General features: G+C 41.8%; 3 protein-coding genes across 3 annotated transcripts; all 3 read left to right on the top strand.

Annotated features, from left to right (window-relative positions):
- Positions 1–21,331: 21,331 nt before the first annotated feature.
- Positions 21,332–53,510, top strand: LOC115369704 (NLR family CARD domain-containing protein 3-like). Its single transcript, XM_030066377.1, has 10 exons — positions 21,332–21,347; positions 22,019–23,975; positions 25,372–25,542; positions 27,477–27,647; positions 34,289–34,459; positions 37,539–37,701; positions 43,540–43,652; positions 46,191–46,347; positions 51,408–51,450; positions 52,257–53,510. Exons 1-10 carry the CDS (start codon positions 21,332–21,334, stop codon positions 52,802–52,804), a joined length of 3,510 nt encoding a protein of 1,169 aa, XP_029922237.1. The 3' UTR covers positions 52,805–53,510.
- A 1,476-nt stretch (positions 53,511–54,986) lies between these two features.
- On the top strand, positions 54,987–58,064 carry dph3 (diphthamide biosynthesis 3). The gene is made up of 3 exons (XM_030070480.1): positions 54,987–55,196; positions 56,322–56,396; positions 57,142–58,064. The coding sequence occupies exons 1-3, from the start codon at positions 55,089–55,091 to the stop codon at positions 57,211–57,213; spliced, it is 255 nt and encodes an 84-aa protein (XP_029926340.1). The 5' UTR covers positions 54,987–55,088; the 3' UTR covers positions 57,214–58,064.
- Positions 58,065–61,818: 3,754 nt separating this feature from the next.
- On the top strand, positions 61,819–135,974 carry LOC115372500 (cytoplasmic protein NCK2-like). The gene is made up of 4 exons (XM_030070467.1): positions 61,819–62,012; positions 108,841–109,091; positions 129,434–130,182; positions 131,187–135,974. The coding sequence occupies exons 2-4, from the start codon at positions 108,866–108,868 to the stop codon at positions 131,379–131,381; spliced, it is 1,170 nt and encodes a 389-aa protein (XP_029926327.1). The 5' UTR covers positions 61,819–62,012; positions 108,841–108,865; the 3' UTR covers positions 131,382–135,974.
- Positions 135,975–142,535: the final 6,561 nt, after the last annotated feature.

The raw sequence follows: 142,535 nt of genomic DNA, 5'->3' as shown, positions 1-142,535 counted from the left end.
TTCTGCTGGAAATTTACAACATTTTAATGAATAAGAAGAATCAAGGGCATAATCAGGGGGTCCTTTGCACATTTGTAAGGTTCTTTTATAGATTTATTTTTAATTTGTATTAATTTAATGATTATATGTTGGCCCATGGCCTACAAAACCAGTTGTCCTCGGATAGGAGATAATCATTTCAACTTGATTAAAACAACAAAAAGTCATAATTTCATTGAATAATATCTTTACTACATGAAAGAGTACATCATAATATTTAATACATGTATTAAAAACTACAAACGATGGGTTTTGAACAATATTTACTATTATTTTGTGGTTGTTCAAAATGTGTCCCAGATATTCGTCACCACCGTCAGATATATATTTAAAAAAAATAATAATAAAAAAACTACAAGGTCAATTACATTCCTGAGGAGCCCTTTTCAAACCTTCAGCTCTACTGCATGCTTCAAGACCACTCAGGCTCCTGGAAGTTTTCTATTTTCTCTTAAATCTCTTCATATTTTTGGACACTGCTACTGTCACAACCATAACATGTCAACCAGTGTTGGGCAAGCTACTTGGAAAATGTAGTGAGCTAAGCTACCAGTTACTCTGCATTAAATGAAGCTTCACTACACTGAAGCTCCCCTCCAGATAATGTAGCAAGCTAAGCTACAATACAGTGACAAAATGTATCTTAACTACATCAAAGCTACTTTTTTTTTTTTTTTTTAAACATGAACCAACTTCATTCCAAGTCATTGCTATCTTAGTGATCAATAAAACTGTCAGTCAAACAGAGAGTCAGGCAAAAAATTTTCAGTTCAATAGTTGATGAAACTGTGCTCTCTCTGCTTTTACTGCTACAAACCATGGCAACAAAAATACACAACATGCTTCACATAATAACAAAAAACAGGTAGTGCATTTATACTAATGTGGGGGAAGTGTGTATATATGTTAGTGTGTGTATATGTGCGCACACCTGTGTTTGCATGTAGTTTCTGCCTCTGTGTTCCAAAGGTTTTTCCTTATTAGTGGATAAGGAGGCCAGGCATCCTGATCTTTCTTACCAGCTTTCTTAACAGCTGCTTGTTCACGCGACACATGTGCTCGTGTCCCGCTGCAGCAGACAGGTAGGACAGGTACGCGACGTCAAACAGAAAAGCGTCTGTCGGCTACACGTACAGGTCCGTGAGCGGCGGTGACGTCACCCACTGCTCCCGATCTATGTCAGATATCAAACCGCAGCAAAAGCTCCGTTGCGTTTAAGTTTGAGAAATGGCTGGGAAAATGTAGCTTCTGTGGACGCTACCGCGCTATTTGATCAGTGAAATAGTTTCACTACTTAAACGCTATTTGATTTGGAAAACAGCGACGCTACGACCAGAGGCGGTCCTGGCTAGTTTTGCGCCCTGGGCGAACCAAACCCCCCCCCCCCCCCCCCCCCCCCCCCACATCAGGCCTATCATTTGATAACATCCTATTAACTAAGAATAACACACTAGAAATTACTCATACAGCTATATCACATATAGCTTACAAAATGTCATGTCAGTGTATAGGAAGTTATTTAGGTTACCATAGACCCACGTATAGCAAAAAAAATATAAAAATTCCACAGTCAGGACGTATTGTTTACCAAATCCACAGACTAACAGGCCAATGTGAACTTGCACTTGTTGTGTTGCAAACACAAACTAGCCTATGGGTGAAATTAATTCCATGACATGATGCCTAAAATTCTAATAGTTGCTAGTTCAGCAAAACTAAAAACCAAAAAAAAAAAAAAAAAAAAAAAAAAAACTTCTGTGGCTAAGTGGCAACATATTAGCAAGAGGCTAATAAATAGGGTATAGGCTACTGTTTCATTACATGCACAATTAACGTCACGCATAGAGACTTGCATACCTTTATCTTTTGAACGTTTCTCCTCTTCTCTCCTTCTCTTTCTGAACTGGGCACCTGATGTTTTTTTTTGGCCTTTTGTCCATGATACTCCATTGACTTTTTGTTGTTGTTGTTGTTGTTTGGCATTTTCACATAACCCAATAAATTACATGTAGCTATAAGGGGTCTATATTAATTTTATGAATGAAATACAATTTATTTGGAAGCAGCAGTTTGTGTTGTTTGGCCTGGGATCTTTCATATCAGAGGTTAGTCTATCCCCCGCCCCCCTCCCCTTTGCTTTTCCTGAGACTCACAACCTGTGCACAGCCTCTGCAGTCGCAAGTTGATCCCCCGCCCCCCTCCCCCTTGCCTTTTCTTCTGACACACACGACCTGTATACATGACTCTCAGCAGCAAGTTGACGTGATAGTAGGGGCGCCTCAGCACCCACTGCACCAACTTGACATGGAAATGAGCGATATTAGTCTAGAAACGATTTTTTTTTTTTTTTTTTTTTTTTGGACGGTGCTTGTGCGCCCCCAAGTAGATTGCGCCCTGGGCGGTTGCCCACACTGCCCATAGCAAAAACCGTCCCTGGCTACGACCACGCTACTGACAAATGTAGTTAAACTAGTAACGTCGCTACTTGTAACGCCGCTACTGCCCAACACTGATGTCAACACCGTCACTTCTGTATAAAAGATATTAAATTAGATTATGGAATAAATGTATACTTTTTAAGAAGAGGTCTGATGCAGGTAGCAACAGGGCGAAAACAAGCTGGCTAATGTGAACAGCTCATGCTTATCATGTGAAAGAGCAGGTTTTTGTCACCACCGTCAGACGTCACCACCGTCAGGTTTTCTGTCTGACGGTGATGACTGAAGTCTGAAAAATGCTTATAACAGAGCTCAGATTGTTATTTTTTGTACCAAATAGTTAAATAAAGTTGTTAAGCAAGAAGCCATTGACTTGAGTGTTATAAATTTTGGAAATGTATGTTGTAATGAGGCCACTGTCACCATCGTCAGATTAGTGTCACCACCGTCAGAGGCAGTTATATTGGTTTTAAATGAATATGCTTACAATATGTTTCTTTGGTGCTGTTGAGTTATTAAAGTAATAGTCTCTTTAATACAAAAATATGTTTTTCAAAAAAAAAAAAAAACATTACGGTGATGGTGCTGACAAAAACAAAGTAGCCTAATAACTGGAAAAACCTATTTATGAAAAAAATGCAAAATGAGGAGGTTGCACCGGTACATTGCTGAACAGCCAAGACCTTGGCCTATAATGATATTGATTTTGTAATTTAACTCCCTTTTTTTTTTTTTTCAAAATTAAAACCTGTTTTATCCAAATTCCCAAGAATCAGTGATGTATGAAACCTGCCACTGGAAAATGAACAAATGAATAAATTAATTAATAAAAAATGCAAATCTATTAATAGTTTTCAAACTGAGCAGGCCCCCTTGTTACAATTGGCCTTATAGTTCAATGTTTCTTGCATTATCCAATGTATTACATAGTTCAGGACAGCTTGACTGCTAGTGGAGGACAGACAAAGAAAAAGTCAGATGTACTTTCTCTATCTTGTTATTTAGGTCTGTTGCATTAGATACACGCCCAGTCAACATTCACACACATAGCATCACACATTCTAGAAACAAGGCGTGGACAGTGGTTGGCCTGTCCATGTTCAGGTAACTGGCCAATTATACTCGGTTGCGCGAGTCCAACCTATGTACGAGGCAGGCCCAGCCCAAGAACATAAATGTGTATCATTTCCTGATATCGGGGCTCATTCTGACTGAGATCCTGTGAGAGCTCTGTCACACTGAGACCAGCGCTGCCTTGCTTTACATGTGAACATAATAAATATTGCATCAGAAAATTGAAGACTGACTCCGGTCTCTTCTTGGGCTTTCAACAAAAGAATCAGGAGCTAACACCCTGTGTTCCCCAGGCCTGAACAGGTCTGTGGTTTTTTTCTTTTTTCAGTCTGAAAAGGAAGCAAAGTGTTTCCTGTTTGTCAGGGTGAGAACAGGCCTCTGTTCCCTCAACACAGAAAAGAGAATAAGGGCCAAACCTGTGGCTTCTTAACAAGAAAGCATCATCTGCTTTGAAGAGTTGATGGAAAGGAGTTTGTGTTTTTCTGCTGAGGCTCTGTTCTCTGAAAACAACAAGAAAAAGACATGAAGGGAACACAGTGCACCACCAAAACTACTGAAAGAAAGATTTGCAGGTTTCATGACGACACCAGGATTTGCTGGTGAGCGCAGCGTCTGGAACGCAGCCTCTGGAATGGAACAGAAATAGGAAACATGTCCATGAGCTTTGCTGCATTCACACGCTTTCATTTGTGCTTTCCTAAAGGGAATTTGTGCTTCAGAAATTATTTGTGAATCTGCATTTATTTGTGCAGATCATGAGTGGCTCTCGGCTCCTTTACAAAGACCAAACGCCACATGCATGAAACTGGTCACCATGACAAATTAAAATTAAAATGTAAAATTTCACTATGAAGTTCGGACCTCAGTTTGTGTGTGTGTGTGTGTGTGTTTCAGTGTGTATTATTAACCCTCTATCACCTGTGTAAATTCACTATTTTACTTTCTGATTCATGGGGAAAAAATAATGAGCAAATCAACAACAACAACAAAAACAAAATACAGCAAATAATTAGCAAAACCTTAATAACAAAAAATTACATGACATCTATATAAAGAATGACCAAAAAAAAATAATAATAAAATAAAAAATGCAGACATTTGCAAAATAACAGTATTTGAAATGAAGAAGAAAAAAAAAAACAACAAAAAACTTATTATAGATTTGTAGATTTATTTATTTTTAAAAGAAATGGGACAGTACATGTTAATGCATACATGTAAACACGTGAGATTATAGCCATGTGGCTAATTTCCATCACTAGTCCCATTGGCAAGTTGATGTTGTACATAGCATTCACAATATTAATAATACACAATGGAAAAACAAACAAACAAACAAACAAAAAAAAAGGGCATAGTTGATCATGAAACATACAGGCCAAGGGTCAGGGGACCATGTGCATTTCACCACAGCTTAAACACTAAATTATATGTCGAGGGGCTGATTAAAGTGCAGAGTGCTAAAGTGTAAAGTGCATTATTATATTGCAAATTGCCCAATAAATATAAAGTGCTATTTTAATTGCCTCAATGCATGCCTCAACTCAATGCATATTACAATAATTTAATACCAACTATGGTAATTTGTGATACCTAGAGTACCTAGTTGTATAGAAATATAAAGTGCTTGTTGCGTTGCACATTGCCCTGCTGCCTAATAATAAGTGATGATAGAATTGCATACTACTCGATTACATATTGCAGTAAATGAATAAATACCAGTAATTTTATGATACTGAGAGTACCCAATTGTGTGAGAAGATAAAGTGCATGGTGCATTGCACAGTGCCCTAGTACCTAAAAAAATAAATGAAGATATAATAAATAGAAAAAAAAAATGTGTTCCAGTTTTTCTCAATTGCTTAAACACAATTCCTGGAACAACTCACCATTTTCTCAAATCTTCACACACAATTCTAAAAACTCACACCCAACGGTACAAACATCCAACTTCTGGGTCCCAATTAGTTTTTACCCTCAGACAACACACACAAGCTGTCAAAACACAGACTACATGAGTGTTTGTTACACACTGGAGGGATTAATTCAAAACGCTGCCACCAAAATGTCCACAATAGGTTTTATTCACAGTATTTCCATATTCAGCACATATACAGGTTCATCAGCATCGGCAACAGCATCAGCATGATCTTATCTCAGGTCAGGGTCAGGCCATAGTACTTTGTCAACATCACACATTATGTCTGCTCTTGCCAGGCAGCGTAGGAAATATCCCCTTGTGGACCCAGTATGGCATGGCGGTGGAGGATGCCACGATTGCTAATAGCTGCAAACATGGTGATGTTGCCCCCCCCTCTGGCCTGGAACTTGTGTGATTGCTCGGTGTCCAATGATGTTGTGGCCCCTTTTGCGGCTTTTTGTCAGATTGAAGTCTGCTTCATCGATAAAGATGTGCTCATGATGGCATCCATCTCAAAGCTTCTCTACAGAGTCAAAAACACACATTTCACTTGAAACACAGTACTGTGTGTATTGGAATGAAAGATGGGCCTTTACTCTACATACTATAACATTTCTGTGTTGTATAGCAGTAACCTGCACATATTGGAGTCGTTGCTCCTGAACCCTGTCAGAATTCCTCTCAAAAGGCACACGGTAAAGTTGCTTCATCCTTTTCCTCTTTCTCTTTGTTGTCCACCAACCTCGGCATGGCTGTGATCCACTGTTCCAAAGCACATGAACATGCCTCCAGGCCCTATTTATTGACCCACAATTGTGATTGATGTGTTAAGGATTTTTAGGCTGAGTGTTTGCACTTGGAGAAAGGCGTGGTCTCTGAGTTTAGGTCATGATAACTTGAGTTAATTATATTGAGAGCATGTGTTTGCAATGAATGATTTATCTGGCCACTTTTGTGTAAGGTTTTGCAGAAAGAGTTTTGAATATTGAAACGTGTGGAAACAAGTGAATTGTGTTTATGGTTATGGGAAATGTGTGTGTGCTTCTGGGAATGACAAAAAGGTTTGGATTTTTGTGCTACAAGAACCGGTTTTTGTCTTTTAGCAATCGAGAAAAACTGTAATGAGGAAGAGGAAAGCAATAATAATGTATGTACTCAGTAGAAATTGCGGATGGAACCCTTGACAAATTAGTTAACATTAAACAAATACACAAACAGTGTTGTTCTTCCAGTAGCCAAGCTTTAAGCTGTTTGGTAAAAGAGGTCAGAGTCGGGAGTTCGCGTATTGTGTTTGGAATTGAATTCCAGGTGTGAGATGCATGAACAGAAAAAGTGGCTTGACCACGGACACTTTTTCTAAAAAGAACTACACAGTCACCTCTAGAGCCAGCTCTGGTTGATCTGTTTGAGTTTTTTTTCACAAATTCTTGTAGTGGAGGTGGTGCTTGGCAATGGAAGATTTTATACATCAAGATAGCGTCGGTGTGTTTAACAGTGTTGTCCCAGTTTAAGCGCTCATGCTTTTTTAATATCTGACAGTGATGGTACGTTTTGGGTTTTTTATCTAATACTTTCAGAGCTTGTTTATAAACTGTTTCGATCGGCTTTAGTGTTGTCTTACAGGCCGCTGCCCAGCTTGTTACGCAATAGGACATGTGTGACATGATCATAGTATCAAAATATAATTTTGCTGACTCAGGAGTTAGGTTGTTCCTAATAAATCTAAAGTTGGACAAGTTAAACTTAATTCTGTTCACAGTCTTTTTTATGTGTTGTTTAAAAAGAAGTTGTGAGTCAAGAGTGATTCCTAGGTATTTAAACTCTTGCACCACCTTAATTGTTTTACCTTGCACAGAAACGTTGGGATCACTGTCAGTATTTGCCCTATTTGAGAAGTACATGCAGACAGTCTTGGATATGTTCAAGTATAATTTTGATTTCTCAAGCCAGTTGTACACATTCATCATAGCATCTGTCAGTTCTTGCGCAGTTTTTTGTCTTTTGCATGGACATGCAGAACAGCATCATCGGCATACATTTGACAGGTGACATTTGAAGGACAACAGCTTGGCAGATCATTTATAAATAAACTGAAAAGCAGTGGACCTAGGACCGATCCCTGTGGTACCCCAAGATTGTTATGTGACGTTGACTTCGTGTTCTGTATCCTAAAACACTGTGTTCTTGAAGAGATGTATGATTCAATCCAGTTCAATGTTTGTGAGGAGAAATTAAATAAGACAGTTTGGTCAACAGTATCTGGTGATTAATAGTGTCAAAAGCTTTTCTGAGGTCAGTAAAGACAGCACCAATAACACCACCTGCATCCAACTTTGATTTTATGTTTTCCAGAAAGAAACAGACAGCCGTCTCAGTGGAATGATGTTTTCTAAAGCCAAATTGCATCTTATTTAACGTGTATGGACTGTTGTTAAGATGTTCAATAATTTGCTCCGCTACAAGTTTTTCTATGACCTTGGAAACTGCAGGAAGTATGCTTATCGGTCTGTAGTTACTGATTATTGCAGGATTACCCAATTTAAAAACTGGTGTGATGACAGAGCACTTCCAGGGGTCAGGGAAGGACCCTTCATGTATGGATTTATTTGTGCTATAGGGTGCTATGAAGGAGTCCTTATGATATTTTAGAAATGTTACATCCATACTAAATGCATCTTTGGCTTTAGAGCTTTTAAGACCACTAACAACCTTATCAACCTGTGACTGTGACACTACACACAAATTAAGAAATGGCGCGTCATTGTTCAGTGGCGTTGGTGGGTGGTAATCTATCTGAGGGCAGGAGCTTTGCATCAGGTTTTTAACAGAGTCTATAAAGTAATCGTTCAAAGCTGTTGCAATGTCCCTTGGGTCATGAATGACTTTCTCATCCAGCTGTAGCTCCCTAATTTCTCTGCGCACTGTGCTATTTCCTGTCAGTTTTTAAATATTTGTCCAGACATCTTTAGCATTTCCTCTTGCAGTACTTATTATATTAATAAAAAAGTTTGCTTTTGCAGATCGGATTTCCTTCACCACTTTATTTCTAAGCAAAGCAAATGTCTGCCTGTTGTTCACCCTTTTCGTTTTAAGTGATATTTTGAGAGCATGGTCTTTTTGTTTCATCAGTGACCATATATTTTCATTTAACCTGGGAAGGTGATTCTTTTTTGATGGTTTTGCTTTAATTTTTTTAGTAAATGTAGACACTGTGTCTTGGATAACAGTCATGAATACATTACAATTGTCGCTAACATGATTATGGGTGAGATGATTAGCCCAGTCGATATTGTTTAGCGCCTGTGTCAGTTTTGAAATCTCCCTCCTTGGTGCTCTCATTTGCTCTGATATTGTTTTCTGAGGACAAGGAAATCTACTTTTAGATAGTTTTCTTGAGAACAGAATGAAATTATGGTCTGACAAACCTGTGAGCATATTGTACGTCTTTTGAATTCTCTCACACTTATTAGTAAAAACAAGATCTATACATGTTTCAGAGGAAGTAGTTAGTCTAGTAGGACCTTTGATTAATTGAGTAAAGTTAAAATTAGTTAATAATGATTTTAACTGTCTCCGATTAGATTTGTCAAGCCAGTTGATGTAGGATAACTTCATTCTTCGTATCACATTCCTTAAGTAAAGCCCGAAGCTCCACATAAAAAGCATTTGAGGCTGATGGAGGTCTATACATCCCAATCAGCGTTATCGACATTTGTGGAGAGAGAGCTATTTTAAGACCGATACATTCAAGGTTGTGTACACAGAACCAATCTATCTGTTTGCACTTTAAGCGTTCCCTTACATAAAACATTATCCCTCCACCCCGATTCCCCCCCTGAAGATATTGTAGCCTGGTACATGCAGTCCAGGCATCGGGGAATTTGTATTTAGCCAGGTCTCAGACATAAAAAGTCCAGGTTCGAGTTACTTAATAAATGAAGCGTATAAATATACACTTAATATAAAAATATATAATATAAAATAGCAACAAAATAGCTGAAGTTTCCACAAAAATATGTTGAAACACACATTATTTATGTGCAGATGCACTGACTCCATTTAATACAGTTAATGCCTGTTGTCCATTAGAAATCTAGAAGATTAACCCATATATCATCCCTTTGGTGTGTGTGTGTGTGTGTGTGTGTTTCCACCTATTAGACTGACTTAAATCAGAAGATGAGTGACTGGGTGGAGGAAGAGGAGGGCACAGCAGCGTCTGCAGTGTCCAGCTGTCTGTCCATGAAGAGTGACCGGTCTAAACCTGAACCTCCATACTTCAGTAATGGACCTGTACCTTCACACCCAAAGTAAGACAGCTGTTAGAGTGCAGTGTGTGTTCACTGTTTTCTTGTGAAATCTGTTTGTGGCGCATGGAGAAAGAAGACGTGACACCAAAACTGATGCTTCAGATCATGAGCCACATCCACTCTTTTAGCTGGACCCCTACTCACAAAAAAGGCTGCGACCAAATCATGAGCTGCTGGGAGCGACTGGGAAAGCTGGGAGCACCAGTGCTGCCAGTGGAAAAGTTAGTCTGGAGCCCTGATTTACAAGAACTAATAACATGTTTCAAACATTTGTGTTTCCAGAGGTTCCTACCACAGAGCAGAGTCTGCAGTGTCCAGCTGTCTGTCCATGAAGAGTGACTGGTCTAAATATGAACCTCCATACTTCAGTAATGGACCTGGCGCTTCACACACAAAGTAAGACAGCTGTTAGACTGTGAGCCTGATGGAATATGATGGCATGAAGTTATATAGCAGAGCAAGTAATAATAATAATAATAATACTAAAACTTTATTTGTATAGCACCTTTCATACAAGAATTGCAGCTCAAAGTGCTTCACAACAAAAAGAAGAACATTTGAAACACATTAAATAAAAATAAAACATTCAAAAGAATAAAACAGCACAGGTTGGAATTAAAAAAGGTAAAGGCAAATAAAACAATAAAAGACAACATATAAAGTACATTAGACTCATATAAAGTACAATAGATGCATATGAAGTACAGTAGACTCATATGAAGTACAGTAGATTCATGAAGTACAGTAGACTCATATTAAGTACAGTAGACTCATGAAGTACAGTAGATGCATATGAAGTACAGTAGACTCAAAGTACAGTAGACTCATATGAGGTACAGTAGATGCATATGAAGTACAGTAGACTCATAAAGTACAGTAGACTCATATGAAGTACAGTAGATGCATATGAAGTACAGTAGACTCATAAAGTACAGTAGACTCATGAGGTACAGTAGACTCATGAAGTACAGTAGACTCATATGAAGTACAGTAGACTCATGAAGTACAGTAGATGCATATGAAGTACAGGAGTCTCATGAAGTACAGTAGACTCATGAAATACAGTTGACTCATATGAAGTACAGTGGACTCATGAAGTAGAGTAGACTCATATGAAGTACAGTAGATGCATATGAAGTACAGTAGACTCATATGAAATACAGTAGACTCATGAAGTACAGTAGATGCCTATGAAGTACAGTAGACTCATATAAAGTACAGTAGACTCATATGAAGTACAGTAGACTCATAAAGTACACTAGACTCATGAAGTACAGTAGATGCATATGAAGTACAGTAGATGTATATGAAGTACAGTAGAGTCATATAAAGTACAGTAGACTCATATGAAGTACAGTAGATGCATATGAATTATAGTAGACTCCTACAGTAGACAGTTGTCCAGCTGTCTGTCCATGAAGAGTGACTGGTCTAAATATGAACCTCCATACTTCAGTAATGGACCTGGACCTTCACACCCAAAGTAAGACAGCTGTCAGACTGTGAGCCTGATGGAATATGATGGCATGAAGTTATATAGCAGAGCAAGTAATAATAATAATAATAATAATAATAATAATAAAACTTTATTTGTATAGCACCTTTCATACAAGAATTGCAGCTCAAAGTGCTTCACAACAAAAAGAAGAACATTTGAAACACATTAAATAAAAATAGAACATTCAAAAGAATAAAACAGCACAGGTTGGAATTAAAAAAGGTAAAGGCAAATAAAACAATAAAAGACAACATATAAAGTACATTAGACTCATATAAAGTACAATAGATGCATATGAAGTACAGTAGACTCATATGAAGTACAGTAGATTCATGAAGTACAGTAGACTCATATTAAGTACAGTAGACTCATGAAGTACAGTAGATGCATATGAAGTACAGTAGACTCAAAGTACAGTAGACTCATATGAGGTACAGTAGATGCATATGAAGTACAGTAGACTCATAAAGTACAGTAGACTCATATGAAGTACAGTAGATGCATATGAAGTACAGTAGACTCATAAAGTACAGTAGACTCATGAGGTACAGTAGACTCATGAAGTACAGTAGACTCATATGAAGTACAGTAGACTCATGAAGTACAGTAGATGCATATGAAGTACAGGAGTCTCATGAAGTACAGTAGACTCATGAAATACAGTTGACTCATATGAAGTACAGTGGACTCATGAAGTAGAGTAGACTCATATGAAGTACAGTAGATGCATATGAAGTACAGTAGACTCATATGAAATACAGTAGACTCATGAAGTACAGTAGATGCCTATGAAGTACAGTAGACTCATATAAAGTACAGTAGACTCATATGAAGTACAGTAGACTCATAAAGTACACTAGACTCATGAAGTACAGTAGATGCATATGAAGTACAGTAGATGTATATGAAGTACAGTAGAGTCATATAAAGTACAGTAGACTCATATGAAGTACAGTAGATGCATATGAATTATAGTAGACTCCTACAGTAGACAGTTGTCCAGCTGTCTGTCCATGAAGAGTGACTGGTCTAAATATGAACCTCCATACTTCAGTAATGGACCTGGACCTTCACACCCAAAGTAAGACAGCTGTCAGACTGTGAGCCTGATGGAATATGATGGCATGAAGTTATATAGCAGAGCAAGTAATAATAATAATAATAATAATAATAATAATAATAAAACTTTATTTGTATAGCACCTTTCATACAAGAATTGCAGCTCAAAGTGCTTCACAACAAAAAGAAGAACATTTGAAACACATTAAATAAAAATAGAACATTCAAAAGAATAAAACAGCACAGGTTGGAATTAAAAAAGGTAAAGGCAAATAAAACAATAAAAGACAACATATAAAGTACATTAGACTCATAAAGTACAATAGATGCATATGAAGTACAGTAGACTCATATAAAGTACAGTAGATTCATGAAGTACAGTAGACTCATATTAAGTACAGTAGACTCATGAAGTACAGTAGATGCATATGAAGTACAGTAGACTCAAAGTACAGTAGACTCATATGAGGTACAGTAGATGCATATGAAGTACAGTAGACTCATATGAAATACAGTAGACTCATGAAGTACAGTAGATGCCTATGAAGTACAGTAGACTCATATAAAGTACAGTAGACTCATATAAAGTACAGTAGACTCATATGAAGTACAGTAGTCTCATATGAAGTACAGTAGATGCATATGAAGTACAGTAGATGTATATGAAGTACAGTAGAGTCATATAAAGTACAGTAGACTCATATGAAGTACAGTAGATGCATATGAATTATAGTAGACTCCTACAGTAGACACATATGAAGTACAGTAGACAAATAAAACAATAAAAGACAACACAGTGTGGAATAAAATAGGAGCCAGTTAAAGGCTCGAGTGAAAAGGTGGGTCTTTAATCTTCTTTTAAAGATATCTAGTGAGCTGGCTTCCCTGATATCTAAAGGTAGTGTGTTCCAAAGCTTAGGGGCGTAAGTAACAAAGGTGGCATCCCCAATTTTCTTTTGACTGTTGTTGGGAACCAATAAACTGCAGTGTCCAGCTGCTGAGCTGCTGAGCTGCTGTGAGCGACTGGGAAAGCTGGGAGCACCAGTGCTGCCAGTGGAAAAGTTAGTCTGGAGCCCTGATTTACAAGAACTAATAACATGTTTCAAACATTTGTGTTTCCAGAGGTTCCTGCCACAGAGCAGAGTCTGCAGTGTCCAGCTGTCTGTCCATGAAGAGTGACTGGTCTAAAGATTATCCTCCATACTTCAGTAATGGACCTGGACCTTCACACACAAAGTAAGACAGCTGTTAGACTGTGAGCCTGATGGAATATGATGGCATGAGATTATATAGCAGAGCAAGTAGTGAGGAGATCAAGAAAAGAGACTGCAAAGAGAGAAATGACTGCTCCCTGCTCTGCAATCCAGCTGTTCAACCAAAACACATCTTGGTCTGTGCTGTTTTCCACAAAATATGATGCTGTTTTATGTTTTACACCAAAACACCTGAGAACAGGTCATGAGCCACATCCGCTCTTTTAGCTGGGCCCCCCCTCACAAAAAAAAGGATGCATCCAAATCATGAGCTGCTGTGAGCGACTGGGAAAGCTGGGAGCTCCAGTGCTGCCAGTGGAAAAGTTAGTCTGGAGCCCTGATTTACAAGAACTAATAACATGTTTCAAACATTTGTGTTTCCAGAGGTCCCTACCACAGAGCAGAGTCTGCAGTGTCCAGCTGTCTGTCCATGAAGAGTGACTGGTCTAAACATGAACCTCCATACTTCAGTAATGGACCTGGACCTTCACACCCAAAGTAAGACAACTCTTAGAGGGCAGTGTGTGTTCAGTGTTTTCTTGTGAAATCTGTTTGTGGTGCATGGAGAAAGCAGACGTGACACCAAAGCTGATGCTTCAGTTCATGAGCAGGAGCCTTAAAGAAGAACTAGTAACATGTTTCAAACATTTGTGTTTCCAGAGGTCCCTACCACAGAGCAGAGTCTGCAGTGTCCAGCTGTCTGTCCATGAAGAGCGACTGGTCTAAACATGAACCTCCATACTTCAGTAATGGACCTGGACCTTCACACCCAAAGTAAGACAACTCTTAGAGTGCAGTGTGTGTTCAGTGTTTTCTTGTGAAATCTGTTTGTGGTGCATGGAGAAAGCAGACGTGACACCAAAGCTGATGCTTCAGTTCATGAGCAGGAGCCTTAAAGAAGAACTAGTAACATGTTTCAAACATTTGTGTTTCCAGAGGTCCCTACCACAGAGCAGAGCCTGCAGTGTCCAGCTGTCTGTCCATGAAGAGTGACTGGTCGAAAGATTATCCTCTATACTTCAGTAATGGACCTGGACCTTCACACACAAAGTAAGACAGCTGTTAGACTGTGAGCCTGATGGAATATGATGGCATGAGGTTATATAGCAGAGCAAGTAATAATAATAATAATAATAATAATAATAATAATAATAATAAAACTTTATTTGTATAGCACCTTTCATACAAGAATTGCAGCTCAAAGTTCTTCACAACAAAAAGAAGAACATTTGAAACACATTAAATAAAAATAAAACATTAAAAAGAATAAAACAGCACAGGTTGGAATTAAAAAAAGGAAAAGGCAAATAAAACAATAAAAGACAACATATAAAGTACATTAGACTCATATAAAGCACATTAGACTCATATGAAGTACAGTAGAGCATATGAAGTACAGTAGATGCATATGAAGTACAGTAGACTCATGAAGTACAGTAGATGCATATGAAGTACAGTAGACTCATATGAAGTACAGTAGACTCATGAAGTACAGTAGATGCATATGAAGTACAGGAGTCTCATGAAGTACAGTAGACTCATGAAATACAGTTGACTCATATGAAGTACAGTAGACTCATGAAGTACAGTAGACTCATATGAAGTACAGTAGATGCATATGAAGTACAGTAGATGTATATGAAGTACAGTAGACTCATGAAATACAGTAGACTCATGAAGTACAGTAGATGCCTATGAAGTACAGTAGACTCATATAAAGTACAGTAGACTCATATAAAGTACATTAGACTCATATGAAGTACAGTAGATGCATATGAAGTACAGTAGACTCATGAAGTACAGTAGATGCCTATGAAGTACAGTAGACTCATATAAAGTACAGTAGACTCATATGAAGTACAGTAGACTCATATAAAGTACATTAGACTCATATGAAGTACAGTAGATGCATATGAAGTACAGTAGACTCATATGAAATACAGTAGACTCATGAAGTACAGTAGATGCCTATGAAGTACAGTAGACTCATATAAAGTACAGTAGACTCATATGAAGTACAGTAGACTCATATAAAGTACATTAGACTCATATGAAGTACAGTAGATGCTATGAAGTACAGTAGACTCATATAAAGTACATTAGACTCATATGAAGTACAGCAGATGCATATGAAGTAAAGTAGATGCATATGAAGTACAGTAGACTCATGAAATACACTAGACTCATGAAGTACAGTAGATGCCTATGAAGTACAGTAGACTCATGAAGTACAGTAGACTCATGAAGTACAGTAGATGCATATGAAGTACAGTAGATGCATATGAAGTACAGTAGACTCATATAAAGTACAGTAGACACATATGAAGTACAGTAGACTCATAAAGTAGAGTAGACTCATATAAAGTACAGTAGACTCATATGAAGTACAGTAGATGCATATGAAGTACAGTAGATGTATATGAAGTACAGTAGAGTCATATAAAGTACAGTAGACTCATATGAAGTACAGTAGATGCATATGAATTATAGTAGACTCCTACAGTAGACACATATGAAGTACAGTAGACAAATAAAACAATAAAAAACAACACAGTGTGGAATAAAATAGGAGCCAGTTAAAGGCTCGAGTGAAAAGGTGGGTCTTTAATCTTCTTTTAAAGATATCTAGTGAGCTGGCTTCCCTGATATCTAAAGGTAGTGTGTTCCAAAGCTTAGGGGCGTAAGTAACAAAGGTGGCATCTGCAATTTTCTTTTATCTGTTGTTGGGAACCAATAAACTGCAGTGTCCAGCTGCTGAGCTGCTGAGCTGCTGTGAGCGACTGGGAAAGCTGGGAGCACCAGTGCTGCCAGTGGAAAAGTTAGTCTGGAGCCCTGATTTACAAGAACTAATAACATGTTTCAAACATTTGTGTTTCCAGAGGTTCCTGCCACAGAGCAGAGTCTGCAGTGTCCAGCTGTCTGTCCATGAAGAGCGACTGGTCTAAATATGAACCTCCATACTTCAGTAATGGACCTGGACCTTCAGACACAAAGTAAGACAGCTGTTAGACTGTGAGCCTGATGGAATATGATGGCATGAGATTATATAGCAGAGCAAGTAGTGAGGAGATCAAGAAAAGAGACTGCAAAGAGAGAAATGACTGCTCCCTGCTCTGCAATCCAGCTGTTCAACCAAAACACATCTGGGTCTGTGCTGTTTTCCACAAACTATGATGCTGTTTGATGTTTTGCACCAAAACACCTGAGAACATTTCCACGTGCACCTGCACTCACAAGTTCTTCACACCCCTGTGTCTGAAGTTGAGATTCACATTGACTGACAGATAAATCTGATCCTGTGCTGCTCAGACTGATGTGCATGTGATGCACCATGGCTCACGTCACGCACACACACACACGCACGCACATGTGCATGTACACACACACACTAACACATGTCAGCGTGGAGGTGCTTAAACTGTGAGCAGTGGTGAAGCCCATGACTTGAGTTACAGTGTAGATCCTCCTGGTCAAATATTACCGCACTGCCAGTGGAAGTTGCTCAGTCAGATGTTTTACTTGAGTTAAAGTAATCTCTTTTAAAAATACTTAATTATTCAAAAATATATTTTCATTTCAACATCAAGGTTCAAGGTAAAAAACACAAGATTCAACACATTGCTGTATTATTTTCACCATGCATTTACAGCAGGGGTCTCAAACTCAATTTACCTGGGCGCCGCTGGAGGCAGAGTCTGGGTGAGGCTGGGCCGCATCAGGATTTCCACAAGAAAAGCGCTGATAAAACATTCCAATGTTCTCAAATATCTTTATTTTTAACACAAAATAATGAATTAAATAAATTAATTAAAAAATGAATAAAAAAAATCAATCAGTAATAAATAAATGAAATAATAATAATGATGGAGGCAGAGTCTGGGTGAGGCTGGGCCGCATCAGGATTTCCACAAGAAAAGCGCTGATAAAACATTCCAATGTTCTCAAATATCTTTATTTTTAACACAAAATAATGAATTAAATAAATAAATTAAAAAATGAATAAAAAAAAATCAATCAGTAATAAATAAATGAAATAATAATAATGATCATACAGCAGATACAGACGACTGAAGAAACCACATATTGACTGACTGACTGACTGGCTGACTAGAGAAAACTAATTATTTTTATTCAGTTTCAAATGTCTGTATTAACAGTTCTTTAAACTTTAACTTTCTGAACATGAATGGAACATTGAACATGAACTGTTCTGAACATGGCTTCTCTTGCCTACTTCTTGCTGCTAGAGACCTGGCAGCGCTTCTTCTCACATAGCCTAGCCACATTTGGCTTGAGGGAGGAAGCAGTGGAGACCCTCAGTAGGGCTTGAAGATGCTCATCAGTAAGTCTGGACCTGTACTTGGACTTATTGAAGTTCAAGGTGGAGAAGAGCTTCTCACACAAGTATGTGCTCCCAAAAAGGCACATGGTCCGCTTGAACATTCGGGAAAGTTCAGGGAAGCTGGGGGTCAACTCTCTCAAAAATTGCCCAAGCTTGTCTGCTTCTCCACTCACCTCCCTGAACTTGGCTTTGAGCGCAGAGTTGCACTGCAGGTCAATGAGCTCCACAGGAGGGGCATCTTGCACATCAAAGGAGAAGGGGTCCGCAAAAATTTGAAATGTGGCTCTGTGCGTCTTGAAGTCTGCAAATCTGTGATGAAATTCCTCCTGTAGCTTCAAAATGGCCTCAACATACTTCTCACCACTGAATGGTGTGCCTGCATCCACGAGTGCCTTGCATGCTGGGAAATGGCAAAGGTTTGTCTGAGAGAGCTGGGCTTTCCATAACACAAGTTTTGTGCAGAATGCTCTCACGTTGTCATAGGCAGCACTGACAAGTTGCCCCTGGCCTTGTAGCTTCTTGTTCAGTACATTAAGCTCATGTGTGATATCAACAAGAAAAGCTAAGTCCATGAGCCATTTGGGATCACTTAGCACAGGAACAGCCACCTTGTCCTTCTCCATGAAGTCTTTTACTTCTGCTCTCAACTCAAAAAATCTCTTCAATACGTTTCCCCTGCTGAGCCAACGTACCTCAGTGAAGTAGAGCACATCCCCATATTCTGACTCCATTTCCTCTAAAAAAGCACGGAACCTTCTGTGCTTTAAGCCCCTGGATCTGATTTGGTTGATGCATTTCACAACAACAGACATCACATTGTCAAACTTCAGACATCTGCTGCAAAGGGCCTGCTGATGGATAATGCAGTGCAGAGCTATGGCCTCCTCCACACCCTCCTCTTCCAGTTTTTTTTGAACAAGTGCTACCAGTCCATTCTTCCTCCCTGTCATTGATGGGGCTCCATCGGTTGTTATTCCAACAAAGCTCTTCCATGGCAAACCGGCATTCTCAATGGCATCACACAGCTGGTAAAATATTTCCTTAGCGGTGGTCTGGCCATGCATTGGAATTACTGTGAGCAACTCCTCCATCACTTCAAAATTGTCATCAACACCACGGACATATATTACAAGCTGGGCAGTGTCTGTGATGTCTGTGGTCTCATCAAGAGCCACTGAATATACACTGAAACATTTTGCTTTCTCACACAGTTGATCATAAATGTCACTTGACAGGTCAGAAATGCGCTCTGCCACGGTGTTGGCAGAAAGGCTGATGTTGTTAAGCAGTCATTTCTTTTCTGGACAGACAATATGTGCAGCCTGTAATAGGCACTTTTTAACAAATTCACCTTCTGTGAATGGCTTTCCTGCTTTAGCAATCATCTCACTAACGACGTAGCTAGCTTCGACTGCTGCATTATTCTCTTTGGTTGCTTTCTTAAAGAAATCTTGTTGCCTCAGTAGACGTGTTTTAAGACTGTCAACCTGGTTGGCTCTCTCATCTCCCTGGTATTTTTCGTACTCCTCAGCATGTCTAGTTGTATAATGACATTTCAAATTGTATTCCTTGTGCACCGCAACTTTTTCAGTGCAAATAAGACACGTCGGGGTGCCCCTGTGCTCAACAAAGAAATATTGCACTCCCCACTTTTCTTGAAATTGTCTGTGCTCATCACCGACCTTTCTCTTCACTGCAGGCTTTGAAAGAGACATCTTTGGGGCTCTGTAATATGTGATTCCACTTGGAGTCTGTGCTGAAGGCTCAGCTTTGACTCTACAGTAGAGCGGACTGTTGATACGTTGCTAGGCAACGTCCCGTGCCTAGCGCATGCGTGTGACTTGCAGCTTCGATTCAGTTAGTTTTGATTAAGCTAATGTTCGGTTCGGCGCATCCTGTGACGTAGCAGTCAGCCGGAGCCAAGCTGCCTCGTCATTTCAATCTGTGTCGAATCTGCGGACTTCAAACTATCTACCAGTCTTTGAATTGTGTCGATCGGCCAAGTAAAACCAGAGTTACGACAAATAATAAACGCCGTACTTTATTGCACGTTTGGTGCGTCTTTTTTATGGAGCGTGTGTTGTACAGGACTCGGTAATACATGGATTCTGACAAGAAAACAACCGAAATACGCTCCTTTCCTTTTGGTCGAAGGCACACTACGTCAGCTAATCACAAAATTCTATTGTAGTTGCTAGGCAGAAAGTTGGTGTAGAGACGGACCGCAGAAAGACGCACAAAACAAACGCGCACTGACCAGTAAACACTGAACACTAACGGTGTGATCCAAACACGTTAAATCTCACAAATCTATCGTGTTTATTGTGTCTTTCTGTGCCTTAGAGGTGACTTTAGAATGTGAGAAGTTCAGATCAGATCAGCTGCCGCTGTGTCTGCGGGGCTCCCTCCCCCACTGTGCCTCTATTGTGCTGCGGGGGGACAGAGGGTGGATTTTGGCCTTTGAGACCCTGCAGGTCAAAGTCCACTGATTTTTGGAGTGGCATCACAGATCACAGCGCCTCCTTTATTTCTGAGCTGAGAGCAGCGGAGGACTGGGCGCCGAGCGGAGTCAGCGGCTTCACGGCTTTTCCTCCGCCCAGCTGACTAGAGGAATGAATGAATGAGTGAGCGAGGCACTGGACAGCCCGGCCGATGTCCCGCCTTCCAGAGCCATATACCTCACCGTGATTGGTTTGTTCAGATCCGCACACAACAAGTGTCATTCATATCAATCTTGCGGGCCGCACTAACATTAATCTTTCATATTAAGACGGGGGCCGCAAATTATCGTCCCGGGGCCGCAGTTGGCCCGCGGGCCGCGAGTCTGAGACCCCTGATTTACAGAATCTGAGAACTCTGGAAAAAAAATATTGTTTCTAACTTTGGCTAAATATTAGCTTTTTTTAAACCTCTGACCTCCAGCTGTGTGAATGAAAATGGGTTCTCTGGGCAGCCACGGCTCTCCCCTTTGCAGACACGCCCACCTTCTGCTAATCCCATGCAGTTTGGGCCACAAAGCCTGCAGTCCACATGTGTTCTTGTGGCCTGTTGTAAAATGGTGTGTGTGTGCAGACTGGGGCCTGAACAGTCTTGGAGCTGCATCAGTTGGCTTTGACTGGAAAGCTGAGACTCTTGTGGATTCAATGAGCCACATTTGATTCCTGTGTGATGATGTTGGCCCCCATAGCAGCCATTTCACTGCAGGCAGAGCATTTTGTCAAACTGAAATGACCTCTAGTGACCTCTAGGAGAATCACAGCCTCATCAAACTTTACAGACACAAACTAGAGAGCGAGGCCGTTCAGAGGAGCTCTGCTTCTCCAGCTGGACTGACAGTAAGAGCCAGTTTCTGACACATTTCCACAACGAGGATAAGAGGATACTTAAGAATCTCAATATGTATTGGCTCCCAGGTGTCATGATAGTATTGGATCAGGAGATAAGCATATTGTCCCAGCCTGAGTGTTGTAATACTTGACTTCTGGTCCTGGAACCAGACAGGAGCACTGGAACCCAGCATGAAAACCCACCTGGATGTGGAGGGGATTCAGACATTTGTTATGGGGTCTTCACTGGAGTCGTAACCATGGTGATTAATCTCAGGGTTAAATCAAGGGGGTGTCATCCTCTTTTGCTTGTTGAAAGCTTGTTGCAGTGAGTTTCCTCCTCACGCTGTATTGTGGAGATTTTTTCCTTTTGTTGTTGGTCAACTTTTCTTTTACGGATTGACAAAAAAAATCAAAAAAACATAAGCTGTCAAGCTCTTGGATTGCTGTATTTGTCATAATCTGCTGCAAAACTCAAAGTGGATGTCATGCTACTTACATGGACATTTAGTCTTGTAAATACTATCTTAATTGCATTAATATTAGAATATTGCAGTCCATGTAAATGTAGTCACAGAAGGTGACATAAGAGACCACTAGTGACATTTTATAAAAGATTTTAAGATTTCAGTTAAAACATAATGTTGTCTAAACATAAACAAACTGCTTTCATCTCCACAGGGACAGGAAGAGGAGTGGAGGTGATGTGAAGGAGCAGCTGTCCTGCTGTGCTTTGTGTCAGGAGCTCCTGAGGGATCCAGTCTCCACCAGCTGTGGACACTGGTTCTGCAGACGGTGCATCACCTCAGACTGGGACCAGTCTGATCCATCAGGAGATCCTGCCTGTCCCCAATGTGGAAAAAGATCCAGAATAAGACCTGGACTGCAGACACCCAGTCAAACCAGCACAGTGGACGGCGGTCTGCAGGTTTTAGACAAGCATAAGATCAGTCTGAGGAGGAGATGTGAATTTGTGACAGAAGGAACTGCTGCAGCAGGAAGTGGAACCCCCCTCAACAGGATCTACACTGAGCTCTACATCACACAGGGACGGAGGGAAGAGGTTAATACCCAACATGAGGTGTGGCAGCTGGAGACAACATCCAAGATGGAGACCCTCAGTGACACTCCAATCAGGTGCCAGGACATCTTTAAACCCTTACCTGGCCAAGACACACACATCAGAGTAGTTGTGACGCAGGGCGTTGCTGGCATTGGAAAAACCTTCTCAGTGCAGAAGTTCACTCTGGACTGGGCAGAGGGCTCGGAAAACCAACATGTCAGTCTTGTGGTTCTGCTTTCGTTCCGGGAGCTGAACTTGATCAAAGATGAGCGCTACAGTCTTCTCCAGCTGCTCCGTGTTTTCCATCCAACATTACAGACGGTCACAGCAGAGAAGCTTGCCGTCTGTCAAGTCGTGTTCATCTTTGACGGCCTGGATGAAAGCAGGTTTTTATTGGATTTCCAGAACAATGAGGTCGTGTCTGATGTCACTCAGGCATCATCAGTAGACGTGCTGTTGACAAACCTCATCAAGGGCAATCTGCTTCCCTCGGGTCTCCTCTGGATAACTTCCAGACCTGCGGCGGCCAATCAGATCCCTCCTACATGTGTCGACAGGGTAACAGAAGTCCGAGGGTTCACTGACCCCCAGAAGGAGGAGTACTTCCGGAGGAGGTCCAGTGATGAGGAGCTGTGCAGCAGAATCATCTCACACATCAAAGCGTCCAGGAGCCTCCACATCATGTGCCACATCCCAGTCTTCTGCTGGATCACTGCTACAGTTCTTGAGCACATGTTGACTACAGACCAGAGAGGAGAGCTGCCCAAGAGCCTGACTGAGATGTACTCACACTTCCTGCTGGTTCAGACACAGAGGAAGAAGCACAAGTACGATGAGAGACATGACAGGAGTCAGCTGGAGCTGATGGAGACTGACAGGGAAGTTCTTCTGAAGCTGGGCAGGCTGGCGTTTGAACATCTGGAGAAAGGCAACCTGATGTTCTACCAAGAAGACCTGGAGGAGTGTGGTCTTGATGTCAGAGAGGCCTCGGTGTACTCAGGAGTGTGCACAGAGATCTTCAAAACCGAGTGTGTGCTCTTCCAGAGAAAAGTCTACTGCTTTGTTCATCTGAGCATTCAGGAGTTTCTTGCTGCAGTCTACATCTTCCACTGCTTCACCAACAGGAACACAGAGGTACTGGGCAGAGTCATGAGAACACACAAGAATAAAGGTGATGACAATGAGCCATCGTTGGATATCTTCCTGAAGACCGTCATGTCTGAAGCCCTGCAGAGCAAAAATGGTCACCTGGACCTCTTTGTCCGTTTCCTTCATGGCCTCTCACTGGAGTCCAGCCAGAGGCTCTTAGGAGGCCTGCTGGGTCGGACAGAGAGCAGAGCAGAAGAGATCAAAGCAGCCATCAAAAATCTGAAAATGAGACGAACAGCAGATATCTCTCCTGACAGAAGCATCAACATCTTCCACTGTTTGATGGAGATGAACGACCTCTCAGTACATCAGGATATCCAAAAGTTCCTCAAGTCAGAGAAGAGATCAAAGAAGAAACTCTCTGCGATCCAGTGCTCAGCTCTGGCCTACATGCTGCAGATGTCAGAGGAGGTTCTGGATGAGTTGGACCTGAAGGCGTACAACACAACAGATGATGGACGACGGAGACTGATCCCAGCTATGAGGAACTGCAGGAAGGCTCGGTTAGTCCTGATGTGAATTCAGCATTATACAAACAGTGTAGAGCTGCTTCCATACCTAACACCATCAGAAATACAATAAAGATATGTAGTTCTCTAAATATTCAGGATAAAGGATTGATTCTGTCAGAAAACTATACTTCAGGCAGTCCAGGGTAAAAGGAGGCAACATGATGCTGATGCCCATAGCAGCTCACCTCTACAATACTTCAAAATCAGAAGCAAGTTTTTGCTGTGTAATTGAACTTGAGCATCAGGTTTCTACTGCTTGGTTTCTTCTGTATCTGAAGGAAGCTGAATCAGGTCAGTTGGACTTGGTTTTATGTCTAGAAGACATTGTGCCCCTTATCCAAGTAGCTTCATCAGTTCACGCTGTTCACTAGACCAGACTGGCAATCAGACCACCAGTCTGGCCTAGTGAACAATGATGTTACTGCTCAGGCAACGATGGAAAAATCAACATGACTTGTAACAAATAATCTGGAATGAACTGCTCACTCAGACGCACTCAGGAACAAAGAACAAAGAGATCCTCATCACCTGAAGAGCAGAGAGTGAAGGAGACTTAATACACCTGTGTGAGCTCCTGTCTTCAGTTAACACACCTGTGACTGATAAACAACCAACCTGATAAACAGTCATTAGTAATATGGATATGATGAGCGAGCAGGCTGAGGCCAATAACAGAGCAGCGAGGAGCGTCTAATAAGTTGAGAAAACTGCATCCCTTTACTGTAATGCAGCCTTTAAAAGCAGGAGAGGACAACACTGATGCCATAAGATATTACCATATCCCAAATCCCACATGATATCTGATCTCATATCACACTATCCATATTATATCAATATATTGATGGGCCCACCTCTACTGCCACCACCTGGTCAGTCTGTTGAAATGCTAATAACTTTGGCTCTGATTGGTCCAGAGACTGGGTGCTGGTGTCATGTGATGCAGAAGCTCTTGTTCTCCAGTTTTACTCTGAGAAGATGGTAGACTGAAGGCATCTGAGGACTTTTCACTGAGCCATTCATTTGTTATTTATGGATGTACCTATGGCTGTTTTCACGTCTACCGTATTTAGCACTGAATTTGAATTATTTTGGACCTTTTATCATTTCTTGCTTTCATTGTTTGTTTATTTGTGTTTTTGATATTTTGATGTCTTTTCATTTCAGGTGTTATCTTTATCTTTTCATTTACTCTGATGGTTTTGTAAAGCACTTTGGAACTTTGCTTTAAAGGTGTAACATAAATATGAATTAGTATTATCAGTATTATTATTAATATAATTGTTATAATAATGGTCTCTCCTGCCTTTTTGAATATTTTGAAAAATATCTGACTGATGAATATCCAAAACACTGAAAATTATAGCTCCATATTTTATTCTTTATCCAGATTGGGGAGCTGTAGGTTGACAGGGAGCAGCTGTGCTTCTCTGGCCTCGGCTCTGAAGTCCAACCCCCATCTGACAGAGCTGGACCTGAGTGGGAACTGGCTGCAGGATTCAGGAGTGGAGCTGCTGTCTGCTGGACTGGAGAGTCCAAACTGCAGACTGGAGACTCTCAGGTCAGACTGCACTTTTTAATGATGTGTGAACATGCAATATTCTGTTAGCTGAACAGGAGTTTTACAGGCTTACGTCTCAAATTGTTGTCAAACTGTATTTTCACACAATCCTTGTGTGTTGAAATGAAAAAGTGTGAACTTGAGTGATGATCTTGTACATTATTTCAACATGCAGGGGTCCAAATGGCCTCCATCTGTGGGAATCTGATATTTATTGTGCTAATTCCACAGAACGTATAGAGGACACCGTCATCGAGGTCTTGATCCAACTATGGATTCACAAAGGATTCTAATATTTTCTTTGATGAATCATCAGGGACAAAAATCCCATGTGGGCATATCAGTGCATTCTGGTATCTTTCACAGATTAGGCATGATGGGATGGAGTTGATATGTCCAACTTTTCCCATCCTGATCACATTCCCTCATGGTAACTGTTGTCTTGTAACTGTTCTGAACTCAGCTAAACCTTTAGGACCTCTTGTTTTTCATTGATTATTATTTTGATCATCTTCACACACTTTTTCACAGCTCACCTACTTCCCATGCAAAACTTTGTTTAAACTCTGCAGGCTGACAGGCGACCACGCCAAATGAACATTTTGTATATTTCAGGATATTTTCTGTCTCTAGTCCCTCAGACTGAGCCATATGAATACAGTCGACTGTCACCGTGTTTTTGACTGAATACACTGATATCCATATTGTGAGGATATTGTGAGGATGACTGGTTGGTGCTTTGATGAAATTGTAAATTAGTGCTAAACAGTCATTAGTAATATGGATATGATGAGCGAGCAGGCTGAGGCCAATAACAGAGCAGCAAGGAGCGTCTAATAAGTTGAGAAAACTGCATCCCTTTACTGTAATGCAGCCTTTAAAAGCAGGAGAGGACAACACTGATGCCACAAGATATTACCATATCCCAAATCCCACATGATATCTGATCTCATATCACACTATCCATATTATATCAATATATTGATGGGCCCACCTCTACTGCCATCACCTGGTCAGTCTGTTGAAATGCTCATATGTCATGGAAGTCTACAGCAAAAACGAACAGTCAGATGGTCTTCAGGCCTTTAATGCTGTGACAGCAGGAGAATCATACACACCAAAGCTTGGAGGTAGATTGTCAGTGTGACAGAGGTGACAGAAAGTTTTTAAGGTCTTCTGATTTTACATATACTTTGCATGTCTTACATAGTCAATCAGGTAATAAAGCAATAAAAACTTTCCAGAAACAGACCTAGCTAATGAACCAATGAATGCAGGCCAATGAATGCCTAGTCATAAATTCCAGACAAGTAACTGATCACTTCTAAATGAGATAAGCTGGTAGAGGGTCTGATCCATTGCACATACCACCAGTTTAACTCAGGTCATACAAAGGCTAACGTAATACATGATTTTAATGATAAATTCCTTCACACATAACTTTGGCCCTGATTGGTCAAGAGACTGGGTGCTGGTGTCATGTGATGCAGAAGCTCTTGTTCTCCAGTTTTACTGTGAGAAGATGGTAGACTGAAGGCATCTGAGGACTTTTCCCTGAGCCATTCATTTGTTATTTATGGACGTACCTATGGCTGTTTTCACGTCTACCGTATTAAGCACTGAATTTGAATTATTTTGGACTTTTTATCATTTCTTGCTTTCATTGTCTGCTTATTTGTGTTTTTAATATTTTGATGTCTTTTCATTTCAGGTGTTATCTTTATCTTTTCATTTACTCTGATGGTTTTGTAAAGCACTTTGGAACTTTGCTATAAAGGTGTAACATAAATATGAATTAGTATTATCAGTATTATTATTAATATAATTGTTATAATAATCGTTTGTCCTGCCTTTTTGAATATTTTGAAAAATCTCTGACTGATGAATATCCAAAACACAGGAAATTATAGCTCCATATTTTATTCTTTATTCAGATTGAGGAGCTGCAGGTTGTCAGAGAGCAGCTGGGCTTCTCTGGCCTCGGCTCTGAAGTCCAACCCCCATCTGACAGAGCTGGACCTGAGTGAGAACGAGCTGCAGGATTCAGGAGTGAAGCTGCTGTCTGCTGGACTGGAGAGTCCAAACTGCAGACTGAAGACTCTCAGGTCAGACTGCACTTTTTAATGATGTGTGAACATGTAATATTCTGTTAGCTGAACAGGAGTTTTACAGGCTTACATGTCAAATTGTTGTCAAACTGTGTTTTCACACAATCCTTGTGTGTTGAAATGAAAAACTGTGAACTTGAGTGATGATCTTGTACATTATTTCAACATGCAGGGGTCCAAATGGCCTCCGTCTGTGGGAATCTGATATTTATTGTGCTAATTAATGAACACCATCGACTGCAGGGATGGGATTCGAGATCCGGTTCTTGTTAAGGAATCGGTTCTCAGTGGTTCGAATCCTCTGACTCGTTTGCCGAAGTGCTGAATGATTCCACTATCGAGTCCGCTGTTCACGCGCTATGACGTCATACGCACGCTGCGTTGCCACAGAGTCAGCATGGTGTCGAGGCAGAGGCCTTCAAAAGTTTGGTTATAAGACGACAACAGAGCCACTTGTAATGCTGGCAAAACTTCTGTTTGGACAAAGGGAGGAAGTGCTAGCATCTGAAACATCTGTCCTCACAGCAGGCAGTTACTGTGCAGGAATATCACGTTTTCTGTACGCTCTGGAGTGACGCTAACGCTGATGAATCTCAACCAAGCAGCAGCAGGAGAGCGGCTGAAGCTAGCGCGGCTACAGCTAGCATTCTCTAGTAACATGTTAAAGTGTTATTGAATTTTAATTTACATTAGAATTTCAGATTTTTTTTTAAATGACAGTTTTGCTTTTGGGTCAAGGGAGAAGAGATTTTCTTTTACTTTTGCTTTATGTTTGTTTAAGGTTATTTAAAATGTATTTATTCATACGTACTGTATACACTGTAGGGCTGGGTATCAGTACTCAATACCTTTTAAGCTATCGACAGAAATAACCCAGTACCACGTAGTATCAACTTCTCCAGTCAAATGCTACTTGCATCTGATCCTTTTGTACCCAGATTGAGAAAAAAATGACTATTTGTTTTGTACAGTTATTTAATAAATATTTCAATAATTTGAACACTCAGATGCATGGGCGTTTCTTGGATCTCAGGACATTGGGGGCTGAGCCCACTGCCTTGTAGGGGGGTCCGGGGGTATTGTCCCCCGGAAAAATTTTGATAAACAAGCTCTATTTTTATGCTTTCTCGTGCATTTTGGCACCTTTTTTACATGCAAAAAAACTGCAAAATGTACTTTAAAAACAGCCATTTATTTTCAGAATTAATGAACAATATACAAATGTCTCTCTAAACTTCTTCTCTCTCTTTTGCTCTCAGTCTCACTCTCCATCTCCTCCTCTCCATCTTCTATGCTCTCTCTCTCTCTCCATCTGCTGCTCACTCTCCCCGTCTTCTGCCAGAAAAACAAATATATACCAGATGATAAATTGAGAGAATATCTAATAAACAAGTTATATTTTTTTCTTTTTTCTTTCACTCATTCATAAAATTTTAAAATAATGTTCATTCAATGTAGTGCTGTACCTTTCACCTTTCCATACTCAGCTGCTGTCTCTCTCCATCACCTGCTCTCTCTCCTTCATGTGCTGCCAAAAAAAATTAAACATGTACTTATTACTTAGTGAACTGGAACAACATGTTTTACATTGTTTGACTCAATTTTTTTCTGGTTAAGCTCAGACTGTGCTGTTTACCTCTCCATCTGCTCATCTCTTCTCTCTTTCCCTCTTTCACTTGCTGCTTTCCCTCTTTCCTTGCTGCTTTCCCTCTTTCACTTGCTGCTTTCCATCTTTCTTTCACTTGCCGCTTTCCCTCTTTCACTTGCCGCTTTCCCTCTTTCACTTGCCGCTTTCCCTCTTTCACTTGCCGCTTTCCATCTTTCACTTGCCGCTTTCCCTCTTTCACTTGCCGCTTTCCTTCTTTCACTTGCCGCTTTCCTTCTTTCACTTGCCGCTTTCCCTCTTTCACTTGCCGCTTTCCCTCTTTCACTTGCCGCTTTCCTTCTTTCACTTGCCGCTTTCCTTCTTTCACTTGCCGCTTTCCTTCTTTCACTTGCCGCTTTCCCTCTTTCACTTGCCGCTTTCCCTCTTTCCTTGCCGCTTTCCCTCTTTCACTTGCTGCTTTCCATCTTTCTTTCACTTGCCGCTTTCCCTCTTTCACTTGCCGCTTTCCCTCTTTCACTTGCCGCTTTCCTTCTTTCACTTGCCGCTTTCCCTCTTTCACTTGCCGCTTTCCATCTTTCACTTGCTGCTTTCCCTCTTTCCTTGCTGCTTTCCTTCTTTCCTTGCTGCTTTCCCTCTTTCTTTCACTTGCCGCTTTCCCGCCCCCCCCCCCCCACCCCCCCCACCCCACCCCCAAAAAAATAAAAAATAAATAAATAAATAAAAAATACACTGTCTCTTTTAGTGCTTTGAAGGTGGAAGTGTTAGGCTGAAGCGTCTTGGTTTTAGCTTTGCAAATCTATCAATGACCTCTGCATGGTTGACCTTAGCCAGCATCTCCCTCTCAATTGACATTATAGCCAAATTACTTAGCCTGTCCTGACCCATTGTATTCCTCAGCCATGTGTGTAGTCGTCTGAGGGCACTGAAAGACCTTTCACAACTGCAGCTGGTGACTGGGATGGTCAAGGAAACTTGAAAGATGGCCTTAAGGGAGGGGAACATATCCTTATCCAAAAGGGAAAACACATTTTGAATGGTGGGTACTATGTCTTTCTTTTTTCTGTCAAGGAAACATTTTGCAACAAGAATTTCTTCAGGCTTTATTTGGATGCTGTAATGTTGAGCCAGATGCTTGAGTGCCTCTTCATTCAGGAAATGCTCTGAAGCAGGGTGACATGCCTGTATGCCAGTCAAGATTTTTTCTCCAACTCCAGAAAACCTTTTCTGAAGCTCTTCCAGCATTCTGTCGAGAACAGGAAAGAAGACTCTCTCTCTCAGATCATCTCCATTAGACAGGACTGGCCGTGTCCCACAAGGTGTCTCGACTACAAAGTCATGCATTTTTTTTCTCTTATTCCTGTGTGTCTCTGTTGAATGAATCTCAAGATTGTCACACAAGGCCTTGGTCTTCTCATAGATTTCATGTGCTTTCTCATTGCTCTTGTAACTTTTGAGTGTGGTCTGAACTGCTGTTTTGTATTCTATTGCTTGCACTAAGTCAACTGTTTCTTTCTGTAAGTATTTGTGCAGGCCCTGAGTTACTGACAGCAGTGCCTGAAACATGACAAGCATGTAAATGGTACTGATTCTGCAAAGCTTGCTTTCCAGTCCCTTAGCTAGAGGTGCTGAAATGCTCCCTAAAGTCTGGATCAAAGCGGGGAGGTTTTGTAGAATGGCATTCACACTCTCAATCTGACAGGCCCAGCGAGTCTGAGATAACTGGACAAGTTGTCTGTCCCCCACCTCAAGTTGCTTCTGAAATTCTTGCAACTTCTGATGATGGATAAGAGATGTGGAGAAGAAAGAGTAGAGACACTCAAGGAGATCAAAGAAGTCACGTGCCTCTGGAATGGCTTTGCATGTGGAGCAAAGGATCAAGTTAAGTTCGTGGGCATAGCAGTGAATATATAGTGCCTCTGGATGTTTTTCTCTGAATCGCGCTTGGACACCTCTCACTGCCCCACTCATGACAGAAGCACCATTATATGACTGAGCAACACATGTCAGGTGTCTTATACCATGCTTCTCAAGCTGCTGCTCTATGGTGTCAGTGATTGTTTTAGCGTCAAATGCATCAAACTGTGAAAATCCAAGGAATCGTTTTTTCACCAGGCCTTGTGGACAAACATATCGGACACACAAAGCAAGCTGCTCTGTATGGTGATCCCTTGCTTCATCCACCATTATTGCATACATTTTTGTTTCTTTAATTTCAGAGATGATTCTTGAAATTATCACATCCGAAGTACTTTGGATCATTTCGTTGTGGGATGAGGGTGAGAGGTATGTTGCACATGATGCTGGTTTGTGATTCTGAAGGAAAGGATCAAATTGCTCTAACAGAATAATGCACTCCATAAAGTTACCTTTATTGGTGCTGTCTGGTCCTTCATTGTGCCCTCTAAAAGCAATACCTTGCTTTCCCAGAAAGGCTGTCACTGCCGATATGCGTTTCAGATACTCCCTACGCCCCTCAATCTCATGGGTATTTGCAGCTTGTAGCTGATCTGTAATATCCCCATGGATCCGTGTGGCTAGAAAGCTCTTCCATTGAATTACTGCGACTTTGTGCATTTGACATTTCTCGTGGTCTCTGAATGAGTCTAGTGCCCTCTTGCCGCATACAGACATTGGCATCACTTATTTACCTGTTTCATGTGACGCCTCAGCGCTTGGTGTTTGAGCCAGATCTTTCTTTTTCTTTCCTTTCTGGAAAAATCGGCGTATGTCCATTTTTAATGAGTCTGAGATTCATTCATTTCTGAGATTTCATTTATTCATTTGCCCCGTGAAGCCCTGTTACTACTGCGCGAGTTACTGCGCGTCGTGCCTTAGAACGCCCCTCCGCCGTTGTAAAATAATTGTAACTCACGGCTTCAAGGGGCTTATTGCTTTTATAAAAACGATTACCCTACATATAGCCCATAAAATAAACACACAAGAAAAAAATCAATAATTTATTGGTAATAATGCAACAATAAAATTGAGAACTATTCATTCTTCCACCAAGCAAGATAGAGTGGACAGAACGGTTACCAAGCAACACAGACGCTAAGATTGCTTTTTCATCTAGCGACATCATCATGTCACATCAGGCTATTTGGGCTCGTTAATGTTGAATTGGATATTTCCATTAATAGTGCAATTGGTGAAATAGTGTTCAATTGTGTTTGGACTCCTCTTTGCGGGGATGGTGGTGTGCGTTTCGCGGCAGGTGTGTTTTTGCGCAGACGTATGCCTTACGTCGGTTCTAACAATAACAATAATAATAAAAGTAAACTGTTAATTTACCATACATCGGCGCTGTCACACTGTGTCCGCTTTGGGTGGAGATAAAAGGCAGGTGGATCAGGAGGCAGCAGGGAGAGGGAGGCTATTTCTCCAGGGAGGCCACCGGACACAGTGGGTTACCCGGCTGCTCAAATATGAATCCCCGCGGCTTTCTATGTTTTTTCCGGCAGCATCTTTGTGATTTTTTGTGCATTCGTTGAAAGACAGGGTGACATATTTTAGGCCATTTCCGTCGTGGCGAATGTTGAAGGAGTCGGGCTTTAATTCGCGGTTGCCCTCGTTCGCCCTGCGTCCCATGAAGCTGCACGTCAAACCAGACTTTACAGACAAGCCCCCAAGGTGTGTCTGAACTTGGTGCCTGAAAGTGCTTCATCTTCTGGCAGTCTGCCTCGGTTATGGCTTGGTGGTGGGAAGATTTGTCACGTCCTTCTCGGCGGAGTTTCTTTACCACACCGGCGAAAACATTGTTGCTGGTGGTGAATTCAGCGTCTTTTAACAGACACCAAGCACCTCCTCCAACAGCTCATCCAGGCTCAGGCCACCCAGCAAATCAAAATTCACCACAAAGTCTGACTTTTTTTTTTTTTTTTACAAAAGTCTTGAAACAAATGCAACCTAACGAGGAAGCTGAGTGCAGAGTAGTTGATTGCTAGGCAACGCTATGTCTGTTTACACTGGCGCAGGGATATTTTGTGCTGCGGTCTGCCAGTGTTACACTGATTTTACAACGGCATGGAACGCGGCTCAGCCAATCACATTTAAGGATGGGAATCACCCGTTTTATAAATCACAGATAAGATACCTGTCAGCCAATAAAACATGGTGTTGCCATACAACTCCTCTCTCATTGGCCTGAGCGTCTCGTCACTGTTGCGTTCACTGAAAACAGGAAAATAAAAAACTCTTCTTTAGTGTAATGCTGCTTGAATAGCGCACGGTGATATTATATTCCTACTCCGTAGTAAATTAGTGCTAAACAGTCATTAGTAATATGGATATGATGAGCGAGCAGGCTGAGGCCAATAACAGAGCAGCGAGGAGCGTCTAATAAGTTGAGAAAACTGCATCCCTTTACTGTAATGCAGCCTTTAAAAGCAGGAGAGGACAACACTGATGCCACAAGATATTACCATATCCCAAATCCCACATGATATCTGATCTCATATCACACTATCCATATTATATCAATATATTGATGGGCCCACCTCTACTGCCACCACCTGGTCAGTCTGTTGAAATGCTCATAACTTTGGCCCTGATTGGTCCAGAGACTGGGTGCTGGTGTCATGTGATGCAGAAGCTCTTGTTCTCCAGTTTTACTCTGAGAAGATGGTAGACTGAAGGCATCTGAGGACTTTTCACTGAGCCACTCATTTGTTATTTATGGACGTACCTATGGCTGTTTTCACGTCTACCGTATTTAGCACTGAATTTGAATTATTTTGGACCTTTGATCATTTCTTGCTTTCATTGTCTGTTTATTTGTGTTTTTAATATTTTGATGTCTTTTCATTTCAGGTGTTATCTTTATCTTTTCATTTACTCTGATGGTTTTGTAAAGCACTTTGGAACTTTGCTATAAAGGTGTAATATAAATATGAATTAGTATTATCAGTATTATTATTAATATAATTGTTATAATAATGGTCTGTCCTGCCTTTTTGAATATTTTGAAAAATCGCTGACTGATAAATATCCAAAACACTGGAAATTATAGCTCCATATTTTATTCTTTATTCAGATTGAGTGACTGCAGCTTGTCAGAGAGCAGCTGGGCTTCTCTGGCCTCGGCTCTGAAGTCCAGCCCCCATCTGACAGAGCTGGACCTGAGTGAGAACCGGCTGCAGGATTCAGGAGTGGAGCTGCTGTCTGCTGGACTGGAGAGTCCAAACTGCAGACTGGAGACTCTCAGGTCAGACTGCACTTTTTAAGGATGTGTGAACATGTAATATTCTGTTAGCTGAACAGGAGTTTTACAGGCTTTTATCTCAAATTGTTGTCAAACTGTGTTTTCACACAATCCTTGTGTGTTGAAATGAAAAAACTGTGAACTTGAGTGATGATCTTGTACATTATTTCAACATGCAGGGGTCCAAATGGCCTCCGTCTGTGGGAATCTGATATTTATTGTGCTAATTAATGAACACCATCGACTGCAGGGATGGGATTCGAGATCCGGTTCCTGTTAAGGAATCGGTTCTCAGTGGTTCGAATCCTCGGACTCTTAATGATTCCACTATTGAGTCCGCTGTGCATGCGCTATGCAGGGTTGCCAACTTGGCGACTTTCTCGCTAAATCTTGCGACTTTCTAACTCCCCATGGCGACTTTTTTTGTCAAAAGCGACTAGCGACAATTCTAGTGACTTTTCCTGGTGTTACTGGAGATTTTCTGGTATTTTGGAGACTGACATGAAAGCACGTATCGTTCCTCTGCAGTTCCTGTTCTCAGCGAGCAGCGGGTGCTGCCGCGAGCCCCTCCCCCGCCCCAAAGTCCTCACAGGCGGTCACAGCCTCCAGTCGCAGGCAGCTGCAGTCAGGACAGGAGCAGAGAGGAGACCCTCACCACTCAGAGTCCAGGCAGCAAATGGATCGCGCATGCGCAAAGCCGCGTTGATCCTGCCCTTCCCGTAAATTTGTAGTTCTAAAACATAGTTAGGATATTTTTTTACTCACTTTTTGTCTCTCCCACGACATGCAAATTAGGCGATGACGTCATTCGGCGACATCTAGCGACTTTTAGGACAGCCAATAGCTACTTTCCTTACTGAGGAGTTGGCAACACTGGCGTTATGACGTCATACGCACGCTGCGTTGCCACGGAGTCAGCATGGTGTCGAGGCAGAGGCGTTCAAAAGTTTGGTTATAAGACGACAACAGAGCCACTTGTAATGCTGGGAAAACTTCTGTTTGGACAAAGGGAGGAAGTGCTAGCAGCAGAAACATCTGTCCACACAGCAGGCAGTTACTGTGCAGGAATATCACATTTTCTGTACGCTCTGGAGTGACGCTAACGCTGATGAATCTCAACCAAGCAGCAGCAGGAGAGCGGCTGAAGCTAGCATGGCTACATAACTAGCATTCTCTAGTAACATGTTAAAGTGTTATTGGATTTTAATTTACATTAGAATTTCAGATTTTTTTTAAAAAAATGACAGTTTTGTTTTTGGGTCAAGGGGAGAAGAGATTTTCTTTTACTTTTGCTTTATGTTTGTTTAAGGTTATTTAAAATGTATTTATTCATACATACTGTATACGCTGTAGGGCTGAGTATCGGCACTCAATACCTTTTAAGATATTCAGCAAAATAACCCAGTACCAGGTAGTATCTGAACTTCTCCAGTCAAATGGTACTTGCATCTGATCCTTTTGTATCCAGATTGAGAAAGAAATGACTATTTGTTTTGTACAGTTATTTAATAAATATTTCAATAACAGAGCTGCCAACTTTTCAAAAAAACCCTGGAGTGAGAGATTTCATGGCGCCGGGGGGGGGGTTCTCCATTCATGTTGATAAATTACGAAAAACAGCAAAGTCCGATTGGTTTGACAATTGACACACTGCTTTTTCCTCCACAACACGGTCAGTATGGATGTTTATTTATTTATTTATTTATTTATTTTTTTTATTTTTATTTATTTAAAGGCGCCTTTCTTGGCACTCAAGGTCGCCGTACAGGACACATTTAAAAAACATCAGAACACGTTTAAAACAACAGGACATATTTAAAAAAAAAAAAAAAAAAAAAAAAAAACACTAGCAGCAATAAGAATAAAGATAAAAAGAATAAAAAGAATAAAGTTTACTCTGTGGTCAATGGAGATTTTTAATGCCAAAATCAAGTGAAAAACAAAGAGATCATAATGGAAGTATTATATTTGAAATATATATATATATATATATATTTACTTGATGATGGTTTAATCATTTTATATTAGTTTTTACATATTTTTTGGGGCCCCTGTCAGGCAAGGGCCCTTGGAATTGTCCTAACTTTTCCCCCATATACGGCGCCCCTGCATAGAATTATTATAAAGAGAAAATTCGTTGCACACGGGAGATACCATTAATATCTTAATGTAGGATATTTACATAAAACGCCTCGATGGATCAGGTTAATTTCATTTGAACAACAGATTTCCCGAGCATTCATATGGGCTACAAAAACTTCAATTCACATGATAAAAATTAATCCACGGACCACAAAAGTAACATTTAACTTTTTAATTAAATCAACTTAAAATGACTCTGGCACGGTTGGAGGGGGTGTGCTTCAGTACGGTACGGGCGCTCATGCACGAGCACATGCACGGTCACGCACGCAGCGCGCGAACGTGGATATGACGTAAATCATGCCGTCCTCCTGCTTGTTTAATGCACGCAGCGCCATTAACTGCAGATTGCGGCATAGAATCGCGGCATAGCACAATCAATAATGAACTGATAATAATAATCAACCAGATCCGGCAGACCTGACCGCGTGGCCACGCACACCGTGCGGTGCTGGCCGGCACCGAGCAGGCACCGCTCCCCCAAAATTTCACAATGTTTCCAGCCAGAGGAGCTCATGTCACCACCAGGGGAGCTGTGCACCCCTTAGCTCCCCCTTATCTCGCACACTGCATATAGCACTCAGAAGTAACAAAATAGTGCAAATACAATCAATAATCACAAGAGAGAAGCAATCAGCCTACTCACATTAGGGCCATTTGCTCCGTATCTTGCTAAAGCAAAAATGCCCCTCTCCAGTCCCCGGCTGGCCTGCACTCACATTACCTAAAGCCCAAACGCACCCAAGCACGATTGCCCCCGGTGTGCACGTCATCACGTTGAAATACGCCAACAGGTATGGTCCGACGTCATCATAAATCAATATAGTTCAAATACATTCATCATGTCTTCCTTTTAAGTAAAAGACGTTTTTGTTCCTTGTAATCAGACATAGGGATGTTTATTTATAAATTATAGCTCTATATGTTATTCTTTATTCAGATTGAGTGGCTGCAGCTTGTCAGAGAGCAGCTGTGCTTCTCTGGCCTCGGCTCTGAAGTCCAGCCCCCATCTGACAGAGCTGGACCTGAGTGAGAACCGGCTGCAGGATTCAGGAGTGGAGCTGCTGTCTGCTGGACTGGAGAGTCCAAACTGCAGACTGGAGACTCTCAGGTCAGACTGCACTTTTTAATGATGTGTGAACATGTAATATTCTGTTAGCTGAACAGGAGTTTTACAGGCTTACATCTCAAATTGTTGTCAAACTGTATTTTCACACAATCCTTGTGTGTTGAAGTGAAAAACTGAACTTGAGTGATGATATTGTACATTATTTCAACATGCAGGGGTCCAAATGGCCTCCGTCTGTGGGAATCTGATATTTATTGTGCTAATTAATGAACACCATCGACTGCAGGGATGGGATTCGAGAACCGGTTCTTGTTAAGGAATCGGTTCTCAGTGGTTCGAATCCTCGGACTCTTAATGATTCCACTATTGAGTCCTCTGTGCATGCGCTATGCAGTGTTGCCAACTTGGCGACTTTCTCGCTAAATCTTGCGACTTTCTAACTCCCCATGGCGACTTTTTTTTGTCAAAAGCGACTAGCGACAATTCTAGTGACTTTTCCTGGTGTTACTGGAGACTTTTCTGGTATTTTGGAGACTGACATGAAAGCACGTATCGTTCCTCTGCAGTTCCTGTTCTCAGCGAGCAGCGGGTGCTGCCGCGAGCCCCTCCCCCGCCCCAAAGTCCTCACAGGCGGTCACAGCCTCCAGTCGCAGGCAGCTGCAGTCAGGACAGGAGCAGAGAGGAGACCCTCACCACTCAGAGTCCAGGCAGCAAATGGATCGCGCATGCGCAAAGCCGCGTTGATCCTGCCCTTCCCGTAAATTTGTAGTTCTAAAACATAGTTAGGATATTTTTTTACTCACTTTTTGTTTCTCCCACGACATTATTCCCCTCCTACAGCGTCCATTACAATCACGTGCAAATTGCCAATTATGCAAATTAGGCGATGACGTAATTTGGCGACTTCTAGCGACTTTTAGGACAGCCAATAGCTACTTTCCTTACTGAGGAGTTGGCAACACTGGCGTTATGACGTCATACGCACGCTGCGTTGCCACAGAGTCAGCATGGTGTCGAGGCAGAGGCCTTCAAAAGTTTGGTTATAAGACGACAACAGAGCCACTTGTAATGCTGGCAAAACTTCTGTTTCGACTGAGGGAGGAAGTGCTAGCATCTGAAACATCTGTCCTCACAGCAGGCAGTTACTGTGCAGGAATATCATGTTTTCTGTACGCTCTGGAGTGACGCTAACGCTAATGAATCTCAACCAAGCAGCAGCAGGAGAGCGGCTGAAGCTAGCATGGCTACATAACTAGCATTCTCTAGTAACATGTTAAAGTGTTATTGGATTTTAATTTACATTAGAATTTCAGATTTTTTTTTAAAAATGACAGTTTTGTTTTTGGGTCAAGGGAGAAGAGATTTTCTTTTACTTTTGCTTTTTTGTTTGTTTAAGGTTATTTAAAAAGTATTTATTCATACATACTGTATACGCTGTAGGGCTGAGTATCGGCACTCAATACCTTTTAAGATATTCAGCAAAATAACCCAGTACCACGTAGTATCTGAACTTCTCTAGTCAAATGCTACTTGCATCTGATCCTTTTGTATCCAGATTGAGACAAAAATGACTATTTGTTTTGTACAGTTATTTAATAAATATTTCAATAACAGAGCTGCCAACTTTTCAAAAAAACCTTGAAGTGAGAGATTTCATGGTGGGGCTCTCCATTCATGTTGATAAATTACGAAAAACAGCAAAGTCCGATTGGTTTGACAATTGACACACTCGGTTCTGGGGTACAGAGCTCCAAGCCTCTACACGGCGACTCATCTGACCCCATAGGTTTTCTATGGGATTCAGGTCTGGAGAAAGTGCAGGCCACTCCATTTGAGGTACCCCAGGGCCCTATCTTGCGCCAGACTCCCTAAACCCGCTATTTGCGGATTTAGCATTGCGCAAGAGGCGTTCCCCCGTAAAAGTTGCTATCTTGTGCACCTCCCGCCATCCGCAAAACACCTCCGCTACCCGCTATATTATGCATAGGCGTGTTTTGGGCATTACGCCAGTTAAACCAATCAGTGTGCCAGGTGCCATTGCCTTTAAGGGCAGGATGCGCTATCCTAAATCCTAAATCCTAAACCCGCGATGGAGAGAGGGAGGTAGATTTTCTCAGGGCTTCTACTGAGGCTAAAGCAAGTTGGCTTTATATACATATTATATATTATATTATAGGCGAGTTAATTCGGGAGGTGGAGCCACATGTGTCCAAGTGGACGTGTCACAAGGTTGTACTGATTGAGTAAAATCCCCGGGTCACACCACACACACACAAGAGGCAGAGGTGGAACTATGTGTAAACTAATTTATTGACAAGGTAGATTGGGCAAATAAAATATTAAAAATAAAAATATAGCACAGCTGCTGGCTTATGATAAAACAATAAAACGTGCTGGCGTAAGTGTCCAATTAAAACAGTCTTTCCTCTAAACACTCTATATGAGTAATATACTCAGTCCATTCCGGCGGCGTCCCGGTATCAGTCCGACCGTGTGTGTGGCAAGGCTCCGTCGGGGTGTGCATTGAAGCCGCCTGGGCGCGCTCTCCTAACAGCCTGACCACCCGCTATCCGCTATCCCTAAAGTGTGTGCGCAAGATAGCAACTTTAGGGATAGCGCATAAAACACGCCCACGACGCACCTCCAGGCGCAAATGACGGAGTCGGCATAACAGATAGCGGGTAGCGTGGGCGCAAGATACCGTTTAGGGATAGCGGAAGTTCCTAAATCCGCAATTTGCGGGTAGCGGGTAGTGGCAGCGGATAGCGGGTGGCACAAGATAGAGCCCCCCAGTCTCCAGCAGCCGTTCCCTAATGATACGACCTCAATGAGCTGGAGCATCAAACACCTGATGTGAATTTTGCCGTTAAACTCCTTGTTAGAGAACAGCAACTTGTGCAAAAAGTACTGAAACACTGAACAGTTGGACATGTGCATTCAAAAGTTTACAGAAGGTCACATTAAGTTCACCTGTAAAGGTTATAATGCATTTTAGGTTCATCCTGAAATTTCACCCGAATATCCCTAACTTTTTGTGAGTAGTGTATATATTTACTCGATGATGGTTTAATTGTTTTATATTAGTTTTTACATATTTTTTGGGGCCCCTGTCAGGCAAGGGCCCTTGGAATTGTCCTAACTTTTCCCCCATATACGGCGCCCCTGCATAGAATTATTATAAAGAGAAAATTCATTGCACACGGGAGATACCATTAATATCTTAATGTAGGATATTTACATAAAACGCCTCGATGGATCAGGTTAATTTCATTTGAACAACAGATTTCCCAAGCATTCATATGGGCTACAAAAACTTCAATCCACATGATAAAAATTAATCCACGGACCACAAAAGTAACATTTGACTTTTTAATTAAATCAACTTAAAATGACTCTGGCACGGTTGGAGGGGGTGTGCTTCAGTACGGTACGGGCGCTCATGCACGAGCACATGCACGGTCACGCACGCAGCGCGCGAACGTGGATATGACGTAAATCATGCCGTCCTCCTGCTTGTTTAATGCACGCAGCACGATTAACTGCAAATCGCGGCATAGAATTGCGGCATAGCACAATCAATAATCAACTGATAATAATAATCAACCAGATCTGGCAGACCTGACCGGCTGGCCATGCACACCATGCGGTGCTGGCTGGCACCGAGCAGGCACCGCTCCCCCAAAATTTCACAATGTTTCCAGCCAGAGGAGCTCATGTCACCACCAGGGGAGCTGTGCTCCCCTTAGCTCCCCCTTATCTCGCACACTGCATAGGCTATAGCACTCAGAAGTAACAAAATGGTGCAAGTGCAATCAATAATCACAAGAGAGAAGCAATCAGCCCACTCACATTAGGGCCATTTGCTCCGTATCTTGCTAAAGCAAAAATGCCCCTCTCCCCAGTCCCCTGCTGGCCTGCACTCACATTACATAAAGCCCAAACGCACCCAAGCACGATTGCCCCCGGTGTGCACGTCATCACGTTGAAATACGCCAACAGGCATGGTCCGACGTCATCATAAGTCTATATGGTTCAAATACGTTCATCATGTCTTCCTTTTAACTAAAAGACGTTTTTGTTCCTTTAATCAGACATGGGATGTTTATTTACCTTGACAGTTTCGGAGGTAACTTCCTCCTCCTTCAGAAAGCATCCAACTGACAGCCGGAGCAGCACCTGGCAGATCCGGCAGACCAGACCTGACCGGGTGGCCGCACACCGGCCGGTGCCTTTATGGTGCCGTCACGTTGCCGGCCGGCATCAGGTCTGCCGGATCTGACAGATGCGCCGTGCACACAGACTGCCGTAGGCTACTTTCATTATAAACCGACTTTTGTTTATATGCGGTTGCAGCAGCACAACGGACAATGACACAGACAACATGGCTGATTATTGATTGCGCAACGCGGCCATTCGCAGGTAATCGTGCTGCGCGCATTAAACAATTTTGCAAAGGCAGGAGGAAGGTTGCGTGATTTACGTTGTATCCACGTTCGCGCTGCGTGCGTGACCGTGCATGTGCTCGTGCATGAACGCCCGTGCTGTGCTGGAGCTCAACAGATAGATCACAGATAAACAGAACCATTTTTAGTCAAAAGAAAAAAAGGTTCTTGATGAGCACTTCAGCGTGAGAAATTGGAGGTGTGGCGTGAGAGCGTGTGAAGCCAATCAAATGCGTGAGTCTCACGGCCAAGGCGTGAGAGCTGGCAGCTCTGCAATAATTTGAACACTCAGATGTATTTGTGTAAAAGTCATTTGGATGGACAGGAGTGGTGGCATTTTAACAACGCAGTGATATAAAAGAAAGTTAATACAAATAAACCCATTTGTACTTTTTTTCCCCTTGCACAGTGAGATTTGATAAGAGAATCGTTAAAGAATCGAATCGATAAGCAGATTCAATCATGGAATCGGACTCGCTAAAATCTTATCAAATCCCATCCCTAGTCAACTGTCACCGTGTTTTTGACTGAATACCATATTACCATATTGTGAGGATATTGTTAGGATAACTGTTGGTGCTTTGATGAAAGTGTAAATTAGTGCTGAACAGTCATTAGTGATATGGATATGATGAGCGAGCAGGCTGAGGCCAATAACAGAGCAGTGAGGAGCGTCTAATAAGTTGAGAAAACTGCATCCCTTTACTGTAATGCAGCCTTTAAAAGCAGGAGAGGACAACACTGATGCCACAAGATATTACCATATCCCAAATCCCACATGATATCTGATCTCATATCACACTATCCATATTATATCAATATATTGATGGGCCCTCCTCTACTGCCACCACCTGGTCAGTCTGTTGAAATGCTAATAACTTTGGCTCTGATTGGCCAAGAGACTGGGTGCTGGTGTCATGTGATGCAGAAGCTCTTGTTCTCCAGTTTTACTCTGAGAAGATGGTAGACTGAAGGCATCTGAGGACTTTTCACTGAGCCATTCATTTGTTATTTATGGACGGACCTATGGCTGTTTTCACGTCTACCGTATTTAGCACTGAATTTGAATTATTTTGGGCCTTTTATCATTTCTTGCTTTCATTGTCTGTTTATTTGTGTTTTTAATATTTTGATGTCTTTTCATTTCAGGTGTTATCTTTATCTTTTCATTTACTCTGATGGTTTTGTAAAGCACTTTGGAACTTTGCTATAAAGGTGTAATATAAATGTGAATTAGTATTATCAGTATTATTATTAATATAATTGTTATAATAATCGTTTGTCCTGCCTTTTTGAATATTTTGAAAAATCTCTGACTGATAAATATCCAAAACACAGGAAATTATAGCTCCATATTTTATTCTTTATTCAGATTGAGGAGCTGCAGGTTGTCAGAGAGCTGCTGTGCTTCTCTGGCCTCGGCTCTGAAGTCCAACCCCCATCTGACAGAGCTGGACCTGAGTGAGAACCAGCTGCAGGATTCAGGAGTGGAGCTGCTGTCTGCTGGACTGGAGAGTCCAAACTGCAGACTGAAGACTCTCAGGTCAGACTGCACTTTTTAATGATGTGTGAACATGTAATATTCTGTTAGCTGAACAGGAGTTTTACAGGCTTCCATCTCAAATTGTTGTCAAACTGTATTTTCACACATTCCTTGTGTGTTGAAGTGAAAAACTGTGAACTTGAGTGATGATATTGTACATTATTTCAACATGCAGGGGTCCAAATGGCCTCCGTCTGTGGGAATCTGATATTTATTGTGCTAATTCCACAGAATGTATAGAGGACACCATCATAGAGGTCTTGGTCCAACTATGGATTCACAAAGGATTCCAATATTTTCTTTGATGAATCATCAGGGACAAAAATCCCATGTGGGCATATCAGTGCATTCTGGTATCTTTCACAGATTAGGCATGATGGGATGGAGTTGATATGTCCAACTTTTCCCATCCTGATCACTTTCCCTCATGGTCACTGTTGTCTTGTAACTGTTCTGAACCTCAACTAAACCTTTAGGACCTCTTGTTTTTCATTGATTATTATTTTGATCATCTTCACACACTTTTTCACAGCTCACCTACTTCCCATGCAAAACTTTGTTTAAACTCTGCAGGCTGACAGACGACCACGCCAAATGAACATTTTGTATATTTCAGGATATTTTCTGTCTCTAGTCCCTCAGACTGAGCCATATGAACACAGTCGACTGTCACTGTGTTTTTGACTGAATACCGTGATATCCATATTGTGAGGATTTTGTTAGGATGACTGGTTGGTGCTTTGATGAAATTGTAAATTAGTGCTGAACAGTCATTAGTAATATGGATATGATGAGCGAGCAGGCTGAGGCCAATAACAGAGCAGTGAGGAGCGTCTAATAAGTTGAGAAAACTGCATCCCTTTACTGTAATGCAGCCTTTAAAAGCAGGAGAGGACAACACTGATGCCACAAGATATTACCATATCCCAAATCCCACATGATATCTGATCTCATATCACACTATCCATATTATATCAATATATTGATGGGCCCACCTCTACTGCCACCACCTGGTCAGTCTTTTGAAATGCTCATAACTTTGGTCCTGATTGGTCAAGAGACTGGGTGCTGGTGTCATGTGATGCAGAAGCTCTTGTTCTCCAGTTTTACTCTGAGAAGATGGTAGACTGAAGGCATCTGAGGACTTTTCACTGAACCATTCATTTGTTATTTATAGACGTACCTATGGCTGTTTTCACGTCTACCGTATTTAGCACTGAATTTGAATTATTTTGGGCCTTTTATCATTTCTTGCTTTCATTGTCTGTTTATTTGTGTTTTTATTATTTTGAAGTCTTTTCATTTCAGGTGTTATCTTTATCTTTTCATTTACTCTGATGGTTTTGTAAAGCACTTTGGAACTTTGCTATAAAGGTGTAATATAAATATGAATTAGTATTATCAGTATTATTATTAATATAATTGTTATAATAATGGTCTGTCCTGCCTTTTTGAATATCCTGAAAAATCTCTGACTGATAAATATCCAAAACACTGGAAATTTAGTGAATTAGTGAATTTTTTTATTTCGGTCATTTTCAACTTGCAGAAATTAAATACACATATAAATAGACAATATCTTATACACACATTTTAAATAATATTTCATTTCCTTTTAGTACTGGAAAACCAAAACAAATATATGATATATACAAATATACACTGACTGAAAAGGTATAGGCTGAAGCCTTAGCTTATTTTGCCTATCCTTCTTACATTACTAAGCTTTTGTCACCTCACTTAAATAATAAAATAAAGTAAATGAAAGGCACAAAAAGAAAATATCTGTATACAGTAGTCCCTCGTTTATCGCGGGAGTTACGTTCTAAAAATAACCTGCAATAGGCGAAATCCGGGAAGTAGTCAGCTTTATTTTTTACAATTATTCTCGATGTTTTAAGGCTGTAAAACCCCTCACTACACACTTAATACACTTTTCTCAGACAGGCAGTAACATTTTCTCACTTTTCTCTCTTGTTTAAACTCTCAAAGTTCAAACCTTCGTAGAAAAATAAGTCCAGTGTTATAGAATGAACGCATTCTGTTCTGTACAGGAGACGCGGCACGGAGGAGACTGATTGACAATGGTCTACAGTCCCTTAGCCAATCAGGACGCAGAACACAATGCGCTGTAAAAAAAAAAAAAAAAAAAAAAAAAAAAGCATGCAAAATTGCACCAAAAAAAATCCACGAAACTGCGAGGTGAACCCGTGTTATAGCGAGGGACAACTGTCTTATACATACAAAGAGTCCCAAGGCAGTTCATAAATACACCAGTGTTCATAATTTTGTTTTATATTTACTAATAATGTTTTTAAATAGCATTTTAAATCTATTAAGTGCATTACATAATTTCATTTCCATTTCTAAATTATTCCATAAATTTACACCTGTTACTGTTACACATCTTTGTTTTACATTTGTTCTTGCCTTTGTTTTTTTGAACATACAAATCGCTCTCAGTTGATATTAATTCATTCTGATCTGGAACATCTTGTGATCTGGAAATTATAGCTCCATATTTTATTCTTTATTCAGACTGAGTGGCTGCAGCTTGTCAGGGAGCAGCTGTGCTTCTCTGGCCTCGGCTCTGAAGTCCAACCCCCATCTGACAGAGCTGGACCTGAGTGAGAACGAGCTGCAGGATTCAGGAGTGAAGCTGCTGTCTGCTGGACTGGAGAGTCCAAACTGCAGACTGGAGACTCTCAGGTCAGACTGCACTTTTTAATGATGACATAAATATATGGATATTGTTTGAATCATATAGTAGCACTAAATGTCTATAAGACTGTGAAGTATATGTTGTGCTTTTTTAAAGTCGGGGCTGCTGGTTATTCTAGTTTTTGTGAGGATGTTTAGTCAGGTTCAGTATCATGGATGCATGCGTGTTTTGTGAGGTTTGACAAGTAACTAACAACAGAGAGAGAGAGAGAGAGAGAGAGAGAGAGCCTTATTCTTAATTTATGTTGCAGTGTTTTTGTGTGTTTGAAACTCGGTTTCTGTCAAGAGTCACATGACTTCTGTCAAAAAGAGCTGGGGCCTCGTGTACAAAGACTTGTGTGGATTTCCTGCTGAAAAATTGTGCACTCTTAAATTCAGAAAATCTCGTACGCACAAAAACATCCAGATGTATGAATCTGTGCGTACACATGAATCCAAGCACATTTCCTTTGAACATCTGAATCAACGTGGAACTGAGCGCACATGTAGGAGTACCTGACCCCTCCCTATTCATGCCCCCATTTAAATATGCAAATCATATTTAAATGAGCCTGGCACCTGAGATTCCCCTCTGCATGATCAGAAAACTACAACCTCAACATGAATAAGACGGGAAAAAGAGAAATTTCACGGAATGTGAATTAGAGACGCTCCTCACTGAAGTGGAAGCGCACAAAAATGTCCTGTTTGGTACAAAACACGAAACACAAGAGGAGTGAGCGGGAGAGTGTGTGTGAGGCTGTCAGTGCTGTGTGGTCAGAGAGGCACACACACGCTGAATTAAATGCATCGGTTAATAAGTGAATTCTGTGTCCTTGCCTGGTTGAAATCAAACGTTGCCGGGCCGAATGGCCTCCTGGGTAAGATGTGCATTCATTAATTGCTTGTTAATTTTATACACCACTTACACGGATCACACACTGTTGTTGTAAATGAATGCAGTGGGGAAAAGGTGAGGCTGATTAAGGGCCCACTCACACTGGCAAGTTTGCTCCGTATCGTGCTAAAGCAAAAAAATCCCCCCTCCCCAGTCCCCGGCTGGCCTGCGCTCGTCATCGCGTTGAAATACGACAACAGGCATGGTCCGACATCATTATAAATCAATATAGTTCAAATACTTTCATCATGTCTTCCTTTTAACTAAAAGAGGTTTTTGTTCCTTTTAATCAGACATGGGATGTTGATTAACCTTGACAGTTTCAGAGGTAACTTCCTTCTTCAGAAAGGTCCAACTGACAGCCGGAGCAGCACCTGTCAGATCCGGCAGACCAGATGTGACTGGATGGCCGCAGCACCCCACGGTGCGCGGCCATCCCCGCGCACACAGACTGCTGTACTTACATTATAAACCGACTTTTGTTTACGCGCGGTTGCAGCAGCACAACGGACAGCGACACAGACAACATGGCTGATTATTGATTGCTCAACGCGTCCATTCACCGGTAATCACTGCGGGCATTAAACAGTTTTGCAGAGGCAGGAGGAAAGTTGCATGATTTACGTCCGCGCCCTGCGTGCATGACCGTGCATGATGTGCCCGTACCGTGCTGAAGCACACCCCTTCCAACCGTGCCAGAGCGGGGGAAGTGAACTGTAGTCAAGCACGGAACGGAGCATCACACTGGTCAAATAATCCAGATTTTAGGGGCAAACGTGCTCGGGCACAGAACAAACTTGCCAGTGTGAGTGGGCCCTAAGACATTTTACACTTTACGCATGGGCTATTATTTTATTTTATTTTTTGGCATTTCTGCTTTATTTGATAGTCACAGTAGAGATAGACAGGGAAGAGAGAGGGGATGACGTGCAGCAAAGGGCCTGAGGTCGGATTCGAACCCCGGTCGCTGTGATCAGGACTGAGCCCTGGTGCACGGTGGCCCGGTGGTGGCTCTGCCTATGTTGGCGCCTGAGGCGAAATTACTGCCTTGTGCCCTTCCATGTTCCTACTCCTCCGCTACTGCATGGTGGTGCGTGCTCTTAGCTGGTGAGCCACCGGGGCGTCCGACACACGGGTTTCTTGACATGAGTGCTTTACACACAGAGACAATCAGGGGCCGGTCAGGAAGCTCTGAAGTTTAGTTTAACCAGCAAACAACAGCAAGTCACTCACTTGAAGCTCAGACTGGTACTGATGCTGTGAAGACACGATCATATCTGGGGGTGCACATGCTCAATGCACATGAGGGGGCTTAATATTAGGACAATTAAACAAATAAATTATTTACTCACCAAGAAGCCAGTTTGTCGTCTGCTCCCTCAGAATGTATGAGTCGTGCGTTGAACCAGGCCACCTCACCACAGTGTTGGTTAGTTGAATTTGCACATCACATATGATCTGTACATTGATCGACTGAAAATGCTTCCTGCTGACATAAACAGATTTACCTGTGATGGCACTTTTATAGCAATGTGTGTGTGTGTGTGTGTGTGTGTGTGTGTGTGTGTGTGTGTGTGTGTGTGCAGTCAGTAGCTCTGATTACATTAGGAAAACCGACAGTGTCTTCTAATAGCGTACTGCTAAAGCAGCCATTGTTGTTGAGGGTATTTTCATCACTTTGCACATGCTTTTATATCCACTATGTGTGTTAACTGTTCATCAGTTTTAATGGTTCATGTGTCTGGGACTAATTGTTTTCACATTATCAACAGTTTCCCAGCATCACCTGTCAGTGTTGCCTGAGGATCCATAGCTGTAGAAACGTGTGCACACCAGCCATGAAGTTGGTGTGAGGAAACGCACATTTCCAGTCATTTCACTCTTCATGCATCTGAACTTTGCCGTGGAAAAGGGTGTACGCCACGTTTTCGTGCGTTCACACGCTTTGCACACGAGGCCCCTGGTGAGCTGTCGGCTCCAGATCTCTGCTGTGATGTGAGGAAGAAAATCAAACACATCAGGCCTCATCAACTCCATTTGTCCAAAAACCAGAGTTTTTTTAGGCAGACACTGTGGGGACCAGACTCTCAAATAACAACATATTCATTTAATTAGGAGTAATTAGCCTATTATTGTTTAGTATTTTCACTTTCTTACAAAATGAATAGCTGTATCAGTGTGAGCAGGCTGCTGGAAAACATGTCAAATCCATAATAATAACTAGACACTGAAGTAGAAAAAGCTCTCAGAGCTCAAGGAGCCAGTTCACTGAGGAGAGACGCTTCAAATGTGGAATTATGGAAACAGAAAGACTGACAGGAAGTTTGAATCCCCTTTGACCAGTGTTGACTCTGTTATGCAGCGCCCTGATTGGAGGAAAATGTTGAGTCCATGCTTGCATGAAGATGCAGCACAAGACTCTTTCCATTCCTAAAAGACAGGAAGTGGTTTGAGCTCCACCTGTCAGGCTGCTGCTCTTCAGAGACAAGCAGCCAATCAGACGCAGCTCTGTGAGGGAGGCCTGACAGAGAGCTGCTCTCCTCTTGTCTTATAGTTTATTTTTTATTCTTCATTCAGACTGAGGGACTGCAGCTTGACAAGGAGCTGCTGTGCTTCTCTGGCCTCGGCTCTAAAGTCCAACCCCCATCTGACAGAGCTGGACCTGAGTGACAACTGTCTGCAGGATTCAGGAGTGAAGCTGCTGTCTGCTCTGGTGGAGAGTCCACACTGCAGCCTGAAGACTCTCAGGTCAGTAGGGGGGTGGAGTCAGTCCTCTGAAGTCAGTAGAGGGGTGGAGTCAGTCCTCTGAGGTCAGTAGAGGGGTGGGGTCAGTCCTCTGAGGTCAGCAGAGGGGTGGAGTCGGTCCTCTGAGGTCAGTAGAGGGGTGGAGTCGGTCCTAGAGGGGTGGAGTCAGTCCTGTGAGGTCAGTAGAGGGGTGGAGTCAGTCCTCTGAGGTCAGTAGAGGGGTGGAGTCAGTCCTCTGAGGTCAGTAGAGGGGTGGAGTCAGTCCTCTGAGGTCAGCAGAGGGGTGGAGTCGGTCCTCTGAGGTCAGTAGAGGGGTGGAGTCGGTCCTAGAGGGGTGGAGTCAGTCCTGTGAGGTCAGTAGAGGGGTGGAGTCAGTCCTCTGAGGTCAGTAGAGGGGTGGGGTCAGTCCTCTGAGGTCAGCAGAGGGGTGGGGTCAGTCCTCTGAGGTCAGTAGAGGGGTGGAGTCAGTCCTCTGAGGTCAGCAGAGGGGTGGAGTCGGTCCTCTGAGGTCAGTAGAGGGGTGGAGTCGGTCCTAGAGGGGTGGAGTCAGTCCTGTGAGGTCAGTAGAGGGGTGGAGTCAGTCCTCTGAGGTCAGTAGAGAGGTGGAGTCAGTCCTAGAGGGGTGGAGTCAGTCCTCTGAGGTCAGTAGAGGGGTGGAGTCAGTCCTAGAGGGGTGGAGTCAGTTCTGTGAAGTCAGTAGAGGGGTGGAGTCAGTCCTCTGAGGTCAGTAGAGAGGTGGAGTCAGTCCTAGAGGGGTGGAGTCAGTCCTCTGAGGTCAGTAGAGGGGTGGAGTCAGTCCTCTCAGGTCAGTAGAGGGGTGGAGTCAGTCCTCTCAGGTCAGTAGAGGGGTGGAGTCAGTCCTAGAGGGGTGGAGTCAGTCCTCTGAGGTCAGTAGAGAGGTGGAGTCAGTCCTAGAGGGGTGGAGTCAGTCCTCTCAGGTCAGTAGAGGGGTGGAGTCAGTCCTCTCAGGTCAGTAGAGGGGTGGAGTCAGTCCTCTCAGGTCAGTAGAGGGGTGGAGTCAGTCCTCTGAGGTCAGTAGAGGGGTGGAGTCAGTCCTAGAGGGGTGGAGTCAGTCCTAGAGGGGTGGAGTCAGTCCTCTGAGGTCAGTAGAGGGGTGGAGTCAGTCCTCTGAGGTCAGTAGAGGGGTGGAGTCAGTCCTAGAGGGGTGGAGTCAGTCCTAGAGGGGTGGAGTCAGTCCTAGAGGGGTGGAGTCAGTGCAGGCAGCATTTCCTGGGAAATGTCCAAAGTGCTCAGTGGCCTCAGGACTGGACAGACAGACAGAGAGAGATCAGCCAATCAGAGCAGCCACAGTGTGTTGGGGTCATGTGACCTGCAGGTGATGATGATGATGATGATGATGATGACGATGACGATGAAGAGGATGATGGTTTTGTGTTCATCCCTACAGGCTGGAACATGTAGAAGACTGGATTCCAGCTGGCAGCCTGAGAGAATGTGAGTACTGAGACAGTATGAGCACACACACACACACACACACACACACACACACACACACACACACACACACTACTGTGTCCAATCAAAGCTACAATGACAAAAAAACAACTTTAAAATTACAGAGAAAATGAGTTTTCCTCTGTCGATTTATCTCATACATAAGCCTGGTATTTTTTTTCCTTTATTAGTGAAAGAAAGGTGAACAAGTCGAGTGCAGAGAGTGACAACATTAGAAAACAAATTAGAAAAGGAGAAGACAGGACTGAACAGATGTGGAAAGAAAGAAAGAACCAGACAGGAACTCAAACAAAACAACACAGAAAAGAAGAAGAAAAAAAATTAAGAAAGCAAATCAATTGTAGTTTACTTTTGGTGTGTGTGTGTGTGTGTGTGTGTGTAAGGGGGGGGTGTATGATGAGGGTGGGGGGCAGGCAGGTGGTAGAGAAAAAGAGAGGGAGATATAAGAGGAAAAAAAACTGAAGGAGAAAAAGGAGAAAAAAGGTTTCATTTGTTTAATTGTTGATATGTATTTGTTTTTCTCTGTTTTTCTCTGGTATTTTGGGTGGATATGAAATCTGCCTTACAAACTCAACAAAAAATGACCATTAAAAACAATAAACTAAACAAGCAAATCCTCTTTAAAAATGAATTCAAACCAAACTCAAACTGAAAACACAAAGTGTAAAATGACATTAAAAATAAAAACTAATGAAAAATGCAGAACTATAATAACCTTATGAGAGCCAAGAGAGTGTGAGTGAATGAGGCTTTCTGAGGTGTGTTGTGTGTCTTCTCCCCATCAGATGCCTGTGATCTCACACTGGATCCAAACACAGCGTACAGATACCTCCGTCTGTCTGAGGACAACAGGAAGGTGAAGAGGGTGAGCGAGGAGCAGCCGTATCCTGATCATCCAGACAGATTTGACTGGGAGCCTCAGGTTCTGTGTAGAGAAGGTCTGACTGGGCGATGTTACTGGGAGGTCCAGTGGAGAGGAGGGGTTTATATAGCAGTGACTTACAGAGGAATCACAAGAAGTGGTGATGACTCTGAGCTTGGAAACAATGAACAGTCCTGGAGTCTGGAGTGCTCTGATCACAGCTACTCTGCCAAACACAACAGGAAGTCCACTGACATCTCTGTCCGTCCCCGTGGATCTCACAGAGTAGCAGTGTATCTGGACTGCTCTGCTGGGACTCTGTCCTTCTACAGAGTCTCTTCTGACGGACTGAGACTCCTGCACACCTTCAGCTCCACCTTCACTGAGCCACTCCACCCTGGGTTTCATTTGTGGTATTCTGGTTCTATTGAGGTGGAGCTGCCAGTTTCTCAGAAACAAACTCTGACCTGAAAGTGTTGAGAACATGTTTGTCTGATTTGTGGTTTATAGTTGATTATTATTATTATTATTATTATTATTATTATTTTAATTTTATTGTATCAGGCATCTTGTTGGATAATTGTTAATTGATTGATTGGACAGGCGCGTAAATATAATACGTCATTATAACGTTTGTATATTCAAATCTTAATGTTGTGCAAAAGTGTCATTTAAACCTCCTCCTCCACTGATTGATTTTTTTTTTTTTTTGTATTTCTAGTCAATAAACACAGACGTTTAATTGCTTGATTGAGATCTTTATTTCCTACATCAACAGCAGTCAATCAAACAAATACAAAATAATAATAATCAATACTACATAAAGTTAAATAAGAAAACAAAGGTCCAAAATTAAAGTAAAATGAAGAAAAATGAAATAATATAAGATGCATCTATCATCACTGACATGCTCGAAAAGGAGTAGGAAGAAGTAAAAACTTATTGAATCCTACCCACTAATCTCTATTTCATTATAATGTCTATTTCATTCTCATCAGTCAGAAAATAATTTGTTCATCTGTAATTTCTGTGACTTGAGCCCCTCTCCTCTTGTGCCCCTCCCTTCACCTGTTGATCTCCAAGTCACATTAAGATGTTTAACGGTCTATACCTGATGTTTTACTTTCAACAGATTTGTATTTCATTTTGGACAGTGCACATTAATAAACACATGACTGTAAATGTGTCCGAGGCTTTTCTCACCTGCAGCCCCTGGCCAGGTGTTACACAGGTTTCCTAAAACTGAAGACGCTGGGTGTGTGTGTGTGGACATTATTAATAAAGTGCATTAATGCATGAATGCAGCAGAGCTAATGGGCGTGGAAGGTGCAGGAGTGAGCAGGGCCAGCAGGGGGAGCTGGACTGAGGACAGCAGGGAGACAGAGCCGGACTGCCGACCTTCAGACAGGAGCCACATCCATGCAGCAACACACACACACACACACACACACACACACACACACACACACCATCATCCACTCAAGAAAATAGCTTGAAGAAAATTGTTGTTTTTTCGTGTTTTTTTTGTTTTGTTTTGTTTTTTTAAAATATACTAGGCAAAAAAGTTCTGCACTGCTTTTTCAGTCTATAATTTCTCCCCTTTATTTATACCCAATAGTGTTGTATCTTATACTGTTGTAAAGCCTGATTCATTCTCTTTCCAGTGAGATACAACTTGTAAGGATCCTGCATTTCTGGAATGAGTGATACCGGTAATTGTGTGGGAAGCGAAAACACATTGAATGGGATTTTGCTCCCCTCAAAAAGTGGGGGAGGGGACATGTTTAGCCATGTTGGTCATACCAATCAATTGACAATCCTTACAACTTATTTCTCATTGAAAAGGGGACTAATCAGGCTTTCTAACGGTATAAAAGACAACACCAATCGGTATTGTTTAATGGGAGAAATGATCAACTGAAAAAATATTGGAGGGGATTTTCTAAAAAAAAAAAAAAAAAAAAAAAAGGTCGCTTCCCATACAATTACCGGTGTCACTCATTCCAGAAATGCAGGATCCTTGTATCTCATTGGAAAGAGGACAAATCAGGCTTTACAGCGGTATAGGATACAACACTATTGGGTATAAATAAAGGGAAGAAATTATAGACTGAAAAAGCGGTGCAGAACTTTTTTTTTGCCTAGTGTATAAAACCTTATGGAAAACTCATTGAAATGCAAACATCTCACACATGCACTCGACATAATGCTGTACGAAGAAAAAGGCATGTGAATTATAATAATAATAATAAAAAAATAATATTCTAATAAAAAACCTCATTGGATAAAAAAGTTAGTGAGTTGGTTAGTTAGTTATTCCTCTTTAAAGAGTTCACAGGACAGTTTGACAGTTTTATTACTGTTTGATTGTTTATAATTTTGATCATCTTCATATATTCTTTAAAGTCACTTAAAAAGAATGAAGCTGTGGTTGAGCGTTTTAATTCTGCATTTCTACATATATCGGTGATTTTTATCATATGGAATCCATAAGTTAACCATGAATGTTTGATTTATCTTTTTTATTTTATTTTACATTTTTATATTGAATTTTAACACTGTAATGTTTTAAATTATTTATGTATGTGTTATTATGTATAATTTTTTCTTTTATTTTATTCCAATGCCTTCAGCGCCCTCTAGCGGCAGCAGCTTTGCCCTGACGTCATACGCCCGCGACAAACACACGCTGGCAAATGTGACACTCGTCGGGCTGTATCTGCACCCGGGTCTCAGGGTTTGTTTTTCGGGCAAAATGTCAGTTTTTCACGACGAAATCGAGATCGAGGACTTCGAGTACGACGAGGACACCGAGACGTTTTACTTCCCGTGTCCCTGCGGCGACAGGTTCGCCATCACCAAGGTGAGAAAGAGACGGTGAGCACAGTTAGCTGCCATTTAGTGGAGGATAAACCTGCTTAAACCCATTAAACTGCCTCTTTTAACAACACAATACTACAGATCTACTAATTAAGGTGATGTAGGTGATTATTAGACTAAATGTCGTTCTATTTAGCATAATAAATAAGCCCCATCCGCTCTTTAATGCCCTAGACGAACGTCGCACTAAAAAAAAAAAAATGTCATATTTACATCTTGGTGTTTTCGGCAAGATTACACACATGTCAAGATATTAATTAACCATTTATGATTATTTAAAGTCTTCTGGTACATTCGGCGCCTATGTTATTCCTTTAATGGCACTTTATTTCAAGAAAATGTGGGTTAAGTGCTCGTCATCCGGCGGACTTGACTCGTTGAAGAGGAACACATTAGTCGTTTTTTATATAAAAATAAATGCAGGGTGGTGTATTGCATGTATGCCGAATTAAAGAGTAAACCCCGATGTTTCATAAAAGCATTGAGTAAAGTTTTAAGAGCTTTGCGTCTTTTCCAAATAGCAGGGACGCTTTAACAAAATCACTTTTTTTGAATGAAGTCTGGCGTCACGTGTTCAAAGCTCAAGTAGTGATGTAATATGGAGGAATCACAGAGTTAATGCCATCCCGAGGGCACGGATGGATTAACTCACCTTTGTGGTTGCGGTCCTAATGAGGAAAACTGATTTTTAATTTAATATATTTAATAGATTTTTTTTATTGTTTTATTTTGCTCTGTTACATCACGGTTGTGCAGCATTATCTGGCTGGCATAATTCATTCAGACATGGCTTCCTCCTGTTGCTGATTGTGGACAAAAGTGTTTGTGTAATGACTTGCAGTTTGTCTCAGATAGTTAAAGTTATATGAGCTTTATGGTTAAAACTTGTATGACACAGGTTTCCTTACTTTTCTGTGTTTCTTATTATAAAATTTAACACTGGAGGATTTTTATTGCTCCTAATTCTACTATACAAGTGACTTTAAGCTCTTATATGGGCTCTTGTAAGTTATGATGGGTATCACACTTTTCTTCCCTTCATATTTTTCTCATATTTTCATGTAATTAGTGAGTAACGTGTTGCTGTGTGGTTGTGCTGTTGGTGCAGGAGGACCTGGAGAATGGAGAGGAAGTGGCCACCTGCCCCAGCTGCTCCCTGATTGTTAAAGTCATCTACGATAAGGTCAGTGAGCGCATCCCCTGCCCTCAGGTGCAGCACATTTATTCAAAAACACGATTATTCATATCCAGAAATATGCCGGGATTGAGTTCACCAGGCAGCGCTGCCAGAAAAATGTGAATAAAATTTAATCCTGCAAAAAAGAAGTGAATTTTAAAATGTTGATGTGATCCCAGGTGCATGAAACGTGAGCAGGCTCATTTGATTTCTTTAAAAAAAAAAAAAAAAAAAAAGGGAAAAGACAGGCACTGAGCAAGTGAACAAGTAAGGACTCAAAAGTTAAAATGACCCAAAAATAAATAAATAAATAAATGAATAAATGGAAATGATCAGAAATTAAGCAACCAAAAAAGTCATGAAAATTTGAAAAAAAAAAAGCATTTATATGCGAGGTGCCATATAAAATAAAGCGCATACATAATGCATATACTTTACACATAATGCACATAGTTCTTTACAAATTTGTAAGACGCACATTTTTATTTTTCTTATTTCTTTTTCTGTTTCTTACAATTTAGTTCTGGAGAATCTGAGCGACTGCAGCTGACCCAGTTTCTCCACAGCAATCAGCAAAATATTTCTGATACTAAAAATTGAGAAAAAGCAGTAACAGCAGGCAGAGAGTCGTAAGACAATAATATAAGGAATTATGTCTTTTTTTAAAAAAAAAAAAAAAAAAAAAAAAAAAAAGATTTTGAATTGGTCCGAGTTTGCGCTGCCGTCTGACTGACGCTCTGTGTGTCTGCAGGACGAGTTCATGTGCGGGGAAACGATCGAGGCGCCGCCGGCCGAGAGCAAACTGGAGCTGGCTCAGTCGTGACGGAGACTTCACCGGAGCCCCTCCCCCCGGCGTCTCCGCGGCGCCGCCTCCAGAGAGAGTTCACCTTTCCAGACGTTGCCTCACGCGGGCGGACGAGCGGTTCACCCGGGACGCGCCGCCCTGCAGCGAGCCGTAGATTTTATTACTAACCTGCAGAGGAGGAGCACGGAAACCCTGAGCTGAAGTTAAAGCATGAAAATCACATGAAAGCAGAGACACACTCACTCTGCAGAGTCTTTCAGGGCTGGGACGATCTGCTTATCTCCTGAGCCGATACTGTCACGATACTCTGCCTGATTTGATTTGTACTATTGCAAATCATGATTTATTGCGATTCTAGTCCTTAGACAGATCGGGTGCAAAATTTAAGCATTTTTGACCATATGAGAATGAGTAAAAATGGTCAGAAATCCCCTAAACATCCCACATTAGGACACCAAGACCTTCATGCTTTGATTTGGTGACTTTTGCAGATTTCTGTCAGAATTGCATTTTTCAGTGATTGGATTTCGGGCGTTCCCTTGTGGAAATGTGTCAGAAGCCCGCCTTTACTGCCAGTCTACCTGGAAAACCAGACCTCCTCCAAACGGTCTCGCTCTCTAGTCTGTGTCTGTAAAGTTTCATGAGGCTGCGATTATCCCAGAGGTCACTAGAGGTCATTTGACATGGTGACCTCGCTGAAAACAGTCATGCTCGTTTTTTCCTTTCGCCAAAACTGAGCCGGGCTTTGCAGTGATATTTAGCCGGCCTGTCGACAACCGAGCGTGACATGCCTTAGATCTGTTCCTTCCTTAGTTCGTCTGCTTTCAAACGAGACCAAGATCTTTACTCCAAATTGATTTAAAAAAAAATCAGTTTGAACCTCTGATCCTCTGCTGTGCACCTGAGACTTCTGCTCTTGACAGCGTGGTTTCCTCCGAGAACACTGTGCGCACAACATCTGTAAATAGCTCTAAATTATAGTATTTTAAATTATATTTTATCTCTTTTTTTGTGAACACTTGTGCTTATTTTATGGTGGAAAAAGATTAACAATAATAAAACACACTGAGCAAAATGCTGCCCTTGTTTGCTGGAGTTGTAATTGCAGGGTTTGACCTGTAGAGGGCGCAGTGGGCCAGCAGGACGCTGCACACTGGAGGGAAAGAGAGGGATTTCTATTAATAATGGATTAGTTTGGTTGAAAGATGGTATTTTTTTTTTCACATGCAAATGCAATCAGTGGACATTTTCCTCCATTTCCTGTTGACAATCAATTTTCCTGATTTTTATTTATTTATTTTTCTTTTCTTTTCTTTTTTTTTTCTTTTTTTTTTTTTAAAGTGTACCATCATGATTGGATAACAGAAAATCATAATTTTGTGTTTCCTCTGCACTTCATATGCAATAATTCCGGTTTTGTCCCTTTTAAGTCACTGTTTGGATCAAACTTCATATTGCAAATTGAGGCTCTAGTGCTTAATTTTTTTTTTCTAATTATAATTATTATAAGTTTTACTCTTCAGTAATGATAAATTCCACATTTTCTCTCTCCTGGTTTTGTGGTTTCAGATTGTGTTTGCCTGTGATCGTGAGTCATGCAAAAGACAAATACCTTTTTTTTTTTCTTTCTCCTGTGTTTAATTGAAAAACAGACTTTATTTTTTTTTTCTGCATTGAGTCACTGAGTTTTTTGGAAAGGAAGTGGCTTGTTCGCCATGTGAGACGACGACTGATTCACAAACATATGAGGAGACTGGAAACACACTGCAGCTGTGTTTGGGGAGGGAGAGGGGTACACACACACACTCACACACACACAATCTGGGGACACACCAGACTCTGTTGGTGACAGCTGAGACTGTAATGTCGCTTATTATTTTGAAAAAAGTTAAATTTCCGAGCTGTTCTAAGTTGTAATGTGTTTGAAACCCAGGAGCCTGTGGGTGGGGCGCACTTTATTTTGAAAGGTTTAACTTCAACCTCTGAACAAAATCCATTTTTTCTTTTTAATTTTTTAATGTGGAATTTTGTCATTTTGCCTTTCTTGGGCGGGGAGAATAATTTTCTTCATTCTTCATGTTTTCGTCTTTTTCTTTTCTTTCTCAGCTCATTTCCAGGCCATTTTCCTGTCAACATGAGCATCATGAGCCAAAATGATCCAGAAATGAATCAAAAGTTACAAGAAAATGAGCCAAAATTTGCAGAAAAGAGAGGAAAGCACATGAGATTAAGCAACCACAAAAAGTATTGAAAATTTAAAATAAAATAAAATAAAATAAAATAAAATAAAATGACCTGAAAATCACCCATAATATTAATAATAATAATAATAATAATAATAACAATAACAATAATAATACTAAAGAAAGAACCCTGGAAAATCATTTTAAATACATAATTATAATAATTATAATTTTCTGGACATTTCTAATTTTTTTTTTTTTTGTCTTTTTTTGGATAATTTTCTTCTTTGTTACTTTACTTTTCATTTATTTCCTTTTTAAGGTAATTTCCAGGTAATTTTCTTGTAAATTTGCATAAATTCTTGCAAAATTCTGGGGTCTTTTCTTGCTAAATCCCTCATGGCCGTTTTTCCCCCCTCTGTGTCTGAGAGAAACGGCCGTGTGGCTTCAGTTTGACTTCTGGGACTTTCTGGACAGGAACTTCCCGCTGAACTCCAAACCTTCAAGGAGTTTTTTCTTCTGTTTTGCACCGTCGAGAACGTCACTCGAGGTTCCTCTTCTGCTGCGAGGGAACGTTCCTGAAGTCAGAGCTGAAAAAAAAAGTCCAGTCCTTTTGTTTTGAATCCTCCTCTAGTTTGTGTCTGTAAAGTTTTATGAGGCTGAGATCATCCTCGAGGTCACTAGGTCATTTTATACAGTGAGGTCAAGCTACTATGGGGGCTGACATCATCATCATCATCATCATCATCATCATCATCATCATCATCATCATCATCAAATGTGGCTCACTGAATCCACAAGAGTCTCAGCTTTCCAGTCAAAGCCAAGTGATGCTCTTGATGATCTTTCAGACCAGCGGATGATCTTGAAAAGTCTTTATTCGGACCGAAAAGTCAGATTGTTTTAGCCGAAACTCTTTCATCAGGCTTACGTGACAAAAGAAAAACAAACAAAAGTATCTTAAAGTCCCTATGAAATGACCTCACGTGACCTCAGAGCAGCTCAGACAGTGACATCATCCTGCACTGGTGGCTGTCAATTAAAATTTAAATCGATAAAACCTTCAGAAATCTTTAAGCATCCTCTCTCATCCACCTCGTCCCTTCAAAATAAAAGTGTGTTTCTCTTCCAAACTGGTTTGCACTTGGGAGTGACCGTGTCCCACTCAAACTTCCTGTTTCAACAGGAAATACATAATTCATAATTCATGTTGCACCTTTAAAACAGAGTTTACAACGTGCTTTAATACAACTACTACAGCGACTACTGCCACTACTACTATTACTACTAATAATGATGATAATAATGATAATGATCAGAAAGCAAAATAACAGAAAGCCAAACAAGAGGGAAACACGAAGATTAGAATTAAAAACAGGAAAACAAGAAATCGAAAACAGAGAGGGAAACAGAAGGATGCTGAAAAATAAAGATGGAAACAGAGATAAAAGAAAAAGTCAGTAGAAAAAAAATAGAAAAAAATAATATAAATAAATAAAAGTTTAATTAATACTTCAACTACAAGAATAAAAGCAATAATAATAAAAAGCAAGAAATAAATACAATGAAATAACTGAAAATCTGACACATTAGCACTGTCAGGCTTGTATTTTTCATATTTCCAGTTAATTGTGTATTAATATTAGATATTATATTAGATAAAGATATTAATATTAGATTATATTCAGTCTGCTGCTCTGAAAATGTCTATTTTGTGTGTGCATATTTCAGACGCTTTGATAATTCTTTAATTCTTTTGTGAACAATTTCTTATTAGTTTGCTCTTAAACAGTAAAATTTGCAGCCACATAAAATCTGTATTTACACTGTTAATGTGTGTGTGTGTGTGTGTGTGTGTGTGTGTGTGTGTGTGTGTGTCAGTCTTCTGGATATTCATCATATCCAGCATGAATACATTAGAGCTTCAGTGCAGAACACACACTCACACTCACACACACACTCACACACACATAAATACACGATTCAAACACTTAAAGGGACAGGGGAAGTGTGTGAGTGAGTGTATGAGTGTATGAATGTGTATGAGTGTGTGTGTGTGTGTGTGTGTGTGTGTGTTATGAATGCAAATTGTAAATTGTGCCTCTGCCTGTGCTGTCAGTGAGTGACAGTGCTTCACATTTGAATTCGAAAGTAAGTGTGTGTGTGTGTGTGTGTGTGTGAGAGAGAGAGAGAGAAAGAGAGGGAGTAACACGTGGTGTGTGTGTGTGTGTTTTCTGTTGGAGAGGGTGTGTTTTAAACTGAAAATGGGAATTTTAGCCCATGTGTGTGTGCGAGTAACACATGGTTTGTGTGCCTCTCTCTCTCTCTCTCTCTCTCTGTGTGTGTGTGTGTGTGTGTGTGTGTGTGTGTGGCTGTGACGTCACCGCCCATGGCAGCGATCTGGCTCTGAGGAGGAAGAGGAGGAGGAGGAGGAGGAGGAGGAGACGGATCCAGCAGCGAGTTGCAGCTGCACGGGGCCTTTTTTTCCCGTGGAGAGAAAATCAAACAAAAACATCGGCACGGTTTTTAAAAATCACGTCCGGAGGAGCGGAGGGATTACCGGGCCGGCTGTCAAACTTCACCGCCCAGCTCCTGGCCGGCTCCCTGCGCGCTTCACCCGGGGAAACCACCGAGGTAAGGGTCCGGGGCTCCGGCACGGCGGAGCGCAAAGTTGGGGCTTGATTTGGCAGGACGGAGGCGCAGTTGGAGAGGGGGGACGAGCGGACGCACCGGGGCGGAGGTGTGTGAATGTGCGGGGCTGCAAACCGGGGAGAGGAGGCTCAGTTAGCAGGCAGCAGGAGGAGGAGGAGGAGGAGGAGACGCGGATCACTTGTTCCTGTAGCGGCTGGGAGTCCGCGTACATGCGGCTCCTGCGCCCCTTTGTGTCCACAGCGCCACACAAAAGCCACGGGAAGTGTAGCCAGGACGGGTCGGTGCGCAAAAAACGTGCAAATACCAGCACATCCCGCACCTCCTTCCCCCTTTTCCTCTCCTCCTCCCGGGTTCTGTTTGCGCTTTTAATTGCATGAGAAATGTGAAATGTGTGCGGTCGGGGTGTGCAGGCAGGGGGTGCGCTGGCAAAATCCAAGTGTGACCTCCAGTCGGTGATGAGGCAGTGTAAACACACACACACACACACATAGAGAAGCATCACTTTGTGTTTTTAACCATGCACAACTTAAAGCAGCCTTTGTCTTCCACGTAAAGGTCAGAAATAGGATGTTTGCGCCGCGGTTTGTGGGGTTTACATGTGAAGGTGTGCAGGTGTGAAGGCTGGCTTCCTCTGCACTGCCAGGCTGCCTACAGGTTATTTACTCCAAAATGCATGCATATCACACACAGCCCTGATACTCCTGCAGGGACCTGTGGTGTATCTGCTCAACTCCAAAATGACTTCTTTATAGAGCCTTTATGCTACTTTACAGTATTTTAATCTCCTATGATATCTCTATAATAACCATAGGGAGGTCTGTGCTTGTGTATTGTGCTTTATGGCATTTTTCTCTCTCTATGATAGTCCTGTGGTGATTTTTTTTAACGTGTCAGTGCTAAAAATAATAATAATAATAATAATGATACAGGGACCTATAGTGTATCTGCAATACTCGAAAATTACTTTATAGAGCCTTTATGGTAGGCTACTTGATAGTGTTTTTATCTCCTGTACTCTCTCTATGATATTCCTATAGTTAATTTAATGTGTCACTGCTGGAAGAAAGACACAACAAGGACCTGTGGTGTATCTGCAAAACTCAAAAATGGCTTCTTTATAGTGCCTTTATGGTACTTAATAGTATTTTAATCTCACATGAAATCTATAATAACACTATAGGGAGGTTTAGTGTGTCTGTACTGCTCAATACTGAGGTTACTGTGCTTTATTGCATTTTTATCTCTATAATATTCATGTAGTGATTTTTTATTAATGTGCCAGTGCTGGAAAAAATACATTATAGGGACTTGTAGTGTACCTGCAACACTCAAAAATGACTTTACAGTGGCCTTGTGGTACTTTATAGTATTTTTTCTCCTATGATATTTGTATAATATCCCTGCAGAGAGGTGAAGTGTGGCTGTGCTGCTCAATGCTGAGCTTATAGTGACATATTGTACTCTGTGGTATATTTATATCCTGTAATATCACTCTGATATTCCTGTAATGAAGTTTATGTTTCAGTGGTGGGAAAAAAATACCCATGAAAAAAACATTTCAGGGACCTGCGGTGTGTCTGCAAAAGTCAGAAATGACTTTGTTATAGAGCCTTTATGGTACTTTATGGTATTTTTATCTTCTATGATATCTATAATATCCCTGCAGGGAGGTATAGTGTGGCTTATTGTGCTTTATGGCAGTTTTATCTCACTATGATATTCCTGTGGTGGGTTTTAATGTGTCAGTGCTGCTCAATACTGTATCTGCAATACTCAAAACTGACTTTACAGAGCCTTTATGGTACTTTATAGTATTTTTTATCTCCTGTGCTCTCACTATGACATTCCTGTAATTATTTTTAATGTGTGAGTGCTGGGAAAAAATACATAACAAGGACCTGTGGTGTATTTAAAAAAACTCAAAATGACTTCTTTATAGAGCCTTTGTGGTACTTAATAGTATTTTAATCTCCTATGATATCTCTTTAATAACCCTAAAGGGAGGTATATTGTGTCTATACTGCTCAATACTGAGATTAGTGTGCTTTATGGCATTTTTATCTCTCTGTGTTATTCCTATGGGGCTTTTTTAATGTGTCAGTGCTGAAAAAAACAAGAACAAAAACAAAAACAACATAATAGGGACCTGTAGTGTACCTGCAACACTCAAAAATTATTTTTTAGTGGCCTTGTGATACTTAATAGTGTTTTTATCTCCTATGATATTTATATAATATCCCTGCAGAGAGTTGTAGTGTGGCTGATTGTGCTTTATGGCATTTTTTATCTCTCTATGATGTTCCTGTGGTGATTTTTTTAATGTGTCATTGCTGAGTTTACATTGATCTTATTGTGCTTGATGCTGTTTGTTCTGAAAAACCCATGACGGCTTATCGTGTGTCTCAAAAATGACCTTATCTGATATATATATGTATATTTTTGGTATTTTTTATCTCCTGTGGTGTTACTGCAGGATATCCTGTGGATTTTTTTTTTCTTTTTTTGAATCGGCAGTTGCTGCATGATATTTTCCAGTGACATGTGATAAGTACGGTTGCAGCAAATGGAAATTGAATTGTCACAGCATTGCTTGAGCATTTCTTTTGGTGTGTGTGTGTATTCTGCAGCTGCCTTAGACTCATGACTCCTCTCAGCTTTGAATTCAACAAAGTTCTTCTGTTCCCTCGTCAATATCCAAAATCCCCCTCCCTCCTCCTCCTCCTCCTCCTCCTCCCTAAATGTCTTGTTATTAGGTGAGAGCTCCACAACGGCTCCGGAAGCTTTGCTGCAGCAAAAGCAAACAGATGAATTTTAATTATTCCAATTTCCCAGTAATCTGCACTGGTATTCCTTGGTGCTTTCCAGCTCACTGGAATTGACTTGCATTTTGCATTTGTGACATTTAGCCACAAACAATTATCCAAGCATTTTCCGCCTAAAATCCTCCCGTCAGCGTGTCAAAATCACACGAGCCTAACCTTTTTTTTTTAAAGACGTGTTTTGTTAGCACAGGTCTTCAGATGACTCACAAGCTGAATAATAACTCTTAGTGTAGCCTACTTTCTTTTTTAATGCCAGCAGTCATGTTGCAAGAGGAGGCACAACAGTTTGCAAAGGGTAGGTTTCTCATTTTAGAACAAAAGCTGTGTGATTTTTTTGCTTTTGGTTCGTTGGAGGCGGCAGTGGTGTTGCTCTTATTCAGGTGATGGGTTGGACTGTGATTGCATAATATTAGATAACAGCAATCAGGCTGATAGGATAGTTGCTCTGTGTAAAAGGAGATGGGCACGCTGGCAGCCTTAATTCCAATCCACTCATTTTGCAAAGAGAAACCATCATTATGCATGCAGCTGCAGCAAAATATTGCCGTGTTTTCATGTTCTTGTGAGTCGCCGAGGCATTCGAGGACCCAGGTAGAGGTCAGAGGTCAGACTCTGGAGGTTTAAGCCCAGGCTGTGCCGTCTGAAATGCATTCAACGCCGCCCTGCTGCCAGATCCGTCAAGCTTGGCACTGATGCCGCCTCTTTACTGCCACTGCTCAACTGGAGTCGTAAACTTTTACTGTCGACCGGCGGAACAGATCCACTTCATTACTTTTAATTAATAGTGTGGACACAGACCGTTCGTTTGGTGTCACTGAGAAAAAAGAAAAAAGATTGACTGAATGATTTCACCTCCTTTATCCACATTTTGAGTGAGCTGACGTCCCTTTGTGGCTTGGTTTAGATCATATCGTCGCATGATTATTGTTGTAATCTCCAAATCGAGGTCGTCACACTTTGTAGCAGCCAGATTGGTGGTGAACTCAAAGCAAAACCTGACCTGTGGTGGAGTGTGTGTGTTGTGTAGCTCCTTGAGTGTGATGTGAGTCCACATGGTGGTCAAATCTCCTCATTAGTTGCTAATCCAAAATAGAGGATTTGTATCTCTCCATTCACTTCCATGCAAAAACAGCTTCCAAAATAAAACACTCTCAGCACAGAAACAACACCAACAAACTGGATTTTGACAATATAACAAACAACAAGTCCTGGGTCCCATTTTTTAAGGAAATTAAATGACTCTTTTCATGTTAGTTTCCCAGCAGAGTTAGAAAGTAGATCCGGCAGGTGTTGTATAGAGGAAACGTCCACATAGTAACCTTACGCCAGGAAGAAACAACCTGATAATAGTTTTACAAATAACTGTAATTACACAAAAAACAAATGGAAACCGGGACTTGTTGGTGTTTAATAATGACAATTTATAAAACAAGTCCCAGTACCCATTTGTTTTTTAAGTGATTTTATTTATTTGCAAATGTTGTTTCTTCTCAGTGCAAGGTTATTTTGCCGAAGTTTCCTGCTATCAGACAGAAAAATAAGAAGAAAAAAGATGTTTCATTTCCTTAAAAAATGGGAACCGGGACTTGCTGTTTTTTATGTTGTCATAATCTCTTGTGTTGGTGTTGGTTTCTGTGCTAAAAGTGTTGTTTTTTTTGGGATCTGTTTCGTTGTGGACGTAAATGGAGAGAGCGAAGGCGAGCACCAAGCAGCTAATGAGGTTTTTGACTCCCTTCATTCCCCGGTTAATGGACAAGCCAATGCTTTTTTTTCAATTTGAATCAATTCTGCCTACAGGGACAGGTGAAGCAGCGACAACAGCTTACAGCACATGATTGACAGCGGACTATCTTTTCCATATCGGCCCGATATCCCGCTCCAGTATCGGTGTATTCCGCCGTTAAACCGGAGAAACCCCGCTGGTGCTCACATGCTATTTTCAGCTGTCTGATGGAGAGGGTAATTGAAATGTAGTGAGTCATGCATTAGTTATGTACCACATGGGTGGCGCAAATTGCTCAGCCATTTGGTTCGCCTCAGCGTTCAGATGCTGCCGCCGCCCGGCTCGCCTGGAAGTCACATAAACTCATCGTTTACAACAAAAGCATCGTTACTGGAAACCCGTGAAACAGCAGTTTATTAGAGCTCGCTCACCACTCAGGCCTGGGTCTGATACGTCATTATGGCTCACCAAAACCCAACTGTGTGATTAATATTTAGCAGAAAAATGTTGTTCGCCTCGGGCTGCAACACATCCACACATTACGCCGCTGCACAGACATATTCACTCTGGAAATCAGTGGAGAGCAGAGATACACAAACGAGAAGGACGTGCAGCTTTTATTTTTACACTCAAGTGTCTTGTTGAAGGACATGAAAGTATGAGGATGAGCTAATCCGCTGTGATGATGTAATCTGAGGTAATCGTGGGAAAATAATCCACTACCTGACATCTGAGAGCTGTTGGAGGGTGAGTGTCCGAGGAGGCGTGTTTTTACCTCCGTCACGCCACACACAGAGAGGAGCAGCGTTTTTTCTCACCCTGCTCTCTGAAGAGGACTCTCTCTCGCCCGACTGGAAGTCTTTTAAACGAAAGCCAGCATGGCATAAATGTCTTAAAGCTGCCTTAAGCAATATTACGTGCCTTTGCAATGTGAGAGTCCTCACTGTGGGTCTTATTTCCACTGTACAGGTTATATCCAGCCTGTTGTTGACTGGTTTGAGCTTTAGAAACGTCTGTATTGGCCTGAATCAGATCCTCCTCTTCCCCTCCTCGCCTCTTCAGCTCAAAATTACAATTATAATTCACATTTGACAGACACTTTTATCCAAAGTGACAAAGCTCTGGTTCTGGTCCAGAGGTCAGAGGAGGATGTACAGAATGGAGGCTTCATTCAAAGTGTCTCTGAAATGTTCATTCAAAGCAGCGCCACCTTGCAGCTGAAGGCCTGCAGCTCCCCCACTTCAATTCAGAACATGCGGGCCTACCCATCTGTCTCTGCCAGAGGGTTGGGCTAATCCAAAATTGTGAAAACAAGGGGGGTGTTCTGAAGACAGACTGTTACCTGTGAAACGGTGTTCTGAAAACACCCCCATCAGCACTTAGTGCTTTACTCCTGATAAAATTAACACGGCAAATAATCGACCAATCAGATTTTGGTCGTCCGAGAACGTACTGACCAATAAATTGACCAGTTGACTAGCAGACTGCAGCACTAGTAATTTTGATTTACATCAGATGTCAACTCTCGGTCTGAAAGTTAAAGGTGACAAGCAAATAACCTGGAAATTAGCCAAGAAAAAGTAAGGAAAAAGATGTGAAAACTGGAAGAAAATAAAACGAAATTATTCGAAAATTGTCAGAAAATGGGAAAATGACCAGAAAACCATAGTATTATATTATTATAAGTATATATTGGAAATTATGTTCCAGGAGAAAATATTTTTATTCTTTGGCTATTTTTTTAATGCTCAGGACTTTTTTGGTTGCTTAGTTTAAGGTCATGTCCATGTTTGCTTTACTTTTTTTGGCAATTTTTTTTGGGGGTCATTTCTTGTTAAGATGCTCATGCCTTTTTTTCCCACATTTTTGAAAGAAATCAAATGAATGTGCTCCGGTTTTAAAGGGTTAATGTGTCGGTGTGGAAGAGTCGACTCCAGGAAGCAGGAATCGGCTCCAGAAATTTGGGAGTCTCGTCAAACCGAGCCGCTTCACATACACACACACACACACACACACACACACACGGTAGCCGTTGGATGCCAGAGGGACTCATCCGATCGGATCGTCCGGCTGCCGTGCCTCGCTGTGTAAATTATAGCAGTTATAAATTATAGAGCAGGATTATGGCGTGTGTGTAAAAATAGGGGAATCGTTCCTCCCGTGACGCTCTCCGTTTGCAGCGACACAAAACAGAGACGTGCAGCTTGTGGCAACCTGAGCGCAGATGCAGCTTTTATTTCAGGCCATGACAAATGTAGCCGTTAAATATTAAAGCGCTGCCTTGATGGGAAGTGGAGGGAGGAGAGTCTGACAGGAAGTGGTGGCTGAGTGGAGGGCGGAGCCGCGAGGCAGAACGCATTTTATTTTTCTAAAAACAAAATCTGCATGTGGTGACATCGGTTGGCTTGATTCCAGTTTGACAGAAGATGTTTATCCCCTTGAAATGCAGGCTTTTATTCTGAAATTTTTTGGGGATTTTTTGGGGTAATTTTCCTGTTTTTTTTTTTTTTTTTTTTTATAAAGACGTAAGGAAAATTGCCCTAAAATTACAGAAGAAATCCCCTCAAAATCCAGTTTTAATATTAATTTAAATTTAAATTTAAATTTTAAATCCAGTTTTAATTTTTAATAATTTTAAAATTAATTTTAATGCAACACTTAAAATCATCTGGTAATGTCTTAAATGATAGTCTTGTTTTATTTTTTTATTATTTTATTTTAATTTATTATTTTTTTTTTGCTAATGAAGATGCACCAAGATGAAATCCCTCCAACTCACCATCTGATTCTGAAACCACAAACTGATTGAACGGACAAAAAGGAAGTCCGTTTCTGGTGGAATTACCCTTTAGCTGTAGCGCCCACTGATTTAATGTGGTGGACTGTTGTAACCGCTCAGGGAAACCAAACTGAAACCACGACGGAAACTTTTCAGAAAAACTTTGAACCCCCGCCGCCCTGCTGCTCCCCCACACCTTCCTCTGCTCCTCGCTCGGCCGCTCAGCCGCTCCTCTCGTCTTCTGCAGAAGAATCTCCTCCTCGATTTTCAGGAAGTTTTTGTTTTGGGAGCCGTGACTCCTCTCCTGCTGCTGGCGATCTAGGATTTTTATTTGTTTTATTTTTCTTTCTTTTTTAATTCATTTTTTATTTATTCAGTCATTTTATTTTATTTTTTTTTTATTTAAATTTTTATTTTTCTATTAATTTTTTTTTTTTTTACTTTTTTTTTTTCAAAAAAATGTGGTAAGTTTCTTTGACTTTTTTGTTATAATTTTTCTGGCAAATTTTCTAGTGTTTTTTTTTTTCAGTAATTTTGTTGCAATTTCATGGCGATTTTCTTTTTATTTATGTATTTATACATTACTTCATGTAATGATTTATTTGTTTCTTTGGGGGGTGGTTGTGGTCATTTTATTTTACATAATTTATGAAATATATATTTCCCACACTTCTAATTTTTTGTAAAAATTTTTGCTTATTATTTTTTTTGAATTTTCTGCAAATTTTTGTATTTTCTTTTTTATATTAATGTTTAACTACTACTACTAATGTTTTTTTTTTTTTTGTTTTGTTTTTTTTTTTTTTTTTGCTTATTTGCAAATTGCCTTTTTTCCCCCCACATTTCTGAAAAATATCACAGGCAGAAGAAACTTTGATTTTGAGGAATAAACGTCTGAAACTCAGTCAGTGTTTCTCCACCACAGAAGTCGCTCGGGGCTGGCAGCAGATTTTAGTACAGAGGCTTTCAGATGCCAGAAATGTGAAAATGTTTTTGACGTCATGTTTTGTTGTGGTTTTGTTGGTTTGGCTCTCAAGCAGATTCTCTCTCATTCTGGAGCCGAGCTGGTTTCTGGTGGCGTCATGACCGACCTCCAGGGGTTTTCCTGCTCCGTTTGTGTCACTGCAGACTCAAAGTTTAGTAAAGTGAAATTTGCACTGACTAAGCGTGCAGAAATCATTGTTTCCACTAGCGACTTCCACACACCAGGCCTGTTTAGGTAGATCATAGGGATGGGGGGAAAAAATCCAGTCACTTTAGTATCTTTTTAAAGATTTTTGAAATTACTCAGTCGAGTTAAAGTACAGATCATATGATAGTGTTAGTAGACAACTGTAGGAATCTGTTGGTACCAAGTGTGTCATGGCAGCTTGTCAGAAAGCGGCTAAATATTGCTCCAAAGTTTGGCTAAATTTTGGCGAGGGAAAAACTGGCATGTGTGTTTCCAGCAGGGTCCCTTGACCTTTGACCTCCAGATGTGTGAATGAAAATGGGTTCTCTGGGCAGCCACGGCTCTCCCCTTTGCAGACACGCCAACCTTCTGCTAATCCCATGCAGTGTGGGCCACAAAGCCTGCAGTCCACATGTGTTCTTGTGGCCTGTTGTAAAATGGTGTGTTTGTGCAGACTGGGGCCTAAACAGTCTTGGAGCTGCATCAGTTGGCTTTGACTGGAAAGCTGAGACTCTGGTGGATTCAATGAGCCACATTTGATTCCTGTGTGATGATGTTGGCCCCCATAGCAGCCATTTCACTGTATAAAATGACCTCTAGTGACCTCTAGGATAACATCACAACTTAATAACTTAATAACTTCACAGCCACAAACTAGAGGAGGATTCAAAAAATAAAAATCACTATAAATCACAACAGTTGCAGATTTAGTTGGACTTGGACATGTATGAGGGAAAGAAATACCACCTCCAAGCCGCTTGAGAAGTCGGCAATTGCACAAAATAGTGAGGCACAACATGACAAATATCATCATTCAGTCCCATTTTTACACATTTTGTGAAGCGATTCCGTCTCTGAATAGCGGGCGTTCGTGGAAAAATGTCACGGCGGCTGCCTCCTCTGATCCTCAGCGGCGAAGACGCTCCGTCAGAGGATCAGAGGATCTGTTTGAAGGTGGATGGAAACCGGCGGCGGGGGGTTTCATCGGCTCAGCGTGAGGCAGGCAGGCAGGCGGACGGCGGGACGCTGACGCCGCTCTGTGCTCGGTGGAGGCTTGTTTGTATTTGTTTAAGCTGCGGCGCCCCCAGCAGACACGGTGATGTAAAAACAATGATGATTTGTTTGTTGCTTCCTGGGCAGCAGAGTGAGACTGAGACGAGATGGGGATTAAAACAGGAGAAATGAGGGGAAGGAGAAAAAACGACCAGTGTTTTGATATGATTTGTGTTTCTGTGAGTTTTTGACATTAAATGCTCGTGAAAGGAAACCTCAGGCGCTCAGATGCCTTTCACAAGCATTTACACAAAAAATCCTGACGTCAATCCAGCATCACTGAGCTGACAGTTAAAATATGTCATTTTAATAGTAGAAATAGAGTTTTGTGCAATTTCTTTCTTTCTTTTTTTTTTTTTTTTTTGCATTTTTTTTGGGCTTTTTGTACTACTTTTCTGGTAATTTCTGTTTTTTAATATGTAGTTTTTCCCTATTTTTTCTATAATTTGTTTTGCTATTTTTTATTGACATTCTGGTAATTTTTGGCAAACAAATTTGCCTTTTTTGACATTTTTGAAATAAATCAAGTGAATTTACTCAGGGTTAACCCTTTGAAATTCACTTGATGTGTTTGAAAAATAATTAAGAATTAAGTAAAAACTTACAAGAAAAAAAAAAAACAATTGAGTAAAATTGTAAAAAAAAAAAAAAAAAAAAAAATGAAAAAAGTTACAAATGACAAAGATGACAAAGATTTATAATTTTCATAAATATATATTTAATATTATATTACAAGTGCCATAAAATTACCACAAACTTAACCCCCCCAAAAAAATCCAGAAAAATTAATAAAAAATAAATAAATAAAAAATAAATAAAACACAATTTATAAGCAGGGTGAAATAAAACCCTCCAAAATGAAAGCCTTCTCTCAGGCTCCTGGGTTTCAGAGGGTTATCCAATAAAAACAACAAATAAACAAGATAATATTTCAGTTTGTCAGACACACTGACACTATATTCATGCTAAAAGGGAAATTTAGTTCCAGCAGCTAAAAACATAACATATTTGCATGGTCGTGCAGTGACTGCATAGAAAATAACCAGCACTGAAACCCTAAAATGCTGCAGATCCGGGGGTTTTCGTCCCGCGCCGCCCTGCAACCCAAAGCAACAATTTACATTCTCAAACCCCAAAAAGCACATAAGTGGCGTTTCTGCGACGCAGCACCTGCTGGACCTGATGCTGGAACAGGCTCTGAAATCACCTCCACCCCCCTGCAACAGCACAAATAACAGGAAACACTGCTACAATGTGTGTGTGTGTGAGTGTGTGTGTGTGTGAGTGTGTATCGGTCGGTGGCCGCGGTCCAAGCCCATCCCAGCCCTGCAAGGCAGATACAGGCGCAATCATCCCGGCAGGCGCTCTCTGCAGCCCTCCATCTCTGAGCCGCCGCCAGCGCTGACATCACCCACGACTGCGGCGTGCAGCAGCGCTCCGTCGCAGCGTGTTTGCACACTTGGCCACAAACACGCCTTTTTTTCTTTTTTTTTTTTCCAGTTCCTAGATTAACCAGATTCTTGGAACGCAGATTAAAGGAAGGGAAGAGCCAGATGGCGTGGACGGCGTCACCCGCAGAAGCCCAGGGAGCGGCTCCGGCTCCTCTGAGGGCCCAGGCGGCTCATTTTGACTTTGTGATCTCACTTGATGACTTTCAGCGAGGATGTCGCCTTCAAGTGAGCGAACTTTTTTTTTTTTTTTTTTTTTTTCCCATGGCGGTCCTCATGATGTAATTCATGATGATATTCAACAGCAGCAATAATGTGTGAAATTGCATTAAAATCGAGCGCAATCATGAACCCGAACGCAGACCGGAGCTGTCAGAAGTCATGAGGGCAGCCCTTTAATCAGCTCTGTAATGCTTCCTGTGTGTGTGTGTGTGTGTGTGTGTGTGTGTGTGTGTGTGTGTGTGTGTGTGTGTAGGCAGCGGTGTGAATCAAACCTTTGTTGCTAAATGAAATGTACATTCATTCAGTGAATTCAGTTTTGCGTTGGCATCAGCCGGGCCGTGACCTCTGACGTAAAGCTGCACTTTCATCCAAGTTCGTCATCATGTCAGGTGCAAAACAAGGCAAACGGCTCGCTCCCATTCACTTTAACTGTGTGTGCACGGCATGATGGGATAGATTAGGGTTAGAGTTATGACGACCGATGACGACTGCAATGCAAGAATCCATCGCGGAAATCCACTTTTTGTTGTTTTGTTGTTTGACCTGCGACTTGGATTACAGTTAAGGGTAAAAAAGACTGAAGGAACTCAAGTTTAATCAATAAATGTTGTTGACGATTTTGTAATAGACTCACAAAACAAACCTATTAAGCAACAGCTCTTCTAGTTTTACTTTTTTAACCTTTTGTTTACTGATTTCTTTGTTTACCGCTGCATTATACACACTAGTTATTTTGGAAAAAGCATAAGAAAAAGATCATTCGTTGGTTTTGCCCAAAATAAATCTGAAAAGAAAACAAAACCAGTGTCTTCATCCTCGGTTTCCGTGACAGACCTCAGAACGAAGCTGCTGAAATTCCTACCAATCCAAGAAAAGTTAAGTTAAAGAGTATGACCGACCAAGGAATTAAAGCAGAAATTGATGTGAGTTGTGTGTGTGTGTGTGTGTGTGTGTGTGTGTGTGTTGTTTCCTGAGTGTGATGTCAGTCCACATGGTGGTGAAATCTCTTCAAACTACAAGTCCCGCTTCCCCTTTTTTGAGGAAATTAAACCTTTTTTTCTTGTTTTTTTTTCGTATTCAAATTGGAAAGTAGATCCGGCAGGAAGCATCTGCAGGAAACCCTCCGCGTTGTAACTTCACACCAGGAAGAAATAACCTGGACTTTCACAGATAATTGTAATTACACCCAAAATTATTTGTGAAATCACTCAAATTGTGCAGGATGACTTCGCTTAGTAAGTTTCTCGCTACCTGCCGGATCTACTTTCCACTTCAAATAGGAAAATAACAAGAAAGGAGGTGTTTAATTTCCTTAAAAAATGGGTACTGGGACTTTTTGTTTTTCATATCGTCATAATCCTCTTTGCTGGAGTCGGTTTCTGTGATATTTTTGGGAGCTGTTTTGCTGTGGAAGTGAATGGAGGGATACAGATATAGCGTTGGTAGCGTTTGACCTTTAAAAAGATCCATTGTTTTTGCAGACAATAGGTTTTCGTCGCAGTTCTCAAAGTAAAGATATCTAATTTTGGCAGTAAATTCTTGAGGTTTCGGCTCGGGCGGCAAGAAAACATGAGGCTGAGCGAACTCGCCGGTCAGATTTAATGCGACGGCCGGTGACAAATGAGGAATCAAAATGCCACTCGGATTCCCCCGCCGCTCGCCAACAACAGAAAACACTCAGCGAGGCGGCGATCTGCTGTCGTATGAGTCATTTTTTTAAATATCATAGTTCACATCCTCTCAGAGTGGTAGAGTGGTGCAATTATATCTTCATTTAACTGCAAGCGAATTCATTCATATATTCCTTCTGTTAAAAACGGCCTCGTCCTCCTCTCCTATGCACTTTGATCACATATTAATCGGATAATTAATCAGTCTGACATTAGCTGAATGAGCCTTTAACCTGCAAGAATATGAACATCAGCCTGTCAGCGCTGCTTTAAAATGAACGGGGAGGGAAAAGTTGAATATTTGGAAATGACTGGAATTCCCTGCCGTGATAATAGTGAACTTTAAAGATGAAATATTGGCTGCCAAAAAGAAAAACGACAAATAAAAAAAGAGATTTGTCTTCAAAAACCCAAAGAAAAGCGCTCTGCAGTCCCTTAAATGATCGATTATGACATTATATGACAAATCAGCAAAGAAAGGACAACAAAACATGCATAAATGTACATAACATTACAGTCAATGAGGACAACACTTAGTTTATTATTCTATTTGTGTGATAAATGGTGTCGTATTGGAATTTTAGTCGCTTGTGGACAGTTTATTTTTGGTTTTCTTCAGGTGTAAGTGTAATCGTCCACCTCGGGGTGTGTGTAAAATCAGTTTACTCATCTAATTATTGTTTATGTTTTCATCGCCGCAGCTTTATTTCACACACAACACCTGGTGTGTGGTTCTGGTGTGGACCCAGCAGGACTCTGTGCAGCTTAAGACGAGCTAAATCAGGAATAAATAATTAGTCAGCCGCCTGTTAGCCTCTCTAGTCGAGTTTGTTTGGATGTTGTGCCGTCGATGCCTCGCTGGGAGTCTCATTTTTTTTTTTTTTTTTTTTTTTTTGAGAGAGCTGTTGATGCATGGAGCGCCCCGCCGAGCTCCCCCCCGTCCTCTTGGAGCTAAAAGCCCCCGTCGGTGTTTTTGTGCTGTGTCACGGCCGTCCGGCTGTCAACGCCGTGAAGCCGAGCCGAGCTCCTGCAGTCCCAGAGGAAGTTTCCAGATCCCACTCAGCCTCTGCATGCCAGCTCGCTCTCTTCTTCCCTCCACAAGCATGTTGCAGCGCTATTAATATCACCCCCCCCCGTCCCCACCCCCTCCTCTCCAGCCCTGTCGTATCCACGCCTGGCTCAAAACACAACAATTACATGTTTACAGCGTGCACATTCTGGATTTGCTCCAGAAATGTAATCCCCCCCCCCACCCCACACCCCACACCCGATGATGAAGATGGATATTCGTGCTCGCAGGACATGAGGGGGACGGTGCGTGCCAAGGTTTGGACGCGGCAGGGCCACATTTTTTAACCCTGGAATCTGCGCCAACTATTTTAAGACAAGAAAAATTCATGCAGTGTGTGTTTTTGGTCGCGCTCCAGGAATGTCAGCTTCGTGATGCTAAAGATGGATATTTCCATGAGGAAGCTGATTTTTTTTTTTTTTTATTTTAATTTTTTTTTTTTATTGACTTTTAAGGAAATGTTCCGCCGAAACCGAGGCCTTGTAACTTTCTCCGTTGCTGGTTTTGTGGCGGAGCTGCCAATTTGCTAAAATTACAGGCCTCGGTGTGAGAGCGGAGGCCTGCAGGCAGCAGCGGGCCGACGCTGCCTGGTGTTTGGCTGTGGATGCTGGAGGCGCTCGGTGCTTATTTGCTCCACTTGAGCGGCAGTTGTGCGTCTACAAACCGTCATAAACACTCATTTTGTGTAACGCAACAAAATCATAGGATTAACACTTCCGGGATTAAGTTTTTTTTTTCTTTGAGTTTATCTTGGCAGCATCTCTCCTCGCTCCTTGTCGCTGAGCGCTGTTGTTGTTTCTGCCCTGCACTTTGCCTGTCAATCAAACGGTGTGGGCGGGGCCTAGGTTTCCTGTTGATGCAGTTTCTCTTTTCTTTGTGTGTTCGGTCACGGAGGCTGATGCTGCTCACGCCAGCCTCGCCGGCTCCTCTTCTTCTTCTGTTTCTGCCAAGCAAACGCATCTGTTTAGAAAGAGGGTTTTTCACAATAAAACAAAAGCTGTTGACAAATTGAACCATTCGTGGAGGCTGATGGATGTTCTAAAAATAACATAAACAATAGCGTGTTTTGTTCAAAAGCCCATGTAAGGATTTTGGAAAGCTATTCAAAGAACTCAGAGGAATTTTATTTTGAAGGGACGAGGTGGATGAGAGAGGATGTTTACAGATTTCTGAAGGTTTTATCGATTTAAATTTTAATTGACAGCCACCAGTGCAGGATGATGTCACTGTTTAAGATGCTCTGAGGCCGTTTCATGGGGGCTTTAAGATACTTTTTTTTTTTGTTTTGTTTTTTCTTTTGTCATATAAGCCTGATGAAAGAGTTTCGGCTTTTCGGTCCTAATAAAGACTCTTCAAGATCACACTGAAAAAACTCAAAATCTTACAAAGAATATATGTCTTATTTCAAGTCAAAATATCTCATTACACTTAAAATAAGACATGATCACTGAAGAAATAACTTGTTTTTAGACAATTTTCACTTGTTTCAAGCAAATTTTCACTTGAAACAAGTAAAAATTGTCAAAAAACAAATAACTTCTGAGGTGATGATGTCTTATTTTAAGTGTAATGAGATAATTTGACTAGAGATAAGAGAAATATTCTTGGGAAGATTTTGAGTTTGTGCAGTTTCTGAATGAGTCACTGAATGTATTCTGAGGGTTTTTCCTGCAGAAAGTCCAAGTTTCACCGCTCCCACGCACCAGATTTACTGTAGGGTTGATTTGCAATAAGGAATAAACTTATTTACATTTGTTTTTTTTTTCTAGAAAGAGCTGCTGACTCCAAGAACGTTTAGATGTCGGTGTCGGTGTCTAAAGTGTCGCGTGGCGTCCACCGGGCCTCGTCTGCTCTGTAGTGAACTCACAGCTCTGTTGAAATGACTGGCTGCTGTTGGCTCCTCGTCACTGGGAGCGAGCGGAGCTGGAGCCGCAGCAGCAGCAGCAGCAGCTCCCACAGCGCGCGTCCCAGTTATGGGAGAGAAATCCGAGTCGTCTCGAGGGACAGGAGAATTTAGCTGCTGGCCCCGACCTTTGACCCGCCTTCCTTCCTTCCTTCCTTCTTTCCTTCCCTCCTTCCTGCTGCGGGACCGGGGAGTCAGGACGGCCGCCGGGCATTTCCAGCGTCATGCATTTTTTACATTTTTATTATCATGATCAATAACAGGAATCAGCAGCTGTGGGTCCCTCAGCTGATCAGTCTGAGGCTGTCTCTGCTGATCGGTGATATACTCGATCGATCAGCTGTGGAAATTCCCCTGATGATTTTTTTTTTTTTTTTTTGACCCGTGTGACCTTTATCTTTGATAACGTATCGCCCCGTGTTTTATTCAGCTGTTATGACCTTGTCTTCAGATGCACTGCTCAGGGTCGTGTTCCTCGTGATTTTTTGCATTTAAATGGACTTAAAAAGTTAAATTAGTCAAACTAAATCAATGTCAAGATGAATTCATCAAAAAAAGAAAAAAATCAATAAATTTAGTGAAGACCTTGCTAATAGCCAGAAATGTGGTCACTTTTAACCACACAGTTGTATTTGCGTATTGTTACTTATATGGCTTGTGCTTTTTCATACCTCCCTATAGCGAATATACACATTTAAATTCACTCCAGCAGGTTTACATCCTGTATTTTCTCTGTCTCTGTCTAATAAACAAATAAATCAAATAAATTTATATAAAACATTCAAATTAATTGCGAGCGAATAGTTCAATGTCGCACGTTTGAAAATAATTTAAAAAATCAAGCAAATTAAGGAGCATTTCCATCTACATCTTACATGTGTAAGCGAATAAAACTGCCACGTCCTCGTCATGTGACCGTCGCTATGGGCAACCAGGTTATCGACTGCAGTGATGGATGCAGTCAATGAACATGCGCCAAATTTGATACATTGTTTCCTGTAGCCTTCAATAAAAAAAAAAAAAAATCATTAATGGACAAAAAAGCAGAAATCTGATTGGTGGATACATCGGCTGAGTTTCCCAGATTGATGAAGGGACTTCCCTGACAGTGTGTGTGTGTGTGTGTGTGTGTGTGTGTGTGTGTGCTGAGCATCAATGACTCATCCAAAAGTATATGGATCTTTCCACTCAGTGTGTGTGTGTGTGTGTGTGTGTTCATGGTGACTCAGTTCGGTATTACCATCAGGATGAGCACCATCAACTGTTACGCTTACTACACACACACACACACACACACACACACACACAGAGTAAAATGGGTCAGTATGGGACAGATGGGTTGACATGGATATTCACACACTGAGATATGCATGCCCTTTACACACACACACACACACACACACACATACACCATTACTCAGAGGCTTATACATGAAGGCCCATTATGCACACACACACACACACACACACACACACACAAACAGCAATTGTCTGAAACAAGAATGTGGTCACTCATAGGCTCATATATGCAAACACACACACACACACACACACACACACACTGTTAGAGGGTGGAGACTCAAGGGCGTGAATATGCACACACACACACACACACACACACACACACACACACACACGCAGAGCCCGGGGCAAACCAACATCTGCTGTTGGACCATCTGTGCTTCTTGGTGCCACGACTCGCCCTGCCTCTCCGTTTGACCTCGTGACCCAGATCCCGGCGGCGGCGGCGGCGGCGGCACGACTCGCCGTCCTCGGGGAAACACGTAACCCACTTCAGCCGCCGCGGCACAGCGCACGGCTCACACACACACACACACACAGCTCGCACAGACACACACAGCTTATACACACACACACAGCTTTCTCATACATACAGCTCACACACACACACACACACACACACACACACATCAGGACGTCAGATCAGAGCCACAGTGACTGAATGATGAGCGATCGCTGCTCCTTTAACCCTTTGGATCATGGGAAAGAATTAAGAAAGTTTTTTAAAAGGTGTTATTTATTTATTTTGTTTTTTATTTAATTTTGGGCGGTTGGGGGAGGTGGTGTCTATCTTGCAATTTTTACACATTTTTTGCTAATTTTTTGGTATTTTTCTGGTAATTCTGGTACATTTTACGAGTTTCTTGCTGTTTCTCAGGTCATTTCTAACCCACGCTGACATTTTTGTGGGAGAATTTTTTGGTAATTTTCTTGCAGTTACTTCATTTATTTGGTAACTTTGTGTCATGATTTTCATGTATTTCATTTTAAATATATAATTATTATAATTATAAATTTTTTGTTTAGTTTTTTCCTAAACCAATTTTGCAGTATTTTTTAGCAATTTTTTTAGATTTATTTTATTTTATTTTATTTTATTTTATTTCATTCTATTTTATTTATCACAAATATCAGTTTTCTTGTTTTTTTTTTCTTGTTTTGTTTTTTTTTAAGTTTTTATTTATTTATTCATTACTTTTTTTGGCTTATTGTTATTTCCATTTTTCCCGTGTCTTTGACAGACACCAGGTGAACTCACTCCCGTTTCAAAGGGTTAAATGCTTCTGAAAAGCACCAGTCCAGCATCACCGACCTCATGTGTTAAAGAAAACACCTGAACTCAATTCAAGGCCTTGAAAAACATTAAAATAATATCTCCAGTGGAATTATCTGAAGTCTTACGTCTTTCCCTGTGTAGCTGCAGCTTTCTGCATCCTGTGAGCCCAACTACAAATATAAAAAAAAGACTTAACGTGTTTTACTAATCAATTTAGACAGAATCACATTTTAACATCCAGATGAACTCGCAGAGGAGATTTTGAATTCCTGAGTCCCGGCCTGGAAACCTGGTCAAAGCTCTGCTGCACAGCGAGCCGTTTCTCCTCCTCCTTCGCAGAAACGTCGGGTTTCCAGAGCGGCGGCTGCGGCCTGTCGGCTCCTTTTACCTCTCGCTGAGTCTTCACCTCCCCGTGTCGTTCTCCGAGGCTTTTGTGTCAGATCCTCTTTCTCCTTGTGAGACTCACAGCAGCTCAGTGCTGCTTTGGCTCCATGTATGAATGTTTCTGTGCTCACATTTTCCTCCTTTAGTTAAACGAGTTTGTCTGACTGACAAATCCAATCCCGTTTGACGCCAAAATTCAAGGCAAGTGCTGGACTGAAGCTCCTGTGGCTGTTTCTTAAAGCGCTCCTAGCTGGATGCAACTGATGATTATTTACAGTCAATGAAACTTTCCTTTTTATTTTAAGTTTTTAACTAATTGATTAATGTCTTTGAGGAAAAAAATGTAAAAAATACCTACAAACATCCATCACAACTTTCTCAGGTCTAAAGTGAGGCAAGCAGCCACCAAAAAAAAAAAAAGAACAAATAAATAATGCATAAATAATGGACTAATGACATAAACACACGTAACAGACATGTTTTTAAATGACCACAATGCCACTGATATTATCAGGGCAAATAAGTTCTTACTTAAATTAAGTTCCTGGTAAAGAAATCTGTAATTTGCATTCAAATCTTTTTTTCTTCTGACTTCTTTTCACACTGTAACAGCCCCATGAAGCCTGTCACTGTATGTTTATATTGTACAGTACATTTAATTATGCCTACATGAATGACTGTGGCACACGAGGCCACTTTTTTAAAATTTTTTACTTGATAAATGGCTAGAAATGAATAATTGGTTATCAAAAATTACAGTTGATTTTTTTTTGTCAGTTGAAAATTAATCGACTCGCTGTTTCAGTCCTGCCAGAGATTAGAGAGATGACAGATTAACAAAATGTTGTCCAAAACATGAGCCGCTCGTTAGTCATGTGACTTTTGGCTTCCAGCCTCAGTTTTGAGAGTCATTTGGCAGCGAGAACCGACAAAATTCATAAAAAAAAAACCCAAACCCAAACGTAGGGAAGTTTTTCGGCGGCAGCTGGAGGTGTGATCTCAGCGTCTGACTCAGCAGAACAGACGTGGCTTTGACTCGCAAAACCTGAAGAGACGCGGCGACGGGAACTCAAAGTGTCACACAAAGGAGGTGATTTATGGGCTGGAGCGAAACTGAAAGACGCTTGTTCCCTCTTTTTTTCTTCTTTCTTCTTCTTTCTTTTTTCTTCTTTCACCCTGCGGTCGGAGGCTCTTGCGTCACTCACATATTCAGATATCAAACATCAATCAGGTGTCAGCCAAACAGGGACTTTTTGTTGCTTTTCATTTTAATTTGGGGTTGGTTGTATCTTCACAAACAGATAATACACTGGTTTTCTTGTATTTATACTCTTGAATATTCCCATTAATAAAAAAATGAAACCTGTTGTGCCAAAATTTTATTCGTGAAAGACCCCAGCAGAGGGGCGCCTCCTTTGAAAATATAACGTATTACTGAAAAAACAACACTTTGGTGTATAAAACAACAGAAATAAAGGGGATTATGACAATAGAAATTTAAAAAAGTCCTGGTATCCATTTTTTTTGAAGAAATTAAATGTCTTTTTTCTTGTTATTTTCCTATTCTTTTTAATTGGAAAGTAGATCCGGCAGGTAGGAATCGTTGCATCGTAACCGTGCGCAGGAAAGAAACGACCTGATAGGACTTTACACAGAAAAAAATGGGAACCGGAAACCTTTTTTTGTTTTTGTATATATTGTCATAATCCTGTTTGTTGGTGTTGTTTCCTCCTGGTGCAAGGTTACTATGTGAACGTTTCCTGCAGACGCTACCTGCCGGATCTACTTTCCAGTTCAAATTGGTAAACAACAACAAAAGAGATGCAGAATTTTCTAAAAAAAAAAAAAATGGGAACCGGTGCTTGTTGTTGTTTATATTGTCATAATCCTGTTTCTTGGTGTTGGTTTCTGTGCTACAAGTGTTATTTTATTTTGGCAGTTGTTTATTTTGCTGTGGAAGTGAATGGAGAGAGACAGAAAAGTAACAATTATAGAAATGAGGGTATATCACTTCAAGAGTGATATACCCTCATTTGCAGACTGTAGAGAAGTGAGACATCAGTGACAAATAAACTTGATTTCTTTCAAAAACGTGCGGAGAAAAGGCGATTAGCAAATGAGCAAGAAAGTACCGGAACATTAGTCAAAGAAATGGCAAACATATGCACAAGAACGTTAACAGAAAAAAAGAAAGAAAGTTATTATATTGCATTGATACCACATTTTATTATGCATGTATGTGTGTGTATCTGTCTGCAGCTAATCTTGGATACCACTGGAGTATCAGCCTGATATTATTTTGTGCACAGACTCTTTTGTGTTTACAGTGATTCAAAACCTTTGAAAAAACAGTTTTATACCACAATTTAGTGTTAAGTCCACACACTGGAGAAGGGGAGAAATGCAGGCAGTGCCTCCATGTTTTCCCTTCTCCTGGTCGCTGAAAAAAGGGCTGGTTTGTACGTTTTGGCAGCAGAGAAGAAGAGATACACGCTACGTCGTTTAATTACACATTTAAACGTCGGATCAGATCAGTAACGCCGCTCAGACGCACATAAGACGGCGTAAGACTTCTGGAGTACGTCTGCTGTGTTTGATATTCGTCAGGAAAATGACAAACGTCCCTCGGATTCGCTCCCAGAAACCTGCTCTCCTCATTACCGGATGAAAACCTGAAAACCAGCTCCACCTCAGGATCTGCTCTACGTCACGAACAGAGGCTCGTCCGTCCGCTGTCAACACAAACTGCGATAATACGTCAGTAAACCTCGTGTCTTTGCTGAGTGATGTCACATAAGGAGTTAATTTCCACGGCTGACAAGCAGCTGGGATTCATGGCCTCACATGAAATCAGTGGATGAGTGAAGAATACCCCCTCCTCCTTTTCTGTATTAAGTCATGATGATTCTAATTATTTTCTGAATCACGCCTCGGTGATCCGTCCCGGGCCCCTCCTCGTGTTTCGGGCCCCTCACACAGATGAGCTGGCGGCGGCGCAGATCTCCGGCTGCGAGGACGCGCCGGGTGCCAAGCTGCCGACGGCTCCATTAACAACAATATCTGTGTGTTTGGACTCATTTGCATTGCAGGGACGTGTGTGTGCGAATTCATGTCCCCTCAAATATCGGAGCGCTCTCCGCCTCTGATTACAGCCGAGCCCCTGGTCTGTTTTTTTTTTTTTTTTTTTTTTTTTTAGAAGAAGAAGAAGAAAAAGAAACTGCACGCTAATGGCACAGGCACATGCTTCTTTTTTTTGGCATGACTGAATTAAATTGTTTTTTTTTTTTAAACAGGATTCACACACTACCGAGCCTCAGCACGGCTCAAGGACGTTTCCTCTATCTTGCTCACACACACACACACACACACACACACACACACACACACACACACACACACACAAATAAACCTCGGCTGCTTTGAATTTCCAAATTGCAGATTTTGCTCCCTTGTGGCTGCTGCCTCCTTTGCTTCATTTTTTTTTTTTGTTTTGCAGTCCCTTTCCATGTTTTTTCAGCCCCGGTTCCTCCGCTGAATTAGGCGCCTGTTCTAACCCAATTTCACGCCCAAGTCATCTCAAAGCAGTTTAGCGCTGGTCAAGGTTTTCAGGTTCAAAATAGCCCGGCTTTGGAAAGAGGATGGCTCATCCTAATGGCTCCTCTAATGGATTATGCAGAAAAAAAACAAAAAACCTAGTCATATTTTTTTTGGTGCACCACTTTAAAGGTTTCTGTGCCGGGGAAGTGAAAGGGGCTGACGCTGCAGGACCGTCCCGGCAGACGCTCTCTCAGGAGGGAAGCGGGAACGTCCCGAGGAGCGCGAGGAACGGGAACGTTCTCATGATCCTCGATCGCTTCCCAGGCCTCGGCGACGGCCTCCGGGTTTGTCCTCCAGGAAGTGAATTTCCTGTCAAGTGATTTTTATTTTATTGCTTTCTCACACGGATCCTGTCCTGCACAGATCTCCGTGTCTTCAAACGTCTGGGAAAGTGTGGAGCTTCTCCATTTATGTAGAACCTCTGCCTTTTTCTTTTGCACATCCCTGCTGTTGTGTGAAAATCAAACGAAGGACAGAATTAGGGCAACCTGAAAATAATAACAATAAAAAAAGCGTCGAGATTAATCTCAGGACTGGAGGGAAAACTGAGATTACAGTCAAAACTCTTTTGACATGGGAGACGATTCGGGTCATTAAAATCAGAATTAGAGAGAAAAATCTGACTTTAAAGGCCGAATGAGTCGGATTTTCCTTGGAAAAACAGCAACGCCTCTGAACTCACCTGACACCTCGAAGCATGGAAGCATTGTTTCAGACAGTTTTTTTTTCAGACTGTATGCAGATTTTAGAAAGTCTGAACAGCAAGAAAAATGTGTTTTCTGCACATCAGATCCAAACCAGATCAAACTGCGAGGCTCCGGGCGCCGGCTGTCCTGACGGAAACTTTGGGGGGGAACCAGCTGCTGGATGGTCGATGGACGACTGATTTGCACGTCGGGACCGTCGGCACGTTTCCTCCGGCTCGGCCCTGCCCAGGTGCAGCTCACCTCGCTCAGGTCCTGCCGCTGTTTCCCCTCGGCGACCGAAACTCAGATTAACATTTTGGAAAATGAATGAATAAAAAATCCAAACCACGTCTGGAGGAGAATATTGTTGTCCAGTTTTCTCTCTTTCTTTATTGGGCACCCATTTGTTCTTTCTCTTCTCTTTCACATGTGTTGTATTCAGGGCCGTCTCAAGGAATTTGGGGGCCCCAAGCAAAATCGACTTGGAGGCCCCCCCCTCCCCGCCACTGACACCCCTGGACCACAGCAAAATAAAACTTACGCCCCGCGCCAAAGCCTACAGGAACCACAGCATAGACACACAGTTTAAGTTCACCCGCACTTTATTACAATAAATTATTTCTGACAGTGCAAATGCCGCTTAAATATGTTGCATATTGTACACATAGTAATATTTACATTTGAACGTTTGCAAAAAAAAACTCCACCACCATCCCAAAACAACGAACATATAAAGAAAGTGCAAATTGCATAGTAACTATAAAATCACACTCATTTCTCCAGTTCACAAACTATATCAAAGTGCAAATATTGCTTGAGTTATTAACAGAAACAACATTTAAATGTGAACACGCACACAGTTTGTCGTTGCATTTAGCTCCTAACCAGTCGCTGTGTGGGGGCCCCCGGCCAGCTCGGGGCCCCAGGCAGTTGCTTGGTTTGCTTGCCTTGTTGCGACGGGCCTGATTGTATTGCCATGTCTGTATGTGGCTACTGCATGGACGTACAGGGGCGCCGTATATGGGGGAAAAGTTAGGACAATTCCAAGGGCCCTTGCCTGACAGGGGCCCCAAAAAATAGGTAAAAACTAATATAAAATTATTAAACCATCATCGAGTAAATATATCTTTTTTTTTTTTCGTGGAGCTGAAACGCGTTGGAACAGCCGGGTTTTTAAATCACGCTTCACCATGTAAGAAAGGCCTTTTCATATTTTCTCAGCAGGACAGCGAGCCTCGGATGCTCTTTAGAAACGTGTTTTCCACATCTGGAGGAGGTTTGAAGTGCGAGTGGAGTTGATTTCTGCAGATGCGTCTCAGTCCGGACGCTCTGGAGGCTCAAATAGGATTGGAAACTGTCCGTCACGTCACTTAAAATGCGACACACAGCGATAATCCACACAGCGATAATCCACACAGCGATAATCCACGCCGCTGCTGGACGCTGGAATAAACCGCCTGCTGGCACTTTGGGGAGAAGCTTCTGGACTTTTCTCCCGCCTCTGAGTCGGAAACCCGCATCACCAGCGCACGTGGTGACTGACGCCGACGTCGTTACCATAGCAACCTGTGCAGAAAGGTCCTGTGATGTCCGGACCGCACAAATCTGATCCGATCACTCGCTAATAATCGGTGCAGACAGTCTGTCGTGAAGATCTGATCTGAGGAACTGATCAGATTTGCGTCCAGTCTGAGATTTGTCTGGTATGAAAACCGCATTTCCCATAACCCCCTGCTGCTTCCTGCACGTGCCTGAGCATGTGGCCTCCAGTGGATGTGTGTGTGTGTGTGTTTTGGCGTGGCGACATCAGTGCGTGTGGTTGTGTATCAGCTGTTAAAGCGCTGCTGCAGTCATCTGCGTCCTCCCCCCTCCGGGTTGTGATCGTCCTCTGTCGTCGTCGGGTTCAGAGGCGGAGGAGGCTCATTACGCCCGGCGTGATCTGCAGCGCTCAGCTAACTGGGCAGAAAATGACTCGCAGAGTGAGCGAGCGGAGCTGGCCTTGTGTGAAATGAGCAGCGGCCGGCAAAATGGGAAAAAAAAATGAGACCCTGAGACTCTGTGTGTCCCTCTGTTATTCAGCACTTCCGCTTCCTGTCGCTTGTTGGCGCTTTTCCCCGGCCGTCTCTCTTCCCGGTGAGGATGACTCAGGAGGCGCTGACTTCATCGCTGAATCATAATTTACCGCCCGCGGCCAAATCCTGCAGCCGAGCAGCTGGTCCTGCCCGGGACACGAACCTCCACGTCAGGTTGCATTCAGAGCACGACTCCTCACAATGAGACAAGCACACATTGTCCTATTATTTTTATTTATTTATTTATTTATTTTATGGCTCTGGGTTTCACCTGGTGGTCCAGGTTCCCGCAACAGGTGACTTCCTGTGCGGCGTGATGATTGGACACACAGGCCAGACGGCGTTTGAGCTTCGTGAGAGCTCAAGTGTGTCTGCAGAGACGTCGCCCAATCTCTCACCACCTCTGCATCCATTTCTCTTGGTGCTAATTTAAAAAAAATAATAACTATAAATGTGTACCGGGTATTACACACTGACATTGTCTTAATTTTATACATTTGTTTTGTATGTTATGTTATATATATTTTTTTTATTTTTTTATTTTTTTTAAAGTATAAAATTACCTGACAATTGGGGAAAAGTTATTAGAAAATTAGAAAAAAAAATCACAACAATAATAAAGTTAGAATTATTTTAAATATAGTTAAAATTAAATTACAACAAAATGATCACAAATTGCAATCAAAAAATGTCTGGGAAATTAGCAAAAAAGTAACAAAATACCAGACAATTACAGAAAAATGATGTCAAAATTTGAGAAAAAAAAAATTACAACAAAAATAAAATTGGAATTGTTATAAAAATATTTAAAATTAAATTTAAAAAAATTATTTGGAAGGGAAAAAGAATGCTCAAAAAGGAGCTCAGAGTGAAACACAGCAGACCAGGTGGTTTTGTCCTTCTGTCTTCATGAATGGAGATGTAAATTATTTTATGGCGTGATCACAGGGTCAGCGTTGCTCCGAGCTGTAGGCAGAAGGTCGTGGGTTCGAGCTCCCCGTCTGGCCCCATCAGATCGACCTTGACACGTGTTCACGTTGGACGATGAGCTGGAAAACTCGCCGCATGTTCAGTGAAAACTCTGATAAAGTTGCTGCGTTGCTTCACAAGGCTCTGGTCTGAACGAAGCAAACATGAAAAACCCGCTGCAGCTCCTCCACGGCGGCTCCAACCAAAGAAAACCAAACTGCAGGTGGGATCAAACCCAGAAGAGGCGACACAGAAAGCCTCTTCATCTGCTCTCATCTCTCCTGTCACACAGAGAAAGTTTTCAAAGCTTTTAAAACATCCAGGTGGAGAGAAACTGATCCAGCCGTCAGAGGCTTGAAGAGGCTTGAAGCAGCCAGAGTGAAGTGAAGCTGCAGATTATTTTATTTTATTTTATTCTACTTTATCTCATTTTGTAAATTTTATTTCATTTCATTTTTTTTCTGTTCATTTTATTTTATTTTATTTTATTTCTGTTTATTTATTTTATTTTATTTTATTTTACTACAAAAAATAGTAAACAGAAATTTAAAAATAAAAAAAATTAAAATTAATTTTTTAAAAAAAAATAAAAAAGGGACAAAAATATTTGCCAAAAAGAAAACTAGTAGAGGAAAAACGACAATTAAAAAAAAAATGCAATTGCAAAAAAATGCAAAGTGATTGTGTGAAAAATATTACATAGAACTATGTTGTTATAATTATTATAATTATATAAAATTTTAATAAATATATAAAATTTAAAGAAAGAAAGAAAGGAAAAAAAGCTCCATGGGTTTCAAAGGGTTAAAGTGAAACAGAAACCTTTTTTTATTTCTCTATTTCCCAGGGGAAAAAAAACACAATGTCAGCAATTAAAGGATCTTTTTTTTATTTTAACCTTCTCTCCATGTTACACAATCTTTTGTTTTTTTTTCCTGTACTATTACTCACACACACACACACACACACACACACACACACACACACACACTCACACACACACACTGACCCAGTCGCTTGGCCCCCGGTGGTTCAGCTCCTCTGTTCGAGCTCCACACACAGCCGTGTTGTGTCAGCGACATCTCACGCTGAATTGTAGATCTTCTTGTAAATGACTCATACATAATTAATTCACCGCTGATTCATATTCATAAGACGGAGCTACGAGAGGAAAATATGCCCGGGCTGCCGGTGGGAAGGTGTGTGTGTGTGTGTGTGTGTGTGTGTGTGTGTGCTGGCGTCTGTGTGTGTTTACACGCCTGGATTAAGGCTCGACCGACAGGGATTTTTTTTATCAGCTGAAGCTGCCGGTAAACAATAGTCTGTGCTAGTATTTGCTATTGTTAACTGTGACTATTCCCAGTGTGTGTCTGTGTTTGGTGTGTGTGTGTGTGTGTGTGTTTGGTGCGATGCGATGCTCACGTCGGGGCTCAGCTGGACTGAAAAGCCCCGAGCCGAGGCGGAGTTCAGGCTCAGGCCGTGAGAAAAGAGGCTTTCTGGCTCGATTCTGCTCTGGCTCTGGCCGAGGGGATTAATGCGAACGCTGGCACTTGTTTAGGAACACTATTTTGCCTGCTCGCAGATGTGTGTGTGTGTGTGTGTGTGTGTGTGTGAGAGAGAGAGAGAGAGAGGCCTGTAGGGAACCTGAGTCACGATCAGACACGACCTCGAACAGCAAACCCAAGTCAGTTTAATGAGAAAAACACTGCTGCTGCTGCTGCTGGGGCTGCAGAGAGGACACACACCTGACGCAGTGTGTCCAGTGTGTGTGTCCACGCAGGAACACACACAGGGTGAAACTGATGCGGTGGACTGCTTTCCAAAATCAGAGTCTCTCCTGTGTTCCCCAGCTCCTTAATGCAAACCTGAAAAGGCTGGTGTGCGGCTCTGATGGTCACGTTAACATGGAGTTACACTGTTCAAACCAACCAGCATGTTCAAGCAGCAAATGACCTTGATTTGATGTATCTCCTGTCCTCTGATTGGCTCGTGCTCGTTGCCTTGATTGGCTGGCCTGGTTCGGTTTATGCATGAGGAGTTAGACTGGTTAAGGTCAGGGTGTGAATATCAGGATAAACCGATGACAAACAATTATTATTTTTGGTCTCATTTACTGTTCAAATCAAATCAAATCCTTTATTTAACCAGATGAGCATCATTGAGATTTAAAACCTCTTTGAATGTGAGCGATGTGGCCAAGCGAGGCAGCAAAAGACACTAAAAACATTCCAACAGGCAAAAAAAAAATATAACATTCCCAACAAAGTTCAGATTACAGGCAAGTTATCAGACACTGTTGCCTCCTGAGTGGGGATGGGAACGTGAGGGCATCGTTATCGTATAATTCAATCGGTTTAATTATTACATGTTCTGTGTCTGCATTTAGAAACACGACCCATCCAATAATCTGATATTATGGACTATTTCTCCGACTTATTACACACCTGAGACGGCGAGTCAGCCTTTACTGTGAGCCACGTGGTATGAAAGTGTCCTGTGCTGTCGGCTTGAAAAAGACAGAGGACTCTTGTGCATGACTTGTGAAACAGGGTTAATCGAAGGTTAATAAATAATCAAACTCATTGAATTGCACAGCCTCGTTCCTTTGCATCGTCATATCCCGTCGAATCACGTTGTGTTGAAGCGCCTCGATCAGCCGTGTGAACAGCAACACTGTGGTGTGCCGGGAAGTCAGGTGACATGCTGTAGATTAACAAGCCACAAAATCCACATTGGGAGGTGGTTGGATTGGTGGTTTCAACCTGGAGGCCGGCGTTCGATCCCTCATCGATCCCTAACACTGAACCCTTTACCTAAACCAGAACCAAAGATCACCAGAACAAGCCAGCAACCACTACAACGAGCTCACACACACGATCAATTTAGGTCTCGAATCAGCCGCCGTTTTAGACCCCAACCATAACCAAAATCAGAGCCTTAATAATCCTTAAAATAGATTGAGACCAGTTTAAACCCTCACCTTAACCCCACTCTGACTTTCCTGCTGCTCTGCACACATTTTTAGAAACAAGACTGGAGACCCACGGCTTGTTGCATATCTCATGCTGCCGGTAGGGGGCGCTGATTTAGGAACAGTGACTACACACTCATAATGTGCAGGGAGCATTTCCATTCGTTTCCAGCATCAACACTGCAGAGAGCCACCGCCTGGTCGGAAAGAGTGTGCTTCATGCTTTTAGGACACAAACATTAAATAGTCATTTCACAGTGTCTTTAAGACTGAGCAGGTTCAGGTCAGGTTTGGATTCATTTTTTTGCACAGGTCAAAAATACATAAATATAAAAAATGACAAAGATGACAAGTGCAGGGAGAGGCTTTCACCTAAAAACTGTTAAATTTTTTTTAAAAATTACCATCGAGAATATGATACTTCCAACATAAGCAGCAATACAAAAATGAGACACAAAGTAAGTGTGATGTGTTTAAGTGAATATTGGTTAGGCAATAGTGGTTAGTAGTAATAAGAGTAGTACATAACAATGATAATAAACATGGATGCATGGGGAAGGCAATTAAAAAAGAGCAGTTAAATGTTCTTTTAAGCATCTTTTTGAACATTTTACAGCATTTTTTTTTTTTTTTTTTTTGGCCATGTGGGAAAACTCATTCCACAGTTTGGTTTCCTCTAAATCTCCAGGAGAACCGAGTCCATACATTCAACATGCATTAGCCTGTGTAAGTGAATCCCAGCAGATAGCAGATAGCATTGTGTGTGTGACGGTAGAAACGCAGCAGGAGAACGAGAACCCCTCCACACACACACACACACACACACACACACACACACACACACACGCACGGCTCTTTGCGATCAACCTGATAGTGATGATGCACGCCGCCGCCGGTGATGATATTCTCCCTGGCGGCTCGTGTCGAACACTCCCCTGCGGAGATGATGAAGCGAATGCAAAATGAGCACATCGCTTACTCACACGCCAACGCTTGTGCACGGGCCTCCACACACACACACACACACGCGCGCACACACACGTGCATGAGCGTGCTAACGGGCTATCTATCGGCAGTCCTCTCCCAGCTGCAGCTGCTCGGTGTCGGCTCCGGGTCAGCGCTGAGTGTTTGCTGCTTTCAAACTCCCACCATGGGAAAGAGAAGCTTGAAGAGCACGATGAGAGGATGCGGTACTAAAAAAAAAAAAAAAGGGAGAGAGAGGGAGAGATAGAGAGAGAGAGAGATATGTGGCCCCTTGTGGGAGATAAAGGCTGGGATTACGATGTGTGGAAGTGGGGGAAAGAAGGGAGGCGGAATGATGAGAAGGATGGAAAAGGAAAGAGGCCGTGGAAGCTGGAGATGCTGATGGGAGCGAGAGGAAGAAGAAATCGCCCGCTGGAGTCTTGTTAAAACAATTTGCCGTCCGCGAGGTCAGCTCCTAATTGTAACCCAACCTTTATTTATTTATTTATTTATTTATTTATTTTTTACAGTTCTGCTACCAATTAAACTGCTTCAGGGATGAGACATATCAGGGGAGGGTTTGTAGCGTTTCATGTTATTTCTTTACTCTCAGCTCCCATTAATTTTTAATTGGAGGTTACCATCCTCCTCCACCTTTCCTGCTTTATTTTTTTCCTCCTCTTATTGCGTCGCTGAAGAGAAATGTTGCTGAACGTTGCATCTCTGCTGCAGAGGCCGAAGCTCTCGTGGGGTTTTTACGTTTACGCTCAGTGTTTTGAGCGTGTAGATGTTGTAATTTACAGATTTGGTTTGTCAGGGCTGGTAAAACTCTCGTGTATCTCCGGCGTGATGGAGGCCGAGGAGGTGATGATCTTTCCGAGCAGCTTCAGGGCTTCGGGGAAGTCTGTAAAACGTGCAATGAAACCGGCTCTTAAAGATTTACGTGAGTCCGGGTTTCACCGGAGAGTTTTTCTGTTTTTCCGTCCGGACAGAAATAAATTTACATAGGCAACACGTGCTTGCAGTTTTCTTAGCTACATAAGCAATTTTATGTGCATTTTTTCAGTAAAACAACCTGTAAAACGACACTGTCGGTCTCTTCCAACACAACTTATAGCCAGCCTGTTGTTGTTGCCTGGTTTGAGCTTTTGACGTTTCTCTATCGGCTGAATAAGCTCCTCCTCTCGCTGCTTTAGCTTCACTCAAAGCCTCTTTGAAACTGCACTTCCTGTAGATAAAGGCATCCAAATTTCAGATCAATCATGCGAGTGCTTCATAAATCAGCCCTGCAGTGACAGAAAAAGTCCATTAAAAGCAGCGCCACCTTGTAGCTGAACGTCTGCAGCGTCACCACATGTTGGAAATGGAGCTCAGAGACAAAATAATCCAAATAATCTGAACAGGAGTCTTATGAGAGTCCAATGTAGCCCTCATTTCCACTAAAGAAACACATTTTTTATTTACTGCCAGTTTCTACAAGCGATTTGCACGGAGCAGGAATGACTTTTGTGTGTTTACGAACCCTCCAGTGGTCAGAAATGGTGCAAAAATCTTTCGGTATAAACACGTTTGAACTTGAAGATCTACAATATTGGTGCAAAATATCATGTTCATGTTGGTCTTTTACTCTGAAAAATTACGAAAGAACCAAAAAAAAAAAAAAGGTTCTTTACTGAACCAGTTGGGTCCACAAAGAACGCTCTTAAAAATGGGTCTTTAAAGAACCCATTTTTGCATAAACGCATAAAAGGAACCATTTTTTGCTGGTTCTTTGAGGCACCATTGGAAGGGGTTCTTTAAAGAGCCATCAAAAACGGTTCTTGTATGGCATCACTCTGAAGTTAGCCCTTGGGTTCCGGTTAGCACCTTTGTTTTTCTGTGTGCAGTGAAAGCCGCTCCATGACCAATTATTTCCAGCGGCTTGTTTTTGAGTTTTTTCTCGAAAAAACCCAGATTCAGAAACAGCAGATTTTAGCGTGGAGGTAATGAAATGTGTCAGAAAACCTGGGAGCGTCTGAGGCGATGCGAGGCCCCGTCTGGCCCCTCTGAGCCGCTCAGACGTTAACAAGCTCTCGTGGCGGCCGCTGCACCGCGTCGGCCTCGATACGGGGATTTTGCCGCGGATCTCGCCGACGTGTCAGAGACGGCTAAATTGGCCCTCGAGTCACGCGGCGTGCACCTGGTTTAACCCCCGGCGGTGCGAGAGCCTCGTTTTACCCGCGAGGTCGCCGCTCAGGTCCTGTGTTTTCCGACCGTCTCTTCATGTCTTCTGGCAAATTCCCAAACGCTCCCGGCGATAAAGACATCAAGTTAATGGGCGTTTTGTATCCAGGCTGATGGAGGCGGCCCAGGTCGCTGTCGGCCGGTGAGAGCATTGAGATCGATCGCACGGGGGCCCGCCGGCTGGCGTGCGGACACGAAACACGCCGCTGGATGTTGGATGGCTCTTATTGATCGATCGGCCCTGTGGAAGAATGTGAGGAGCCTGAAGGGGCCGGCGGGGAGCCGAAAAGGCTGCACGCACTCCTGAAACGACGAGGCTCGATAGGATAATCACACCTACTGCTCCTGAAACAAAGACACACACACAGAAACAAAAGCCTTTTTGCTGCAACTTTGGTGTCGGTGTCTCGTATCGCCATGGTAACCACAGACGGGTGACAAGCTGGAGAACTTGCTTTTTGTTTGTTCTATTTTTTTTTTTTTTTTTTTTTTTTGTTAATAGTTCCCTTGTGGTTATTTTGAACTAAGATCTCCATTCATTTCACATCTGATGTAATATTGTCTTTATAGGTTTTTATTTTTATTTTTATTTTTATGTAGAGGCTTCAAGTGGGGCCTTTTGCTTTCTGCCTCTGCCTCTCTCTGCACAGTTTACTTTATTTGTGGTGTCTTGTTTGTGTTGTTCATTTAGCGAAAACAATAGAAAATAGTAAAACAATTATCCTGAAAAAGGACAATAAATCTATCTATCTATCTATCTATCTATCTATCTATCTATCTATCTAAATAAATAAGGTTTGTATACACTGCAGAAAATCTCATTTCAATCAGGCGTTTAGTCTCATGTTCAGTCTTAAAACAATTTTCTTGGTTTTCTTAAACTAAGGTTAAAAAAAAAAGAAAAAATCTGCCAGTGGGATGAGATAATCCCACTTGATTCCAGTGCAGTTTCACTTGTTTGCATAATTTTGTTGTTGTTGTTGAAATAAGGCAGGAAGAAAATGACACTTGATTCAAGAAAATTCTGGAAACAAGTCTATTAGAATTAGAAACAAGTGACTTTTTTTTTACCTTGTTGGAAGAAAAAAACGGTTTTAAGGCTGAAGATGAGACTGAATGACTTGTTAACGTCAACATTTTTTACTGTGTAAGATGCCCCCCCCCTCTCTTGTCCAGAATATGGTGAAGGATGACTCAGCACTTTTTCCCACATCTCTGTAGAGCAGAGCCACTCAGGTCTCACATGTGCTTTTATCTTTGTGATGAAGCTTCATGCACTGCAGCCCTGCTATAATACCGCTCTGTATGATCTATAATATCCCTCTGTATGATCTATAATACCCCTCTGTATGATCTATATAATATCCCTCTGTATGATCTATAATATCCCTCTCTGTGTTCTGGATCTTGTGGAAAAATGGAGCTCCGGGCCTCCAGGAGACGTTTCCAGACGTTTGGAGAATCTGCCCAGCAGCACTGAGGCTGTTCTGGCAGCTGGTGTTGGCCCCACACCTTGTTAATGCATTTTAATATCGGTCTTTCCTTTCCTAATTCGTCATCCGTCAGTGTCCGTGGCTATGAGTCATCAGCGCTATGAGCCAGATCTGAAAATAGTTACCGATCTATATCTGAGTTTCTGGACTGAATACAGAAAAATAACAGTAATAGGAATCCGTAGACGCATAATAGGTTAGCACCGCTGACACTTAATCAAACTGTGGGGAACAAGGCGGCTGACGTGCAGCTTAAAACCTCTGAACTTCACTCCACTCAGTAATTCACACACACACACAGAAGTTCATTACGCCGGGCAGATGGGTTTTCTGCTCACTGAGGTGAGAATAAATCCAGCTCGAGGCGCAGTCAGGTGTTAAAGTAGGGATTCTCCCGGAGAGTAAACACATCTTTTCAATAAATCCTTTTCTCTCAGGCTCATGCATCCAAACACCAGCAGGTGATTGATGCTGCTTTCAGAAGTTCCCTTTCTGGAGGAGCTGGCCTGCAAACAGCCAGACGACGCACGCTGTTGAATTAAGACTGAAATCAAATCTCCTCTAAAGCAGGGATTGAAACCCAAACAGGGAAAAAAACAATCAATCAAAATGACTGTTTTATTACGTCCGTGTTCACCAAAATCCCACGTTTTTATAATTAATTTTCCATGGGATATTGCCACTTGAAACCCACCGGAAAATAAATTATTCCCCTGTCGTGTAGCAGCGCAGGCATGGACTGTTTCAAATTGAATCGGTGCGACGTTATTCAGCGTCTCCTAAATGAAATGCCACAAAATCCACAATGAACGCGCCCTGCAAAAATGCAATAAATTTTATGGTTTGTGTGAGAATTCATGTCCACAGTGACCGTGTAATCAGAGGTGCTTTGAGGCCAAAGAATGGATGCTGAAATGCTTCAAAATATTAAGGAAAAAACAGTACCTACTGGAACCAAAAATGATCCTTCAGAGTGATGCCATAGGAGAACCTTTTCTGGTTCCACAAAGAACCTTTTAGAGCACGGTTATTTATGGTGCACAGAAAAAGCAGTTAATCCTCATTTCTTAAAGGACAAAAAGTGCCATCTGGAACAAAAAATAGTTCTTCATAGTGATGCTTTAAGAGAACCATTTCCGATTCCATTAAGACCATGATTCCATGAAGAACCATCTCTTTAGATTGTTCCTTAAAGAACACTCAAAGGTGATTTGAAGACCCGTCAAAAGAAGTTCTTGTAGGCAGTGTTCAATGGTTCTTCGAAGAACTTTTCAAATTTTGATTTTGCTTTCAGTTTTTTTTTTCTCAAATGAAGACCATCTACAAAATAAAGTGGTACTTAAATAGACAGGTTAGTGGTTCTTCATGGAACCACATGGTCTTAAAGAACCATTTTAGAACCATTATTTCTTTGCATGTAGATCACTGAACTTTAAAATGATGTTGTAGCCGCTCCTTCAGATGGACATAGGACCGACAGAAGGCATAGTTCCTTACAGAATACCTGAAGGTGCTTCGAAGACCCATCAAAAAAAGTTCTTCGAGGCAGGGATGAAATGGTTCTTCAAAGATCCTTAACCAAAACATCTCTAATTAACCATTTTCAGAATAGGTGGTTCAGTGGTTCTGCTGGTTCTTTCCAAATTCCCAAAGGTGTTTGAAGAACTGTTTTCACGCCGCCCACAAGAACTTCTTTCCATGGGTCTTTCAAAGAACTTTTCAGATTTTGTTTTTGCCTTAAGTTTGCTTTTTTTTTTTTTTAACCCAAAACAAGAACCATCCACTAGATAAAATGGTTCTTAAGTCGGCTAGTTAATGATAGATGGATGTAATTGTTGTTTGAGCAGCAGTTTGGCCTCTCATTGCACAGAATCAATCGCAGACAGCACCAAATCTGCCTCTCAACGCTAGAAAAACAATCACAGCAGATAACAAAATGAATCAAGTGGTTCTCCATGGAAAGACGCAGTGCTAAAGACCCATTGTGGAACCATTATTCCTGCGCGTGCAGCTCGCTGGCCCTCTAATGGACTGCACCGAGGAGAGGCTGGACAAACGGGGCCGGGGGGGGGAGGCGTGACGGGGCCGTGCGATCCCTCGGCCTCCGGTCACCGGCAATTAGTCGTGGAAGAGCGGAGATTAACCAAAGCATCACCTCCTTGAGCTGGACGAATGGCGCGGCGCAGAGCCAGATCGGCCGGCCTCTCCTGTCTTGGTTCAGGGGCAATTCAGCGTGAAGAATAGCCTGTTAGCAATGTGATGACCCGGCAGTATTCGCCTCCATTTAGTCTCGCCGTAACCCCGGCTGAAAAGCTCTCTTCGAAAAAACGCTGAAACATTTTTTTTCACACCGTCTTCCTCTCTTCGTCTCTTTGTCACTTTTCCCGTCTCTCTTCGACTCCCATTCTTCATTCTTTTTCTCACTTTTACCCCCCTCCCTCCCTCCCTTCCTTCCTTTCTGTGTGAGGTAATTTTGTAATTGATACGGTGGCGTCTTTCTGCGCCGTTTGAAAGCCGTAAATGCCTGCGAGCGCCTCCATTTGCCTCCGTAAGTTATAGTCTGTTAAAGATATGGATCGCGTTGGGGGGGTAATGGGGTGTTCGTGTTTCATCAGACGTTCACCGTTTGCCGGTTTGAATACCAAATAGCCTTCCTCTCCCGCCTGGAAGAAAAAAAAAAAAAAAAAAGACACCGGAGGTTCGGCAAATAAGCAGATGAAGTTATGAAGAGACTCATTTCCAAATTAGACGTCTGCTGCCTGGCAAAATGTGATTCTTGCGAGGAGGAAATGATAAAAATGGCAGTGCTTTTCACGTACGTCGCTGCTGAATGTTTCAGGAAGGAGTGCTTCATACGGCGGTTATTAGTCCTCTTTGGCTTCAGTGTTATGATTTTTTTAAAGATGACAGGCAGTTGGAAAGAAGAAGTTCAGGGGTCATGAAATGCGTGGAATAACTATGTCCTCATATTAACTGTAGATTTCTTTTCTACAATTTTTTTTTTTTTTTTTTTTTTTGCATGGCAGTTCATTAAAAGTCTTCATCGGGGTTATCCATGTCACTGACCCCGATGTCATGTTGCAGCTGCTGTGTTGGAAAGCTTTGGCCATTTGTAATGATTTGCCATGTAAGATAATGGCTTTTAATTCATAAGAGGACAGCTGCAGTGTGTGTGCGCGTGTGTGTGTGTGTGTGTGTGTGTGTGTTGGACTTAGTGGAAATAACCAAACTTTTACAGTTAAGACGTGATCAGATGTTGATGCAAACCTCCTGATCTGTTCAAAGAGCTAAAAACCCAGCAGCACTTCCTTCTCTTCTTTTTCTGATAGATTTTATTGTGAAGGATGAGAAGTTAAGCTAAAAAGGGGAATATCAGCCCATCAGCCGCCCTGGCAGGATGAAAAAAAAAGTGTTTCCTCGTCGATCAACACCACATTTGTAAATGCAAGTGGAAACTAAACTAAACAACGTTGCAAAAACGCAAAAATTATTAAGTGTGCCGCAGCATAAAGGAGAACAACCATCACTGATTGGATTATCATTGTCAAAACATCCTCTTTTCTTCCCTTAGCACTTGGGCTTGAGTTGCCCTTGAGCAAGGCACTTAAAGGGATAGTCCAGCCATCTTGAAAAATGTGATATCCAGACATGTAATTTGACATCCAGCTCTCAGTAATGATGAAATATAACTGCTATCAATATAAATACAACATAGCAGCTTTCTCAAAATGGGTGAACTATCCCTTTACCGCTGATGCTGACATATAGTGTTTACTAGTGAGGGTTAAAATGAAGGTTACAGAGAAGAGCAACCCTTTCTCTTTTGCCAAGAGGGCTGCTCGTGTTTTGACAGCTCCCACAACGGGCGGCCCCAGGGGTCACGGGGGGCGTCCACTTCCTGTGTGCACCATTCACACACACACACACACACACACACACACACACTGAGTCTTCCCATCCCGGTTTGTGTCACTGTCCTCTGTCATTTCCTGCCTCTCCATCCCCCCTCCTCCGCCGCCTCCTGCTCCGGTTGCACCCGATCTTCTGGGGTTCAGGAATTTCCCAGCGCCGGGGTCGCGGGAGTCGCGGGTCACGTGGTTTCGTCGAGTCGCCTGTAAGCGGACGCCACATGTGGCCGAGGCCCGGCGGTGTGTATGAAGTGACAAACCAAACCGAGTCGGATGAGTGACGGACAGGACTGGGGCTGGAAAGTCCTGGAAAAACCTCAACCAATCACATCCAGGTCTTGAAAAGTTTGGAAAACGGTGGAAAATGTCAGTGCAAATGCATGTTAAGAGGAATAATCTCATTGCAGCGTTACACTGAATGACCAAAATCTTCTTCGTTGACTGAAGAATTAGAAGATTTAGATTTAGAAGTGGGGAGAAAATGTGGTTTTGATCGTGCGGCGGTTTTCAGATCTGGTTTTAAAATCTCACATTTCTGTCTCTGCTCCTCCTCCACAAACTTCTAGGGTTCAAGCCACATTTCTTTCCTAAGGTCACAAGCAGCATTTTTAAATTTTTTTCAATCAAAAACAATAGCAGAACCATTTTCATGACATCAAACTGGGAAAAAAGAATTCAGTATTCAGTGTTTTCTTGTAGTTTTATCGCTGCCCGGGCACTAGACGCTAAAATGCTGCATTAAAACCGAAGGCGATGAAGTTTTTTATCGGCTCAGCAGCCTCTTACAGCAGACTGAGGAGGTTTCATCACCGCTTTCACCGAAGGAGGCCCTCCTCCTGATCCAAGCTGAGAACTGACATCTTGCCCCGTTTTTCCAAATCCTCTTTTGGGACAGCGTCTTATTTGGTGCCAGAGGATTCCTCCATCGTACCCGTTCACAGCAGGACAGAGGAACCGTCTCAATTTAAAGCCTTAAAAGCGCTGAGATGTCCCTCGGTAATTTGATGCAGTATTTTTTGAGCCAATTTCATCTTGACAGAGTTATTAAATTTGTGTTATTTATAGTTGGTTTACACTGGGCGACATTCAGCTGAGGACTGTGAGTTTCAGTCAAATGTCACTGTCCCATGATCTAAACACCGTTTTCACAGGCTTTTTCACCACAATTACAAGTAATAATTATTTAAAAATAATAGTAATAATAATAAAAATACACTCCATTGTTATTATGTTATGTTATTTTATGTTATCTTATTTCATTTTATTGATGTAGTAATTTAAGTGCAGAAGACAGAAAAAATGAGATACTAAATACTGATAAGATACAATACTAATTACTAAAAAAAATTGAATCCTTGTTATTATTTTATTTTTTGTTTTAAAGATAAATACCCTAAGATTAGATACTAAATACAGTATATATATATAAAATATAATCATATAGATATAGAATATAGAACAAAATAATGGATATTAAATACTGACTAAATAAAGACTGTAAAAACAAAAATACTGAGTTAAAATACTTTAAAAATAAATTTAAAAAATACACTGAATCCTTTTTATTTTATTTTATTTTATTTTAAAGCTAAAAAGATAAGATACTAAATATATATAGACAATATATTTCAGAATATAGGGGGGAAAAAAAAGATAGTAATACTGATGAGATACTCAATTAGTCAATACTGAAATACTAAGATAAGATATTTCAAGACACTTAAAATATCAGCCAATTAAATAAATAAATAAATAGTTAAGAAAAATAAATAAATAGACAAGAAAAAAAATAACAAAAAATAAGGAATAAAAAATAAGGAATAATAAATAATAAAATTAAATGAGTAAATAATTGAATGAATAAATAAATAAAAATAAATAAAAGACGTAAAAATAAAAAAGGACGTGGTCAGTAACACACGCTCGGCTGTTCTCGATTATATTTAGAGGAATGTTTTAGAGATGAGCAGTTTCCGACGATGATGACGCTGATGATGACGCTGACGCTGATGATGATGATGATGAGGAAGGTGACCATGATTTTGGGATTACGGCTGACGTGCTGAGCAGCTCCAACACAGCCACCGGGGTTATTTTAATCCAGAGCTTCTCTCCCTCCCTCTTTTTTTCCCTTTATCTCGTCATCTCTCCCTTGACAGATGCCAGAGCATTTAGACACACACACACACACACACACACACACACACACCTCCGCTCTCATCTGTATGAAAGCAGAATACACCAGAGTGATACTGCGGCTCAGCCTTTTGCCTTTATTTCCCCAGAAATCTGTTGAACAACATTTAAAAACTGACAGCAGCTGAAACCTACAACCTGCCAGGTTTGGACTATTAAATATCGAGATTTTTTTATTGCCAGGAAATGTTCATTTTCTAACACAGTGAAGGCACATTGAAGCTTCACCAAGTTGTCATCAGGTCCCTATAACCAATTAGATTTTTTTTCATGAGAAAATTCACTCGATTTCTTTCAAAAATATGACAAAAAGGCAATGTGCAGATTAGAAAAAAAGTCCACAAACAGCAGTACAAAAAGGAGTGAAAAAATACCCTGAAAAAATACCCTGAAATAGCCTGAAACTTAGCAGAACTTACTAAAAAAATGACAAAAAAATTACCTAAAAAAAAAAGAAAATAATTGAGAAAAAAAGACAAGAAACTTACACGAGAATTAGCAAATAAGTTTTAAAAATTACAAGAAAATTTACCTGAAAATTGGCAAGTAATTTCAAAAAAATGACCAGCAAATAACTTGAAAATGAGCAAATACTTGAGAAAAAAATGGCCAAAAAATTACATGAAAATTAGCAAATAATTAACAAAAAACGGCAAGAAAATTACCTTAAAATTGGCAAATAATTAAGAAAAATGACTAGAAATAACTTGAAAATGGGCCTATACTTGAGAAAAAAATGGCAAGAAAATGACATAAAAATTAGCAAATAATTAAGAAAAAATGACAAGAAAATGACTTGAAAATCAGCCATAAAAAGGCCTGGGAGCACTGCAGTCTTCCTGGGGAAAAAAAAAAAGGAGGAAAAAGTTGTGAATGGCAGAGCGGAGCAAACTGGAGGAGATGTTATTGTGTGTTAATGAAGCGCAGCCTTGTTTTCCTCTCCTCCTCCTCCTGGTCTCTGGCTCCAAACACACCCGGTGTGTGTTCACCTCCTTCACAGTCTCAGGTTGTGCACCTGCAGAGACGCTTCTGCCACTAAAAGCTGTTTCTGGTTTTCCCGGCCTGCAGGCCTGTGGAGCCCGGTGCATGCTGGGAGCCTCTCAGACAGGTAACACGGTGAGGCCGCGCCGCCGGAGCCGACGTCCGCTCGGTGAGCTCGACGCGTGCAGCCTCAGTATTTAGGCTTCCTCTCAGACCGAAGGACGACGGGTTGCAGCACTTAGCGCCGCCTCGGGCTGTGCAGTGTCAGGGAAGAAGCAGAGAATTGCAATGAGAGCACTGATGCATTCACACACACACACACACACACACACACACACAGTTAAATTACCGGCGCCGGGCACCGTTTGAAATGTAATGGCAGAGCCGGCTGTAATACTTCAAAGGCGGTAGTTGTTCTACAGCGCTTTCTTGAATTAAAGAGCGTTTTGTCGCTCAGCGGAGTAAATTAGTTTCAGTTTAACCTTTGTGCGCGCCATCTGCTGCACCAAATATAATCAAGACTGTGAGACTGCGAGACTGGGACTTCACTCATGGAAACTGGAAGAACACGGAGAGCATGTAGGAGCCCTGTCTGATGATTTAAAATGGATTAAAGAAACAAAAAAGACCAGAAATGACCTTAAAAAGCAGATCAGGCCTCCAGCCAGTTTCAGCTGGTCAGGACTACTTTTTTTTTTTTTGTCCTTATTCTGCCTGAAGGGGTTAGAGGAGGTTGTATGGGTATTTGGCAGGGGCCTGCTCATTGTAAGTAAGGGGGTGGTGTGAGATTAGGATTAATGTGTGATGTAATATTTCACTAAATATAATAAGACCTCCTGCCATCCAGTCGATCCCAGACTTTTTTCTGTAATGTTCCCCCTTTGAAATTTTTTTTTTTTTTTTTTTTTTTTTTTTCCGGTCTAGCTCCCCCTGAGCAGTGAAAAAAAAATTGGTAGGTAAAAAAAAATCCTGTCTAAAGAGGTGCATCCCAGCTCCATCAGTTTCTAAAACAACTTCTTCTCTTCTTCCTCCGCTGCTATGTTTCACCCACTAATCCATTTTCTGGATATTTTTTTTTGTCTTGTCCTTCCAGTCATAGTGAACAAACATCCTCGCTCGCTTATCAGACTCACATTTACATTTTTATTCCACTTACTATAGCATATGTTAATTATTTTAGGAATTAGGCAGAAAAAAAAAAATCTCACATCCCTGCTGCAGTACTCCAATGTACCACTAGGGGTGCACTGCTCCATCCCATACGTTTGTTCCAGCCCTCTAATACGACCTGATATGACCCAATATGACGGGTCGAGTGAAATTTTGCTGCTCCTTTAACACTAAACCACAGTGTCATTCTTTACACGGCCACTAGAGGGCGCTTAACTTTAAATTGTAACCATAGGCCATAATAATCTGCTGTATAAACGACGAAGCCTCTATTGATATTATCATGTTTATATCATGATATTGAACTAGCTATCATGTGGGATTTTACATATTGTAATAAAATTATTTTACGTGTGCGTAAGTGTTGTCTCCTCCTGGTTTTAAAGGAACATTCCAGTGATTTTGTTGTCGAGAAAAGATTTCCCAATTTAGAGTCAAAATGTGAGTTTGTGGTCGAAGCAGCCGCCTGATAATGTTCTGCTGATGATGATTGGCTGTGGAAAGCAAAACGTTTCCCCCGGAGGGACTATTTTCCCTGGCGGAGGAGGAGGAGGAGGGAACGTTTCAGTTTGAAAAAGAAATCCTGAAATCACAACAGTGCTGCTGCTTTTAGGAAAACTCATGTGGGGGACTTTGTTATTAAACACTGGAGTGAAGAAAGTCTGAAGGCTCTGAATGTTCATTTTCATGGAATGAATGGAAATGAATGGAAGGAGAAATTCATACAGTTCATACATTTTGTAGATGTTGGGTTCAAATCGCTGGTGTGCTGCGTGCGCTGCAGCCCGGTTGCAGGGTGGGAGGCGTCTCCCGGGCCTCCTGACAGAGGAGCTGTGTGCAGTTTGAGAGACATTATGAGGACACTGCGGGGTGCAGATCGTCCTGAGGTGGTTAAGTGTCTGTGTTTTGCTCCGTCAGCCCCCTCAAAGCTTTACTTTCCCTTTTATTTCTCATTTCTTTTTTTATTTCTTTCTTTATTTATTTTTTTGCCTGCGCATCCCGAGGTGATGTTCTGACACCGGCGTTCGTCTCGCTTGCAGCTTTGGTTTTAAGACGCATCTAAATTTTAATCACACATCCCGGCGCCCACTCGCCGGCTCTGCGGCTGACACGTCTGCTCACCTGTTCGCCGTTTGTTTACAGCTCGTCTCCCCCGTGGCTTCACCTCGCTCCGCTGCCTTTGTTGCCAGATTTCCCCTCTTATAAATAAAGCGTCTGGGCTGCTCAGGTTCCCATCGAGCCAAGCCAGTCTGTTATTGGATTAGGATTAGATTAGATGAGGCCGCTGACCTTGTGGCTGCTTCTCCCTGTGATGGTGATTTTTTACATTTTCATGGAAAAACCTTTATGGGAATCTCAACCAGCAGGAAGTTATGAACAAAAAAAAGGCAGTAAAGCACTGAGGTGACCTATTTGTCAACTATCCACCCACACACACACACACACACACACACACACACACCTGAAGCTGCTGATTACAGCTTGTCATACTCCTGTTTTGCTCCTCTCTTCTCCTCGAGGGACTCAAGTCAAGTGAAGTATATTTTTAAAGCACTTCTTAAAGCACAACCAGGAGAAGACAAGCGGAAACCTCTCTGATCTCGTGGAAACGGAGTGTATTTGTCACAGATCTCGTCGGCGCTGTAGCTGATTGTATTATTGTCGAATTACAAACGGAGGTATGTTTTGCTGTTGGGATCATTTGACGTATTTAACAGCTGGAGGGAGGTTTGATTGACAGGACTCTGCTGCTGGATTTGGCCGGAGCGACCTCACAGGGCTGGCAGCTGGTTTTCCTTTAGTTTGAGGCTCATACCGGTTAAGATTAGGGTTTTTTGGCAAAATTGTAGAATACACTATCACTGAGGAAGCTTATTGACACGACTGAGTAAGCATGTTCCCTAAAGCTCGTGTTGGAAAGTGTGTAGAAACGTCGCAATTTTGTCCAAAAACTGATGTCAGATGGCGTAAACAGCACCCACCTGAGATTTAGACCCTCCTGTAAGCCCCGCCCATCTGAGATGAAGCCCCTCCTCCAAGCCCCTCCCACCTGAGATTCTGTGCATCGTCCTAGCCACGCCCACTGAAGATTCAGACCCTCCTGTAAGCCCCTCCCATCCGAGATTCAGACCCGCCTCCAATCTCCTCTCACCTGATATTAAGCCCCTCCCACCTGAGATTCAGACCCTCCCAGCTGAGATTAAGCCCCTCCCACCTGAGATTCAGACCCTCCTACCTGAGGTTAAGCCCCTCCTCCAATCCCCTCTCACCTGAGATTAAGTCCCTCCCACCTGAGATTAAGCTCCTCCCTCCAATCCACTCCCACCTGAGATTAACCCTTTATGGGTCAAGTGACTTTTTTTGGTAATTTCAGAAATTTTACATATCAGGCCCATCCCCTGTCTCAGTTAGTTCAATAATCATTTGGTCTTCACCCAGCCAATCAGCAAAGATCGCTCGACATCCCAGGTCACATGATTGTGGCATTTGACCAATCTCAATGGCTTAGATTTTCTATTACAAAATGAAAATTTTTGAAAAATTTTATAGAAGTAATAAAGTCCTGTCATGTTCTCTAATAACAGTCTAGGGTTGTTTTTTTGAATTTCAAAGTATTTCAGTGAGTGCTCTATAAAGGGTTAAACCCCTCCTCCAAGACCCACCCACCCCCATGTTAAAGTACCGGAGCTACACCGGGCTCAGCTGAGTTTGCTTGGGGAGGTGAGGCGAGGCGAGCGTGCACGGCAGCAGTGCACGGTGCACGTGCATGAGCCGTGCACTGACACCGAGGTAGCCACGCCTCCTTGAGTGAGATTACACTGCAAGGATTTTATTCCCGGTGGATTTAGTTTACTTGTTTGGAGGTGATTTGTCAAAACTGTGAAAGAAACAGCTCATGAATAATTTAATTTTGCAGCTGAATACTCAGAAACTAATCAGATAAAATAAATATATATATCTCTTTTATTTACGGAACCAATAAAAACTTACTTTTCCATCTTTTGTTTTAACAGCTAAACTGAAACTGATACTTTTGCATCCCTGAGAGATTATTCTACATATTTCTTGTTGACACAGAAATCCATTTATTCACTTCACTGCACCTAATTTCCTTTTTTTTAAAAGTGAGATTTCAAAACTTTGCATCAAATTAGTTTGACACAAACAGCCGCTGATCAAAACAGAACAACAGAGGCTGTTCCCCCCGGTCTCTGTCAGCCCTCCCTCCCCCCCGTCCTCCAGAAGCAGTGTTTATAGACACATTTAACACGGCACGGCGCTCGGCTCGGCTCGCCGCTGAATTATTGACGACGTTTAAGATGAATAAGAAATGCCGCTTTAAAAAAAGAGGGGCGCTGTCGTGCCGCACGCCACGCACAGCCCAGGGTGAGAAAAGGTTTCTGCTCGCCGTCGTGCCGTCGTGCATGGGGGAGATTTATTCTGCAGTGAGTCATGAGAGGGGTGGATGCATGTAGCGCACACACACACACACACACACACACACACACTGTGTAAGCAGCAGGGCCTGTCTGCCTCAGGACCTGGATGCTTTACAGCAGCTGTGTGACATGCTATATCTACACACACACACACACATACACACACACACACACACACACATGCCAACATACATACATACATGTACACATTCACTGACTCCTGTCTCACATAATCCCTCTCACACACACACACCGGCACACACACACTTGCCATACCGTAACCCAAAAATGTAGTCCCTGTTCTGTTATGCTAATTGTCACCTTTTGAAATCTGAGCAAATTAACATGATTTCTTTCAAAAAACATGGGAAAATAATTCTGGGCAAATTAGCCAGAAATTACTGGAACATTAGTGAAGCAAATTACTAAGATAATTAGTGAAAACAATTACTGTAATTACTCAAAATTTTGCCCAGAATAAAAGTCTGAAATTACAAGAAAATTGTTTTGATAATTATATGTTAACACCAGATCAGTGATGCTGCATCGCAGTCAGATTTGTTGTGTTTGAAGGATTTAACCCAAAAATTTAACCTTTTAAAACCTGAGCAAATTCACTTGATTTGATTCAGTCATACGGGGGAAAAAAGGTGATGAGGAAATTTACAAAAATGACTTGAAAGTTATCAAAAAGAAAAAAAAAAATAGAAAAAAAATTCAAACCAAAAAACAAGGCAATTACTTGTAATTATTATAAATATAAATATATATTTAACTTTAAATTACAGGAAATGTGTCATAAATTTGCTGCAAAAATTAAATTAAATTAAATTAAATTAAATGATATAGTTAATTTTATGAAGAAGGTAAAGAAACCCTTTCAAAATAACAGCCCACCCATGGGCCCCTGGGTGTCAAAGTGCTAATCTTAACCCCTAAACTAACATTAACACTTCCACAGCCTAATCCTTGACCAGATTTTACTCTTAACCCCTAATCCAAGTCATAATCTCAATCCGCAGTGTGTCCTTGAAGAAGTGAGCATCAGCAGAAATGACCTCATTTGGCAAGAATGTCCTCGCAGCAGAGGGTTGGAAACTGAAACTGAAAAGAGCAGCAAAACATGCACACACACACACACTCACACACACACACACACATATGGGCAGCCCCTCTCCCCCTCTTAATCGACTCATTGTGCGTGTGTGAGTTTGCGTGCCAACTGCTGTGTCGACCCAGGCCTGACCTCGCTGCTGTCTAACGTTTCTGTGTGTGTGTGTGTGTGTGTGTGTGTGTGTGTGTGTGTGTGTGTCTTCCAGGGGTGGTGCGGCGACTCCATGAAAGATGACAGAGGAAGCCATCGTGATCGCCAAGTGGGACTACCAGGCCCAGCAGGAGCAGGAACTTGACATCCGGAAGAACGAGCGGCTCTGGCTGCTGGACGACTCCAAGACGTGGTGGCGCGTGCGGAACGCCGCCAACCAGACGGGCTACGTGCCGTCCAACTACGTGGAGAGGAAGAACAGCCTGAAGAAGGGCTCGCTGGTCAAGAACCTCAAAGACACGCTCGGTATGGCGGCCGTTTCTTTTTCGTTTGAGGCGTTAAAGCGAGACTTGACCTTTGTCTCGCTCCCTGTGTGCGATGAAACCTCCTCATTAGCTGCTAATCCAAAATACTGTGTTTGTGTGCATTTATTCACTTCCATAGCAAAACACTTCCCACTTGCAGCACAGAAATCAACACCATAAACAGGATTATGGCAATATAAAAAACAATAAAGTCCAGATTCCTGTTTTTGAAGAAATTAAGCATCTCATTTCTTGTTATTTCCCTATTTGAACTGGAAATTAGATCCGGCAGGAAGCGTCTGCAGTAACACCTGCGTAGTATCCTTGTGCCAAAAGGAAACAATGCCAACAAAGAGGATTATGGCAATATAAAAAAAAAAAAAAAACAAGTCCTGGTACTCATTTTTTAGGGAAATTAAACCTCTCTTTTCTTGTTATTTTCCTGTTTCAAATGGAAAGTAGATCCGGCAGGTGTTGTCTGCAGGACACATCCACATGGTAACCTTGTGCCAGGAGGAAATGACCCGTACTTTCACAGAAATTGTAATTACACGATGTAAAAAAATAGGTACCGGGTTTTGTTTTTGTTTAAATTGCCATAATCCTCTTTGTTGTTGTTGGTTTCTGTGCTGAAAGGGATGTTTTGGAAGCCGTTTTACTGTAGAAGTGAGTGGAGGGATACAACTTTATGTGTTTTGCAGCCAAACAATTGCACTGTGAGTCCCAGAGGTCAATATTTATCCTATTATGTCCTATATTTTATTCATTCACACTGCATTGATCCAGCATTGATCCAATTAAAGGATCGCCCCCATTTTTAGAGTTTGCAGAGTTTGAATTTAGCCGACTTGCTGTAAAAGGTCTGCAGCTGATGGAGGAAAAAAAAAAAGTCTTAAAATCTCTTCATTTCTCACGTGACTTGTGCTTGTTTGACTTTGGAGGAGGCAGTAAACCTCAAGGATGGCTTGTTTGTGGAAAAACAACAACTTTGGCATGTCATGAGTAAGCTGTGGTTTGGGATAGAAGGAGAGGAGGGGGATCGGAAATGGATGAGGCGATATTTCCAGAAGCCGGCTGGAAAATAGAGGCTGAAGGCGGCTAAACGGCCCGGTGCTGCAGTTGTCCCCTTAATTTTGCGCACGTCATCCCTGAATTCATGTGGAAGGAATGTGTCAGCGTTGCTTGACTGCCGTACAAGCCGTGGCCCCTGGGTACCAATCTGGACGTGGAGTTTGTTTTTGTTGCTAAGCCAGATAAAAGCAAAGCTTCAGATGAATGTGGCTGCACAGAAATCCCATGTAGGGCTGTGGATTTGAAGGAGGAAGGAGGGTTTCTCCTCTCTCCTGCGAAAGAAAGAGAAGGCAGAGTGTGTGATACTTCATTAATCTCCCGGGGGAGGTTGTGTTTTTTCTCGCTCGACTTCCAGAGGTCACAGGTCAGATCAACAGCCCCGGAGCTCAACGCCAAAATGTGTCTCTTCATTTCATCGCTTTAGACCAGGGCTGTCCAAGCGACTTCATGTTCTGGACCCGCAAGTTGACGTTCACTGATCTGCACACCGGCTCCTGAGGTGATTCTGCCTCAGGGGCCCTGATATGAAAACATATTTCTGTTTGCATTAAGTATTAAGTTGCTTCGATGCCACTGTTGAAGCCTGACAAGATTCAAAGAGGTTAAACTGTAACATCATGTTAAAGTAATCACTCGTTATTTTGCACAGTGGCAGTTTCTAGAGACTTACTAAAGGTAAAGGCAATCTTTACTGTCCACAGAAATTTACCTTTAGCTTCACAAGTTAAAACACATCACAGGAAATCACAACTCATGCAATAATAATAATAATAATAATAATACTAATAAAAACACCCTGCAGAGTCCAGACAGCAGTAAGGGACATGATTCCAGTGTGAATGGTGTTTCCCAGTTTAGCTTTTTGTAAATATTCGTGGATGCTGCAGCGGCTCTACAGCGCCCACCTGAGGCCAGTTTTAAAAAGGGCATGAACAGGATCAGACACAATTTGTCCGGCTTTTCGTTTCATTTTATTTTATAGTATACACATCCCAGTTGTCTCTGCTCTTTCCCAGTAATTTCACTGGCCATGTTTGTGATTCTAGAGTCTGTTTTTGCTCTTAGACCCCAGGTGTCTCTACCGTCTGAACATTTTAAAAGTTAAAACACATTCAAAAAGCCTGTTTCCCCCAGGTGGCAGCCTGGAGGAGATCTTGGGTTTAATATTTTTTGGTGCACAGTTATGAATGTATAATCAAGGCGCTCTCGTGGTTGCGGTGATTCAAAACTGCTGAAAAACATTTTTCTCGCTACCGCCGCTCCCTCTCCTCATTCAGTCTCTAGCTCGCTCGACCACCGCTGCTCTCTCTCTCTCTCTCTCTCTCTCTCTCTCTCTCTCTCTCTTATCTGAAACCCGAGCTGACCTGACTGTTGTTTTCCAGAACATTATAGTGCATATGAAAAACTTTTTTTTCCTACATATTTCCAGTTGAATCAACTTCAATGCTGTGCAAAAACCTTATGACGGCAGGGAAAATGCTCTTTCTTCTGTCCGTGTGTGTGTGTGTGTGTGTGTGTGTATCTGCAGCTAATATTGGACACTGCTGGGCCCATCGCCTTAATATTTTTGTGCACAGTTTTTGTGACTTTATGATCCAGGATCTCTTGTGATTGTGGTGATTCAAAACCTTTAAAAGCCTGTTTTATACTGCAGTTGAGTCTGACTGACGGAGAAGTGAAGACACACAGGCAGCACTTCTGTATTTTAGTAAAAAAAAAAAAAAAAAAAAAAAGGTCCGAGCACCAGGGAAGGGGAGGCATGCCCGGGGGAGATCCACACTCCACTGAATGTTCTCCTCTAGTTAATAGTAAAATCAATAGGCAGCTGGAAAGTCACATTTAAGCTCCGTGGCTGCAGTGTGAATGCAGCCTGAAGGCCGGGGATTCAGTCCGAGCCCGTGGGGTGAAGACCTCGACTCCTCCTGCTCTGAACCTCCTGACGGAGCCGCTGAGAGGCAGCTCCAGCCAGCAGCAGCTCCTCTCTTTTATTTTCAGGGCTGTAGACTGAAATCACCACTGACACAACCAGTTACGGCTCTAATGTCAATCTCACGGTCCTAATTAATCAGCCCGACCCATAATTGGGCTGACCTCTAAAAAACACAACAGGACCTTGTCTCACCAATTTTTATTTAGGTTCAGTTTCCGCCAAAAAGGCATTTTAGTTTTAGTTGCATTTGAATTTTGTTCATTTTAGTCGACAGCCTGAATCGACTGAATCATTTTTCACATTTTTTTCTCATCAAATCATTTTTCAGTGACTTCATACACAGATTGCCCTACACCGACCTCATTATATAGCTGTTGTATAGCTTATATAGCTGTATTTCCTGTCGAGTTTGTCCATGTTTTTTCTTCCTCTCAATAGCAGGGTGCTGCAAAGAGAACAGATTCGTTTCGTTAATATTCATCAAATAAAACCATATATCACACGAGAGGAACTGCTGTCTGAGATCAATTTAACCGAATCACAGTCGTGCTGATATTCAGGATAACAGCACAACATTGAATGCGATGTTGCTTTTCCACAACAGTTCCACAAACGGCGCCCTTTATCAAGTAATATTAACAAGCAACAACAGATTATGGATTATGATCGATTTATTTAATCCATTTTCCAGCTCCTCCAATACACATAGTTCCATAAGAATTGAAGCTGCGGCTAAATTGGACGTAAATAATTTCCTGACCTCCAGCTAGCCTGCCTGCACGTCTCCACCTCAGTATCATGTTGCTTTGTTCTCCCAGAAAATCGTCTGTCAGGCAGCGTTTTCTGACCCTCATCTTAACCACAACCACAGCGCCGCCTCACAGTCAACACTTTGGGTAAAAAAAAAAAAACACAAGTGTCTTTCCACCTCTTCGTCTTCTTCATGATTTAACTCCAGTGTTGTTTTTGGAAATTTGTCTGTCTTTTGCGGTATTTTTCATAATTGAGGTCAGGCCAGTTCATGTAAATAGATTATGTGCTAACTGGATTGATACAGGCTAGTAAAACACCAGAGTGCTGTTGTACTGAATATCAGCACTCATCTGGAATATCTTTTGTCCAATCAAATCTCTCCACCAGAACTATCCACAGCATAACGTTGGCACCTCTGGGTCCTTTGCAAACTAACAGCTGGATCCCATCCAAGCTGAGCTCAGGAGCTGGGTTTTCATTCGTCTGCAGGCATTCTGTCATTTTTCATCTTTTTTTTTTTATTTGTTGAGGTAAATGTCAGTGCATCTCCTCCACGGTATTTGTCAGCTGAGGTTCATCTTTGTTTGGTTTTGTCCTGGAAACAGTGTCAGAGTTTTGATCAGCGAATGAAACCGTCCAAACGCTGTCGCTGGCCGTCTTCTCGGAGCGAGCTGGCACTTTGGGAAGGTAGAAGGTGAAAGCCTGGTGTGTGTGTGTGTGTGTGTGTGTGTGTGTGTGTGCTCAGGTGAGTGTCACTCTCCACGACCTGACAGTCTGACGCGCCGCCGGAGCCTCGTCTCGGCTTTGGTGAGGCTCGTCCTGACAGGCGCGTTCTCCTGTCGGAGCTGAAAAACAAACCCAAAATCCGACCCGGAGTCTCGCCGGTGGGAAGCGAGCGGAGTCAGGATGTGATGGTCGGCTGGTCCAGAGAATTATCGATGGAAATCTGCTCCCTAATTTCATTAGAGCTGCAGCGAGCCTGCGGTTAAATGTGGCTAATTTTCAGCTCAGGAGATCAAGGTTTGGATTTTGAGGTTTTCAGGATTCGACCACAGACCCCCCCCCCCCCCTCCTCCTCCACCACCCAGCCACCCACTCACACACACCACACATAACCTAGATAACCACACACACACACACACACACACACTCGCCCACAAGGGACCTGGTTTAATAAAAATACCCCTGCATCTGTATTCTGTAACAAATCCAGGCCAAACGTTAGTATCACCGTTTCTCTGATTCCCTGCACAATCTGCACACGGTGACAATCATTTGCACTCATTTATTAAAATAACAATAATAATAATTGAACAGTTTCATGCCAAAACAAGATAAACACCTTTTGCACAAAAAAGTGGCTATTTGCAAAACTGTTGAAAGCAAAAAAAAAGCCAAATTATGGTCCTTCTTACGATATAAAAAGTGGCTTTAATAATTAATGATGAGGAATTTTAACTGGAAATATAATATTTAGAAATGATTTTTAAATGGGTTTTGCGACGTAACGGTGGTGGCCACAAACAGGGAGCTCCAAAGTAAATGCCAGGTCCGCTCGGCTGGCACAGCGAGTTAGCCCGTGTGACCTTCAGGGCCCCTCGGCACAGCGAGCGCCCGGCAGCCTCTCAGCCCTGCTTTTAAGGTCAACTATCGATCAGCGAGCTGCAGGCCAAAATCCATGCGGGGAAATCAATCTCTTTTTGTGAAGAGGGCGGCCCTAATGAGACATCTTTAACCTTGTTAGAAATTCCCGGCCGGGGCTCTGCGGCGTGACCGATCCGGCCTGCAACAGTTTCCGTCTAACAGACCTGAAGCCGGCAGGGAACAGGAAGAGTCGAGCCGCTTATTCCAGTTTAAATCCCACATTTTATCCTGGATGAATAATTCCATGTTTAGGATGTGAAGTTTTATATTTATATGTGATTTGTGGAGGCTCACGGTGGTTTTCTAAGTGGTTCCTCAATCACTGTCCCAAACTGGTATTATATTTTTTCCCACTCTATATCCAAAGTGGCAAACCTTTTTCCCGTCAGGAGGCATTTGAATGAATGAATGAATGAATGAAGGCTTTCTTTTGAACATGTGAAAAAAAAAAAAAAACCACAATGCAAAAACAATGCAGAATAGTCGAAACAACCAAACTAATGGCGTCACATGTCCAAGAAAGAGCAGAAAGAAGCATATGCTTATTTAAATCCTACCCCTTCTCAGTAACGACTGTATCAAGTGACTTCCATACAATTTATCCAGATTACATTTTGTAAACCATATATCCATATACCCATAAACAAATGTGCTATCATATGATTATTTGTGCATTTTTACCCATAGTAAAAATAAATAATGTGAACAAACAAACAAAAAAAAACAAATTTCTAGAACAGCCCTTGAAGGCCGTGCAGCATTATCCAATCGAAACTTATCGCAGTAATTTTTTTGTATTTTAATAGTGATTATTAAAATACAATTTTATTAGTATTATTATTATTAGTATATTTATTATTTAAATTTATTAGTATGTTATTAGTATTATTGTTTTATTATTATTGTTTTATTAGTATTATTAGTATTATTGTCAAATTAGCAGGCTTTTTATCGGTCAGACTTCACACTGACCTTAATGTGACAACTGGATCTGCCTCCCTTTGGCGAGGCGTCTGATGTCACATGGTGATGATGATGATGATGATGATGATGATGATGGTGATGATGATGATTGAGCTGGTTTTCCAGGTTGGGCTCAGTCAGCCCTGAGTCAGTCCTGTAAGGAGCTGCTCACTGCGGCGGGACGTCCCGAACAGAGATGCACCCCCTTCAGCAGCAAAAAATAATCATTTGTCCGTTTCTCTCGGAAAGCGCCACTCTCCGTATCTGCTGTTCTTCTCTTGACAGTCGACCTTGACCTTTGACCCTGACAGGCACACAGCCAGAAGGATGTGTTCATCTACTTACTATTTGATTTATTTTATTGTAGCTCAGAAAAAAGAATCTTGAGCATTTTTGAGTGGCTTTTTTTTATGATTTATTTTGTATGATTTTCCTTGTGAGCTCCATCAGATGGTCTCGCGGGCCGCGTGCAGCCCGGAGGCCGGAGGTTTCCCACCCCTGTTCAATATAACACAGACGGTTCAATAACTTCTTTTAGTCGTCGGCTGATTTCCTGCTTCTGGTTTATTTCTAATTGTTTGATCCATAAATGCATCACGGCAAACTCAGATCCTGTTTCTGATTGGTCCACGGCACGGCCAACACCTCCTCCTGGTTTTGGATCTCGCTGCAGTTTCTCTCCTTTCCGTCGGCGTTGTGTGCAGACCTCAGTGTTTGTGCAACTTCAGTGTTGATTTTGAGTGTGTAAACTGTAGGAATTGAATGGGCGGAGCTGGTGTTTGGTTTTGGTTCGAGGCAGATCAGAGTGTTTCTGGTTGGTTCAGGCCCATGCCGCTTCTACCCATCCAGTTTGTGATTTGAACTCCTAACAATCAAAATCACATACATTCCATGACGTATATAAACGTTATAATGTAGTTGGTGATGATAAGTCTGTAACTATAATTGCCATTTTATTGAGTACAGCAAACAGTTCCATTCAAGTTTTATGGTGGACTTTTATGCATCTTTCACCGAGGCCAAAACCATAGAAACAGAGCTGGGTAGAGCCGACAGGGGCTTTAGTTTCATGGTGATTCAGGGTATTTCTGGCTTGAAGATGTTGATGAAGGCCCGACACACGGCTAACGGAAAAAATATCTGTTGACATAGGACTTATTAAGGAAAAAAATGTTGAAAATTGATTAGGATTATCATCTAGAACTTCACTTGAGATAAAAGAGCTGATCTTCCCTTTAGTCTTACCTGAATTATACTAGTAATACTGATATCCAGTGGCCCATTAGCCGCATTTCTACTGGTTTCTGTGGTTAAAACAGACGTGAGTCAGGATTTTTGATTGAATTTGCCTAATTTCCCCTCAGTCTGATGTGAACCACATACGGCTGAAATGCTGAATTATATTTGCTTGTAGACGGCTGCCGGCATCCTGTTGTTGTTTTTTTTTTGTTTTTTTTTATAATCTCCGCTCTCAGGCTGATAATCTCTGCAGACGCTGCTCTCCGTCTGGAATTCGATTTTTTTTTTTAAAGGCGATAAAGGCGGTTAGAAAAATCGATTGCTCCTATGAAAATGGGATGCTGTGGAACGTGACGGCCAGTGATTAATTTCTCTCTTATCCGACCTTGTGTGTGTGTGTGTGTGTGTGTGTGTGTGTCTGTGTGTGTAGCGGGATTCCATCCACAAGCATACAGGAATAACACTTCACACCAGGATGGAGTGAAAAAACAAGATATAACATCATCAGTCTGTGTGCCAGTGTCGAAATCCCACATTGTGTTGAAATTATCTTTTTAAAACGATGACAAGCTGTGAGAAAACTGCCAGGACTGACAGATAAACTTTATTACCAAAATGTGAACGTCGTCCATGTTCCCACTGTGGCTTTTTTTCCCCCCCTGGTGACGCAGATCTGATGGTTTTCAATCACTGTGAGTGTTTTTGATGTGTTTTTCATTTCAAATCTGATGTTCTGCCCTCATGTGACGCACAGCTGATGGTTTCTGTTCAAAGGAGAAAGCTGAATGATGGAAATGGAGTCACTTTTTTATGTTCAGTCAGGACAGCATGAGTTGGTGCTGCAGAAGTTGGATCCCACGACAGTTGGGATCCACAACAGAGCGACGGCAGTGCGGCGGCTTGATCAGCATCCGGGAAGAAACACAATTCAGACCAAAGTTGGAGGCAGCAGCCGCGGCCAAAGTGTGTTCAGCGCAAGCGAAGGGACGGGAACGCTGAGCGTCTTTTCAGCAGCTGCCGCTTCATATTGGAATACATATTAGAATAGATATTAAACCTCAATGAAACCTGAATAAAATGCACCTTTTTTTCCAAAAATGTTTGAAAATCACTACTAAATTCAAAAATAGATTATAAATTATTCAGTTAAATTTATTTAATTTTATTTTGTCGAGAAACTGTAGACTTAAGTACCTATTTTTTTATATTTATTTTTTATAATATTTTTTTCTACAGACTGATGATTTTTTACATCCTAGAAATTTGGTTAACATTTTATAAATTGTCTTGTACATTTAAAATATTTTTTGCTTTTGCATTGTAACTAAGTCTTTCAATGTTTGGTTCATGAAAATGCATGAAAATGCTGTTCAAACAAAAATACGATGTTTTTTATATTGATTTTGTTTTATTTTGTCAGAAACTGTAGACTTAGATGCCTGTTGCCAATTTTTAATATTGATTACTATTTTTAAATATTGATACTATTTTATTTTATTTTATGTTTACTGTATATCTACCTACCTATTTATATATATATATATATATATATATATATATATATATATATATATATATATATATAACAATTTAGTAAATTTATTTTTATTGCTTAAAAAGTTTGTAAACCTTATATAATTTTTTTAATTTAATTTTTGATATTTTATATTTTGAAGATTTTATTACTCTCCATTTATTTAGTCCATCTTTTGTACCTTTTTTTTTTTTTTTTGCTTTTACAATGTCAACAAGGCTTTTCAGGATTTTTTTCAGTGTATTTTCATGCATTTTCACAAACCAAAATATAATTTTTTGCATTTTTTTGCTGCTCTCAGAGGGAGAGGAGAGCGAAGCGGAACGTGCTGAAAAACTGAAAGTAGACGCTCTGAAAATCACAGTTAATAACAAAAACACTGCAAGCAAAACTGGACTGAGGACAGGATGAGATGGAGGGGGGGAACGAGGGAAAGATGGAGAGAATAAAGAGGGATGGTGGAGGAGAAGGGGAGGTGGAGCTGTCAGAGCAGAGAGAAGAGAGAGGAGATGGACAGAGGTTTGAGCTCAGTGATGAAGGCAGGAGACGGGAGCGGTCCTGATGGAGAGATGGAGGAGGAGGAGGAGGAGGAGGAGGAAGGGGGGAGTCAGACGGAGAAGAGAGGCAGGAGATTTCTGATCATCTCCTCGCGCCGCCTGTCAGGAGGAGTCGATCTCGTCCGGGTGGAAATCACCGCCCGTGTGGCGTCTGCGCTCCACGCTCAGCGCCGTCAAAGTCAGAGAGTCTCCTCAACCATAAAGGAGAGAGAGAGAGAGAGAGAGAGAGAGAGAGAGGGAGAGAGCTGTGAGCCTGCCTCGCTCGGCCGCTCCAGCAGCACAACACAAACACAGCCGGGGCTCTCGCTCACTGCTGGAGAGTTTTGCCTTCCTCCTCTGAAAATCATCCACCAGATCTTCAAAATGCAGCAGCTGCTTCACTCTGCTGACTGAATTTAACCAGAATAAAACTTTTCTGGGTTCTGCCTGCTGGGAAGCGTCTAATCTGTCGGGAATATCAGTATAATCCAGGCTAAATCAGCAGGTCGTCCATCAGAGTGTGAAAATGAAACGTGGCTCTGCTGGTATGTGACTGCAGTAGAAGTAGAAGTACTGTTCCTCTGCTGGTATGCGACTGCAGTAGAAGTAGAAGTACTGTTCCTCTGCTGGTATGTGACTGCAGTAGAAGTAGAAGTACTGTTCCTCTGCTGGTATGTGACTGCAGTAGAAGTAGAAGTAGTGCAGTAAAAATCTCCTGCAGTAAAAGTCCAAAGTGTCTCATGTCAAATGTCCTGGCAGTAAAAGTGACTGAGCTCCTTTTTCCAAACAGTAACTGTGTTAGCTGGGATCTTTTCCATGCAGTTAGAAAAGGAGGAGAGAACACGCTGCACACTACATGCATTTAAAGGGGCATTACGCTAAATTGTTGACACATCTGCTTTACTTTTCATGGTGCAGCTTTTACTGTGAAATTCAGAAAATATCAAAAAGTAGCACCAATAAAGTAGAGGCAAGTTCCTCTTCTAATAATAATAATAATAATACATTTTATTTAAAGGCGCCTTTCAGGACACTCAAGGTCACCGTACAAAAGGACAATAAAAACAATCAATAAAACATAATAATCAATGAAAAACAAAGTGCAATACATAAAACAACAGTGAGGTGCAACAGTAATGTCATTCCAGTCCCAAGATTAAAGTGCATAGGCTTGTCTGAAGAGGTGAGTTTTAAGGCGGGATTTAAAGGTAGTGACAGAGTCTGAGTGTTGTATGGTCTGTGGCAATGAGTTCCAGAGGCGGGGGGCCGAGTGGCTGAAGGCTCTCGACCCCATGGTGGATAGGCGAGCAGGTGGGAGGGTTAATTGGATGGAGGAGGAGGACCTGAGAGTACGAGTGGGTATGTTAATGTGAAGGAGTTCAGCAAGATACTGAGGGGCGAGGTTGTTGATAGCCTTGAAGGTGAGAAGAAGGATTTTATAGGCGATGCGGTATTTAATAGGAAGCCAATGGAGCTGCTGTAGGACAGGTGTTATATGACTGGAAGAGGGGGTTCTAGAAATGATTCTGGTGGCGGAGTTTTGAACAAGTTGCAGTTTATGGATGGATTTGTCAGGTAAACCAAAGAGCAGGGAGTTACAGTAATCAAGACGGGATGCAACCAGAGTGTGGACCAGGATAGCAGTGCTGTTGGGTGTGAGGGATGGGCGGAGGCGTGAGATATTCCGTAGATGGAAGTAAGCTGACCGTGTGACATTATTAATGTGAGACTGAAATGATAGAGTACTGTCAAGGATGACACCCAGACTCTTAACCTGGGGGGAGGGGGAAACTGAGGAGTTGTCAAAAGAGATGGAGAAACTATTTATCTTTGAAAGGGTGGATTTGGTGCCGATGAGAAGGAGCTCAGTTTTGTCACTGTTAAGTTTGAGAAAATTGTAGGAGAACCAGGAACTGATTTCCTGTAGGCAATCAGATAGGGAGGTGGGTGGAAGGGAGGAGGTTGGTTTAGTGGACAGGTAGAGCTGGGTGTCATCCGCATAGCAATGAAAATGAATGTTATATTTACGGAAGATACTGCCAAGGGGGAGGAGGTAGATGATGAAAAGGAGAGGTCCAAGCACTGAGCCTTGGGGTACACCAGAGGAGAGGGGGACGGGTTGTGATGTAAAAGTTTTCAGTTGAACCTGCTGAGTGCGACCAGAGAGATATGATTTAAACCAGTCCAGGGGTGTGTCGGATAGACCAATGGCAGCTAATCTGTCGATGAGGAAGGTATGGGAGATTGTGTCAAAGGCCGCACTCAAGTCGAGGAGGATGAGGATGGTAATGAGTCCAGTGTCAGCAGCCATGAGGAGGTCATTGGTAATCTTCACCAGAGCTGTTTCTGCACTGTGAGATGGACGAAAGCCAGATTGGAATTGGAATTGAATTCTCACCTTTGCTGACTGAACTTTTATTGTGAAAGGCTCCATCATCTGATTTAAAAAGTAGTGAAGGATGAAACTCGAGCCAAAACATAAAATGACCGGCTTCAGGTGGGAAACAGACTCATCGTGTGCTGCGTTCCTTGCGCAACAAGATGAAAAAAAATCAACATAAAGTTCTGGTGCGAGAATGAAGGCGGGAAGGCGACATAATGAATGTGCTCAGTGGAGGGGAAAAGCCGCCGTCCTCAGCCCTATTTGCAGCGCGGAGCGATAAAAAATGGAAAATTAAAACGGGGAATAACTTCCTCCCCCTGACCCGCGCCGGCTTTCTCTCGAGGGTTAATTAGAGCGCGGCCGCTCGAGTGGAACCGCGGCGCCGGCGTGGGCCCGACTTCAAATGCTTTTCAATTAGCCGGCGAGCGCCGAGGCCCGCTGACTGTTTCCTCGACGACCACGAGGAAGCTCGGCGAGGGGCGGGGCTTATCGTGTCAGACGCGGCAAGTGTGTGTGTCACGCTCGTGTGTGTGTGTGTGTGTGTGTGTGTGTGTGTGTGTGTGTGTGATGGACGCCCAAATGCACATCCAGAATGTGTTTGTTACACAGCTCTGCTTCATGTGCATAGGTACTGTAGGAGGGGCTCAGTGCCTTGCTCAAGGGCTTACTGGTGTGTGTCATATCATTTAGACGATCATTTCCCATGATTTCAAATTCAGTGCTAAAATTCAACTATTTCTCTGAGAAATTTGCCATAAATAAGAACAAAATAATCGGGTGACAGTGAAGTGCAGACTCTTCAGTTTCAGTCACAGCAGATAAGACACCAATAACAAGAAAACCAAAATATATATTTTTGACAGATCAGATCACAGTGAATGACAGAAAATGATTTTTGCAGAAGGAAAGAAAAGGAAAAGGGAAAGTCGGAGCTAAAATGACAGAGGACAGGATGTGGTGCCGCTAAAAAAAAAAAAAAAAATACATAAAATGACAAATATAACCTGAGTGACGAGCAGAAACTGTGAACAGACACACAGTCCTGTGAGGCAGCGGTTCTCAACGGGTGGCTCGCGGTCCAAAAGTTCTGATTCTGAGTGGACCGAGGGCATGAGGGCTCAAAAAAATTACAAGAGCAGAAAATTAACAAAAATCCCAAAAATCCCTAAAAATGTGCAAAAACAGATTCTTCAATATTCTCCAATAAAATGAAATAAATAAAAACATAACAAACTAAACAGTCAGCAGCACAGTGAACATCAGCGTGGAGGTTTTTTTTAAAAATATTTTTGTTTGTTGTTATTGTTGTTGTTTTGGCTTGTCAAGATGATTGACAGGTGTCAGTGTTGGTGTGTGAGGGGGGGCGGGGCCATGGTGACACACTTCCCGCCTCGAGGTGAGAAGCTCCATGTGGCGGCGCCGGCGGCTCGGAGGGAAAACACACCCCGTTTAGCCCGCGACGCCCAAACAAATGCCATCCAGCGGCTTCTCTCGTCGTCTCCTAGCAACCAGGAGCTCCTCTTCCTCCTCCTCCTCCTCCTCCTCCTCCTCTTTAGCTCCATTAACACCTGACGCCGCTCGGCCCGTGAAGCAATTAGCGCTCTTTTATCACGGCGGCGGCCTCGCCTTCCGGGTGAGCCTCGGCTTCCTCACCTCGCTCGCGCTTTCCCACCACAGGAATTAGCATGCACGTCAAGCACTGGCTGTCAGAGCGCTGTGTGTGTGTGTGTGAGAGTGTGTAAAAGGTGTGTGTGTGCTTCTGTCACCTATCCTGGCAGGTTTCACAGAAGCCTCCTCGAGTTGCTGCGACTCCATTTAAAGTTTTTCTCCCCCCGGTTTGTCAGGCGCGTGAAGTTCACCTCCCGCCCGCCTCGGCTCCTCTCTGCCGGGATAAATTTAACCGCCTCCGTCTCGGCGTGCCGGCGGAGGCGAGCGGCCGGGGCGGCGGAGACTCTGACGGAGCAGAAACCACCAGAAAAAAACCTCGGAGCAGCAGCAGGAGAGGTTAGGGAGGCCGCGAAAGAAACACACGGAGAGCGAATGAGAGGCTAATAATGAGATAATTCATAATTTCACACACTCTCACACACACACACACTCACCTGGGAGTCTGACTTGTACTCTGACCTGTTAACCTGGATGTTAAAGGTGTCAAGTAATATTTCATATTTTATCAAACTGACTAATTCACGGCCATGTGAGCAGTGTGGAGGAAAACCTCCAATTCCAAAAGTCGTGTTTATCGTAAAAAGCAGCAAATTATGACTCTTCAAAAGGAATTTTTGCTTTATCTACTTCAAAAATAAATACTGCTACCTCGACTAATAATAATAACAATAGCACATTTTCTTTATGTAGCAGCGCTCGCATACAAAATGCAGCTCATGCAAAATAATAAAAGTGCTCTTTGCTGCACAGTGTTGCAGTATTGATTATTGATTTACGTGCATTGTGTGGATTAGACAGTCAGTCTCACACACTGTACATCAGGTTGACTGATTGATTTCCACAGGCTCGTGCCGCCGAGCCAGTGTGCAGCTGGAAGGAGGGTCGTCGGTTTGAATCCCCGGATTTGTTTTTTTTTTTTTTTTTTTTTTTTTTATCATCCATCGTTCAGACGTTCAAACTGAAGTCGTGAGGAAATCGGGAAGCTTTGAAGTCACGTCTCGTCGTTTGCACGAAGAACACACGATGGAGCGTGAACCAGCCTTTACAGGGATCACATCACAAACCTGCTCTCGTCGGGAGGCGTTTGTTGCGCTCACTGCGGCGTGATGAGTCACATGACCTCGACTTCCTGTCAGACAACTTAAACAGGGACATCATCCTGCACTGGCGGCTGCAAATTCAAACTTCAACCAATAAAAACCCTCGCAAATCTTTAAAATTCCTCTCGAATCCAGCTGTTCCTTCAAAATAAAAGCGTGTTTCTCTGCCAAACTGAGATCCTGTTCCTGCATCAAATCAAGAAAACGAGGTCTTTAATTACCAGTATTTTTCATTTTTCATATTTATTATTTTCATCGGTATATCTAAACATCTCATATTCTCAGGCCACTTTATTGTATATACTTAGCCCTTATTGTCTTTAGTGTATATATTTCGCATATTTAGTCTCTATTGTATATACTTTTAATCTTAATTTTTTATTTTATTTTTTGTTTTTTATTGATGATGCTGCTGTAACGTGTGAATTTCCCAGTCTGGGATCAATAAAGTATACCTATCTATCTATCTATCTATCTACCTTTTCTAAATCTCATGGGGTCTTTAACACCAGTGAGTTGACCTCCAGTGACCTGCTCGCTCTGTCATGCCTTTGAGCAAGGCACTCGCACCCCAGCTGCTGAGGCAAAGCTGCCAAATAAGAAGAAGAAGAGGAAAACGAGGTCGTACTGAGTCTGTGACTGGGTGAATGTCAAGCATGACGCGGCTGAAATCAGGCGTGCAGCACGTGCTCCGTCAACTTCCAGAGAAGAAATATTTTTAAAAAAGCCGTCCTCTCTCTGGATGTATCCCATCATGCCTTTCTGCCCCCTCGTGCCTCACTTCAGGTCACCGGTTTGCCGATCGAACTCTTCTCTCTTCTCTCTGTTCTGGTGCAGCTCAGAGCGGCACGAAGCCCGATGACTCCGACGACACCGCCGTGGGCTCGTCTCAGCCACGAACACACACACACACACACACACACACACACATGCTCCAAAGCGTGGATCCATGCACACGGAATTGGAGGCTGATTCCTTGAGACATGGTTTCGCTCCACTTGTCCTCTCGCTCGGGGACTCTTATGTGCTTTTTGCTTTAATTGTGTTTGACTTTTGATCTGCTGCGAGTCCCTGCAGACACTCTGAACCGCACGCTGCTTTAATGCCACCGTGCAGCGAGCTTCATGCACGGCCGGGCTCGCCGCCGCCGCCACCGCCACCGAAACTGTCAAGAGCAGGTGGTGAGCCTTTTCTTTATCCTGAGTCAAGTGAAGAAAGTGAGCACTGGGGGTCATAATCCAACTTGTCTCCGGTGCAAATCGACTTGTCTCGATAATTTTTTTAAATTAAATGTAGTTTTCAGGGAAATTATCGTCGTAATCTGCCTTATTTTGCTCATATTCAAGCTTTCAGGAGATTAGAAACAAGCAGAATTGTAAAGCCCACTGCAGATTGTTGATTTCTATTAAGAAAAATAAGATTTTAAGACTGGAGATGTGACTGGATACACACAAAGATGCAGATTTTTTCCAGTGTGTGTGTGTGTGTGTGTGTAGGATTGTTGTGATGCGTGCTGTCAGCGGTGAAGAGGAAGAGGAGGTTTGCTGCTCGCAGGCTGCAGGCGGAGGATTACTGATGGCTGCTCTGGGTGAAAAATCGACTTGTTTATCCATATTCGTGGTCAAAAATGCCACATGAATCAATGAAACACGGCTGAATCTTATGAAACGCACAGGAGCTCGGGTTTGGACTTTTATTTTGAAAGGTGTTATCTCACCAACGCTCCTGTCGATCTACAGGTGTGCAACAGTTCTTCTGCGCTTTTAATGTTTTTTCTTGTGCAGAGCCATCAGTCCAGGCCTCACACACACACACACACACACACACACACACACACACACACACACACACACACAGCAGAGGCCAGTGAGGAGCTGGTGGCTCACTGGAGCTTCAAGATCACTGCAGGTTAACCTTGTTTCATGCTTGAGAGGGGGATGAGCGGCGAGGAAGAGGAGGAGAGAGGAGAGAGGAGAGGGGAGTGGGGGATGGGCGGGGGGATTCATGACCTTTCCCCTGTGCTGGGAGAGGAGCTGCTGAGGAGGAGGAGGAGGAGGAGGAGGAGGAGGAGCATCAGCGCACATCGACCTTCAGGCAGAAAGACGTTTGGTTTCATGTCAGAATCCAGACGAGGACATCTCTCTGTTTTTATTTATTTTCTTAATCCTTTCAAACCCAGGAACCTGTGGGTGGGCTTTTATTTTTAACTTTTCATTATTTTGTATTATTTATTATTATTTGTATTATTATCTTTATTAGTAGTTGTAGTGGTAGTTATTTTTACAATTTTTGGGAAGTAATTTTATGTTTTTTTGTATTTTTTTTTCAGTATTTTTGTTGTCATCTTACAGATATTTACTTGTTTTTTTCGGTTAATTTAATTTTATTGTTTGTCTTTTTTTTAACCTCTGGATGGGCTATTAATTGATTTCATTGTGTCCACAAAATCATCTCTTTTTCATTTTCACTTCCCTTTTTTCATTTCATGAGTCAACAAACAAATATTCTTGTTATATTTATTTTTTGTAGGATTTTTTTGTAGGAATTTTCTTGTATCTTTTTTTTTTTTTTTTTTTTTTTTACAATTTTTGGGGTAATTTTATGGTATTTTTCTGGGATTTTTTTTTGTTGTTTCAGAAATTTTATTGTCATTACAGATATTTTCTTTATATTATATTATTAATTAATTAATTAATTAATTTATAACTTTTTAATTTTATTATTTTTTTTCTATTTAGCTTTTAATTCTTATTGTTAGTATATATTTTAGTGTATATTTATTTTTTTATTTCTATTTGTCGGGGTGCTAATTTTGTGGAGATTTTCAAAGAAACGGAGTGAGTCGGCTGAGCTCAGAGTAAAAACTGACTTGTAGAGCTGCCGATGCTGAACATGACAGTGTTGAGAGTGAGGCTGATGATGATGATGGTGAAGATTCCTACACATCCTCTCACCAGCATCACGTCTAGGCCCAGGGAATTGACCAGCAGGGAAATTAATGGTTTTCTCATTTTGTCTGGGGCCCCTGGGTCTCTGTCAAGGCCCCGAGAACACCTCCAGGGGCCCCTGAATGTCTCTGGACCCCACTTTGACCACCAATTATATTACAGCACCAGTACGACTCTGGATTTCTAGATGTATCTATATATATATCAAACTGTCCCACTTTAAACGCACCGATATGATGACAGAAAACTGTAATTACTGCAAGAATTCAAGGTCACACAAAAACAAGAACCTGCATTCAGTTTTTCAGAAAGAAGTCGCAGTTAAAAAGCTGATATATGACCAAAATAAGACACCGAACGTGTATAAAAAACATAAAAAATGTTAATGTGAATGTTTTTTTGAGCGACTATGAAAGCTATGAATCATCTCAAGACCTTTGCTCAGGAAGCGGTTGCTCTTTTGAAGATATAATTTGCTTTCTTCGCCCGGCGGTAAATTGCAGCGTTGTGGAGTGAAACCCTCTCACCGCCAGCGAGAGAGAGAGGCAGCGGCCGGGGAGACGGGATGAAGGACAGGGAGGGACGGCTAGAGAGCTGTTTGTGATGGAAAGAAATGGAAAAAAAAATACTAGCAGAGAAAAAGTTGATGATGATGATGATGATGATGATGATGATGGTGGTGTTGAGAACAAGGTCAGAGGTCAGGATTTTCCACCGAGGGATGCCAGAGCCTCCATCCGCTGACATCCACTCTCTTCCTGTTGACTCAGTAAATATCAAACAGACAGCCGCACATCAAATTTCACCACAAGAGCCAGGAAATGTGCAGAAATCTGTCTCAGTGCAGAAGCATTTTTGCAGAAAAGTAGTACCTCAACATATTGGTACACAGAGCATCACGGGATCGTGGGTTATTCCATGCAAAGCAAAGGACTCAGACTGTAATAAGGTGCAGTCATTATGAATTGTTGAAGGATGATACTTGACAGATGATAGTTTATGCAAAGATTTAGTGGTGCACGCCTCGGTTTGACCACTTTCTTGCCCAAGAAACTTTTTTTTTTTTTTTTTTAATCTTGTGTCATGCCCACACAAGATTACATGACATAAATCAACAGTAATACACATTAAACTTGACTTACGGCATTTTTTTTTTTATTTTTTTTTTCAAAAAAGCCAAGAAGTTTTCTTTATTTTTTTCCACTTCGTCACAGCCCTCAAGCAGAAAACAGAGGTGGTTCTTGATTTTGTCAGTTAAAATCCTCCATAAATAAATAATAAAACAAAACTGCAATAGAAAACAGAGCGTGACTCATAGATCACACAGCTGACAGAGTCGATTTTGTTCATCAGCACCAAAAATGTAAAGTTTCCAGATGCAACTGGAACACAACAGATATTTTCTTCTTTGATAAGTTTAAATTCAATTTCAATTCTATTTGATACTTAGTTTTCAGGGCAAAACACTTTCTTTAATCAATATGTATATATTTTATTTTATTTTTTTTTACCAATTTCTTTGGCTTATTCCAAATATCAATAGTACAATTCTCTTGAAAACCTCAAAGATAGAGAGATAAATACATAAATACATAAATACATAAATAAATACATTAATTAATTAAAAAAAATAAAAAAATAAAATAAATAATAAAAATAATACATTAATATAATAATAAAATAATTAAAGATACAAATAAAATAATTGATAAAAATAAATAAAAAATATAAAAAATGAAATAAAATAATAATAAAATAAAAAGACAGGAAAGTCTCTGAAACAACATGTTGGCCATCACTGTTGGAGAAGCTCCACCGTCTTGACCTTTGTATCGCCCTGATATCGGTATCGATGCATTCAGGTGCCTGAGGATTAATCAGTATCGCTAGCGCACAGCCACTCGGAGTGTCACTAAAAGCACTTCAGGGAATTAGTCTGGCTAGGTCAGTCAGGTACAGTCAGCGGAGCAATTAGTATTCCTGGTACAGAGAAGCTTAGCGCATTAGCATTGCTAATCAATACCTAGCCGTACTTCTGGCCTCTCCTGCACTAATTATGCTACCAGCTTGTTACCCCTGAAGTGTTTACATCCATGCTGGCTTGAAAGAGCAGTCGTGACCCTCGAAGCTGTGAATGTGGTTCAGCCAAATCACTTTCACCACTGGATCAGATTCATGCATCGCTCGCACTTGAGATCTTGCGAGCTGCTGTGGGTGTCTTGCCATCTCCATTTGCACTCTGCCTATAAATGCCAGGCACCTGTTAATTGATGATTTTTACTGAACATAGATGCATAAATCTATGTTCAGTAAAAATCCCTTTGAGGAGAGATCTGAGAGTCTGGGACTGTGGGCCTTCCCTTGGACAAAGCTCAGAAAAGCTACCCAACCCTCAGTTTAGCTGAAATCCTGGATGTCTTTAGGATCAAGTGGCTGCAAAATTACTGCATCTGTAAAATGTTTTTTAACCAAATGACAGACATGTAGGCCACTGGAGCCTCCTCACACACAACAGCAACAGGCTTGTCCTAAACCAAGGCTCTTACCATTCTAATAAATCTTTTCTTTTTTTAGGCCTTGGGAAGACGAGGAGGAAGACCAGCGCCCGCGATGCTTCTCCGACACCCAGCACCGATGCAGAGTACCCGTCCAATGGCAGCGCAGGAGGTGCCGAGCGCATCTACGACCTCAGCATCCCGGCGCTGGTCAAGTTCGCCTACACGGCTGAGCGCGAGGACGAGCTAACCCTGGTGAAGGGGTCACGGGTGGTCGTCATGGAGAAATGCAGCGACGGTTGGTGGCGGGGCAGCTCGGGCGGCCAGGTCGGCTGGTTCCCATCCAACTACGTGCTGGAGGAAAATGACGGTGAGGCGGCTTCGGTCGATCCAGCTCGGGGAGGCGTTGTCAGCTACCAAAGGGTGGGAGGGGCGATGGTGGTGTCAAACGGCCAATCAGCTTGCAGCAGGGTCCTCCACACGGTACAGACCTTGTACCCATTTAGCTCCGTCACAGACGAGGAGCTGAACTTCGACAAGGGCGAGGTGATGGAGGTGATCGAGAAGCCGGAGAACGACCCGGAGTGGTGGCGATGCCGGAACGCCAGAGGTCTTGTAGGCTTGGTACCAAAGAACTATGTGGTTGTCCTCAGTGACGGCCCTGCCCCATTGGGCTCCTCCCCCTTGCTGTACACGGGGCCTGCTCACACCGGCAAATTCGCCGGTAAGGACTGGTACTACGGCAACGTGACACGGCACCAGGCGGAGTGCGCCCTCAACGAGAGAGGGGTGGAGGGAGACTTCCTGGTCCGAGACAGCGAGTCGTCGGTGAGTGTTTGAGCGTGGATGCTGATTGGTTGTTAATGTTCACAGAGCAGCAGAGCAGCCTATAGAGGAAGCTATAGCTGCTTAGAGGCTAACAGTGGCTTGGTCTGGTGATAAACTAAAAAATCTTCTTACTTGGGGTATCCAAAGTTAAAAATCAGGTTTATCATACCATGTTTGCCTTTCCTTTGAAAACATTTTATTGTATTATACACTATGGTCCATTTATGAATGATGGAATATACACTACCATTCAAATGTTTGCTCTTAGAGAATTTTTTATGTTTTGAGAAAGCTGTGTCTCTTGGACCATTTTTGAACCAAAACTGAGCCTGAGAAATTCAGTCATTTTAGCTTTGGTAAACAGCCCAGTTGTTTTTATGTACATTTGATGTTGAAGGAGTGGTTTCTCTAGTACCACATGATCATGCTGGCATGATTACCTAAGGATGAGGTAAGACCATGTGGTTAGAACAGAGTAATGGCTGCTGAAAATGGGAATATAGAATAAAAGAATAAAAATGTCAACATTTCTGTGACTCTAAACTTTTTAATGGAAGTGTATGTATGTAGTGTTTGGGGAATGCTGTGTTGTGTTTTAATGTGTCTGTGTGTGTATAAGATGGCCCTGTCTCTGCATTGTGAAACAACAGCAATTTAACTGTAGAACAATGTCTCCCTCTACTGGAGGTTTATTGCAACTCCTCTTACTGATAAGTGATCTGGTATTAAAACATTAGATCTCACAGATTCAATTACCAGGCTTTGCAGAGTTTGATAATGGGTATCCAAATAAACCACGAGGAGTACATCATGTTTTTATTTGTTTTAGATATTTTATTGACCAATCTCTCTTCTCTGCTCTCTCACTGTTTCCGTATCTTTATTTTCTCCGTCCTTTTCCCAATTTTCTCACTTTGTCTCCTTTGCTTCCTTTCCACCATATCTCTTTCTCTTTCTTTCTCTTACCTCCCGCCATCCCTCTCTTTCCTCTTCTCCTCCCCCAGCCCAGTGATTTCTCCGTCTCCCTCAAAGCTGTGGGCAAGAACAAACACTTCAAGGTCCAGCTGTCGGAAAGCGTTTACTGCATCGGGCAGCGGCGCTTCTCCACCATGGACGAACTGGTGGAGCACTACAAGAAGGCGCCCATCTTCACCAGCGAGCACGGCGAGAAACTTTACCTGGTCCGACCTCTGCAGTGACCAATGAACCCAAAAAACCCAACAGACCAAACCTGGCAACCCCCGCCAATCAAGCAACCCACCACCGCTCAGTACAAACAAACAAACTGGATAGCCGTCCAATTCCAGTTGCTTTTTTCTCCGGTGGAAATTAATTCTACAGAAGCTTGGATCATTCTGCTGGTTTTTATTGTGCAACTTTGAGGCAGTTGTAGTTAAGGCATGATGACTACAGTCACTCGAGATGGAAATACAACAGTCAAATCCCACATGAATGCAGGAACAAACCAATCCAATAGCTATCCTCTGGTCTAGACTTGTCCAGTCCAGTTCCAGTAGCTTTAATCTGGCTGGAATCCGTTCTGTAGAAGCCTGAATGGCTCGGTTGGTTTTACCACTCAAATCTGACAGAATAAGTTCAGGCATGATGAATGCTGTCCTGTCACTTAGTATGGAAATAGAAATGCTCTTGCTCAGTCTGGCCCAGTCTAGTTCCAGTACCTTTTTTTGTGCTGGAACGTGTTTCACTAAAGCCCAGACGGCTGAACCAATTTCACGGTACACCTCTGACACAGTTCAAGTTGAGCCATGATGAATACAGCTAGTTTAGATGGAAATATAACACAGTCAGACCCGACGTACACACATAAACAAACCTGCTCTAGTCTTGTCCGGTCTGAGGATAATTCCAGTAGAGTCCAGTCCCAGTAGCTTTTTTTTCAATGGAATTGTAAAATGGAATTCTAAAAAAGCCTGGACGGTTCCTCTGGTTTTACCATGCAACACTGAGGCAGTCATAGTTAAGACATTACGACTGTATTCACTCAAGATGGAACTATAACAGTCAAATCCCACATAAATGCAAAAATAAGCCAGCATGACAGTACATTTGGTCCGGTTTAGATCAGCTCGGTCTGGTCCAGTTCCAGGAGCTTTATTTCGGCTGGAAACATTTCTGTAGAAGCCAGAAAGGCTCAGTTGGTTTTACCACTCACTTTGACAGAGTAACAGTTGAAGTATGATGAAAACTGTCCTGTCACTTAGTATGGAAATATAAATGTCAGGTTCCATAAACTCACAAACAACGAAAGCCAACTTTCAGTCCACTCTCGCTCGCTCGGTCTGGTCCAGTCCAATTCCAGTAGCTTTTTTTGTGCTGGAACGTGTTTTACAAAAGCCCAGATGGCTGAACCAATTTCACCACACATATTTTACATGGTTAAAAATTGAGCCATGATCGGTACGGCTAGCTTCGATGGAAATATAACACAGTAGGATCCCACATAAACACAAAAACAATCCTGATCGGAGGATAGTTTGGTCCCATCCAACTCCAGTTGCTGATTCTAAGAAATCCTGGACGGCTCTTCTGGTTTTACCATGCAACTCTGAGGCAGTCATAGTTAAGACATGATGCCCATACTCACTCAACATGGAAGTATAACAGTCAAATTCCACATAAATGCAAAAATAAGCTGACGTCACTGTCCTACTTTGGTGTGGTCTCGTCTAGTCTAGATCAGTTCGGTCCGGTCTAATTCCAGTAGCTTTATTTTGGCTGGATTTCAGTTCAGATTCTGTTGGTTTTCTTACTGAAATTTAATACAGTAATATAACAACTGAGACATCTCGAATACTGCCACCTAGTATGGAAATATAAATGTCAGGTTCCACAAACTTACAGACAAAGAAAGCCAACTCTTGCCCGGTCTGGTCCAGTCCAATTCTAGAATGTATTTTAGAAAACTCCAAAGGTTGTACCAGTTTCACCGCACACCTTTGACTTGGCTGTAGTTGAGGCATGATGGATTCTGCTAGATTAGATGGAAGCATGACACAGTCAGATCCCACATAAACACTTAAAGAAACAAACCTGGCCTTGTGTCTTCTGGTTCTAATTCCAGGAGCTTTTCTTTGGATGAAATTGATTGTAAGAAAGTTCTACTTGTTTCTACCCTACAACAGTCACAGTTAAGCCATGGCGAATACCTAAGATGAGTCACTTATGATGGAAATGCATCAGTCAGACCCCACGAGCAAACAAAGCCATTTACTGGCTGTGTTGCTAGAATGTATTTTGCAGAAGCCCATATGGCTTTATTGGTTATAGCACGCACCATATGACCCGATTACAGTGGAACCACGAGGGATGCTGTTAGTCTAAATGGAAATATAACAGTCAGACTCCATATGTTCCCATAACCTCCAAAGCAAATCTTCTTGTCAGGTCTAGTCACGTCTTGTCACTTTTAATTTTGACACTGTCGCAATTGAGCCATGGTGGATTGTGCAAGTATTGAAGGAAATACAGTGTAGACAGATGCCATTTTGGTGCTCCAGTATGTTAGTGTGTTAGTTTAACAAGGCAGAAATATGTGAGTCAAACCTCACACAAACACACAAACAAAGAAACCCAGTAGCTGTCTTCTGGTCTGGTTTGGTTGGGTCCAAATCCAGCACCGCTTTTTTTCTGCTGAAATCTGTTCCACGGAAGCTGGGATTTTCAGTTTTATCATGCAACTTCTGCCAGAGTCCCATTAGCACATGATGTATTTTTACTCTGGGTGAATTACAATGCTGGACAGTGCCATTTTGGTGAATACTACTCGTTGCGGTGCCTCATTCAGACCAGATGGCCCTCCTCTGGTTTGGTCTGAGTTGCAGTTTAGCCGTGGTGAGTGCTATCAGCCAAAATGGAAATACATGCCACACTCATGCCATTTTGGTGCTCAGCAGTCAATCAGTGGATCCATTAGAGCCTGCAGCAGAGCCCTGACCAGTAAATGGTTTTTTGCGTCAGCCAGCCATCGGTCTGACTGTCCACCATATCGCTCTGAATCTGCTTAATATCCAGAAACAGCCTTCGCCAAGTGACCATTTTGTAAGTGCTAGCTCTTTTCGCCTCATTTGGCGGCGCCACATGTTGTGTCAAACATTTCCCCTGATTTTCTAAAGTGATTTTGCTTCCAGTTTTGAACCAAGGTTGAGGGCAAAGAGTCGGCCTCTGATGCCGAAGCAAGTTGGAGAACTTTTCTGCAGAGGCGACGGGAGCAAACGGCGAGTGGCCGACCAATCAACGTGGCGTCTCCGTCTCGTTTGACTTCGACGAGTCTGTTTGTAACTGTTTCTAATAAATGTACGGCTTCTCTTGGTGGTATTTGTACTATTCAGGAACCCCTAAACCTGAGGAATCAGATCTCAGGTGGAAAGGGAGACACCTGAAAACTTTTTGTTTCGTGAAACGGGCAAGTAAGCTGTGAGTTGAATGTTTCTAGATGTACAGTGCAACCAAATGTGCCACCAGTATATCGCTCATCCATGTGCACACTCGCCATAACCCACTGCTCCTCGGTTTGAGTGATGTGGAACAAACCGAAGAGTCTGATTTAAAAACCGAGGGGAGATCTCTGTCGTCGTTGGCTGCGTGTTTGCTGATGAGAGTCTATTTAACATTTCAGAGTTACATGTAGCCAATTTCAAGAGCCGATAAATGAAAGAGAGGAGATCTCTGATTTTTATTGGCTGTTTGAGTTCTAATGAGAGTCAGTTTAAAGCTGCACTACTTAGTTTTAGGAAGAAACCACCATTCGTGTCAATAATTTAGGATTTTCAAACACTTATAAATTGGATCAGTCCTTGTCAAAAGCTCCAAAACTAAACTTTTGAATCAAAATGAACCAACAGCTGTCCTAAAACATATTTTCACATATTGTGATTCGGAAAAAAAACTGTTGGGTCGGCAACAGCACCCAGTTTTTCTAGATATTCTCTTAATATCAGTGTGTTGCAGTTAATACATCTTGGGTTATTTCGAGATTAAGATATTGTGTTGAAATGTAAGCCAAGCTAATCACATGAATGTATTAAAGGAGTGCACAGACTTTATGGGAGTTTGTCGAAGTTTGAAAGTCTGTTTGTTTTATTCTCTTTTCTACGGCCTGTGGATTCATCATTTCTGAAAACGAATTTTTGTTTTGAGTTAAAAACTTTTGTAGTATGCTTTTTTTTTTTTTTTACTTCCTTTGTAAGCAAAACAGGTTGCCCTTTGAGCTTTTCTGACACTCAAAGTTTAATCTTTTTGATATATTTTAATGTTTATTTTACCGTTCCCCTAAACAAACCCGCTGGATTTTGATGCACAGCATTAAACCTTTGAGCTGCTGCAGGTTTTCAGTCTCTCACTTTGAAGATTAAATATACATAGCATGCACACCAGATGGCGCTATCTGTCAAATGACCAAACTGTCAAAAGGTCTGTCAAAAGTGATACATCTTGTTGTATTTGGAGAGTTTTGCATCTTCCTCGTGGCCCTGTGCCTCTTTTCACCGCTGGAAACTCCTCTGACTCGTTCACATATTCTTCCTAAAACTACATGGTGCAGCTTTAACATTTCCTTTTCATCTGTTTCTTTTTTTAATTTTATTTTTCTTTACAATGTCTTAATGTTACTGAGCACTGTTATTTAAATCTTGTTTCAGCTGTATATGTCTATTTAAAAAAAAAAAAAAAACCCAGAAGAGTACTGAGGTGTATGGAGTGCAGACGCGGCACTGAGAGGTACTGTACTCGACGGCTGTGCTTCGTCACATTAAAGGTTTTCCTGAGTGAACGGATCTCACACGTCCCTGTCTTCATTTCTGTCTGGCTTCGATTCATTTGGAATTTAATTTAGAGCGATTCCAGAGAGGCGGTTCTGCCTTGAAAATGAAATCATAACACTTGTCAGGATTTTATGTATTCCCTACAGAGTCCTTAAACACACTCACCTTGGTGCGGTGTGTTATTAGAGTACAATTACAATATAGGAATAACAATATAAGAAACTGAAGCATATTTTTGTCATTATGCTCTCATGCTAAAGTTTTGACCAGAAGAAAATATTTTAAAAAACAGCTAATCAAACAAGGCCAAGAATGACCATGCAAAAATTTACCATGCAAAAAAAAAAAAAAAAAAAAAAAATCCTGAAAAATATTTCAAACCAAAAAAAAAAAAAAAAAAAAAGTCAGCATGCTGAATCAAACGATAACCTGCAGTCTTGTATGAGAACTGTATTTATTTGTAAATTGGCCAGCAGAGGGCAGAAGACACAGCCTCACAGTTGAGCTCGCTGGCACCGTGACAGCCAGCCTCTTAAACAGCTACTGTATAAACACTTTTTGATTTATTTTTTCTAGTTAAACTGTAAAACCACATGTCAAATATATTTATCCCAGTCGTATCATCAAAACCCTCTTGACTGGATGTTGCTGAGTCATGTTGCATTAAATCTGGTCTTTCTAACCCAGATTATGCTGCAAGATGTTTTTTTTTTTTTTTCAACTACATTTAAGTTCCCCTTTATAGGCTAACCTGCAGTTGTGCTAATTTCCAGTTTATTCCTATAAATCCCTGTTAATTCCCAGATATTCCCATATATTGTTTTCGGGTCATTTCTTTCTAAACTGAGGTTGATTAATGATTAGATAAAGGGCTGTATATAATGACTTTTGATTTTTATGACGTCATTTTTAGACCATGACGTCACCCTGCATGGATACTGGCACCATCCAACACCAAATAATCCCAGAGATTAAAAGGAGGAAAGCCTGTCAGACATCAGTTCACCTCCGACTGTGTTCATAAGGTCAGTCCACACAGACTTCCACCGTCCTCCACCAGATGGCAGTGTTGCTGTAAAACAGAATGCCTGTGTGCTGGTGGGCCACAGTGTCCTCAGTTTTACGGTGGATTTTGCCTTTAAACATCAGATATCACATCCTCAGAGAGGCCTCCTTAATCATAAAAACAGTGTACCCCTTAATCATTCTATATTTAACTACTCAATATTTAATATAATCAAATTTCTTTATTTCTTTATATTTTGAGTGGACCACAGGGACCAAAGTGACCTGTGGTCCACTTTCGGATGACGACCTGCCACTTGAGAACCACAGTAACACACACACACACACACACTGACCTGGAGAACTGGAGAACGAGAGGAGGATCCATTTCTGCCCGTCAGGGAGGAAAAACAAGAAGGAGAAGTAGAGGAAGAGGAGGAGGAGGAGGAGGAGGAAGGCCTGCAGGCGCTGTGGTGTTTACGTTCAGATGAGACGTCACGCTCTCTGAGTCCTGCAGGAGGAACTCAGATCAGAGTGAAGGCCGATGTCGGGGGATTGGATCCAGCTGTGGCAGCTCGACTTGTTGTCACGGTGACGTCCTGCAGCTCCTTGAGCTTCATCAGACTCTTCATCAGATCTTCATCATCAGAGCTCCATCAGACTCTTCATCATCAGACTTTTCATCATCAGCCTCATCAGAGCTTCATCAGGAGGTTCCTTTAGTTTTGATTAAAAGTCTTTAACTTTTGGGAAACTTCCGATAACATTTTTCTCTTTAAAGATTGTAAATCTCGGCCCAAAGAGAAAATGCTGACTGTGAGTTCAGACTCAGGAAAGAAAGAAAAAAAGAATAAGAAAGAAAGAATAAATCCAGCAGTGAGTGTGAAGTGGATAAACAGGATTCCTGCAGACAAAACTGCACGAAACAAACTGGTGAAAATGTGCATAAATACCAGTTTATGACTGCAGCTGTCAAAATCTCCAACTTAACAAATCATTGATATATTCAATCTAAACATCAGGGATTATTCTGAATAAATCTGTTCAAACAGCATCAGCTACCAGGATCAAGAAAATGACACTTGATGCAAGAAATTTTTAAAAAAAGTTAATTTGCATCAGAAACAAGTGGGATTATCTCATCCCATCGGCAGATTTTTATCTTGTGGGAAGAAAAACAAGGTTTGCCTCATTTTGGCCTCTTTTTTTTTTTTTTTTTTTTTTTTTTGTCCGGCTGTGATTCGAGCCCAGAGCCCTGAGGCGCCGGTGTCCCAGCGCATCAGAGAAATATGAAACCTGACTCAAACGCAGTCAAACAAAACAACATGTGGCAGCTGTCGGCCAAAAAACCTCCCCCAAAAAACATATCTTCAAAACAATCATCAGGAAGCAGGACCAGCAGGGCATCAAATTCAAGAACTTCCCAAGACTTTCAAACTTGCATGTTTGTATTTTAGGACTCAACACTGGCATGACTCGAGGTGTGAGGTGACGTCGATTAAAAAGAAATTATTAAAGGCTTCATTTTGTGCTCATATTTTCATTCTAAATCTGCAGCAACACCAATCACCATCACAGCTTGGGAAGCCTTGATGATCTTTCTCAAGGATTATCACGAGGAAATTTGTTTCAGTTACATATCGCTTTTATTTTACTGTTATTATGTTATTTTATTTTATTTTATTTTATTTGTGTTATTTATTTGTGTTATTTAATTTTCTATTATTTTTAGATTAATAATTTTATTTCTTTTATTTTATTTCTTTTTTTATTAATTTTTTTTGGATGATTTTTATGTCACCATGTTGAGGCTGAAGAGATACTTTGTCTGGAATTTAAATGAAATAAAATCAATAAATTAAATTTAGAGCAAATAAATATATCAGTTAAATTACATTTAAATTCAAATGCAATGCCAAGTTTAAAAGTCTAAAATTACATCATTATATCACTGAATTGCAATACACATAGAGTTGGCACCCAAGTATTGTATCATATCGTACGACATCGGATCATATCATGTATTGCATCGCCACATATCGTATCGTATCGTATCGTATCGTATCGTATCGTATCGTATCGTGTCGTGTGTCGTTTCCTGGGGTCCTTTTTGATTCTTTCTGCCAAAACAATGAAATATCCCTAAAGTTGTTGATTAAAATTGTATTTTTTTAAATAATGTTTTTGAACCAGAAGTTGAGAAGGGAGATGATAAAGTCGGAAAAGTGGGAAAAGTTTGGAATTTATCAGGCAAATTATGACTACAGGCGTTTGAAAAGTTTTTGTATTGCTGCTGGAAGTGTGTTCCAGGATGCAGAGGCAGTTTGTTTTTTTGAGATTGAAATCTTTTTCAGCTTTTAGATAATGAGAGGTAATTGTGCTCTGAGGGGAAACCAAGATTTCACATCACACACACACACACACACACACACACCTGTCCCAGACGACTTGGCAGCCGTGTGCTGATCCGCTGTGCTGATCAATTAGCCTCTATTTCTAATTACAATTTTAATTTGTCATTCTGTCAACAGAGAGCTCCTAATTTATGGAAACAAATTATTATTATCGTTCTCATTGCCAAAAATAGCCGTCCCAAAACTCTGAGCGCCTGCAGACTGCCGGCCCGGACCTCATTAGTGATGAAGTCATTTGAAAAACTGATTTTAAAAAAAGAAGAAGAAGGAGGAGGAGGACAGGGGCAGGATGGAGCGTCTCCTCGCCCGTCTGCACATCGAGCCAACAGGAGGCGGCGGGATGCGACTCCAACTCAACTTCATATCAAAAATACAACAAATCCCTATCAGAATAGTGGTGTAAAGTAGTGGTAAATAAGTGAAATATTAGGTGAATGTGTCTTAAATATTACTTAAAAGAAAGTAAAGAAAAGCTAGTAGAATAACCCAGGAACACCAAGCATTTTTAAAGCAGGTTTGTAAGTAGAAGCAAAGGCAGTCGGAGTGAAATTAATTATCAAACGGTGAGTGGATTTTGCATCTGAGGAAAAAAAAATTGCTGGTAAAATATACTTGAGTATGTTTGATAAAATCAGTTCTGAATGATAAGTCAGCTTTTCTTGAGAATTTCTTGAGTAAAAATTATGAAGAATTTCTGTGTGGAAATTCTTACCGAGCTTTTTTTTTTTTTAAGTATATATATTTTTCAGTGCAGTAGTATTGTAAAACCATGAAGAATGTTGTTTGTGGCCTTTCTGTCAGAAATCCACATCAGTGACCTGGCATGTGGGTTTCCTTACAGATATCACAACTGAATTATGACGAGTCATCATTCCAGTCTCAGATATCTGCAGTTTAATTCTGACTCGTCAGAACTGCAGCTCAAAATATCTTTAATTCCCCTCAATTCACGATATCTACATTGTCCTTTCTCAGATTAGTTAAGTCTGAACTAGTCAGAACGATGTTAATATCTTGCACTGGAATTACAACTAGTCGTAATTTAATTGCAGATATTTCAAACTGGAATGTTTTTGTGTCTGAACCCGACCTGACCCTCAGATTTTGCCTCGTCCTCCATCTCTAGGTCACATTTACCGCCTGAAACAGCTGACGTGTTGCCTTCAGCGTCGTCACGTAAACTGCAGCACTGCACAGGAAGCTGCCCAAAACAGACAGCTGGACTGTCATTTTTATTTATTTTACACCCAGCCCAAACCCAAACATAACAGGTCAAGACAGGTCCCAATGTGTCCCGACGGGTCCCGACAGGTTCCAACGTGTCCTTACAGGTCCCGACAGGCTTGGGTCAGGTATCCTCACTCTAATCCAGGTGCACTCGGGTACAGAACAATGTTACTAAAGTGAAAGCTGACTGGTTGGAGAAATGGGAGCGGGGCAGTCGGACACGGTGCAAAGCAATCGATCCTCATGTGAAAGTGGGAGTGAGAACGTCTGTCAAAGGAGGCAGAAGACGTGAGATGAGACGTGACACAGTCCCAGTTTGACTCTCTGCCCTCATCACAAAGAGCTGACAGATTAAAATCCTCAGCCCTGCACCATCAGCACATCTCTCGCCCGGTTCTCACCGTTACTTTAACGTTCCTGCGTCGTGTGTTCACCTTTTCCCTCTGTGATAATATGTGGTTTTTATTTGTGTGTAGTTTTTCTTTTTCTGTGTGTGTTTATTGGTAGCCCGCTGCTGCAGAGCCAGCTGTCCCCCGAGGACAAATAAAGCTCTTCTACTACGGCTACTACACACACACACACACACACACACACACAGGCAGGCAGTGCAGAGTAATTTGCACACCTATCCACGTTTCCCTGCTAACCTGCGCGGCTTTTGGCCCGCGGGCTGAGAGCGGGAAGCAGCTGAGGCAAAGTGAGGGAGACAGGTCGCTGTCAGGCCGAGCCGGGCGAAGGAAACGCACGGAGGGAAGCGACAATTCCTACGAGACCTGAAGTGCTCGCGGGTCAGAGCGCCGCTGCAGAGGAACGAAGCGGAGAGCTGCTCTCTCCTGTTTCAGCATCCATCAGCCTGCCAGCCAGAGGACACACCTCACTGCAGGAAAAAAAACAAAAAACATCTTAAAATCCTGTTTGTTCAGTCCAACAAGGACAAAAATCCACCAGTGGGATGAGATAATCCCACCTGTGTCCAGCACTAATCAGCTTGTTTCCACAATGTTCTGGAATCAAGAGTCATTTTCTTGATCCTCGTGGCTGATCTGCTTTATTTTGCCTTGTTTCAACACATTCATACTTTATAAAAATCCTGAAACAAGAGACTCTGCACTGGAAACAGTGCATCTAATCCCAATCTAATCTATCTAATCCCAACGGCAGATTTTTGACCTGGTTTAAAGAAAAACAAGATTTCAACTCTGAATAAATGATTTGTTACAGCGTATAGGCGAGGATGAGGCTTGCAGCAAATTAATAATTGTTTTATTATCATAAAAATGTCATTCTGAATGGACGCAAAATACATGAAACCCTCTCAAACACGAGATTCCACACATCATAGGAGGAATAACATGTTATTTAACTTATGATATAATAATAATAGTACTGATGACTTATGTACCATCTCATAAGATAAGAAAAGCTCAGTTTGTTACACTGATGAGCTGTTATATTAAAATCATTATGATAACATTACCGGTTAAAGTGAAGCCATAACTGCCTGTTAATATACTTTTGACTCGTTTAAGGGGACATTTTTTATTGTAATGATAATTAAAGAGGCAGTTATACATTATGACCTCCGTTAGGTAATATTTAGAAAAGGCTCTTGAATTAAAACCAGTTTAAGGAAACATGACTTGTAATGATATGACATTACAGAATCAGTGAGAAAGTGAAGGCAGAGTTTTAAAAAAGTGGTTTGTTGGCTGTGTTTTCTTCCCGTGACCTCGCTGACCTGCCCTGACCTCCTCTGCTGCGTCCTCTCCTCTCCCACACAGACGCTCTTTCACGCCGCAGCGCCGTCCCGTCCCGCCGGGAATGTGGCGAGGACGTGCGAACGGGAGCGGCCCCCCGGCCTCGGACGCCTCATCAGGGCCGGGCGACCGCACACCGCCAGCAGACCTGCAGCGGAGAGCGTCCAGGA

Source organism: Myripristis murdjan, chromosome 2, assembly GCF_902150065.1.
Source record: "Myripristis murdjan chromosome 2, fMyrMur1.1, whole genome shotgun sequence".
In the NCBI taxonomy this organism is placed as follows: Eukaryota; Metazoa; Chordata; class Actinopteri; order Holocentriformes; family Holocentridae; genus Myripristis; species Myripristis murdjan.
This window is presented reverse-complemented; position numbering and strand designations above follow the sequence as displayed.

Bases quoted from the DNA above. Each gene is read 5' to 3' on its own strand.
- dph3 (XM_030070480.1), top strand. From the start codon at position 55,089: ATGTCAGTTTTTCACGACGAAATCGAGATCGAGGACTTCGAGTACGAC. The intron at 55,197-56,321 runs GTGAGAAAGAGA...CTGTTGGTGCAG, and splicing joins ACAGGTTCGCCATCACCAAG to GAGGACCTGGAGAATGGAGA. The intron at 56,397-57,141 runs GTCAGTGAGCGC...GTGTGTCTGCAG, and splicing joins TTAAAGTCATCTACGATAAG to GACGAGTTCATGTGCGGGGA.
- LOC115369704 (XM_030066377.1), top strand. The intron at 27,648-34,288 runs GTCAGACTGCAC...TTCTTTATTCAG, and splicing joins TGCAGACTGAAGACTCTCAG to ATTGAGTGACTGCAGCTTGT. The intron at 43,653-46,190 runs GTCAGACTGCAC...TTCTTTATTCAG, and splicing joins TGCAGACTGAAGACTCTCAG to ACTGAGTGGCTGCAGCTTGT.
- LOC115372500 (XM_030070467.1), top strand. From the start codon at position 108,866: ATGACAGAGGAAGCCATCGTGATCGCCAAGTGGGACTACCAGGCCCAG. The intron at 109,092-129,433 runs GTATGGCGGCCG...TTCTTTTTTTAG, and splicing joins GAACCTCAAAGACACGCTCG to GCCTTGGGAAGACGAGGAGG. The intron at 130,183-131,186 runs GTGAGTGTTTGA...CTCCTCCCCCAG, and splicing joins TCCGAGACAGCGAGTCGTCG to CCCAGTGATTTCTCCGTCTC.